Source organism: Pantherophis guttatus, chromosome 2, assembly GCF_059756535.1.
Source record: "Pantherophis guttatus breed Tessera chromosome 2, ASM5975653v1, whole genome shotgun sequence".
Taxonomy (NCBI): Eukaryota; Metazoa; Chordata; class Lepidosauria; order Squamata; family Colubridae; genus Pantherophis; species Pantherophis guttatus.
Genome location: NC_142064.1, coordinates 147,188,630 through 147,326,012, shown reverse-complemented (window position 1 = coordinate 147,326,012; position 137,383 = coordinate 147,188,630). Strand labels below are relative to the sequence as shown.

At 39.4% G+C, this 137,383-nt stretch overlaps 1 protein-coding gene, 1 long non-coding RNA gene and 2 other non-coding genes across 7 annotated transcripts; 1 reads left to right on the top strand and 3 right to left on the bottom strand.

Moving 5' to 3' along the window:
- Positions 1–19,888: 19,888 nt before the first annotated feature.
- TEX2 (testis expressed 2) lies at positions 19,889–127,520 on the top strand. Of its 4 annotated transcripts, none has more exons than XM_034412613.3 (12): positions 19,889–20,229; positions 76,520–78,129; positions 88,227–88,427; positions 89,359–89,698; positions 91,620–91,867; positions 97,725–97,871; positions 104,504–104,603; positions 109,567–109,699; positions 116,668–116,793; positions 121,144–121,353; positions 124,030–124,150; positions 125,737–127,520. In XM_034412613.3, exons 2-12 carry the CDS (start codon positions 76,546–76,548, stop codon positions 125,863–125,865), a joined length of 3,339 nt encoding a protein of 1,112 aa, XP_034268504.2. In that variant the 5' UTR covers positions 19,889–20,229; positions 76,520–76,545; the 3' UTR covers positions 125,866–127,520. The 4 variants fall into 4 exon arrangements, with proteins under 4 accessions (XP_034268504.2, XP_034268506.2, XP_034268502.2 ...); XM_034412615.3 differs by having other exon boundaries at positions 20,023–20,234; XM_034412611.3 differs by lacking the exon at positions 19,889–20,229 and adding an exon at positions 65,288–65,814 and having other exon boundaries at positions 116,674–116,793.
- Positions 127,521–129,553: 2,033 nt separating this feature from the next.
- LOC117663153 (small nucleolar RNA SNORA76) lies at positions 129,554–129,688 on the bottom strand. Its single transcript, XR_004590637.1, has one exon. It is a non-coding gene; the product is annotated as a small nucleolar RNA SNORA76 (small nucleolar RNA).
- A 37-nt stretch (positions 129,689–129,725) lies between these two features.
- On the bottom strand, positions 129,726–131,395 carry LOC117662900 (uncharacterized). The gene is made up of 2 exons (XR_004590546.3): positions 130,798–131,395; positions 129,726–129,861 (listed from the first exon to the last, which is right to left on the bottom strand). It is a non-coding gene; the product is annotated as an uncharacterized LOC117662900 (long non-coding RNA).
- LOC117663151 (small nucleolar RNA SNORD104) lies at positions 130,017–130,079 on the bottom strand. The gene has a single exon (XR_004590635.2). It is a non-coding gene; the product is annotated as a small nucleolar RNA SNORD104 (small nucleolar RNA).
- Positions 131,396–137,383: the final 5,988 nt, after the last annotated feature.

Here is a 137,383-nt window from a genome sequence, read left to right as displayed (position 1 = left end):
AGAGACTTAGCCGACTGAATTTCCACATGCAGGTTTTACAATTTTTCACACTTGTCATGAGCTTGGGAAATCTATTTCCTTCCCATAGTCAAACATATGTTTGTATTTGCTATATTTGCCTCATGATTTCTCTCTTATCCGTTTGCTAATTCACCAGCTTGATGATCTGGTATGGTGTTGCAAAATTTTCTGAATGCTATTTCATTTTCCCACCTGCCTTCTAAATTAACCACCATCAACAATAGAATCAGCAAAACTTGGTGGGAGTTTACAAGGATGTTTAGATTGCATTTCACTGTCATTAAGTTTGTTCATTTTCTAGGCAGCTTCTCCTGGAAATATAATCATTCAGAATTTCCTACATCTGCTTTCCAAACTAGGCAATTGGTTTTAATATTTGGTTAATAATTGGTTCGGTTTCCAAGTTCTGTTGTGACAATCTTCAAAAGGGAGAGATGCACTATAGATAGTTTTCAATTTATGACCACAACTGAGCCCAAAATTCTGTTGCTAAGTGAGAAATTTGTTAAGTGAGTTTTGCCCTGTTTTACAACTTTTCTTGCCACATTTGTTAAGGGAATCACTGCAGTTGTTAAATTAGTGACTCCATTGTTAAGTGAATCTAGCTTCCCCCTTGATTTTGCTTGTCAGAAGGTCGCAAAAGGGGATAATGTGACTCTCTAACACTGCAACCGTCATAAATATAAGTCAGTTGTCAAGTATCTAAATGTAAATCACATGACCATGGGGATGCTGCAATGGTCATAAGTGTGAAAAATGGTCATGTCACTATTTTCAGTGCCATTTTAACTTCAAACAGTCATTAAACGAATTGTTGTAAGTAGAGGACTACCTGTAATTGCCTGGGCGTTAAAGAATTAATTCCTTATCTGAATGTAAAATATTAATCAAGTCTAAGAGGGCCAGTATTGTTAATTCAGCTGGTGATTTAAAGAATTATATTCACAAATCTGAATGAAAATCTGTCCTCCTCTGTAAAATATTCAGTTCAGATATAATCCCAATTATCAAATTACTAAATGGAATTAATGAAGAAACTAAATATTTTGTTTGATTTTTAGAGAGTAATCTAGGATAGTCCAACCGTTCCTTTTGTGATGCTTTCCCCATCACAGGGTCTAATGGTTAAGGCAGTCAACAGTATGCCAAATCCTTCTTCTTCTAATTTCTGCAGTTATATGTTAAATGCTTTGTGAATTAATCTCTAAACAGCAAAGGAGTTTTTAAAATTGGCTTTGTATCTTTAAAGACTCAGAGAACAATTGCTACATTCAGAATGCCTTAACTGCCCCTTGTGTCAATGCAAAATAACACAGGTACATTTGTTAACCTAATCCATAATCTTTTGCACCCATATATTGGCCATCATGTGGTTTGTTTCATTCTGAATTTTAGGACTGCAAAATATGTTTAGTATTTGCCTAATTTGTTTTTACAGTTACTTCCCTCCCTCTCCTTTCTATAATTGCAAATTCAAATAATTGGCAAAAGTCTGTTGGCATCTAGCCCTATTGGTTCACAGCCTGAATATCTCTAAGTATCTCTAAATAGACAAGTGATTGACAACACAAAATGGCAATGTCCCTCCCCCCCCCCCCCCCCATTAATTCTTTCATTTTTCAACTGCAGAAAGCTAGCTGTCGTGGGCATGCTTGGAAACTGTTTGCCCTTTTTTGTTTTGCATCTTCCAGTCAATGTTCTCTGTATTTACAAATGGTGAGTTACTGTTTGCAACAGAGTGTTCTGGAAATGAGACCAAAGGTAGCATCTCTGCCCAGTATTCCAGCCAATCCCATATAGGAACAATCCCATGTAGGAACAATCTCTGCAACATTATAGATTCCAGGGTCTGTGGCAGGGGTGGGTTCTACTTTCCTTTACTACCGGTTTGCAACGGGACCATGCACGTGCTTGTTTTGCTCGTGTGCGTGCACGTGCGCGCTTCTGCATATGCGCATGCACAGAAGCTTCCTGATGACATCGCGGTCGGTGGGTGGAACCTCCTGCCAGGTTTACTACCGGTTCTATAGAACTGGTCTGAACCGGGGGCAAGCCATCACTGGTCTGTGGGAATGAAATTTGAAAAAGAAACCTTGCTACTGCTAGATAATTGTAATAAGAGAACACAGCATTTTATGCAACAGATAAGAGACCTGCAAATTTCGCAGGGCTCAACCAGTCAAGAAAAGCTGCCTCTTAATTTTTCGGATTGCTGGCAGCAATGCATGCCCCCTCTTTTATCAGATGAACTGGAGAGGTTTCTTTGCTGTTCAAAAGCAGTCCGTCTCTGCCAAGAAATTTCCACTTCAGCAACAGCACCTTTAAAACCAGCTGTTAAGAGCTAAAATACTGGTTCCCTCAGAGCTCTTTCCGTTCAGCAAAACTCCCTATTTTCTCTAAGCCAAGATTACTTTGCCCAGAACTTAAAAAAAATGCCTATAATTTGAGGGGTTACAGTATATAGTGGTACTTTGCTACCCAACTGCTTTGAAACTTATCCAATTTGGCACTCAGTGCATTTTGACATGAAAATTTTGTCCCAGTATTCATTGTTTGTTTGGTACTCAACACACAAGCTAGAACATGTCAGTGTTGGCTGCCTTGTGACTTACTACATTATTCCTTGTGGGAATAATTTGTTTGGTACTTACCGTTCCGGGTACTCATCATACCTCCCAGAATCAATTAACAATGAGTACTGAGATACCACTGGTAGGTTAGAAAGTGCATCCCACAGACATGATAAACAAAAACAAAAACGAGTGTGCTAGCTTAGGACTCTCTCACCCAGTCACTTTTAACAAAGAGCTAAAACCCACCAAAACATCTAGTGCATTTCACAGCCCCTGTGAGTTGCGACCATGAAAATATGAAACATTGACTCTTGTGCTTTCCCCAATCTCTGTAACTATGGTTGCATGTTACTTACAGCGGCTGAAGTGGGAGAGAAAGGGAGGTGTGTTTGAAATGAACACGATACTAAAACTCTGGGGAAGAGAAGGAGATGCGTTTTTCCGAGGATGACGTTTCTAACAATGGGGAAATTAAAACTGTCTACAAACACTGCAGAGCCGCAGCCTTGTGACTAAAATAGCAGCTTTTCAAATAAATTGCAGCAGAATCAGTGAAAAAATGGTGATCTTAATGCCATCTAAGTGAGGCTGAGTCCAGAATTGGTTTCAAACTAGCACAGAATCTTTATTTAGTTGTTTCCACCCAGGACTCTGTTAATTTATCTGTTTTAGTACTTGCAACATGAGAAGAAAAAAATGCCAATCCAATAGTTCCCTAGCTTATAACTCAATCAGTAACCTTTATTATAAAGTAAACATGTTTAAAACACATTTAACAATAAGGTGCCCTCGATGAAGTCGTTGTTAATTATATAGTAGAAACAGGTATTAGCAGATTGTCAATAGGAAGGCCATCCCTTTTAAGACAAAGAACTAAATACATTCACAACCAAAATGATAAACCTGCATTACTCAAATGCCATAAACTGAATTCCTCGCAGGCTGTTGTGTGGTTTTGTATTACAAAGCTTCAAAAATGCATTTATTATTGAAATGACCTTTATACAAATGCTGGGAAGTACAGTTTCTCTCTGCTGCATTCATCTGTAACCTTTACAGGAGCAGCTGGGTCCTACTGACAAAATTTACATTTCCTGACTGGGTCAAAAACATTGGCACTCCCAACATTAATCAAAAAACAACTGAGGTGTGTGTGTGTGTGCACAGGGGAACTAAAGAAGTCTTGGTCAACTTTCCTTGAAATAGCAACACAAAAGTTACTCAACTTTCATATCAACACAATCAGTGGTAATCTACTAACAAATATCTTGTATAAACTAATTTATACACATAAACGTTAGGAAACAATTACCATTATACGCCGTATTTTTCGGCGTATAAGACACACCTTTCCCCCCCAAAAAAGAAGGTGAAAATCTGGGTGTGTCTTATACTCCGAATGTAGCCCTGCCTAGCCTGGCAAACGGAGATTTCAGAGGCTGAAAGAAGCCCCTGAAAGAAGCTTCAGGAAAAAAAAAGCCTCAGAAAGGAAGCTTCAGAAAAAAAGCCTCTGAAAGGCTTTTATCTAAAATAATATGACAAACAACAAAAGAAGAATCAGTAAAGGTTCTAACCAAACTATGTTAACAAATCTGGAGAATGACACAATAACCAGCAGATCGGAAGAGGTTAATCTACATACCAATACTAAAGAAAGGAGATTGAACAGAGTACAGATAGTCCTTCAGAATAAAAGCCTCTGAAAGAAGCTTCAGAAAAAAAAGCCTTTTTTTCTGAAGCTCTGTTTCAGAGGCTTTCAGAGGCAGAAAAAAAAGTAAGGCACAGAGCTCACAACCAACAAACTGTTGCTAAACTTCACCTCTGGAAATAGCTGATTGGGGGTATTCCGGGAGGCCGATCCACCCACCAATCAGCTTTTTTCTTATTTTCCTCCGCAAAAACTAAGGTGCGTCTTATACTCCGAAAAATACGGTAGTCACCTGATTCATCTCTACCTGTCCACAGAGGTTCACTGGATGATAGCCATTGTTTCACTCTAATCTATCTATAACTGTAGAATTTAAATCCTACATTTATCTAGCCACCCTATGCGTCTGATGAAGACAGTTCCATCTCACAAAAGCTTATCTATTTGAATAAAATGTGTTACTTGGAAAAGGTGCAACAAGGTTCTTGATTTATTAACATTACAAAGTAACATGGCTGTCCTTCTACAAAGCTATGCATATGTTGCATTACTGAAGGAAACAGTGTAAACTTAATAAATAAAATGAGATATTAGCAATCCTTGGTTTTCTGGATAGATACGAAAAGGGCAGATAAACCAAAGCAGCTCTCTGCTTTATTCTCAAGAGACTCTGAACCATATTGTTTGCACAAAGTGGTAGGTCACAAATTCTGGCTTACTTAGCCTATAAGGTATACATTTAGTGCAGAAGGGAAATTTGCCCTGCAATTACCATTTATACCTCTTGGTTTAACCATTATACTAAGGCTAGACAAATGGTAAAAATTAGGGGGAGTAGCAAGTCAGATAATAAAAAAGAATGCCAACAAACCAAGGCTTATAATTCTACATAGGACCAGCCTGGAAGCTTGTGCAAGGCTCTGAAAACAATGAGGTAAGCTCCCATTAATTGCCCCACCTCCTGCCCACCTACCGTGTTTCCCCAAAAATAAGACCCTGTCTTATATTTTTTTGAACCCTGAAATAAGGGCTTGGCCTTATTATCGGGGATGTCTTATTATTATGGGGGTGCAGGAGACAGCGAGCGTGGCCACCTCATGACTTTTTTTTATGCCGCCCTTCTCCGGAGACTCAGGGCGGCTTACAATGCGTTAAGCAATAGCCTTCGTACTTTTGTATATTTATACAAAGTCAGCTTATTGCCCCCACAAACTGGGTCCTCAATTTACCTACCTTAGAAAGGATGGAAGGCTGAGTCAACCTTGAGTCTGGAGAGATACGAACTTACAGTAATTGCAGGCAGCTGGTCTTAATCACAATGCTATCAGTCTGCTGAGCCACCAGGTCCTTGACACACTTCTGCTGTGTTACGCTGGTGTGGCAGCGCAACACAGCCACTCATCAGCTGTTCGCTGGACACTTGCCTGCCTCCCATCCATCCATCCATCCATCCATCCAACCCCCTCGCCTGCAAACTCCTGCCCCGCTCCCACCTCTCTGCCGGGCAACCCCTGGCAGCCCCAGACACCCAAAGCCTGCGCCCTCGCCAGGGACTGGGGAGATGCGAGACGTGCATATTACCTGCCTTGCAGCTCTGTTGCGTGTCTCGCTGTTGTCTGCAGGCAAACATGTAGGGTAAAACCAAACTTCTCGCGAGTTTGAGAAGTTTGATTGAACTCTTGAGGGTTCTTTTACCCTACGTGTTTGCCTGCAGACAACGGTGAGACATGCGACGGAGCTGCAAGGCAGGTAAGACGGCTCCACGTACCCCAATGGTAACAGCAGCCTGGCTTCTGCTCTTTCCCGCCATCTCTTTGTCGAGGGGAATGGCAGGTAGGGCAGGGGAGAAGCGAGAGGCATGGAGCGAGACAGGGCTCGCTCTTCTTGCCATCTCTTCTCCCCCTCTTGCCAGGCTTGGCAGGGCTTCCTGTCTCTGCCCCAATTGGATGCAATTTGGGGATGGCCTCAGGCAACTCAGCTGGGATCGTCAGAGCCTTTTAAAAGCATTTTTTTTACAACCTCTTCAGCCAAACAGAAAAGTGTAGAAAAAACACCCACCCAGTCACATTACCCCCCCCCCCCACCAAGCCACTAGCAACAAATTTTACATTTCACCACTGCTTTGGCATATAGTCAAGCTGGCCACATGAACACGGAAGTGTCTTTGGACAATGCTGTCTCCCTCAGCTAGGAAATGGAGATGAGCATCACCCCTCTAGGTCAGACACAACTGGACAGGAGAAATCTTTACCTTTAACTTAGCGGAATGTTTTTGGATCCTAAATTAGGGCTTCCTATTGGAAGAGCAGAATGGTGTATCTCCCGTTGGAAAATTGGAACAGCCTGAAAGGAGCAGAGATCCCAGATTTGAACCTACTACTAAAAACAGGAAAATAGGGAATTCAAGAAGAAATCATATAATTAACCTTGTGTGCTGTTTGACCAGAGTTTACACTCCTGTGTGTTGGTCAAAGTGAGTTTTTCTTTTTTTAAAAAAAACTGGATGGCACAAGTAGTAGAAATGATAAAACCTATCAGAATGTGGTGGGTCTGAAAACTAAATCAAATTAACTTTGACAAATTAAGAGGCTTCTTTCCCAACTTGATAAATAAAGGTATCATAATATTGCAGATTTAAGTGCATATAACTCAAGGAATAGTGTCTTTTTTTAATATTTGTTCTTTTCTTTGTTCTTTTTTCTTTTAGCAAATACCAGTGATATTCCATGACATGTGATGACATTGTCAAAGGTTTCGGGCACAATAAGCTGTGGATGGAATTGAATTTATACCACAGTATTTGTCATGTTCTTCATAGCTACTGATGTTTCTCAAGGCTGTGCCAGAACGTCCTTCAAAAGCTGGGCTTTCAGGGCAAAATCACCCCATCAGCTCTTACTAAGAGAGGAAGGGCTGCTTTCTGTGTCATCTTCTCGTTCAGGATCAGTCATTCAAAGAGCCTTGAGGCTTTGCCAGGTGTTTTCATGATCTAAATCAGTGTTTCTTAACCTTGGCTGACTTGAGCCCAGGCTTAGATCAAGCTCTCAACAGCAAATCAATTATCTTGCAGGAAGCTGATCCTCTTCCCCTTATCAGATTTATCATCTCCTTAAAAGGAAGCATAAAGCTATATATTCTATAGCGAGCATACAAAACTGTAAACCACAAATGCTGCTGGCATCATTTAGACCGGTATTTCTCAAGCTTGCCAACTATTGGATGTTTTGCTTCGTGCTGTTTCTGTATGACACAAAATTTTTAGCCATTTTTGGTACAAAGTTGCTACTAAAACTGTAGTTATGTTTTTGTTTTATTTTATATGCTTAATTTTGGCTAAGTACCAGTATGTTGTGCAAGCCAGTCATTCATTCAATTATTTTTAAAAATTGATTATGTGGCCTCAAGTCCTTTTTAACTCCTAGGGACATCTTAGATACATTTTTTCCATGATGACTTATCCCTAAGCTAGTCTTTTTGTTCTCCCAACAGTGCATTCATCCTATCCACCTTCCTGAGTCATCTTCTTTTTCTTTTTCTTTCCACCTTCTTCAATGAACCATGGTTATGACTTAATGTACCTTAACATTGCTTCTCAATCTTGGCAACTCTAAGAGGTATGGACTTCAATTCCCAGAATTTCCCAGCCAGCCATAGTGGATGGGGAATTCTGGGAATTGAAGTCCACACCTCATAAAGTTGCTAAGATTGAGAAACACTGCAAACACTGCAATCCTTCATGGAGGATTCAGATTGAGAGCTGATACATTTTTACTGGTAGTACAGTTAGGATTTTTTTATTCAACAAAGTTCAGCTTTCAACTCACTGAACCACATAAGCAGCTCATTATTCATACTCAATTGGTCCAAAGCTTATTAAAAAAGAATGGGTGAAAAAAAAGGCTGAAAAATAGGTATAATTAAACTTGTTTGCCCCAAAATGGAGTCAGTAAACAGCATCAGCTAAAAATCTGCAAAGGTTAAATCTACGAAGGGCCTGGTGGCTCAGCAGACTGATAGCATTGTGATTAACACCAGCTGTCTGCAATTACTGTAAGTTCGTATCTCTCCAGACTCAAGGTTGACTCAGCCTTCCATCCTTTCTAAGGTAGGTACATTGAGGACCCAGTTTGTGGGGGCAATAAGCTGACTTTGTATAAATATACAAAAGTATGAAGGCTATTGCTTAACACATTGTAAGCCGCCCTGAGTCTCCGGAGAAGGGCGGCATATAAATCAAATTAAAAAAAAAAAAAAAACCTCCAAGGATTTATATTCTGTTATGAATCTGAAATTGAAGGTATTGCAATGGACTGCATGGCAGAAAAGGGAGAGCCAGGTGACTTAGCAGGCTCCACAGAAAGCAGAAATGACAGCAGCAGATGGCTTGATATGTACAAACAAAGGAAGAAAGCTTGATTTCGAAGCTAAAAGACAGCAAATGGCAGAACAATGGAGGAAAAGGAATTAGAGACGTGTTGCCTTCAATATATCTGCTTCACAAAAGAACATTCTTGGTATCTCGGCAGCTTACAAATGACAGGTAGGCTCATTCAAAGACTGAAAAGAGAAATTAATTCAGCAAACACCCACATGTTCTAGGCCACCAGCTGCTTGCTTCTGGGGAAATGCAGATGTTTTCCAGTATTGTGGGGGACAACCCACGTGGTCTGATTGATGTGGCCTCTTGAGTGACAGTTGCACCGAGAAAGACAAAGGGTCCAGCAGCAGCAGATAATAAAAGAAACATGCCTGTGGCAAAGAATACTCACATGAACACCTGGGTACACAACAAGAGAGAACAAAGGCGCTTTCAGGGAAAGCAAATGATATGAGTTTAAATCACCTCCTGGATTCAAAAATGGAGACAAGAAAAGAAAAAAAGAAAAAGCAACTTGAAATAATAACAATTTGTTCAAACAAATCATTCTAATTTTTCTTTTACAGTACAGCATCCTCCCAATTTTTTTTTCTTCCTAGCATTTTTCCCACAAGTGCAGGATCTGCTTTTTTCAGCTCAACAGAAGATCCATTGGTTGCAAAAGGAATTGACTAATCCAAGCCAGATGTTGTGTTCTGAGAGAGAATGATCAGCCCAAAGTCACCCAGCTAGTCACCCTGCCTAAGGCAGGACTAGAACTCACAGGCAACTGGTTTCTAGCCTGGAGCCTTAACCATTAGAGCAAACTGGCTCTCTTAGTATCCTTCCACAATGATTTATTTAAAATACTGTCTCTCATCCACCTCCCTCAGTAGCATTATATGTAGCAGTTGTATGGTATATAGCAGGGGTGTCAAACTCAATTTCACTGAGGGCCGCATCAGGGTTTTTTTTACCTTGGGGGGCTGGGGTAGATGTGGCCAGTGTGGGCATGGCCAACTTGACATCACTTGTGTCGGGGGCGCCTGTGGCCCGAGCGCTCTGTCAGCAAAAACAGGTTCCAGAGCTCCGTTTTCAGCTGAGATGGCCTCCTGCAACCCTCTGCCAGTGAAAATGGAGCTCGGGAGGGCCGCATGCAGCCCTCGTGAGCTCCATTTTTCCTGGCAGAGGCACTGCAGGCTGGTCCTTCACTGTTTCCAGGACTGTGCCATGGGCCAGATCTAAGCAGTCTCGGGCTTTGAGTTTGACACCCCTGGTATACAGTACTGAATTTGTCCCCTGGTGGAGCCTGGTGGTAAATTCTCCTAGCTGTGGATGGCCCAGCGTTATTATTTCAGTACTGAAATAATCCATTTTACATGCTGGATTAGACAATCTGATGCTTCCCAGGTGTTGGGCCAATTGGTTTTATTAGGTTTTATTTATCTCTGTACTTAATGAGGATTATTTCTAGTAGAGACACACATTGAATTGTGCTGTATATTATTGTAAATGTATGCAGACCATCTAGGAATCATTTTTGTATAGTTTTTTTATTGTAATGAAAATTAAAGGTTGCGCTCATGTAATCATTGGAGTCAAGTTTCACTTTAAAAGCCTTTACTTTTATACATATATTTTGTGTTATATATTTATGCCTTGCAATCCAATGTACATCCTAAATATGCCAGTCTGGAGAAGATCGTAAGTGAATGTTTAAAGGTAGTCATTATTTAGTGACCACAATTGGGACCAGCAATTCAGTTATTAAGCAAAATGGTCACTGAGTGAAACTGCGGCTGTGCTTCTGATCTTACTTCACTTTTCCTTTGCTTTGCAGACCTGCAAAGGATTAGTCGCAAAGTTACTTTTTCTTCACTATTGCAACTGAACAGTTGCTAAACAAGGCAGTGCTAAATGAGGATTATTTCTATAGGATTCCTTAATTACCCAGCTGATTTGTACAGGTCAGAAATAATATTGTATATAGCTGAAGAATTTCCATAATATTGGCAACAGAGAAATCACAGGGTGTGCATTAAAATAAAACAATGGACTTCAAACTGTAAAAAAAAGGATGTATAAAATCATGACGGGGATTATGGATTGGGTAATTCTTGAGCAATCTTTTGCACAATATACCAGATCTTATTTCTGCTTTACAAATGTTATCTTGAATTTGAACCAAAAGATGCCAAAACAGAAGCCTCCTCTGTTAAATATTTGTAATTGTTCCAGTAAATAACAACTGAACAGGAAACAACTTTGCATAAAATATTTTCTCAGCCCCTGATACTTTTCTTCTTCTTAGACTCTTGACAGAAACAAAATTTCTAATTGACAATGTTGTCCTTGGGTTTATGCAATGGTCATTGTTTCTTTCCAAATCACAACTGGCTGGGCCTGCACAACACAATATGTCATGAACCATGATTTACTACTGTAGGGCTACTATTTCTGAGCTGGACAGCCACTGGACCAATGCCTTGCAACCTTCTTGGCACCAGGGACTGGTTCCATGGAGAAAGGTTTTTCTGTGGACTGGAGGGGGGGGGGTGTTGCATGCTGCCTGCATCCCATGGATGGGCTTCACTTGTGTGAGCAGCCAGTTCCTGGCATACCACAGAACTGGGATTGGGGACCCCTCCACTAGACAACAGCAGACCTTCAGAAAATGTTTTAAATCTAGTGGCTATCTGGATTTAGATGGCTGTCAGATATGAGGCCTCACCTGTGTTTGTGCACATGTGGGCACACACACTAGTCATCAAACCATGCATACAGCAAAACGTTGAGCACACCCCAAATTTAAGTTTCTCCAAGTTATAATAATAAATTCAGGCACCAATTCATGACTTGTGGGGAGTATTGTGCAAGCCCACTGCCTCAATTTACCAATAGCAGTGAGGATTGCTTGCCACTGTCATGGCCCTACATGGCAGTGAGGATCTGGTTATTTGTAGGACCATTTCTCCTTAAGAATATCTGCTCGTCCTACTAGACTAGATAGAGTAGGAAAGCTCCACATCCCTTCCCACCAACTAGTGGGACCTCGGAAGTGCACCTTTTCTGTGGCTGCCCCTACCTTATGAAACACCCTCCTGCCAGTGATCTGGCAGCCCTCCCCGCTCCCTTTAGCCTTTCAGAAGGCCATCAGAACCTGGCCTTTTAGCAGAGCACTGGGAATGGAATGAATGGAATGGAATGGAATGGAATGGAATGGAATGGAATGGAATGGAATGGAATAGGATAGGATAGGATAGGATAGGATAGGATAGGATAGGATAGGATAGGATAGGATAGGATAGGATAGGATAGGATTTGAAATGGCAGCAACCTAAATGCTGGATTTTTTGTTTATTTGATCGTTTTATGGTTATACTTGTACAGTTATTGGGTTTTACTACTGTTGTGGGCCACCTAGAGTTGTGTTAGACATACAAAAATTTTAAGTAAGTAAATAAATGGACTGACCAGGAGCTTCTGGGGGAGGCAACTGTTGCTGGGACAGCAAGCAGGCAGTCTCCCAAACTGCTCTAGATCAGGACCAGAGATATGCTGGACGCAGTCCCAGAGCCTCTTGTGCGTAAAGGAGATGAACCCTCTCCTGCTTCCATTATCTGTGCTGCACAGGTCCATTGCTCTTTTCAAAGAGTGCCAAATCCATGTTTTGTAGGACCCCTTGTATGATTTAACCACCTAACAGAACATACTGGTGAGACACTAGTACATAGGGAAATACCTCTGCAAAACTACCAGAGGCCTAGAGCATCTGGTTCTTGGAGACCAGAAGAGATGGGGCTTCTCCATATCACCCTATACTTCCTAGTAGGAACTGAGTAGATCTCAATTCCTGATTACAACATCAGCTATCCCATTGATGAAGCATGCCAGATTTTATCCATGGCAAAAGTTGTGTGGTGAGGAGAGGGAAATGTTACTTTAAAACTGAAAGAGTTAAAGAGGACTAAAGCTGTTTTGGGTGTGAGCTGGTGATAAGACTAAGGCAGTATCATGATGATGTGGCATAAAGAAGTGGCTACCATGGAATGTGCATACAAAAGTTAGAGGGACATGAGGAAGAATCCTAAGAATAAAATATCTTTTCTAGTGTACAAATGTTGGAATCCAGTTGACATTCCTAGGGCTATTTTATCTGAACTGCAAAAATCTTCATGGTCACTAAAGGGCAGAAAAGTGTTAGCAGCTCCACTGTAAATGGTGATTGTTGGTAAACTCATGGCCCACGCCCCAGATGCGTCACGCACTGGCCATCCTCACCCCCCAGTTTAGCAAAGGGGGGGAAGTTGCAATATGTCACGTGACAACAATGTGACACCACAAGTTTGACACCCCTGCTATAAAGCAACAAGATCTCTTTCTCTGGATGAGATTCTCACACTCTGCTTTCCTAGTGTACCTCCACATTTTATGTATTTCCTTAAACTTTAATACGTCTGAAGGCCAGCAGAGAGCAATTCAATATTAAAACAAAGGGAAAATAGCACGAGGAGAAGCAAACATTCCTATCAACGTTGCCATCGTTGTCAAGTTACGGAGGATCCCGGATCTGCGCACCTTCCGCCACGCTGTGAAGACCTTTTTATTCCATCAGGCGGGCTTGGCCTAATCTCTTCCCTTTTTTAAATATGTAAATTTTAATCTGTTTTAAAATTATCGGGGTGTTTTAATCTGTCTGGGCCAAAATGATTTAATTTGATTTTATCTGGTTTTTAAATTTTTTGTATCTATGTATTTTATTGTTTGACTGTTCACCGCCCTGAGTCCTTCGGGAGTAGGGCGGTATACAAATCAAATAAACTAAACTAAACTAAACTAAGTTAGGATCACCATCTTTGATAGAAAAACCAAGATAACAGAAGAACTAAGACTATAAAGATTTATAATAGACAAACCAGATCTAAATGAAAATAACATAGGTACGGTATAAATAAATCTAAAATAACTTCACCTTGCCAAGCTAAAAAACTTTTCTGTCCCTTGAACAAGCCAATTATTATTATGTGAGATATGAGGCAGGTTTTAGGATGTACTATAGCAGGGCTGTCAAAGTCGCGTCCCATTGGCCAGATGTGTCACACACTGGCCACACCCACGCCTGGTTTAGTGGAGAAAAAAGTTGCGATACACCACAAGTTTGACAGCCCTGTACTATAGGGATTTGGTCTATCTGTAGTTTATGGGCTTTGTCTAGGTTGGCTTGGTAGTCCATAATGTTTAATAAGCAATATTGTTTGGTTATTATAACCCCTATCATGCCACTTGTTCAGCAATACCTAATGACCCTAGTTGGCTTTCAGGAGAGCTCATCCAAAAAGACATAATTTTCTGATGTAATCAAGGGGGCCAGGATCTCAAATAGAGACAATTTTCAGCCAACAGGTGAAAATTAACCACCAAATCCTGGTCTCTACTTTCATTCAACCTATTCAAGGTGCAAGGTTGCATTAGAAACAGAAGGTACCTGATACACCACCCTGAGGAATTTTAGCTGGGCGCATTTTGATTGAGCTCCATCCATAAGTTGGGCGAAAGATTTAGCTTGGGGTAATTTAAGAGCTGCTGGAAGATCATGTCCTTTTGTCCAGTAAAACCCAAAATGAGGTATCCTTGGTGCTCACTGAACTTAGTTATTTTCTTCCAGACATTTCATTACCCAAACTAGGTAACATCACCAGTGCTAGTCACTGATGTTACCTAGTTTGTGTAATGAAATGTCTGTAAGAAAACAATCAAGCTCAGAGAGCACCAAGGATGCCTCATTTCAACCCTGAGCTATGAATATTTTCCTTTACTGAAGCCCAAAATGACTGCTGGGGTTTTCTGTGCTGTAAATGCAGCATCGTTCTGTGTGCCCTTTGACTACCTGAGGCATGAAATACCAACCTCAGGGATTTAACCTATGCACCTTATTGATGTGTCAGGCTCTTTTGCAAAACACCCTAATTTTAGTTTCATCTCCAACTGATGGTCTTTACAGGTTCTCATGCTCTCCTAATATTAATGGGCCTCCACTTTTTGATCTATTTTTCCATCTCTGTTTCTGCTTCAATCTGCTTTCCTCCTTGCCCTCCCCGGAGATATAACCTGGAGGATCACAACTCCTCCATTCTTGCCGAGGACTTCACAAGATTTTAATTGTCGAACTAGAATGTCTAAGTGTATGTACAGTGAGATTTCCCTCCACCCTTCCTACAGAATTGTAATTGTAAGTTGAAGCATCACATGACCAGACCCGGTTCTTTGACATTTTTTATGTCGGTCATTAAAGTGAACACCATAGTCATTAGGCAAATCCATTTTCCCCAATGGGCATATTTTGTCAGACACTGAAAATAAACACCAGAACTGGCAAAAAACATTGCAAATGGCAGTCACGTGACCATGGGATGATGTCAACGGCCATAAAGGTGAGCTGGTTGCCAAGCACTCAAAATACGATCATGTGACTCCATAACTCCATAATCATGTGGCTATCATAACTTCTGGAATGGATCACAAGTAGATTTGAGGGGACCTGTTGTGACTTCAAAAGGTCTCTAAGCAACCAGTCATGAGTCGAGGATTATTATTTAAGAATAATATACCACGTTTCCCCAAAAATAAGACAGGGTCTTATATTTTTGGGGCCAAAAAAGTCAACAGGTCTTATTTTGGGGGAGGTCTTTTTTTCCCCGCCATGTACTGGGAGGTGGGGTGCGGGGAGGCAGGGGCAAACTGGTAACATCAGGCCAGGCAGTCAGCCGGCATGCATCAAAGAAGGTCCTATTAGGCACACTGATGCTCATTAGTGCATGTTATGTTGGGGAATAAGATACTGTGATGTTTTGGTTAAATGTTCTAAAAAGCTGAATGAAAGTTCAGCTTGATGTCTACGGAGATTCTCAGTCATCCAGGTCATGGTTGTCCCAAAGATGCTTGTTTTCAAGAGGCAACTGGACTTTCTGGTCTTTCTTTGAAGACGTTTCGCTTCTCATCCAAGAAGCTTCTTCAGCTCTGAATCATCATCATAGAAGTGTTACTTGGTGCATCAACTTCAAAGAAAGACCAGAAAGTCCACTTGCTTCTTGAAACAAGCACCTTTGGGAAAGTTTAGCTTCTTAGTAGCCACAGATTCCCCCTTTCCCCACAATTGTAGATGGAGTAGATGACCTCTAATACCATGACTGTCCCATGCAAACATTTAGTTACAAACATATGAGATACCTAAAATGCTAATGCAATTATGTATTTATAATAACTTTTTTACAGAAATATTCAATTCTTCCTTTACTTCATTGGAGAGGTGAGAGGCGGTGACTTCCCAATTATCACAAGATCAACTCAATCAGAATTTTGGATAGCTTTTAATTTTGTATTGGAAACAAGACACTTGCCCCTGTTTTCTCCTCCAAATGTGAAATATTTTTAAATCAGAGACAGGGAAGGAGCATTGTATAGAACCTATTTTCCATAGCAATTGATGGATTGGCATTCACACAGCTGCAGCATATGGAATAATGCAGTTTGCTTAATCCATGTGGGTAGAAATCTATTAGTCAGAGCAGCTACAATTGACTATATATATAAAATGATAAGCAGATATATGTGTGTGTGTGTGTGTGTGTGTGTGTGTGTGTGTGTGTGTGTGTATGTAATGGTTATATATACTGTAGCAGGGGTGAAATGCTCCCGGTTCGGACCGGCTCGGGCGAATAGGTAGCGATGGCAGTGGGCAGTTCGGAGAACCGGTAGCAAAAATCCCTGCCCCCGCCCGCCATGCCCAGCTGAGCCGCGCGATCATCAGAGCCTTTTTTTCTTTTAAATGGCTCTAACCAGCCAAGCTCTGACGATCCCAGCTGAGTTGCCTGCTAATCAGGCAACTCAGCTGGGATCGCCAGAGCCATGTAAAAGAAAAAAACTTTTTTTCTTTTAAATGACTTGTAGCAAAAATCCCTCCCGCTCTCCCCCTCAGCTTGCCTACCTTAGCTGCTGGTCGCAACGCCTTGCTGTAATCCCATTGCAAATCCATTGGATCAGCAAGCAATTGAATCTCCCTGCCTGCAATCAAGCAGGCAGGGAGTTGTGGACTTCAACTCCCAGAATTCCTCAGCCAGCAAAGCAAAGCTAGCTGAGGAATTCTGGGAGTTGAAGTCCACAAGTCTTAAAGTTGCCAAGGTTGGAGACCCCTGTTTTATTGGGTAAGTTTTTTTCCCCTTTGGGAGCTTTAAAAAGATAGTTAATTGGGGTTTTTTTTAGTTTTTCTTTTTTTAGACCTAGCCATTTAAAGTTTAGGAAGTTTTAAATTTAGCTGCTTTTATATAAAAATAAAAATAAATTAAAATAAAATAATATTTGTGCAGCTTTCTGAGATTTAGTGTGTTTCTGTAGTGTTTCACTCTAACTACACAAACACACAAAATCTCACAAAGCTGTATGTGGAATTTTGTGTGTGTAAAGTGTGAAAGTTGGTTTTTTGGGCTTTTTGTGGCTGTGTGAGGTTCCTGCTTGTTGCAGGGGCCATTTTGGGTCTAGCACAGCTGCTTTTATATTGTGGGTGAGCCAGCTGTGTTGTGTTGTGTTGTGTTGTGTTGTGTGTGTGTAAAGTGTGAAAGTTGGTTTTTTCGGCTTTTTGTGGCTGTGTGAGGTTCCTGCTTGTTGCAGGGGCCATTTTGGGTCTAGCACAGCTGCTTTTATATTGTGGGTGAGCCAGTTGTGTTGTGTTGTGCTTTGTAGGTTAAAAAAGGGCAAAGAAGTGACATTGACTTGGCCACACCCACCTGACCAACAAGCCACACCCTCCCAGTCCTTACCACCAAGCCCCGCCCACTAATTAAGCCACGCCCACAGAACCAGTAGCAAAACTTTTTAGATTTCACCCCTGTACTGTAGGTATTCTGTAACTGCTCTAACTAAATGATATGCAACTTCAGGAGCAATTTTACATCCAACAAATTTTTAAATCAGCCTGGATCCAAGGCTCAGACACTGATTTGCTACTAGCTACCGTGACTCAAGCTAGTAATTGTTTAGTGGCATCTGGCTGACTCTCTCTGGGCTTGGAAACTAAGCAGAACCATTAATATTTTTAAGTAAACGAAAAGAGAAAGAAATTAAACAGGGTGAGACCTAGTTAGTACTTGGATGGGAGATGATCTAGAAATCCCAAGATTGATTAGTTAAACTGGTAAGGAAAACTATAAGAAAGCAATAAGCTGTGTTACACAATACATTTAGTTTAACCATGATTTATTTAAAAATTACAGTTCAGCCAATGCAATACATTAAACACCAACAGCTGAATTCACAGAACACAAAAAGCCACAGAGAAACAGTATTATGGCTTAGCTTACACTATAAATGCAGACAATATTCCTATTTTGTTCATCATCAGTCCTCTCCTATCAACTGATGGTTGGTGAGGGAGAAAGTGTAAAGCGACAGGGTGCTTGTTTATAGGCAGCTGAAGGTTTCTAGTATCTTGATTGCATGTACCCAGAAGACCACTAGATGGCAGCAATAGCTGGAGGGAAAAAAAACCCTGCTTTTTGCTGCCATCTATTATCAGAGATCTCTCCAACTAAAGAGAAGGCAAGAATAGGATATATTTACAGTCTCATGGTAAACCTTACTCTTCTCTGCATTAGGAAGAGGCTATTTTTATTTTTAATTTTAAAGAGACTTAAAAAGTTGACGTCCTGAAAATTCATTTATGTAGTTATACCAAATAATTGTAATTTTACACACCCATTTACCTCATCTTTTCCACTTTTCTTCACTCTTTATATTTAGACTAGGGAACCTGCTGTTTTCCATATGTTGCTGAATACAACACCAAGCACTTATCATTTTATCATTGAGCATTTTGGCAGGGCTGCTGGGAGTTGTTTAGTATCAGAAGGTGAATGACATCCCTGGTATAGATTATAAATTGGTAGCTGGATCTACATTTGTCTATGTAGAGAAAGAGTAAAGCATTTAGATGATGTTAGTAACAACAATACAAATAATGTATCCTGCAATATTTAAATATTTGCTAAGTTTAGTCAAGTGCCCATCATATGATCAGTTAAAAAATTTATCCCACTTAATAAGGCAGCAGATATTTAAGAAGTCTCTGCAGTGATTATTTGTAATTAAAATTGATACTGTACTACTAAACACGACCTTAGTAGGGCAATTCACACACCACTTGTAGCCAGAATTCTTAATCAATTTCTTGAAGGCTCTTAATTCACATTTAATCCTGAGCCACAATGACAATGTTCACACAACACCAGGCTTTATAGAATGAGCCTTTATAGAATGAACCATAACTTATTGGAATCAGCGACATACTAGAATGGATAGGTTTGCATGAAACTGAACTGCAATTCAACCAATCACTTTTCAGCCTGTGGAGGAAAGTCAGTTGAAATAACACATCATGCTAAATTCCAAGTCCGCAATCTACATTAGGATTTAAGATGTGTGAATTTGAAAATTGTTAGGAAACTTGGTTGGGGCATCCACTCATGGCCTATTTCCCGGCTGAAGCATCAGAAAAAGTCTTGTGATACTATAAATCTTACTTCCTTACAGGTAGTCCTCGACTTATGACCACAATTGAGCCCAAAATTTCTGTTGTTAAGTGAGACATTTGTTAAGTGAGTTTTGCCCCATTTTACAACCTTTCTTGCAACAGTTGTTAAGTGAATCACTGCAGTTGATTAGCAACCCACTTGTTAGGTGAATCTGGCTTCCCCATTGACTTTGCTTGTCAGAAGGTCCACATAAGGTGATCACATGACCTTGGGACACAGCAACGGTCATAAGTATGAACCAGTTGCCAAATATCTGAATTTTGATCACATGATCATGGGAAAGCTGCAAAGGTGGTAACTGTGAAAAACGGTGATGAGCCACTTTTTTTTAGTGCCATTGTAACTTTGAATGGTCCCTAAATGAACTGTTGTAAATCGAGGGCCACCTGTAGTCTCTAACTGAGATTCCTTAGCATTATTGCCATACTCGGCACATGCCTACAAAAACCTTTTGCGTTTCTGTCCGTTTGCCCATCCTGCTAAGCAGGCTTGACTGCTACGGACAGCAGGCAGGCGTGTGGGTGTATACACATATACATAAATACACGCGAACATTAAACACACCCTAAAAAGTGAATCGCCCGCTAGGCCCGCGGTACGACCCACCCTGCCCTTCCAGTTTGCTGAAAGCTTTTAAGAGAGAATGCTCGAGCGGGATCCGCCTGAACTCCGTCCCCATTCCGGATCTTCCCTCCAGATTCCCGGACTAAGAGCCCCGTCCCTCCTCGCTGGAGCAAAGGGAACCAGGCAGTCCCTGCTCACATATATTCTCTCTCTCTCTCTCTCGTCTCAGCTCCCTTGCGCTTTTCACCGGGAGGGGGCGGCGTCTCCCTCAGACCCACCCACCGGCGGGCGGGGCCGCCTCGGAGCTTCTGCCGGGTCCCTGTCGCGCGTCTCCCTCGCGCTGCCGCCTGGCTCGCGCTGGCCGTGACGAGACAGGGCGAGCCTGGGGAACCGACCTGGGCTGAGAGGAAAGAAGCCACCGGCGCTCGCCACGCCGCCCGCCCGGAGCTGCCTTATGCCATGCCATGCCATGAGTTACCGCAGGTGAGGTAAGCCCGACGCTGCCCTCCCTGGCCGCCAGCCTTTTGACAGGCAACTGCAGCCGCCTGGTGCAGTAGCGGCAGCAAGGAGCCCGGGCTGAGAGGCTCCTCGAACCGCCCGCCCGCCTGCCTCTCTCTCTCCCTCCCTCCTTCCTTCCTTCCCTCTCTCTCTCTCTCTCTCTCTCTCTCTCTCTCTTTCGGGCTGCTGGGAGGAGGAGACCTTCGGCCTCGGAGGCAGCGGAGTCTGTCTGGGCCTAAGGCTGCCGGGGGAAGGGAGCCAGGCAGCCCGCCTGCCAGCCTCTCCGGGCAGTCCACATGGCAGGCGGCGAAGGCAGAGCCTAGATGAGCCCGAGCGGTTTGCCATCCGCGGACGGGTCGAGGGGGGCTCGGCCGGGGCCGCGATCGGCGGAATAGCCGGTGAGTTGCAGAATCGCGCTTGACAGCCGGGATCGGATTCCGTGGAGTAAAGCTCTTCCGCGCCCTCGGGACCTTTTGTCTGGGCGGCGGGGCCTCTGAGCATGAGAAGAGCGCCGGTCCCTGGCGGCTCGCGCCTGGGCTTGCGAGGAGGACGAGGAGGGCGCTGCACCCTCCTCGCCTCGGGACGGGGGGGGGGGGGGGGGATGGCGGCACTTGAAGCCGGTCTCAGCTTCCGCCTTAGGATGGTCCCTTCCAGGCGAGACTTTGAGCCGACTTTCGGCGAGTGCGGGAAGCCGTGCAGGCTGCTAGTTGTTTACATTGCTGAGAAACTTAACTCCCGGCATCTCTTTTAACCCTGGAACTTTTTTTCTCCCCTCTTTAGTTTTTGCAGTCTTAAGAAGGTGTCGTGCTATGTGCTTCTCCTCCTCCTCCTCCTCCCTCCTTTCTCTCTCCCTCTCCTTCCATTTCTCTCTTTCTCTCTCTTTCCCCCCTCCCTCCCTCCCTCTCCTTCTCCCTCTCCCCCCAGCTCCCCCACTCCCAATATGGAGTAACCTAGCTGCCACCATGCATCATATGTTAGGAAGTAGCCAAGGTAAGAAAGGTGGAGTTGTGACACCTTTCACAGAAGGAAATCAGTGATTTGGGTTTCAGCTGGGGGAAAGGTTGTTTGAGTAAAGAGATGCCTTTATAAATGGAGCTCTCTAAACAGAGCAGCAGAGGAGTCTTGGCTGAAGAGGTTGGAGCATGAGTTCCTCTAGGAAAGCTTTGTAAAAGAAGAGCCCTGTTAATTCTGCCCACAGTCAGGAGTTCAAACCTGACTGGCTCAAGTTTGACTCACTCTTCCATCCTTCTGAGGTCGGTAAAATGAGGACCCAGATTGTTGGGGGCCAAATGCTGACTCTGTAAACCGCTTAGAGAGGGCTGTAAAGCACTGTAAAGCAATATATAAGTGCTATTGCTATTGAAGTACTCTTACAGGAATCTGGTTATATCTTCTCTGACTAACAAATCTAGAAAAACAGTTTTCTTTATCTGGTGCTCCCTAGGATGTGTTCATCTGTTGCCACCACCACCCCAATCCCTAATAAGGGAATGTCCTCTTATCTATTAGAATACAATGGATAGCAGTAGTTTAAATTTTGGGTGACACTGATCTCTCAGTAGGAGGAATTAAGCTGTTGGTGGAGGAGAATGGCTTTTGTAAGACTTGGTACTGCACAGATTGGTACTGTACTTGACTCAATTGCCACATGTTTGTTTTTTCTAAGAAGGGGACTTGTCGACTGAGTCATTCTTTGGGGATAAGAAAAGTGGTTTTCATAGTGAGACTCTCAAGGGAGGAATTTATTTTTACATTGGACTCTGCTGTAGTTGAAATTTACAGGCAAATAGTCTGGGGACTTTCAGCTACAAGAAAAGAACAGTTTGTGCACTGTATTAAATTGGTCTGGGTTGCCATTGAGTGATAGTTCTGGGTTTTTTTAAAACCAAAGTGGTGTTCAGAAGGTGAACTCTACCACAGAAAGGGATTGTGAAGATCTTAAGGCAATTCTACAGTCTCACTGCTCTTGAAATTTGAGTCAGATCTCTTCAGGTTTTACAAGCATTAGAAAGTTTTCTGATCAGCTCTGGCTTAAATGTCATACAAGATACAGTATTTAGCTGACTTGGATTGATTTTGGAAAGGTTAAGACACTGGTGGATCTAGATTGGAGATCACTAGGAAATCCCAAAGCTGTTTAAAAAGGAAGAAGGCAATAGCAAATACCTTCCACAGTGTTGCCAAGAAAATTGTATAGGTATGTCTATGCAGACAGCTGAAGTTGAGTTAGACCTGAAGGATAGCATCACTTCTAAATGAGCTTAGGGTTTGATCTTCTGAAATCTTAAGGTGTCAGAAGAAGATGGTATGCTACCAAGTTTGAAGTGTTGTGGAGGAAGATAACTGATAAAGACAGCTAAAAGGCAAGATTTTTTTTCTTGGATGTTTGCTTAATTTTTTTTGTTTTCTGGAGCTAGGCCAGATGTTTAACATTCATGAGTGAAACCAGAAGATCAAATTTATTTCTCCAAATTATTCTTTGAATATACATTTCAGAATATGAAATGTATTTATCTGAATACTTTAGCATTTATTAAATGGTAAAGCATTTAGATGCTTTAGCATTTATCAGAATGCTTTTTACAGCAAATAGGCCGTTTGTAATGATTGATTTCTTACAGATATAAATTCTTTTACAAGAGAACAATAAACATGGAAACATTGTATCTTCAAAATTTGGTTAATAATAATAATAAACCAAAACTAACATTTCTACATCATCAGTAAGATAATATGCTCTTGAACAATTTCCCAAATTCCATTATTATGTCTGCCTTTCAGCTACTTTCTATTGTACAAGAAATGTTGTAGAAATCAGATTTAAACTTGCACAATTAACTGTAACCTTTGCTTGAATGTTAACTTTCATGGAGCCTTGTAACCTGAGTCTCCTGAAGCAATTATTTATTTTTGTATCTTAGGATCAGTGTTGACCCTGGCGACTGCCTGGACAAGCCCCTGCAGGCTTCTTGGCAAGGTTTTTCAGAAGTGATTTGCCCTTGTCTGATTTTTAGGGCTGAGAGAGAGTGACTGGCCCAAGGTCACCCAGTGGGCTTCATGTCTAAGGCAGGACGAGAATTCATAATCTCTTGGTTTCTAGCCTGGTGCCTTATCCAGTCCACCAACCTGGCTCTCTCGTGAAGCATTTAAGGAATGTTTAAAATAATTATTTCAGTGTATTTAAATATGCATTACTCTGCATAAGATTAGAGTTTTGCAATTATACATTGCTAAACCAACATGTGATATGGATTGTTTTTGTTGGAATATGAACTCCCTTTCATTGTGGCTGAAGTCTCTTTTGGGATAAGTTTAATACTAAGGATTTGTTCACATAATATGCTGGTTTGTTCAATTATGGATTATTAAATAAACCACAGCTTGCTGGGTTTATCCAACTATAAACTATAATCCATTTTTTGTAAACCAGTATCTGAATTTGCAAAAGAAACTGAATCTCAACTAAGCAAATTGCATTTAGTATAACAAGTGGCTAGATTTACAAAAACCAAAATGTTGAGTTCTCCTAATTCTTTACTGTACATTAACCCCAAATAAATCAAATTTTATTGTGGTTTAGAGCTATAGTATATGTTGGATTCAAAGTTGTTTACATTTACAGTAAGCCTATTGAAGTAACTGGAAATTAATTACAATTAATGCTCATTTATTTGAATTCTTCACCTCTGTTGTTGAATTCACTCATTAGTCTAAGGGCTCAGTTCCCAAACTCCACTGGGGTGCCCTGGAACAGCTCAGCAAACTCAAAAGGAGTGCTATGGGATGTTTTAGATTTTCAAGAAAAGCACAATGATTCCCAACATCTGTCAGACACTGTATAAACTACTAGTTCAAAGTAATTCACAATTTTGGCCTGGGCATTATGAATAGGGCACCATGAACTAAGAACATCTGTGAATTTCTATTCTAAAGCATGGTTCATTTGAATATGATATATTGAACAGACCAAGCAGACTGAGTTTGTGGTCCAAAAACTATTACTTATAAACTTTAATTTTGGTTATACAACAACTAAAACTAAACAGCTATTTTATGGCTTAGGATTTGTGAATTCTGACTAATTATGTTGAACCTGCTTTGGGTTCCAGGTATTATTCTTGTAATCTGTTACTGGAAGTTCTTTCCAAGAACTTTAAAGATAGCCAAATTGATTTATTTTGATGAGACAAAGCATGTACTATTGTGTTTTGTAAGAACTGGTTGTCTTTTGGTTAAATATATTGTCATAGTAAAGACTTTGGACTACAACTAGAAGAACGTAGATTGAAGTTCATTCTATGCCATGAAAACTCAGAGGGAGGTTTCTGTGGCTCAATTTATGGTATTTTGTAGAACTATTGCAGATAAATATTGGAAATAAAGTGAAGGAAAATGTCTTTGAAAGTTATCTTGAGGATTTGGAGAAAAGTAGGTATGTAAATCTAACACACAAATATAAATAATGGCATAGTTTTAGGTGTATATCTTAGCTTATTAAATTGAAATTTGTTGAAGAAAACATCCTCCCTTTTAGAGTTCTCAAAAAGATTCCACTATTATTTGATCTTTGCAACAATGCCCAATATACTGTATAAAAGTAAGTATAAAGCTCAGCATATCGACCCATATTGAGCTGAACCAAGCTAACCAATCAGGTTGGATTTACACAGCAGACTGAGCTGCAAACTAACCGATCACATTTCAGCTTTGCATTTTGTGTGAACCCAGCCTGGATCAAACCTGTAGTTATTATGGCTGGGGAAAAAATACTGTGGTGTTGTCAGGAGCGGAGACACTTACAGGAGAATACAAGGGCAGTGACATTTATGAGTGGGTTACTTTCCTATGAGAATAGAATTTTCTTGGTCAGACTGTATCCCAAGATGCATGATGGAGAAAAATAGATCAGACTTCTTTGTATCCCTTTGCATATTCCTTTTTCTACACAAACATCCATTCATCCATCCATCCAGAACACTCTCTGTAAAGCCATCTAAGCTGTCCCTGTTCAAATTTTCTCCTCAGCCCAGCCCTGTAGTAAGTTAAAGCCTTTCGACATAGCAAGAACAGCCAGCATTTCTGATTATGTCATGCTTCTTGGGCATCAGCTGCTTGTTTAGGAGCAAAAATACAAAGGAGTGATCTTTGTTCCAGATACCATTCAAGCCTACACATTTCTAGAAGGGCACCTTTCCATAATAATATAGTAAGATTAATTTCTTCGCAAATATCATAACCTGAGTAGAATAAAAAAGCAAAAGTAAAGCTGCAACAGGTGCATATTTGTGTAAAGCTGTGAGTGTAGTATGAATGAAAGCGACTTGCTTTCAGTTTGCAGGTGTTGTACATCCTGTGTTGTGGCTTTGTCCGAGCTAAACTATATGTTATGAAAATGTGATACGCATCAGTATCTTTGATCCCCGTAAGACCAGATAAGCATAGAGAACATAGATTTTTCTTTCCCTCAACTGAGTTTAGATGTATGACTGGAGTAATGGCTGAAAAAGAAGCATTGTGATTTCCATTAATTTTATTACAGGGTGCTGGTTAGCTTGCTTGCGTCACAAGTATTACTTGCTGTGCCTGAAAATATAAATGTATACTCCTGCTTCCTCCTAGATTAATTGATAACAAAATCCTCCCCTCCTTTTCAAGAGAAGAAAATGTAATGGATTTGTTTCCAGGTAAATTTGCATTGCTGAAATGAGCTCTTGGGGTTTTAATGATCATTTTGGAATGTAATAGGGAGAAGAGCCTTGCAAACCTCCACACAACAATTATCTTGCAAAAGGCTGAGTTTTCATTGTTGGGGAAAGATCTTCACATTAAATTTTGATTTTTGACTTGGCAGAACCAGAATATTAACTCTTATCCCCCATTCACTTCAATAATGACTTCATTAAATAACAACGAAAGGTGTACTAAATTTTGAAACAGCTATTTGACCTTACTAACAAAAGTTCTGACCTTGAAATGGGCCTGTTTTGCAGTTTTCAGTAAGGTTAGAATTGCCTTTTAAAAATTCAAAATTCAGATGCTTTGATCCAGTGGTGAAATCCAATTTTTTAAAAATACCGGTTCTGTGGGCGTGGCTTGGTGGGCGTAGCAGGGGAAGGATACTACATAATCCCCATTCCCTTGCCACTCCTGGGAGAAGGATATTGCAAATTCTCCATTCCCACCCCACTCGGACCAGCCAGAGGTGGTATTTGCCAGTTCTCTGAACTACTCAAAATTTCCGCTACCAGTTCTCCAGAACCTGCTGGACCCTTGCTTTGATCCTGTTCTAAAGACAAAATATATTACACATCTCCAAAACAATGATAACAGAAAATAGCTTCAACGGTGCTTCTTGCAATTTGGTGGCATTGATGCAATTCATTTTTGAATATTGCTTTTGTTTCTTACTATCTCCAGAATAGTTCTCTGTTAAGGATTTTGTAACCCTCATCTTCCTGTATGCCTTACAATCAATCAGCTTGTGCTTGAACTGTGGGAAGATATGTAAATTGTACCTAAATCTGTCGTTTACATAGTAATAATTAGTATAGATATGGCTTATGATTGAACAAGTGATAAATCCACAGCCTTGCTGAATGACTTTGCTGTGCGGTTGAAATGAACCATTGAATAGAACTTCCTACCTAGTTATGATGGCAAGATTTGTATGGATTGGAAGCAGTTGCTGCTTCAGTACTAATTTTGTGATTGTGTCACTTTCAAATACACTGATGTGCTTCTGAAAAGACCTTGAGGAACTAAACTATCTGCTGAACCGAGTGGCTCAAGTTGATTACTCTGTTATTGTTGATTGTGTTATTATTGTGTCTCCTGCCCTTTAACTTTATTGATAACATGCCGAGGATGAAACTTTCTGCAACTTCATGCAACTTTTCAACTTAGTTGCCACATGCAGATTGTGACATGTAAATGATCAGTTTCTTGTTTTGGGCAAGAAACATTTGAAATGGAATATATTCCTGTTTGTTACTCGATGTGCCCCTTCTCTTCAAGAGAACTTCAAAGATTTTAGACAGTGACTCTTCGAAACAGATAATAAAATGGTAATGTTTCTGTCCGATATGTAGCAGATATAACTGGTCTTGCCAGCTTCTTTCTCCACATGCCCAGTCATTAGTATAAAGTTTGAATACAAACAATTTCATTTGAGTCTTCACTCACAGAAAAAGCATATAAAAGAAAAAAATACAACGAAATGCTGCATAAATCTGGATTTATTTTTATAAACTGGACCAAACAATGTTGAGCTTTATAGCTTTTTTAGGTATACTTTCTTTTACGGTCACAATATAAGAACTCCATCTAAGAACTATAATTGGAAATGCAGTCTTATAACTGGAATACATATAGTCAGAAATTTCAGCTCTAAAAAGCAATGAAGAAAATTTCAGTTAAAAAAAAAAACACGAGAGCTGACTTTTCCCAACCATAGTGAGTAGTATAGAGCAGCGGCGCTCCACAACTTTTTGGGCACCAGGAACCGGTTCCACAGAGAAAGATTTTTCCACAGACCAGAAGGGACGTGTTTTTGCGTGCTACCTGCATCCCACGGATGAGGCTTGGCTTGTTTATGTGGCCCGGTTGCTGGCATGCCATGGTCTGGTGCCAGTCCATGGACTGCGGGTTGGGAACCCCTTGTGTAGAGAAAGGAGTAGTATTGTTTCTTACTCAGTTTGAGTGTTTTTTTCAATTTTCAATTTTTATTTAAATTGCTTTTTAAAAAAAAAAATCAAGAAAATATTAATTGCAGTGCAAATACATACAAATATATGCATAGAAATTGCTCTAGTGAAAAAGTACAACAGAAAAAAACAAAAAATAATACAGCAATTAACAATTACAATTCTATATACACTTACGTAATGTAAATATTAGTGTGTCCATGTGTGTATTTCTAATACAATTATATAACTCATTTTTTTTAACCTACTGTACAGGCAGTCCTTGATTTGTAGCCATTTGTTTAATGACATGTTAACAATACTGAAAGAACTGATGACCGATCCTCACACAGTCATCGTAACATCCACACGGTTACATATCAAAATTTGAGCGCTTGGCAGCCAGCATGTTACAAATAGTTACAACAATTGTAGCATCCCAGAATCATGAGATTACCATTTGTGATTTTCTCAGCCAGTTTCTCTAACAAGCAAAGTCAGTGGGGGAAGCCAGATTTGCTTAACAACCAAACCACTTGGTTCCCTTAACAACTGCACAGATTTGCTTAAAATCCATGACAAAAATATCATAAAATTGGGTACAACTGATTTAACAACCACATCGCTTAGCAACAGAAATTTTGGTCCCAATTGTGGTCATAAGTCGAGGGCTACATGTATTTTGTATAAAAGAATTCCATATTTCATTAAATTTGTCCACACTTCTACGTCAGATCTTCAATCCACTGAGTGAATTGTGCCATACTTTTATCTTCCTATTGTTACAATATCAGTCTTTTAGCCATAGTAAGCACATGGAAAATCCATTTATATTATCCAGTTGTATAGTTCAAGAGAATATTATCCTTTGAAAAAATTAGCTTTGTTGCACAATCATATTTATATATATTATACTCCATGACTTTCTGCCAAACATGTTAAGTATAGCATGGGCCTGTCAAACTGGCGGCCTGTGGGTCGGATGTGTCATGCACAGGCCACGCCCACCCGGCTCCACAAAGACAAAAAACATCATAAGTCATGTGATGTGATCAAGTTTGACACCTGTGGTATAGCACATACTAAAAACATGTGTTTTAAAGAAGTATCCTCATTACATTGCCAACAAAGTGCTTCTTAGACAATCATTTTTTGTACACAGATAATGGAATCCAATAAATTCTAAACAATTATTTAGAATTATCATTTTCCAGATATACAAACTGGAATTTCTCTTGATATATAAATTAATATAAATTATATATAAATTATATAAATTAATCTGGGAATAATATGTGAGAGCAGCATTCACCTTTTCCCAAGGTGTCAATAGCTGGGCCAATCAGGAGTGTTTCTTCCTTTGGATGAAACAAACATACACTTGTATGTACTGACTAAACCAAATGACTTATGGGAGATTATAGAGCTCATGGAAGTTTTAAGACAGCCTTAGTGAATACATGGATGATTGACACTGTACTAATCTTTGTACATCCGGAGGTCTTCCATTCTGGGGTCTGCATTCACTCCCTTCAGATGTATTGGGACTGCATGTTTTGTAGAACATACACCAAATGATCATAGTGAGAGAGGCAGTGTAATTAACCATACTTTCACATCTTTAATCATCATTTCAATGTTTAGTTCCTGAAATTTTCCATCTGTGAAATAATACTGCTCCGCAGCTGTGGTCTCAGCCTCACTTAATAAAATTTTATGGAACTCCATGAGATCATAGGGCTGGAAAGGACTTTAGAGATCTTCTAGTCCAACTCTTGCCCAAGGCAGGAGCCCTTATACCAATGATGGCAAAACTTTTCGGCACTGAGTGCCCAAAATGGAACGTGTATGCATGCGTGTGCGTGCACCAGAGCGCCAGAAATCCAAAGACCAGCTGGCCGGAGCGCATGTGCGCGCCAGCCAGCTGGTGTTTGGGTTTCTGCCACATGCATGTGCGCCGGCCAGCTAGTCTTTGCCAGTCTTTGCCGGAGCACCAGAAACCCGAAGACCAGCTGCCGGTGTTCGCATGCCTATTTTTGGGGTGTTTTTTGGGCCATTTTCAGGCCATTTTCCAGCACTCTGGAAACCAGAAGAACAGCTGGTGATGGTGCACGTGCCCACAGAGAGAGCTCTGTGTGCCACCTCTGGCACACGTGCCATAGGTTCGCCATCACGGCCTTATACCATCCCAGACAAGTGAATGTCCAATCTTTTCTTGAAAACCTTCAGCAATGGAGGACCCGGGAGGCTATGTAGAACTCCAGGAGGCAAGCTATTTCATTGATGAATCATTCCCACTGTCATAAATTCCTTCTTATTTCCAGGTTAGCTCTCCCTCTAATGAGCTTCTACCCATTGCTTCTTATCCTAGCATAGATGTTATGGAGAATAAATTGACCTGGGACAGACCTTCAAGTCCTTCATTTTTCCATGAAGCCTTCCTTTCATAGGCTAAGTATGGCTAGTTCCCTTATTTCTCACACGATTTAGCTTTCAGATCCTTTATCATCTTTGTTGTTCTTCTCTGCACTTTTTCTAGGGCCTCAGCATCTTTTCTGTATCGTGGCAGCCAGAACTGGATGCAGTTCTGTGTGGCCAAGTGTGGCCTCGCTAGTGCAGTATGGAGTGGATATTATCCCTTCCCGTGAACTTGATGCTACCGTTCTGTTGATGCAACCTAGGACTGAGTTGGCTTTCTTGGCAATTTAGTCCTGCATTTGGTTTCTCTGCGTAGAAGCGTATTACCCACTTTCCCTTTTGAGGATGAATCATCTTCCTTTCTTGTGAAATATTGTAGCTATAATCTTGAAACAGGGACTGAAGTGATCCAGCATAAAATATTGAACTGCAAAACGTGTCTTGCAGAAGAAGCTTTCAGAGAGAAAATGTCGATTTTGTATGCCATGTTCTAAATATTGACGTGGTCCTCTTATTGCTCCTTTAGGAGACAGACAGGCAAGTCCTTGTTTATTGCCTCAAATATAAAAATATAGAAGCCTTGTTTACAATCAAACAACAGCTTTCAGGTACGCTAAAGGACTTAGAAACTAACCATGTCATTTGTCACTGATTCTTCTGTTAAGTTGACCTCTGTGTGATACTCTAAGCTTTTATAAGCTCTTTTCAGGGTCAAAAGAAATAGAAGGGATTCAGCGGAAAAAAAATTCTTTTGAAAATAGCTTGAAACTCCCCATTCATGCCTGAAGGGTTTATATGACTGCTGATCAGGAAAAGGTAACTTGTCGCCTTCCATGTTTAGTGCTACATCTTCTATACATTTTTGACATTAGCCATGTTAGCCAGGGGTGGGTTCTAATTTTTTTTACTACCGGTTCTGTGGGTGTGGCTTATTTTGTGGGTGTGGCTTGGAGGTCATGTGACTAGGTGGGTGTGGCTAGCTGGTCAGAGTCATTTCTGGAAGGTCCTCACACTTACGACCAGTCCTCACACTTACGACCCGACTCATTTGTTTGCTTTTAACACTGATCAGCTGTAGGACGGCCCTTTGAAGCCCTGCGGCAAGAGTTTAAACAGTTTTTTTCCCTCTAGTCATCAGCTGGGACACAGGAGGCAGCAGTAGATTGGGGGTGGGACGGAATAAAAGGTAAGAATAACGTGGGGGGGCGGGGGGGAGAACCGGTTCGGTGATGTCATATCGTCACCGCTACCGGCTCGGCCGAACCGGACTGAACCGGGAGGAACCCACCACTGATGTTAGTTAATGCTAATGAAAGTTATACATTCAAAATGATTTGCTATAGATAATTGGTTGTGGGATCCTTGGTGCTCTCTGAACTTGGTTATTTGCTTGCAGGTGTTTCATTATCCAACTGGGTAACATCATTATACTATCACGGATTATGTCACCTAGTTTGGTAATGAAACATCTGCAAGAAAACAACCAAGCGCAGAGAACTCCAAGAACTGCACAATTGAACCCTAAGCTACAAATAGTCTCTTTTATTAATAATTGGTTACATAATGAAATGGTATCCAAGTTGAAAGAAAGCTGTAAAAATGATACCTTGTTTGTTGAAAATTCCAAGTGTAGAACAAACATCTGAGAAACATCTGTCAGAAAACGTATCTATGTTTTTAGTGTGGTTCTAATTTAAATAGACAATTCTGAGAATACAGCCATCTTGTGTGTAATGTCTATCTTGTACTTCATACAGTTGCCTTTCTTGAATAAGTGTAAGCAAAATACTATATGAAATAGAAACTCAAACATACAGGTCTCAGTCTTTTAACTGAACCTTTAAAAAAACAACAAGGACTTGGTCCACATGAGTCATTAAGGCTCTCCTGTTGAAGGCTCCTCCTTCAATTTTTTAAAAGTGTTATGCTTTGATCTTATTCAGGCTGGGTAGTTTCAGCAGAGTTGCTTAATTCTCTCCTTTCTTCCATGTTTTTTAAAAAACTCCTATAGTATTATTTACTTCTGTGGAAACCTGAAAGCATTACTCCACAGCAGGAAGTAAGTTCATTTTAATCATGAAGCAAGCAAGTTGCCTAGCGTTGCTAAGATTACTGAAGTTAGACCAAAGTACTAAAAACCTGAGTCATTCCTTAACCGTGCTACTTTAGATTGGAAGTAAGGGAAGCAGCCTTTTAAAACTTTCCTGATAAGTAAAACAAAATAATATTTTATTGTTGGCTTGGCCCCTCTTAATAATCTTTATTCTTTTTGCCTTGAACTATTTTTCATTAAAGGTGAGATTCCACTTTGTAATCTAAAGTGGTCCAGGCAGTTTGCTGCCTAGACAGAACAAACCTGATTAGATAATAAAATCTGCATCAAAGGTTTTAGAGCATTGTTCCTCAGCCACTTTTTAACCTGAGCCAATGCTGGCTAGGGAATTCTGGGAGTTGAAGTCCACGCATCTTAAAATGGCTAAGATGAGAAACGCTGTTTTAGAGATTTTAAGATTTCACATGGGTATCTTCTGAGATGTTGGGACTTTGCTGAAGGTTTGCACTCACAAGAAGAATAATCCCCACCCATCCTAATCTGCACAAAGTATATCTGCACAAAGTAGTCCTAAAAAATCATTTAACAATTAAGAATAAAACCTATTCATTATTTGTTTTTAATTCACTCTTTACAGGATATACAGTATGTCTAGGACAAACTGGATCAGAGAAACAATAAAGGCATCATTTGGGAACTAACTTTCTATAAAATAATAAAAACCTGAGAATGCAACCATGGTACACCTTATTTAGGTATTAAATTTAGATGTCGCCTTTCTCCCTGATAAGGTATCCCTTCTCTGCATAAAATAAGACAAGTATGCCATATCAATTTACTTGTCTTCTGTTCAGTTATAATTGTTAGTTTTGCATTTTGAAAGTTAGGTCCTCTCTTTTCCTATACTTTTATTGTTAGTCTTAAAGCAGTGGTATGGATTTGATCAGCAGATTAGAGAACAGTTTTGGATCTTTATTACTATAATCATATTTATTTTTTCAAAACTGTAAGTTTAGAACATGAAACATACCTCCTTAGAATCTACAGAGCATTTCCAAACTTTCCATATTCAGTTCATCTTGTTTTTGACTGTTTGTTAACTAGTAAAAAGTACTAGGCATGTGGTCTAAGGTGGAGAAATATACAGCTTACAGTTATTCATACAGTATTTATGATTACTTCATCTCACCATTTATGGTGATGCTTCATCTCAGGAGATAAGACATACCTCGGCAATATAGTTGAATTCAAAGCTTAGCAGGGTTGGGCCTGGTTAATATTTGAATGAGATATATCAGGAAATCACAGTGATGTAACTACACTGGCTAGTTGAAAAACATTCCACAACATGGAAACAATACAGAGAACTGCATGGACATGCCTACTAAATCTTCAGACTTGGTTGCTTCACAATGCTACTTTATATATTAAATCCTAATTAATTGGTTAAGAATGTATGGTTTATTTCTCATTTGAGGGAGGTGTCACTTGGTAAATCAGTATTATATATTTCTCTTTTACTGAAGTTTCATCTTCCTAAAAGTTTGAGAAAGGTTTTGTGAGGGCTCTCCCTTCCCTCTTTCCTGTTCTGTTTTCATGGCTTGAAAGTATTGAGAAGTGTTTGCATCTGAAGGCAGCGGCATTAATTCATGCTGTGACTCATATTGCCGGTTGAAAATGTGCTGTACTTTTTTACCTGAAAATAAATTTTGTAAATGATTTTGCCAAGGAAAATTGGCTTCTGAAATGTGTACATTGTATTATAAATTAAGGAGGTGGTGGACTTCTTTGTCTGCAAGTTACGCTTCTTGAAAGTTGATTAAAATGAAATTACCAGAAACAGAAATAACAAGGTTAAGGCGGGATTTCTCAAACTTTGTGTTGGGATCCTCCAGGGGCTCATAAGCAATTGATGTTCACAATATTTTACAAAACTTGATCAACCTTACATGGGAAGAGTGGAAAGTTGGTTAAATTTTCATTTCACGAGCTCCAGGGAACAGTTGGGATGCTGCAAATTGAGAACCCCTGTGCTATACAAATTAGTCTGGTTTATAAAATTTTAATTTTCTCTCTCAACCCTAACCCCAGTTTAGATTTGGAGACCATCTAACTCCAGAAGACTCTAGGGCAGGAGTCCCCAATCTCTGGTCCGTGGACCACAGCATGCTAGAAACCGGACCACACAAACAAGTGAAACTCCATCCCCGGGATGCAGGCAGCACATGAAATCACATCTTATCTTAAACCTTTCTCCATGGAACCAGTCCATGGTGCCCAAAAGGTTGGGGGCCAGTGCTACAGGGAATTTATAATTTTTAAAAATCCTGTGCATTTGGCCAAAATACACTCTCAGTAACATAAAATACAGCTGGTAGGGGCTCCCCAAGCACTTGCTCCAATATATCATCAGGATAGGAGCTAAACCCATCTCTTTGACTTTGACTTCCTTGTTGCACTCATGTGATTTTTGTGTCTGCAAAACCTTTTTTAGTTGATTACTATTACCCGATTTGAGGAAACGAAGGCTGCAGTTGCAGGTGTCACTATACTCTAGTGCTTTTTGTACTATTTTTTTCACTGATATTTTCTTATATTAACACTAATTGCTATTAAAAAAAGCATTCCTGTGGAGCATTGCCATCAAGAAGTAAAAAGCACTTTGAGGTCTTGTTCTTCTTGATACCTGATTTTTGTGTAAAATTCCCTTTGAAGAATGTTGGCATCATTATTTTTAGATCCATGCTCCAATGGAGGACTAAAAAGAACCAAGGATACCTTGGAAGGAATTACATAATCAAGGCATTAACTACTGACCTACCAACTCACGCCTTGTACCAAACTAAAATGGACTTTGTTTTATGGTTTCGGAAGAAGTACAAATGTAATCATTATGTCTTCTTCAACATGCTGTTTAAACATTCTTAGTAGTACATATAAAAGGCAACCTTATATGGGCCAATAAACCATGACTCACTCTCTCTCCCATAGATAAATTATGATGAAGCTGAAAGCTCCTGATTAGCCTGAAATTATTTTGAACTACTTCCTGATTTTTTATTAGGCTGTTGTTCTTAAGAAGGGAAGCAGCTCCTGTTGCTACAGAGCAATCTCAGTTAGATTTCTCTGGCCGTGCATGTGTGAATTTGCCCAGGAGATGAGGGTGTGTGGACTGCAAAATCTAATATAGTGGCATATGTTTCAAATTGCCTTGAAAATGGAGGTACTACATTGCAATTTGCCTTGTTTTTTTAACTCTCTTTAATGCAACTAACAATTTATTCATGGTGGAAACCTGTTGAGGTTTTCTGGGTTTTTTTTTTTTTTCCAAGGCAAAGTACTGTATACACATTTAAATAGGAATTATTTTGACATTAGTTTCTTTTTAATCAATATAGTAATTGCTAATGAATCTATGTTTCATTTATCTTAAGCATGCCCTGCTGCAAAATCCTGGTGCTGCCTTTTGTCTCTGCATTAGAGTTATTTAACCGTTGCTTTAGTTACAAAGCTCTGTAGAAAGAGTGCATCATGTGCTTAGTTTCTGGGTAATTCTGGCATTGAAAATATAAAGCAAGCTTCTCATTTAACTATGCCCTTTGTTGAGCTTTCTACCTTTTCATATCTTGCTAGCCAAAAAGGGGAAATCGTTCGTCATGTATTACATACAAAACCTGTCAGCATCTTAACTATTTGCACTAGCTTTTTAGGACTTCGTGCTACGCAGCTTAGGTTATACAATTTCTATGCTTTTCTAGTTTTTTTCTGCTTTTTATAAAAAACGCCACCTTACATACAGAAATGCACGGGGAAAGGCTTCCTTGTGCATCAAGGAAAAAAAACTCAAAGCTGTATCACAAAATCATTGGCCTGACATACTGTATATGACATATTAGATGCACAAATCATCATTGTCTTCCTAGCATTATTCCCACAGGTGCAGGGTCCACTTTTTGGATTGATGAATGCCATCTTGCACAATCAAATGCAGCATCTGGGTCCAACTGGGCAGATTTCATGTCTGCATTTATTGTGTCTTGCCATCTTTGCTTCAGCCTACCATGTGGGTGCTTGCCATCTATGTTAAAATGGGAAGAGAGACAGTCAACAGTGTGGGGTGTTTCTCGTACGACGTGGCCATACCGCTGTAGGAGTTTCTCTCACATTTTCTCAGGTAATGGCGCAATATCCATTTGCTGCCATACCGTGTCACAAATTGGATGCACAAATACAGAATATTAAATAGTTCAGAACACATATTTACTATAAAATGTACTGTATATTGTTCTCCAGAATGTATAGATTGCTGTATTATTGCTGTTGGATAGATTGATACGTATAGTGATGTTGCATTGGTATTTTAAGGGTATTTCTGCCAGCCTTCCCAGTTAAACCAGACAGGAAACAGGATGATGAATAGTCGATGAGCTAAGTCTACTACACTTTATTGTAAGGCCACGTTAACAGAATCTCATAAGTCTGAAAGTACAAACTTCCCACCACCATTTTTTTCCTGCTTGGTGCATTAGAGTGGGTCCTTCCTAAGTTTCTTCCTCTGACGATTAAGACACTGGAGGCTCCTGCCTCGCTTACCTGATCATTTCCTAGGTAGCATCCCTGCCCCTCAGGGGTGGGTTCTAAATTTTTTGACTACCGGTTCTGTGGGCGTGGCTTATTTTGTGGGCGTGGCTTGATGGTCATGTGACAATTCTTTAGGATTTAGCAGAGGTACTGGTCTACCAGGCTTTTAACTGCTTGCAGAGCTGTACCAGTCTACTCATTTGTTTTTGGAGGCACCAGTCTACACATTTGTTTTTGGAGGCCCCGGTCTACTCATTTGTTTTTGGAGGCCCCGGTCTACTCATTTGTTTTTGGAGGCCCCGGTCTACTCATTCGTTTTTGGAGGCCCCGGTCTACCACCACACTGCCTTTTAACACTGATCAGCTGTAGGGCAGCCCTTTGAAGCCCTGCAGCAAGAGTTTAAACAGTTTTTTTCCTTCTAGCCGATCAGCTGGGACTCGGGAGGCAGTAATAAATTGGGGGTGGGGCCAAATAAAAGGTAAGAATAATGCGGGGGACGGACGGGAGGGCCCAGCTCTCGAACAAAGAGAACTGGTTCGGTGACGTCATATTGTCACCGCTACCGGCTCGGCTGAACCAGGCCAAACTGGGAGGAACCCACCACTGCTTCCCCTTCTCCCTCAAGGTTATTCTATGCTGCAGTTTTCCCTGCAATGGAGATACAGTGCTAGCCATCCATCCTTGAGACAAAATCGTGGAGGCATAAAAATGTGATGCCCATATTGCCAATCCAGTCTTGCTTCTGTTGTATTTTGTGTGAACCACTGTTGAATGGTATTGACCATAGTACTGAATGTGTCAAAATGATTGTTTTTCTCCTCTTGTTTGCTACCATTTCTTTTCAGCATATTCCCAAGCACTGGACAAATCCTCTATCCATCAAGGTCCTGCAACAGGAATGGGAGGAGTCCGATTTCAGGATTTAGCCTGGAATTCTCAAGGCTGGGTATGCCTGCCTCTTCTCATTTCAGCACCTGCCTTACATTATATAAGCATTCTGGAATATCCAAGGAGGAGAAATAGACCTGGGGAAGAGGGAACCAGACCATATTATGATTGTTCCACTAGCTGGTTTCTGTGGAGCTGGAGAAGTCCAACTGGTTAGCTATTGGGTAGTGTTTTTTTTTTAATTTTGTGGATAAGAAATGGTAATTAAAATACCATGCCTCATTAATTTCTGAACACTGCAATTAAAAAAAACAGGACTGCTGCATCTACAGTGAAGATACATTTGACAATATTATTGAGATTGAACTGTGGAAAATACTCCTTCCCCAAACAGAACAGAGGAAATCTAATTGGCTATTACTGCCAGTGGAATAGTGGTGGGTTTCTATCGGTTCACCCCGGTTCGGGTGAATCGGTAGTGGCGGCGGCGGGAGGCTCCGCCCACCCACCTGGACCTCATCATGGATGCTCTGCGCATGTGCAGAAGGTTATGCACATTCGCAGAAGCACCATGAGTGAGTGAAGCACGCAAATGCGCGTGCTCACAGTTCTGAACCGGTAGCGAAGGTAAGTGGAACCCACTGCTGCAGTGGAATAGCACTAAAACAGCCTCTTTTCATCCCCAGTAGAATAGTGGAGAATAGTGGAGCTCTCCTCTGTCTTGTTGGAAATCTGGAGCAAAGATGTTGTCCAAAACAGTAAGGGAGGAAGTGACAGATATGGAAGACAAACAAGTCATGGTACAGACTTGTTGGAAGGCAAACCCAGGGAGAAACATGGCTGCCCTGGAAGCTGGCTAGTGAGTAGAAATGGAATCGTGTCTGCCCCTTCCAACACTGCCAAAACACATTTGTGATCTCATTTGCAGAAAGTCATGTGATTTGCCTCCAAGGTAATGGCAAGATGCCAGTTTGGGCTTTAAGGTTCCAGGATAGAAACCAGGAGACTGGGAATTCTAGTTCTGCCTTAACCATGAAAGCTGGCTGGGTGACCTTGGGCCAGTTACTCTCTCTCAGCCCAACCTACCTCACAGTGTGTTCTTGCGGGGAAATTAGGAAGAAGAAAGAGTATTAGATATGTTTGCTTCCTTGAGTTAGTCATAATAAAGGTGGGGTATATACAGGGGTGAAATGCTTCGGACGAACCAGTATTTGCGACAATCAGCTGTGCTGCACAATTTATATTCACTAGAAAGCAGGAAATCCTGCTTTCTAGCAAATCTAAATCGTGTGGCACAGCTGTTTCCCACCCCTCGCTGTCCTACTTACCTTCAAAACGCTCCTTTTTCCATGTGAAGCACGTATGTGGTGCACACTGCGCATGTGCGCGCACACAATGTGCATTTGGCGTACATAGCACATGCACATGCAGTGTGCATTTTGTGCACAGTGCACATGCATGTCTGCAGTGTGCATTTGGTATGTACTGGGTGTGTGCACAACAGCGTACATTTGGCGCACACTGCGCATGCAAGGGCAGCGAACCGGTGGTAACTCGCAGAGGATTTCACCACTGGGTATATATATAAAATTAAACAAATAATAGAATAAATGCAACCCAAAGCTCTGGTGGAATAATGTTGGTTGAAGGGGGAAAATAGACCTTGTACACCTAATGATGATTTTAGGCTGTTTCACTTATAAATTTGGACAAAATAAGAACAAATCATGGGCAAGAGAAAAATTGATGCTATCAAAACTTAATGATGCCATGGATAAAGTATGCGTGAAAACAAAGGTTTAGTGAGTTCAAACTGCTATTTCTTCTGGCCTGGTTTAATTTATTATTGTAGCATTGCCAGACACATTTTGATAAACAATTTGAGCTACTTTAACTCAGTCCAAATTATGTCTGTTGAGCCTCCGGTGATAGCAAAACATTAGAAAGTTAATTAACAGGGCATAAACTCAACCCCTTCATTTGTCTGACCTTCACGTGTGGCAATTGAAGATAGATTCTCAGCATAGATATTTTCGTTAATAGTTATTGTTTGGTCTTCCTTTCCTCTTCTTTTGAAAAACAATTTAAACTAACATCCATGTTTTGGAAATGTAGTTTACATTCCTGTATCTTTCCTCTGTTTATTTTGTTGCTTTTATCCACCTCCATATTTTCTTTCTTCTTTTTCCTTCAACTTTGAATTTCTCTCTCTGCTTTTCCAAATGTTCTCTATTTATTTCAATGCCCCCTCAGCATAACAGGATCTTTCCCCAATCACGAAAGAGATTAACTCTCTCAGATGGAGCTCAGCTAAAACTGACCTTTACCACAAGCGTATATGGTTTAAAAGTTTTCCTGTTCACATTCCTCAAGATTTTTATTAAATGCCTAGGTCTGGTTTCAAAAAGGACCATGAAACTTAATGCCTAGCACTTTTTACAGTAATCACCCTTAATAGCTCAACTTTTTGATCATTAAATCCTGGTAGGACATCCCCTCAAATCATTGTTTTGAAGAAATCTATTAAAACCTGTATTGGTATTCTGAAAGGGGTTGGTTAGCAATGTACACACAAAGATGCCAGTGCTGTGGTTCTCAAATAATCAGCAATCTATATAAATAAAAATGTAAATGTCCGTTTGTACATAACCGCACATCTCCGAAAGTTCTTCACCGATTGCTTTCAAATTTTGACACAATGTTGCATTCGACTACGGGCATGTTTTTATATACCTATATTATATACATGTCACACCTGTGACAGATAAAAACATGGAAAACATTGAAAGACATTGACAAACATTGAAAAACATTGAAAAACAGCGCCATCTGCTGGACGTAAAACCAACATGGCAGCCTCCCAGCGCTGATTATGCTCAACAGATTTCTGCTCCTTATATTTAGACACTCCATATTGTTTCCAAGAAACTGCGCATTTGGAAGGCAGAGACGCCCGAGGGCCATATCCTGCCACCAAGCTCGGCAGGTAGGCAGCTGGCTCCCCACCGGGAAGCCCTCGCAGCCGGCGCTTCTAGGGCTGGGCGGGGCCCGCCCGAGCCTAGCTCTGACCTCCCCCTCCCCCGGCCACCCCACAAACTAGCCTTGCCTGCCGCTGCTGCCCATCCCCCTCACCAGCCGCTCTCGGGGCTCCCTCCAAAGAATACCTGGTGACGTGGCTGCCTGGGTCCGCCAAGCAGGAACCCTCCGTCCCTCGCCTGGCCCAAGTTGTGCCTGGCCCAGTGCGAAAGACCAGCCGCTAACCGGCGCTCTGCGAATCCGGTCGGTGAGTGGGAGATGGAGGCAACTGGAGCCTCGGGGTCGCTTTTGACCAGCGCCGCCTTTAATTCCCAGGTGGGCGCTCTGGCAGTTCACGGAGCCTACATGAAAATTTTGGCCTCTAGCAGAAAAGGGGCTCTGGAGAGGTTTTGGGGGGCAGAAACAGGCAGGAGGGAGGATGGCCGGCCCTCCTTCGTTTCGCCTGGAAGAGCAGGGGATTTAATCATTCCCCTGCCCTTGGCAGGCAGGGGAGGAGAACTGCGCAGCAGGGGTCCAGTGGGGTGTGCGTGGCTCCTGGCTTTGCCGCTTTCTTCCTTTGGGCTGGAAGCCCCAAACCAGCCTCGAACCCCTGCTGCACCCCCTCCCTCCCTCCCTTCCCTTCCCTGCTATGCATCTCCCTGTCGAGCCCCCAGAGAACATCTGTGTAGGGAGGATGGAGGGGGCCCCCGAGTTTCTGCTGTGGTGCGGAGAGCTGCGAAGGCCTGGCCTGAAAAGGTAAGGGCAATGGCGGGGGATGCAGAAGAGGCCGGGCCAGAGACAAAGATAAACAGAGAGAGAGGGAGAGAGAGACATGGAGAAATACATAGAAACGGGAGGGGAGAGAGACACATACAGAGATACAGAGAGAGTGGGTGGGAGAGAGAGAGACAGAGAGATATACAGAGAGAGAGGGGAGAGAGAGAGATACAGGGGGGAGACAGAGACAGAGAGATACAGAGGGGGGAGAGAGAGAGAGAGACATAGATACAGAGGGGGAGAAAGAGACACAGAGGGGGGAGAGAGAAAGATACAGAGTGGGGGAGAGAGACACAGAGAGATAGAGAGGGGGAGAGAGACACAGATACAGAGTGGGGGAGAGAGAGACAGAGAGATAGAGAGGGGGAGAGAGACACAGAGAGATACAGGGGGGGAGAGAGATATAGAGAGATACAGACGATGGAGAGAGAGAGACATAGATACAAAGAGAGAGGGGGAGAATAAATTACTATTTATTCTCTACTTTTGCTATTGGTATATGTTTTGAAATAATTGTACTAAAGAAGAAAAACTACAGTGCAATGATAAAGAAGTGTACATGCTAGCACAAATTAGGTCCAACATTCAAAGTATTTATTCTATTTAAGTAATAATGACTTTGGCTTTTTTAAATGAACTATAATAAAATCTCTGCTTGATCCTGTATGAAAATTATCTCTTTATCAGCTTTTGAATACAGATTTGTTAGCCTTTTCATAATACATATGAACATGGGCATGGCTGCATTTTCACATCAGATGAATGAAAAAGGAGTGGGTGGATTTATATCAACCGATGAATAATTATCTCTATAAAGCACTTAGCAATAGCTCTGCTTTCCATGAGTGAGCCAAAAATAAAATAACCTGATTGCTGTGTCCCATATTTGATAGAATCACTCTAACAGAATATATGATAGCTTTTTTTGGAAGTGCTGTTGATTTAATAACAGTTTCTGAATATTATTATTGTGGTTGGTCACACAGCCAGCCAGATATTTAGATTTGACATTTTTATCCGCCTATCGAGTCCTTCCCAAGGGGAAGGTATAGTATAGGGAAATATTGTTGATAGTAAAGGTGGCAAATTTGTCCAATCCAAAATCCATTGCAATATCTTAGCTGTATCATAGTATCATAGGTCTGGGAGGGACTTTTGAGATCTTCTAGTCCAACCTCCCACCCAAGGCAGGAGACTCTATTGTATCTCAGAAAAATAGCTGTCCAAACTTTTCTTGAAGACTTCCTGTAATAGTGCACCACAACTCCAGCTGACAAACTGTTCCATTTATTGTTTTTACTGTCAGGAAATTTCTCTTTAGATCCAGATTGGATTTTTCTTTAATGAGCTTACTCCCTTTGCCAAATCCGTATGTGTTGACAACAATTCTGTTTCAGGTAGTGTTTTTCCATTTAGCTATAAAACATCCATGTAAAAGAGGTGGGATTGCCTGGCAGATGTTTTTGATGTTTGATAGCCATGGCCTGACTAGTTTAGTATTTTTGAATCAAAAAGCAAAGACAAACAGTAGCGGTTATAGTGTGACTCCTTGAAAGATTCCTCTCTTGATATTAACCTTTCCCAGTCTATCACTATAGACCAATAACTGTGTCTTCCCTTGTGCCAGTGATCTTTTCACAAAGCTTCTGACGTTTCTACTGACTCCTGTTATTTCTAGGCTCTTGAGTATCCAATCATGTGGAAGGGAGACAAATGTCTTCTTGTAATTAATCCAAACTCCTTTCAAGTTGGTCTTCCTTCTGTTGCAGTTTTCCAAAATTATTTTGTCAATTAGAGTTGATATTTTATTTTTTTGCTGTTTGGGTGGTTTCCTTTCTGCTCAGGTGGAAAAAGTTTGTGCAGTACTATATGTTGTTAAACTGTTCGGCAATGAGTGGGTGGAAACCAGCCAGATGTTTCAAACAAAAACCATGCAGCTCATCTTCACTTGGCGCTGACCAATTCTTGATTTTCCTTGTTCCTTTTCCCACCATTTCTGCACTATTACAAGTTCTTTCATTTCAGCTTCTTTTTTATTCTTATCCACCTCCTTTATTCGAGCAGCATTATTATTGTATTTCTTTGGGTTGTCCCATTGATGCATTCAGAACTACACTGTTTACCAAGTGTTCACTGGTTTATTGCAATCTTCCATTAATTGCTTGGTGGAAATATTCTGATTTTCAGTGTAATTGAATATTCTGCTTACTAGTGTGCAATTTGAGCATAGTATCTGCCAATCTTCTTGGCTATGGCTATTATTTCCTGCTTTATTATTTCCATTGCATCCTTGATCTTCCTTGTTTCTAGGTGATATTTCTTAATCAGGTGTTCCTTGATTTTCTTGTTCTTCAGCTTCATGTGTTCCAACTTCCTTGCACCTGATTTTAGCATGCTGCTCTTTTTTTCCAACCTGATCTTCCATTTGGGGGTGCACTGTTCAGCTTTTTTTTCTTCTTTGTTGATTTTTCATCCAGGTTTTTCAATTATATCTGCAGCCATGCTGTACTTTACCTGGCTTGTTTCTTGCAGTGAGCTGGTGCTTATATGTGATATTACAATATTGGGATTTTTTAATATTTGTCTTAGCTGTTCTTTTAGAACAAGCTTCAATGCAAGCAACCTATGGTAATTCTGTTGTTTTTGTGCTGTTCTGGATGCTTAGTTATGCTTCATTTCAATTCCTCTTGTTTTTTAGATAGAGGATTTTGTTCTTTCTGAAGAGAAGGCAGCGGAGAGGGGCCCTAGTTTGAGAATGAATACAGTTCAGTAGCATCTTATATTTTATTCCATATTGTAAATCAATGTTGATCTGCTAGTCTCTGTTCTGTTATTTCTGATCCTGGATCGGAATGGGACAACTTGCCACAACCAACTTGCTGCAGCCAGCTTGCTGTGGGAGAACTCGCCACAGGACAATTCGCCACTGGATAATTTAACAATTCAATTTAATTATTCAAAATAAACAAAGAAATGTTGTAATTTTTGTAATTCACATTCCATTCTGTCCCTTCTTTTGCATCCTTTCTTTAATGATTCTATGCCACCATTTCTTTGAGTTATAAGTGTAACTCTTGTCCCACAGCCAGTTGTCCCATGACGAATTGGCCATGGCCAGTTGTCCCATGGCAAGTTGTCCCATGGCCATGGCGAGTTGACTGTGGCAAGCTGACCATGGCGAGTTAGCCATGGAGAATTGTCATAGACCCATTCTGGATCCTGTTCTTTCCAGAACTGTTGCATTATTTCCAGATATTCTCTTCTCATTAGACTTGATCATTATGCCTTTGTTTTTGGTCTTCATATATTTGCAAAGAGTAAATAACTTTTCTTTCAGGATAGTAGTTGTACAGCTGCTGTTCCTGGTTGCTCAGCCAACAGTCCTGAAACCAGTTTGTCACCAGATGTGTCACCTAGCATGGTCCTTGTTGACCTTGATGATGACTGATCTGGTAAGAGTTTCTGTAAATTACATCTCACCATATTGTTTACGAGAGTGGCATTTTTCATCTGCTCCTTTGATGTGACCTATCCAATATGGTTGAATCTCTGGCAGAGCTCTCATCCTCCTTGGAGCATGCAAGCCCCACAACTACATCAAGGTAGTGCCTTACTGGGGGGGTTGTTATTATCATGACTTGTTGCATAGTTAGCCAGATGTTTAGTTTGGGTATGGCATTTTTACCCACTTATCCAGTCTTTCCCAAGGACCTGGGATAGGCAGATGTTGTCGTTTGATGCTGTTGAAGGTAGCATGTAAGCTGTTCGAAGTAAAACTGCTTTTTGAAATTGATGGTAATTTTGTCAATGCCAGTGATCTTTAAGTGGTGCTCCTATTATTTTGAGATTGCACCCAAGGTGCCTATTGGTACTGTCTTTGCTTTCTTTTGCACCAGACATTCTATTTCTATTTGCAGGTCTTTGTATTTTGTGATTTTTCTTCAGTTCTATTCTGTCTCTGATGCCTCATCCACTATCCACTTTTTTTGTCTTTCTTATTGACAATTGTTAAGTCTGCGGTATTATGTGGCAGGTGCTTGTCTTGTCTGAATTCCAAGAATTCAAAAGGGATTATGTAGCTGTCTGTTTTTCAATTCTCTAAAAATAATGCCCTTGCAGAAGGGATTTAGAATTTCTAACTGTAAAAGCATGTTTAGCCTATGAGTTTACCTTTTATTTCTCTAGCAACAAGTAGATTATTAAATGTACTTAGTTGAAATCATTTAAAACTATTGAAATTAGAAAACATAATTAAGTAAAGATTAGACAAATCTATTCTATGATGTTTTTAAAATATTTTGATGTGGAAAATCCTATCTAGTATTTTTGAATGAAGAAGCAGCAATATGCAAATAAAAATCCAAAATCCGTATAGCCGTTGGGGTTTGTATTTGTTTTTCTTGTGTTCCACACAGTGACAGTGTTCTTTAATTGTTTGATTCCCAAACATTTTTTTTTCCTGAGAAAAGCTCAGAATAGAGTATTTGCTTTGCCACTTAATTCATAAGTGCTTTATGGTTAAGGCTTTCAAACTTGTTCTGTAAAAGCCAGTGGAATGTTGAGTTGAGTAATCCTCTTATATAAATGTTATGAAAAGTCCTAAAGAGAACATAAAAACACAGAATTAAAAAAAACAAAACAAAGAAAAAGATTAAAAAGTGAAAGAAAGGATAAGAAATAGAAAGATCTTCCAATTTTCTTTGTAGCAAATATAATTACATATGATTACAAAGGTTGAGTAATTCTCCAGAGGGAAACACAGCTATCCTGTCACCTCAGCAGCCAGTGGTCTTTTGCTTGTCCATGTTTACATGAACATAGCCAATTGGAAGGCATCTCTTTTCCCAGAATTGCCAGTTGCTCAGTGAAAACTGAGATCTCCTGATTATGACATTCTAACACATTTCTCTGGGAATCTTGCCGTTAAGTTATATTTTATGAGCATCACATTGGTGAAGGACGTTTTCTAATCAGAAATGTGAAAGTAGAAATCATAGATGAATTCATGATGGTTATAGAAAATTTCCTTCCATATAAGAGGGTGGTTTTTTTTTTTTTTTTTTTGAAATAGGGCAATCTTTCTCATTGGCTTAATTTAGAAATAACATTGTTATCTTTCTTGGGATGTTTAGGTACCTCATATTAGGTTAAAATATTAAACTAGGATGAGAGAGATGTGAGTTCAAGTCTACAGCCATGGCAACTCGGGGAGTGGCTTGTGGCCTACCATTCTTTCTTAGGCCTGCCTACCTCATAGGGTAACTATTAAAGAGAAAATTGGTGGCGGATGGTGGTGTGTATTTTGCTCCATTGAGCTCATGAAAGAAATGTGAGATACAAACCTAACCAAAAAAGAAGCAAAAACTTAACAACGAGCATAAGCATAAGAGGAACAAATAAATGTTTTTTAATTACTTTTGACTGCTAGGATTGTAACACGGATATACTTAGAGCAGTCATTGTGTGCCTTTCAGTGTGCACATTCAGAGGAAGCATTCAAGCTGATAGCCCTATCTGACTGTGTCCTTAATAATTCATGTCCTAATTTGTGTGCTTTCAGATGTTCTTGTGTACTAAAGAGACTAATTGCCATTTCAGCCCTCCCTTGATTAATCCTAAATTTCCAGCTCCTTTACGAGGTTTTTTTCAGATGCACTTTAGACATTTTTCTTTTTTGAAAAACCAAAGGGGATAGAAAGAAAAGGCAAAGCCGAAACAAAGTTTTCACCTTGAGAAGGCAGAGACGGCAAGAAAGCATCTGTGAGATCCTTAATACTTAGCTCATTCAAAAGTAATGGCCTGAAAATTACAAAAGATGTTAATTACAGAATACGGTTTCATAAAGGTGAAGTCTAACATCTAAGCAGTTGATTAATTATGCAAAACAAGCTCTCCTAAAATTAAATGTTGCCTGTCTGGTAGAGATTAAGACAAGTTTGGCAACTAATTGAATGACTTTCTCAGTAGCTTATACGGCATTTATCAATAGGTAAGTTAGCTTTGGGATCTTTCTTTCTCCAAGGCAAAACAAAGTCTATAGCAGTGGTTCTCAACCTGTGGGTCGGGACCCCTTTGTGGGTCGAATGACCCTTTCACAGGGGTTGCCTAAGACCATCGGAAAACACATATTTTCAATAGCTTTAGGAATAATTTTATGGTTGGGGGTCACCACAACATGAGGAACTGTATTAAAGGGTCACGGCATTAGGAAGGTTGAGAACCACTGGTCTATAGAGATGTGGCCTATCATTGAGCCCTATATTTAAGTATTTAAGTCGAATCTTTTTTTGAGTGGTTCAGTGCTGAATAGTTTTGAGAGTGTGGATTCTCACATTGCGCTAAGCCATGGTTTGTTTAACCACTGTTTATTCAATAATCTGCAGTTGGACTTGCAGCATATAACAGGCTGTGCTAACTACAGCCATGTTGTATTAGTGCAACTTGGAATCCAGTTGGAACTTCACTGCTATGAAAAGTGTTGAGCTATTGGTACATGAGAAATTGGAAGCACTTTGCATTCTCGGTGACCTTTCCAGCACATCTTGTGATTTCCTTGTGAATTTGAAGAGGATAGATATATTTCTATGTCTCTCTGTTTTCCTCTTCTGGACTGAGATTTCTCAGATAGAAATCCCGACCTTTAAACCTATTGATATTTTCCATCTTGGTTTTGGTCAAGAAAACAAAAACAAAAAACGAAGTACTGAAAAAAACCAAGAACTATTTGCAGCGATCTATAGTAGTTGAAATGGAATTACTAGGGCTGGAAAATCCTGTGAGAACTGACCTTTATAGTAATTTAATCAGTGATGTTATCTGTAAGTTCAGGATCCTTGGAGACAAATAAATGAATTGCAGGTTAGTTGCTAACATTGTGTAGCCATTAGATATGCAATGTTCAAAATTTAGATTAGATTTGAGATGCAATGTTCAAAATTTAAGAAGCAGATGAATCACCAGTATTTATATCTTTTAAAGATAACAGTGTGATATCTGAACCTTTTAAAACTTTGTTGGTAATTGATGTTAACACTGCATCTGAAAATGTACAGGGTGCTTCAGAATGAAACTGAAGTCATTTTTGTGAATTTTAATATTGAAGATTCTAATAGATAAGTGTTCTTTAATTAGAAAATAAATGAATGGAAAAAAAACAAATGTTGTCATTCCAAAAGGTTTGGGCTGTCGATTCTTTTTCTCCATGATGATGAGGATGCACAGTTGATCATAAAGAAGTATCATATTAAACATTGATCAGTTTAATCAAACTATGTACAACTTTTTTAAAAGCTGAAGACTACTCTTTAAGGCTGGTTGGTGGGGCTAGAACAAAAACTAAATTGGAATTAATTCAAAGGGGATCTAAAAAGATTCAATCCGTACATTTTGGAGTGTATCTTCTGCTTGTAGATCTTTGCATACAGATAGTCCTCTATATATGATCACAACTGGGACCAGACTTTTTGTTGCTGGTTGTTAAGAGCCCCTCTCTGAGGGAGATAGGCAGTTTAGAAATAGGAAACATAATTTTTTTTAAAAAAAAGTGAATAGTGTCCAATTTTACATCCTTTTTGCCACAGTTAAGCAAATCAGTATAGTCAAGTGAATCATGTGGTTGTTAAGCGAATTCAGCTTCCCCCATTGCTTGTTGGAAGGCCACAAGTGTCAATCACATGACCTCCAGAATGCTGCAACCATTGTAAATACATGCCAGTTGCCAAGCGCCTGTGTTCTGATCATGCAACCCTGTGGATGCTGACATGATCATAAGTGCGAGGGCCAGTCGCAAGTAACCTTTTCAGTGCCATTGTAAGTTAGAAAAGTTGTTGAATGAGTGGTTGTAAGTTGAGGACTATCTCTGAAGAGCTGGTAGGAATAAGCTGGAAGAGAGGATTTTGCATATTCTGATTGGGTTTAAGTTTGAATTAAACCCAATTAAACATTAAACCACTAGTTTGACTAGATGAGGATGAAAAGAAAAACAAGTCTTTAATAATTCTACAAATGTATATGATTTCATTTAAGCCAGAACTTGAGAGTTTGGGTTCCCATATATATTGTACTGAATAGATTATTGTGGATCTTTGTGTTTTTAAATTCTGATTTGCTGAATTGATAAAAGGTTGTGCAGTAAATCAAAGGCGCCCAGCCATTACATTCTAATTTTCCAGACTGATGTTAATCAGAGAAATTCTGAATAAAGATTCAGCAACTAGAGTAGAAGCAGTTGTCAAAAGTAAGCGAAAATGGAGAGAAAGGAGCATGAAGCAATACTACGCTCAATTTAATTTGCTATGGACTCTTACTATGTAATACGTGTGGGAGGAAAATAATTTGTCCCTGAGGCCGAGTGGTTACTCTCAGGGTGGATATTGGTTTATTTTGGGGATTTCTTTGAAAAGCAGTAAGGTCAAAACATTACTATTTTATGTGTTACAGGCTCTTAAAAAAAATACATCATGATCCAGTGACAGGTTGGATCTGAAACAAACTGCCTTTCCTTATGTTTATAAGCAACTGTAGGAAAGTTTGTTTTCCTGTAATTCTAGAACAAAAATTGACAACATCCAAAATTATGTCAAACATAATGTATTTCCTCTAGAACAGGTCAAAGTATAATTGATTTAATATTGTGTGAGAGCTATTTCTGGAAAGATCAGGAAAAAAAAATACCCATCCAAACCAAGTTTAATACATTACCCTAAGAATGGATGTCTGTGGTAATTGTTTTTTCTGCTCACAAGCAGGAAGTCTTCAACCGGTTGCATAGATGGATGAAAAATACAGAAGAATTAAACTTTGTGTCCCTACAAATATGGCTTCCATTTCATATTGAGCAGTAGCTAGAATTCTTAACCACTTTCCTAGTTCTTGCTATGGACTTAGCTTCAAAGATTTGTGTCTTTGAATTACAGTATGCGAGGCTGCTGATTCCAATATCAGACAAATGAAATCTGATAGTGGAGAGATTACTATACAGTATATGATGATAAGCTTTTGGGCTTCTTTGAGGGGAGGTTAAGGAATAGGCAGCCTTGTTTTGAACAATTAGTTTGGGAGCCAATAAATTGTTGCTGCTGTTGTTATTTCAGTACTGTGATAATAAAATTTGTTAATTAGATATTTGCCATGTGGTTTCCCAGATAATTTTCCACTCTTCAAATGCAGCTCTGTAGACCTATTTGCATTGATCTCACATAATTGGTACAGTTCATGGAAGCCAACTTGCTAACTAGGAAAAAAAAGATAGCTACGTCAAACTATCAGTCATTGATTTTTCCTACTCATACTGTTGAGTTACTTTTGTGGAAAATTTCATCTCAGTTTCTATTCTGGATCTATAATAATTCAGAAATGTTTTTAGTGTTAAGTTGTCAAGAGACTTCATGCTTTATGACCCCATTAACTAGCTTTATTTCTGAAAATTTTACTTTCCATTTTTTTCTCTCAGATCAGATAGGCGTACTTTCTGTAAAATTTTTTTTTAACAAGAATGGCTCGTTCTTCTATGCATGATGTTATTTCAGATCAAATACCTATTTTGGAGCTATCTTCAGGCTTCAGAACATTGTCTGGTATTTCATAAATATTGAGCCCATATATGTAAGAGATTGCTAGAGATTTAGAGATGAATATATTTTCTTACCAGTTGCTTCTACCTCCTGTTGCTTCTGCTTCTCCCTGACATTTTTCCTGCTGCCTTTTCACCTGGCAAAGAGACTTACCTCTAATTGTTGTTCTCTTGATTTTTTAATAGATTCATTAATTTTGCTGCATCATCTAAACCCAGTATTAATAGAGCAAACCTTGTTAATTAACTTTTTTGAAGGAAATATTTTCTGAAAGACCAGTCTTCATTGAATCCCAGAATATCTACTTTTCCTTTTGAGAGTTTTGTTTGATTAAAAGCTCTGTATTTGTCAAAGATAGCTTATATGAGATTTTTCATGGACCAGATATGTTAAGAATGTGCCTTTTTGGATGAATTCAATCTTAGGTATTTGTTTTTTGTCCCTGTCCAAAATTATGTAGCCCAAAAGATTGGGCCAGGAGTCCAATTTCAGCTCTGCTGAAATTTGTATGGGGTATGGTAAAAGGTTGCAGCTCAGCAGAGGCTGAAGAAACTTACTATGTTCTTACTTTGTTGCATTCATTTATACTGCTTGTTCTAGGCTACTTAAGTAAGTTCATTAATTCAGTTCATTTGCATATTTTCCTTCATAAAAATGGAGGCCTTTTAAAACAATTAAAACAGCAAAACATACAACGCATAGCTTCTTTAACTATGGTTTGTGGTTCATACAATGTACATATCTACAGTCAGAAAAGTCAGATTACAGCCTAAGGTGAAATATGAACCCGATGTTGGGAGTGTATTGATTACCCTTTTGCAGTGAAATTTTAGCTAGATAGATGGGTACATGTGAAAGGGGAGATAGGCGCTAGCAGTATGGGGAGGTGAGGAGAAAATGCTGTTGCAGTTATAAAAAATATAACCAGTGAATGGGACAGTTGGAATAAATTTGCTCTGTATTTATATATTCTTGTTGGAGGCATCAGTCCAGTAGCTACTGACTTTATCAACCTAAAGATGAACAGATTGTTCTAGTCCAAACAAGGTAAACAACTAACCAGTGTTGACCAAGAGAACTCTGAATTACTGAGATCTATATAGTAGTCCTTGACTTACAACAATTCAATTAGTGACCATTTGAAGTGACTGAAAAAAGTGACATGATTATTTTTCACACTTAAAACTGTTGCAAGCATTGCCATGGTCATGGGATCAAAATTCAGACACTTGGCAACTGGCTCATATCTATGACAGTTGCAGTGTCCTGGGGTCATGTGATCCCCCTTTGCAACCTTCAGACAAGCAATGTCAATGGGGAAGCCAGATTCACTTAACAAACATTTTATTAACTTAGGAAGTACAGTGATTCTCTTTTAACAACTGTGGCACGAAAGCAGTGGTGGGTTCCTCCCGGTTCGGCCCGGTTTGGCTGAGCCGGTAGCAGTGATGATATGACATCACCGAACCGGTTCTGCCCTCCCCCCGCATTATTCTTACCTTTTATTTGGCCCCACCCCCAATCTGTTGCTGCCTCCTGAGTACCAACTGATGGCTAGAGGGGAAAAAATGTTTAAACTTTTGCCATGGGGCTTCAAAGGGCTGCCCTACAGCTGATCAGTGTTAAAAGAAAACAATGAGTAGACCGGTGCCTGCAAAAATAAATGGGTAGACCCAGTGGTGGGATTCTACTTCGGTAGAACCGGTTGTTAAAAGAAACCTTTTGTTTTTTTCCACTTTACAGGGTTAATCCTGTAAAGATTAATTACAATATTTGGTGTTGTTTTCTAGCCTAATCTTTATTACAGAAACTGCCTTTCCAGCAGTATGCCTAGACTTACTGTCACTTCTGGTTCCGGAGGCTATTTTTTTGCTTGACTTTCTTAAAGGGGAAGGGTTGTTTTAAGCTTTTTACACCACTGTTGGGAGGAAATACTCCCCTGTTGGAGTACTTCCAGCCAGGGTGCAATCATCAGCACTTTGAAGAAATAATTGAATCCTTTTGTGCATATGGACTACTCAGAGGGCTGAAAAAGTTATTTTTGACTGGTCCTCGTACTTTTGACCAGTCCTCAAACTTATGACTGTCCTCACATTTTACGTTTTTCGCCCTATCTTGTCACCATGGTGAAGAGAAGCAATTGTGAAATGAGTGAAATAGTTGTTAAGAATGCTGCACGGGCATAAATGTGAGGATGGTCATAAGTGTGAGGACCAGTCAAAAGTGTGAGGACAGGTCAGAAATGACTTTTTTCAGCCCTCTGAGTAGTCCCTATACACATAGCCATGGCCACCCGGTCACATGACCAGCTAGTCACAGCCCACCCAGTCACATGACCTCCAAGCCATGCCCACAAAATAAGCCACGCCCACAGAACCGGTAGTAAAAAATTTTAGAACCCACCCCTGCACGAAAGGTTATAAAATGGGGCAAAACTCACTTAACACCTGAGTTGCTTAGCAGTGGAAAATTTGGGCTCGAATATGGTCGTAAGTTGAAGTCTACCTGTAGATAGTTGCAATTTGTTAATGTGTCTCTTTCTCTCAAGATAAAAAAGACATCAGCAAAATATTAAGACAAATCCTTATCTACATGGGTTTCAAATGAAAGGTTGAATGCCAGGAATCTTTTTTTTTTCCAAGGCAGATATTCCAATGCCATCAAACCTGTATTTGTTTTAATATATTTTCTTTGCAGGACAAATGAAAATTGGTCATGTTTACGTTTTGTTTCAAAAAAAATGTGTTTGAGTATCATTTTTGTGAATTGTTCTGCAGTTTCTTCCTTTATATTCCAGGACAAAAGTGATGGGTTATAAAACTTTTTAATCCCTTGCTTCTCACTATTGCTTATTAAATCTTTGCTTGGCAGGGTGAACTCAGAGCATTTTCCAAATTGTGTAAGGCTTCTGATCAGCTCTATTTTTCAGAGCTTATATTATGTTTTCAGAACACAGCTGAAATATTTGATAGAGCTTTATGGATTTTTTTTACTGCATTCTTCTGCACAGTGGTGTTAATCGGTTAATATAGTGCACAGGGTAGAAGTTATTTTGCCAAAAAGGCAAAGATTAAGACAGAATCTTATTTCCTTTCTGGGTTCTTAACAGTGTTTTGCAGGTCTCTGTCATTTCTCTCTATTAAAAAGAAGTCTTGATCCTCCCGTGAAGACAAGTTGATTAAGTAAGTAGAGTGCTTTCTGTAGATTGAATCATTTGTTTACTCTGACACCCTTTTAAGGGGACAGTAATAGGAGAACTTTGTTCTCATGAAGAAACCGTTACCTACTTGTAGGTCTGCAGGATCTCTCTGTGTTGGTTGAATAGGTTATATGTGTACCTACCTCTTCATTGTGAAATTTACTCTTTGTAATGTTATGAAGAGTTGTATGTGCTGCCACCAGTTTTTACAGAGAGAGCCTGGCTGTGTTTTTTCCATTCTTTGGTAATCTACAGTGTAATTATTGTAGAGCTTTTGTAGTTAATATACACTTTGTAATCTGTCCAGAAACTTAAGTAATGTAAGAACACAGTTGCCAAGTTGAGGTAGTGATTTTTCAGTGGCTGGTGGCAAGGTCAGACATGTGTGCATGTATAGTACTGATGGAGAGCTGGTAAGGTGGATTTCTGGTCCCCTTTTTTCTGAGGGAATTGATTTTTGAAAAGTTTTCTAAGTATTTTTTCACTCTCCCAAGTGCAACACTCTTGTTTCTTGCCAAAAGTGGATGGGAAATTGTATTATATGTGCAGTGTTTACTATGACTACTGAATTTCTTGGGAGAGGGGCCTATGGGCAGTGGTGAAATCCAATTTTTTTTACTACCAGTTCTGTGGGCGTGGCTTGGTGGGCATGGCAGGGGAAGGATTCTGCAAAATCCCCATTCCCTCCCCACTCCTGGGGGAAGGATATTGCAAAATCTCCATTCCCACCCCACTCTGGGGCAGCCAGAGGTGGCATTTGCCGGTTCTCCGAACTACTCAAAATTTCCGCTACCGGTTCTCCAGAACATGTCAGAACCCTGCTGGATTTCACCCCTGCCTATGGGCCATATGTTCCCTAACCATGAGCAGCATGAAAGGTCACAATACATTGGACCAGTTTGTAAATAGTTTTATCTTGTGTACAAGTCAAAATATGACCCTTAAACAGTAGAGGTCTGAAATACGAAACTTGACATTCAAGTTCAACAGGCAAGAGGACTGTGCTGCCTATATATATAATATTATCCAAAATATTAATAGAATAGGAATTCTTCGTCTGGAAAACCCTGCCATTAGAGGTGAGTTAGATGTCGATCAGGAAATTCTTTTTTTTTTTTTTTTTTTTACAGTTCTGGCACTGAAAGAGTCTATTTTTTGTTTGTTTTGGGGGGGGCTTGCTGGAGGAGGCAGACAAATTTGTTCAGACTTTTGTTATTCCTAAATTTAATGATCGTGGATATCCCCCCTTCCTATCCTTTAAATGAAGAGTTACCATTGAGACACAATTCAAACTTCAGTGTAGACAGTACTATGTGAATTAGCCCAGGTGAATGGCATTCTCAATCTTTTTTCCACATGATGATGAAGAGGAAATCTGAAGATTTCAGTTCTGTTTTCTACTGCCTGCACTGAATTTAGGTCTGTTCTTTATTAAAAGTAACGATTCTCAATTTGGTCTTTTCCAACTGTGCTGGGTATAACTCCCAGCCAGTGTTGGAAAGCACTGTGGAGAAAAAAAGCCAGGATTGTGAACAAGAATGACATTGACTAAGTTATAGTTGTCCTGGTTAAGGTTTGGACATAATTGTCAATTCATACACTGTTAAAAAATTTCTGCTTTGACTTAGCATGATGTTTAGTTGCAAATGAGAGAGAGCTTATGATGACATTAGGAGGGAACGTGAAGCCCACTGGAGGGAAGAATTGCACATACAAAGATTAACCATAGTTTAACCACATTTTATTATTGGTTATTGTGCTTACTGATATTTTTATTCTTTAAAAGCTATTGAAATTAATAAAAGGCAAGTGCCACTCTTGTACTGTTTCTAGCTCACTCCCAGCACCAGGCATTCAGCAAATCCTATCTGCAGATGTTCATGCATTAGTAAAGTTTTTTTTCGGGGGTTGGAGGGGCCGCTAGTTGCTGTGTGAGCAGCTGCTCATATTTCCATTTCCACTTAATTTGTCAACTGATTGCACTAGTGTCATGATCCCTCGGAAGCTTATATATAAAATCTGAAATATCCATCAGAACCCAAAAGCTGCAATTTGTAGCTCTTCTAGTTGCTGGTTGAATGAATCCTTAATGCTTAAATTGGTAGGCAACTAATAATGTCTTTGCTAATTGCAGACTTTGGTTTTTAAAGGTAAGCTTTACATACACTCCTCATTCTGAGTCATCAACAAACTATAGGCAGGACCTGAAGAACAAGTCAAATTTTGAGAGCAGCTTTCGATGCAGGGGTTACGGTAAGGATAACGGCATGAAAACAAATTAAAAACACACAAATTATGGTTTAGAAGGGATGATATATGACACTTCAGCTTTAAACTTCAGTCTTCATTAATCTGGTAGCCTCCATGTTTGTTGGATTTCCATTCACAAATTAAAATCTCTGATATTTAATAGAGTTGTAAAATATTGACCTCCTTAAAATGAAAATGTTTTTTGTAGAGATAATTCATTAATTTTCTTTAGTCTGCCAGCACCTGCTCAGCAGTACACATTAATTTGTACATTAAAAGACCTTACTTTGATGATCTTACCTACTACGCCTAGCTTTCTCACTTGTTCATGCCAAGCTTCGCTTAGGATTCCTGTGAAAAACGTGTGGTTATTTTTCAGAAAATAATGAATTGAAAAGTCTTTATATAATTGTTATATGATATGAGGACTTGACTAGTTGCAGCTCCAACTTTCAGTATCCTGGAACTTAGTCTGAGAGGTTTGTAAAGGAGCACTTCAATGCTGCTTGAGAGGATGTGGCATAGGAAAGCTGAATGTAATCTGAAGAGTAATTTACTGCAAACTTCATGTAGAAGTAATTTCTAGTTTTGGATGGTTGCATAAGGGAAGTTCAAAATGGTTCTGATAAAAATATTTTTATTTATAAAAAATAAATAAACCAAGCAAAATTTTTCTCTGTGGAACATTTATATCTTTGAAGTGTATACTTTATACTGGATGATAAAGGAACAGAATAATCTGATATTTTTCGGAGAAACATTTAGGGCTTATTCACTTAGCTGTTTTAATGTGTTTTTCCTTCAGTCTGTGAGACAACACAAAACGTAATTTGTTCTGTGTGTTCTCCTTCAAGTCCAATTTTTAATTCCTGGTCACTCCCCGGATTAGTCCTTGCAGTTTTCTTGGCAATGTTTTTCAGAAGTGATTTGCCCTTGTCTGTTTTCTAGGGCTGAGAGAGAATAATTGGCCCAAGGTCACCCAGCTGGCTTTGTGTCTAAGGCAGGACATGAAGACTAGAAATAGTCTCATGGTTTCTGGCCCGATGCCTTAACCAAACTAGCTTTCTAAATTGTTCTGTACCGCAGGGGAAGAAAAACTCAACCATTAATGCATCACCACTATGGTGAAACAGGGAAAGGTCTGTGGTGCTGCAGTGGTCAGAATGCAGTATTGCAGGCTAACTCTGCTGACTGCCAGCAATTTGATCCTCACCGGCTCAAGGTTGACTCAGCCTTCCATTCTTCCGAGGTTGGTAAAATGAAGACCCAGGTTATTGGGGGGCAATATGCTGACTCTATTAAACCTCTCAAGACAGTGCTTCAAAGCACTATGAAGCGGTATATAAGTCTTAGCGCTATTGCTAAGTCTAAATGATATTACTATCACTGTGGCTGCCATTAAAGTGCCAGAAACACTGCACACAGAAGAGAAGATGGGGAACAATCAAAAGTACCCCTTTAGCATAGTAATATAAGCATGAATTTATAGGCTAGAATGAGACAAAGGCAGCACAGGTTTTGAGCCACAGTTAATGGGATCTGTGACTGAGAAAAATAGAAGTGCAAGAGTGACATAAAGCAAGTATCCCTAACAGGGTGCCCTTCAGATGTGTTGCAATCATAAAAATCAAGAATTTTCCAGTTAGGTTAGGAAAAAAGCTACGGTATCCTGAGGCAAAATGCAGTTCTGTTGGTAAATCAGGTGAATTCAGAATGGTTTCTTTTTCTGCACAATACACTGATTTTTGGTGCCCAGGCATTCTTCCAGGCACTTGTTGCAAGATTTTCATCCTCCCCCTCTTATTATACGAGAATGTATTTGTTTTCACATTCAAGTGGGTGTATTGATGATGATGACAGCAAAGTGCAGACATTCAGCTCGTTGTACTTTTCCTCACAGTGGGTGAAATACAGGCAAATCTTGTGTTTTCCTAAAACATTTCTATTAAAGCTGGCCAGTTCATGTGACTTGTGTAAGCTGTAGCTCCAGCTGCTGTTGGCTTCATAATCTAGTATGCTGTTCTTATGTTTGTTGTTAAGGGTTTAAAAGAAGTCAACATAAGGCCTTTCCCTATTTATACCTAACATGTACAGATATGTCCTGGCAACATTTCTCTATTGTGTCTCTATAAAACGTTGCTTTTATCTTGTCCACAGCCCTGACTGAGTTGGGTTTAAATTGTCCTTAGTTGTGTTGGTAATGAAGTGTTATCTTCCTCTCGTTCTAGCACCACCCACTCCCTTGGGTTGGCAGTGATTTAAAACAAAAGTAACAGAAGGCAGAAAGGGTGTTAGCAATAGGGACAAACATTTTCATTTCCCAAGATGGGCAGATGACATTTTGACTCAGCTGGAGAAAGCCCAATAGCTTTAAAACTTGCTTGAGTCAGAAACTGTCCCCCTTGATTATAACTCTTGCTACTCCCTCATAGGACTTAAGAGAAGGTTACTGGGGAACACAGAATTGAATAGAATAAAAGTAATTTGAAAAGGCCATCAACAGAAATTACTTGCAAAAAAACAAGGAGACATCTTAGTTTCTGAAGCTTGCAGTGCTAAATGCAGCTTGTACAAAAAAATAAAAATAAACCAAAGAAATAAGAGAAACCAGAACAATGAAAGACACATAGCCTTATCTTTGTTCCTACTACCAATCTGAAGGGTGATCTCCACCTAGAGTAACAGAACATTGTGATGCCTGCTGTGAGAAGATTTGGTGCTGAAGCATTGTTTTCTCCTCTTCGCTATAACTCATAATGGTAAGAAAGAGTTAAAAATGGTGCAACCATTTATTGTCTCCTCCAGAAGCAAATGAGTAAGGAAGGATAGTGATAGTTTATTTGCCTTAGCTTGAGGTGTTCCATGTTTTGCTAGAAACAGCTGAGGAAATTTCTACACTGTCTTATTCTATAATGATAAGTAAACAAGTGAGGCACCTTCATACTATACTACAGAAAGACACCTGGGCATTTTACAGGTAGTCCTTGACTTACAACCATAATTGAGCCCAAAATCTATGTTGCTAAGTGAGACATTTGTTTTGCCCCATTTTATAACTTTTCTTGCCACATTTGTTAAGTGAATCGTTGCAATTGTTAAGTTGGTAACATAGTTGTTAAGTGAATCTGGTTTCCTCATTGCTTTACTTGTCCGAAGGTCGCAAAATGTGATCACATGACTTCAGGACACTGCAACCATCATAAATGTGAGTCAATTACCAAGCATCTTAATTTTGATCATCTGACTGTGGCGATGCTGCAATGGTTGTAACTGTGAAAAATGGTCATAAGTTACTTTTTTCAGTGCCGTAGTAACTTTGAAGGATCACTAAATGAACTGTTGTAAATGTACTATCTGTATTTATAGATATGTATGTATATATGTATATTATACGTATATGTGACCCATCTTGCTTGGAAACAACTTTAGGTGGCTTAGCAATAATTAAACAATCAATAAAAAACATTAAAATAATGTCTGTCTAGTGGGGGATTTCAATGCTGTAACGGATAGAATGCAGGATTATGTCCCGGGAAACATACAAGGAAGGTTAAAGGATATTAAGAGAGCGCAGGAAGCTCAGATTTACCTGACATTGTATAAAGGGGAGAAAACCTTGACGAATGAAGGTTTCTTGGATGTTCAGGGTAATCCGAAGTCACGAGAATTATTAACTCTTCAAGGATATAAGATAGACTGGTGGTTTTATTCTCAAGTGCACTCCAGGTATAAAAAAGATTTACATAGTGAAGGAATCTACCGTAAAAGACAAGAATTGGATAAGATCTTATTAGAAGGAGGGAAAGGGATATTATCTAAATGTTATGCATATTTATTGTCTCTGCAGATAGGACAGGATGTAGTGAAGGATTGTATGATAGCATGGGGGCGAAATTTTGGATATCCCCTTGACTTCCAGCAATGGGAACAGATTTGGTTGAAAAATATGAAATTAACCATGGCCTCCTCATATAAAGAAAACATATGTAAAATGGTCTACCGGTGGAATTTCCCCCCGGCGAGATGTTAAAATGTTTCCCGGGACATCTGCCTGCTGTTGGAAGTGCGGTTACAGCAATGGAACCTATTTTCACCAATGGTGGACCTGCCCGCAGGCGGTTAAATATTGGAAAAAAATATGGCAATGGGTTTTGGAAATTACACAGATTAATTTGGAATTAAGACCTGAGATTTTCCTATTGGGCGCAAAACCTTTGAATGTTAAATCAGATATATGGTTCTTGTTGATTCACATTATCACTGCAGCAAGATTAGCGTATGCGCAGGAGTGGAAAAATCAATACTTACCGATAGATTTGAAAATAATATATAAAATTAATGAGTGTGCGAAATCAGATAGATTAATATGTATATGTATGTATAAAGGAATGATTTTATACTTATGGACAATGTAATCATATTATACCATGGTGGCAGGATTGTATATTTTATTTGTGTATTAGTGTATAGAATATATTAATAAAAATTATATATAAAAAAACATTAAAATAATAAATATCAACATTGATTTAGTTTAAAATAGACAAAGATGAGATGAAGGGAGCAAGATTAACAGTAAGTAAATAGAGGAAGTGGCAGAGAACAAAAAATGGGAACAGAACACAAATCCACTTGTGTTTCTTTGTCTGCAGAGTAGCTCGGGATTAGTGAAACAGACCATGATGAACATACGTTGTCAAGGATATGTACAATTATATATTTCTTTTCAGTCCATTAATTGTTGTTTAGGAATAGTAAATGATTAAACAAAGGAGGGAGAGCATATATTCCCATAATGGTGAACTTATGGCACGCGTGCCAGAGGTGGCATGCAGAGCCCTCTCTGTGGGCAGGCGCACCGTTGCCAGATGCTCTTCTGGTTTCTGGCATTCCAGTGCATGTGCGCGTTCCGGTTTGGGCACTCTGTGTCGAAAAGGTTTGCCATCACTGTTACATACCATTAGAATCTGAATGTTAATGAACGTTTAGGATAGATATAATCAGTGGTGTGATTCAGCCAGTTCGCATCCCTTCGGGAGAACTGGTTGTTAACTTTCTGAGCAGTTTGGTGAACTGGTTGTTGGAAGAAATCATTAGCGCAGAGAACCGGTTGTTAAATTATTTGAATCCCACCACTGCATATAATATAAAACTAGGCAATATTATTAGAGAAATAAAACATCTAAAGATGTTTTCAAGAACTGAATGAATATTTGTGTTATTTATGGACAAAAGGTAGATCCTGAGATATCAAATATCATGATTATTTAGTAGTATTAACAACAAATTGCTTGCCTTAGCTCCCAAATAAGTGGGAGTGGATAAATGGGCACCTTGATATTGAATTCAACAATATACAGGTAGTCTTCCGCGTATGACCAAAATTTCCATTGCTAGGCAAGAGAGTTGTTAGTTTTGACCCATTTTACGACTTTCCTTGCCACAGTTGTTAAGTGAATCGTTGCATTTGTTAAGTTAGTAACATGGTTGTTAAGTGAATCTGGCTTCCCCCATTGACTTTGCTTGTCAAAAGGTCACAAAAGGTGATCACATGACCCCAGGACACTGCAACTGTCATAAATACATGCCAGTTGCCAAGTGTCTGAATTTTGATCCTGTGACCACAGGGATGCTGTCTTAAGAGTGAAAAAGGTCATAAGTCATTTCAGGACTATTATAACTTTGAACAGTCACTAAACAAGTAGTTGTAAGTTGAGGACCACCTTTACATAACATTATTGTCCTGTGCTTTTGAAGGCTTCTCCCAATCTCTGTGTGTGTCTAAAATACGCAGGTGATACAATACTTGGATTCACAAAGATGTAATCCAAGAATTACTGATAGAAAACTTGAAAGACGTTATGACATCTATCTGCGTGATGCAGGGCTGCATTATGACATTTGTGGGCCGTAGGCACTTTTGCTCCCATAGGTCCCTCCCACCATAATTATACCAGTATTAAAATTATATGTTATATCATTTTCAATAATGTCTTTGTATTTTTACAGAGAAGGAATAATAAATTATGTATTTTTTTGTAATAATAGTTATTGCCTGATGTCTATAATGTACATTATCATCCAAATTACATTTTAATATTCATTCTCTTGCCTCTAAATTACTAATAAAACCACCAGTTTGATGTTCATGATATGTGCATTTATCTTTTTATGAAAAAGCATGAAAGTAAATTCTACTTTTTTATTATTTCTGATTTAAAAGCATTAAAAACATTGTTGTCCGTGTTTGTTATGCCTAGTGGATATGTTGGCCCTGATCTGATGCAATCAGTGATATGTGTGTATAACCTATATACACAAATCCATACAGTGAAAGGCTTTGCATGTATGTATGTGTATGTGAAGTAATATTCCAAATACTAGTATCAGTATTGTTTCGGAAACCTCCCAAATTAAATAGGAGTTTCTAATTGTCCATCCTTGGTGTGAAGAGTGAAAGAATGACAGTAACTCAGTTAATTAATACCAAGAAATGCAGTGTGGATACTAATAAAACCATGATGGGGAGTTAAGCTGGTTCATGTCTCTCATGTACAAGAACCACCAGCTTTTCTACTGTGCTTTGTGATCTGCTGAATTATTTTGTGATCAATAACTTGTGTCTACATTAGCTTAGACTCAGCTCTCTCACTTCCAATCCTCTTACCTTTACTTTTATGTCTTTAGATGGTAAGACTGAGGATAGAGGCTGACTTATTCATGCAGCTGCTTAAAGAATTGGTAAATATACCTTAAGTGAGTGAATAAATAAAGAACAGGCCAAAAGCTCATTAATTAGGCCATTGAAATATTAAACTGGTTTTTCAACAAGGACAGGAAATAGAAGATGATGATTAAGGTGGTTCTTGAATATTTGTTTCCTCCCCTTCTGAGAACATTTTTTTTTAAAATTACAAGAAAGCAGTCTTTAGTAACACGCAGCTCATGATAGTTTTTATTAAAGCTCTACTCTATTCTGATAGGACCACAGTCACATCCTATTTGGTAAACATGCATCGATCATAACAGATATTCTATCTTAAACTTATTTAAGTTACCTCTTGATAAGAAGTTTTTAATATTTCCTTATTTGCATCTAACGATGTTACAAATATGTCCTGACAACCTCTTTTTTTCCCTATCATGTCCCTTATAACTTTGCTTTTATCTTATGGATGAGGCAGCCTTAAATCGCCCTTAGCAGTATCAGCATTAAAATATGTTTTCCTCCATATTTCAGTTCACCCAAGAGCAGTCAGGAGAGATGTGAAATCTGTTCGGCTTTGTCACTCATTTGCTTGCAGGGGATTCTTGAGGAACAAGTGGCAACTCCTTCTTCCTTCAGAAGCTTAACCTAATAGGAGGACAGACCTCTGCTAAGTCTCGTCCCTTTCCCCAGAAGGAAAATAATAGAAATTCAAGTCTTCCTTATGTACATCTTAGATAAAGAATTAGAAGGAAGTTGAAAGACACAAAACAAGAAATGAGAATAAACAATTAGTGCTGAAGAAGTTGATGTCAGTTGGCTCACCTGCTCGGTCAAAATTCTACAAACTATCACCCACAACATAAAGTCCCCAACTCAGCTCACAGTCCATAGGAGGTGGCACGTGGAGCCATATCTGTGGGCACGTGAGCGTTGCCCTAACTTAGCTTTAGCGCGCATGCGTGCTGGCCAACTGATTTTTGGGCCTTCTAGGCCCACCAGAAGTCAAGAAATGGGCTGTTTCCGGCCTCCGGAGGGTCTCCGGGGTGGGGGGGAGGCCATTGTCACCCTCCCCAGGCTCCTAGAAAGCCTCTGGAGCCTGGGGAGGGTGAAAAATGGGTGTACTAGGCCCACTGTGCCATCACATGACAAAAGCATGGGGAGTGTTGGGGAGGGGTCGCGCACGCATGCGCGGGAGGGTGGGGAGCATTGAATTATGGGTGTGGGCGCACACGTGAGCCGTCTGTGCTCCCCCTGGCACGCGACAGCAAAAAGGTTAGCCACCACTGCCATAGGAGAACCCAAATTATATACCTCATCATACTCTCATTAGCTACCAGCTTGCCATATAATTCTTCAGTTGTCAAACCAAGTTTCTGGGTTGGAGCTTTGTTTCTTACCAGGTATCCAAACAGCCCAAGAGGAGCTCCACTGGAAAAGATAAAAGGAAAACAGAACTGATCCCATCTTCCTTTGAAGGCCTACTCGAGATAGAAAGCTTCCTACTTCTGATTGGTTTCTTAAAGTCCCATTTTTGTAGCCTTCAGATGTGTCTCTTCCCCATTTACCTGGATAGGCCAACCTGATTTTTTAAAAATAACTTTCACTGTATGAACATCTTGGAATGAGATTCCTCCAATTCACCACAAATATCCAACCATAGATCTGGTTCTCATGTCACACTCCGATTTGCTTAACAAAGGTGTATTGAACAGAGACATTAAATGGGTATGTGCTGCTTAATGTTGACCACTTTTATGAGTACTATATTATTTCATTTTGGATAAACTTCTTGTTTGTACTAGACATTTTAAAGATAAAATTTGAAATAGGTCCAATAATTTATTTCAAAAAATAAATTCTACTACGGAACCCAAAGCTAAAAAACCATTGGTTCATCCATTTGTAATAGCAACACTACCACCTCCAACAGCCCACTGATATCCCAAAAAGGATTAGATGAGGTTTCTGGCCATCAAAAATGGTTCACTTTTGATTCAGTGAACTATCATTTGATGGTTTATCTTTGCTCTCACCCAGCACAATGATGTTCCTTTAACAGGAAATAAGAATGTTGGTACTATAAAGTTCTTTAAAGGTTGAGTATGACTGTTTATTTTTTTCCATGATAGCTAGAAGAAAGAATTCAGGCTTTTCAGGAAAGAATGAAGAATCGGTCGATAAATAAGCATAGGTTTTATGTAGATTGTAAAAAAGTAGTTGAATAACTTCAGAGGATAGCTAGCAGAAAGATAAAGAAGATATCCAAATCCTAATAAAACCCCACATCTATAATTATTAAGAGTTATGAAGAAAAGGGTACAATTTTAAATGAGGAATGGAACTTGTGGCAGACATCATATAAACCATACGTAACGTACTTGAGATACTTTTTGGAAGCATGTGATGACAGGAATAACTAGAAAAGGTATGTTTAAATTAGTATGAAAAATGATTAGTATTTTACTCAGTGCAGCTTGATACCAGTTTCAGCACAAAAGTGTATGCATGGGGTGAGGCTCCTTCCCCTGATCTTGGAATTTGAATGTTATCATTGGGGAAGACACTGTATGGGAAGGAAGAAAGTTGGATGTAGTAAGTCATAATATGAATAAAAATCTAGCATCTTGCTATATGACATTAAGCCATATTTTAATCATGTTTTAATAAGTATTGACTGGATTCACATGGCACACAAAGTCATAAACCATAGATTACAGTTCCATAGTTGCTGGGGTCAGAAAACAGAAACTACATTGTGACTTATGATGTATGAATGTAACCATTATGAAACGTTGCTTTAGTAGAAGTAAGAATGGAGATATGTCACTTGGCATCTAGTGAGAAAGGAAACAAAATACTGTAAGATGTTTAGAGTACTTTTATTTATTTTAATAGTTTAGTAGTTTATTATGTATTTATAAAATTTATTGGCTGCCCATCTTACCACAGGGTAATTCTTGGTGGTTTACAATCACATACAAACACACACACACACACACACACACACAGATGATGAGGAATACACTTAAAATGAGATTTACACATTCTGCTAAACTTTAATTGTGTTTTAGGTCTTGTGTAATATCTGAGTCAAGGCGCTATGAATATATCATGGCTTAAGATAATAAATCATATTTTTAATCTAACGTATTGTTTCCTGCGCTTTTCTTCTTTCTCTAACTTTTCTTTGTATGTTTCCCTATTTCTGATATGCATCTGAAAATATTTAATTAAACGTTTTTTACATAGGTAAAAGAAACAGGGAAACATACAAAGAAAAGTTAGAGAAAGAAAAAAAAAGCACAGGAAACAATACAAGTATAAAAAGCAAAAGATATTTAAAGCCATTTTAAAACCAGGTGACTACAATGATTTAGGATCAAAAGTATGGGCATAATTGAGGTTGTAAATCAAGGATTACTTGTAGACATTGTTCCACAAGGGAGATAAAATCTAAAATCCATGCTATGAAGCGCTGCTCAGATCCCCCTCATCTCTTCTCCTTCCTTTTCTTTTGACTTCATTCCTTTTCCTTTCTAATAATAATAATAATAACTTTATTGTCATTGTACGTGTATACACAGTATACACATACAACGAAATTCACTTAACACCCAAAGACCAGGTCCAACATACATAACAATCCCCAAACACCCCCCCCCACTCCCCACAATTTCCCCACCCCTAAACCACCCAAACATCCACACAACAGACCAAGTAATGCTGTCCAACAGATCACTGATGGTGGCCCTTTAGTTCATTGTTGAGTGTAATTATAGCTCTGGGATAAAAACTATTCAGAAAACAGGCACTGCTTCAGGATTATGGACAAGGAAAGTGGGGAGACAAATTTGGTCAGGGATGATGGCCTGGGAGACTAGGACTGCTCAAGGGAAGGTAAAATAAGGAGGAGGATGCTGAGAAGAAAGGCAAAGTATTGCTGCCCCACTGTGAGGGTTTCTGATAGATAAGAAGTGACTATGAGCAAGACCTCTTTGCTGGGCCAAGGAATGGAGCATGATCTCTGCCAGGCATGGAGAGAGAAGATACAGAACAATTAAAACTCGGACCACATGTTCTAGGGCAGGGGTGTCAAACTCAATTTCATTGAGGGCCACATCAGAGTTGTGTTTGACCTCGGGGGGGGGGGGCTAGGGCAGGCATGGCCATGGTGGGTGTGAACAGCTTGACATCACTCTGTCAGAGGCGCCTGTGATGACCTGAGCACTCTACCAGCAAAAACAGGCTCCAGACCTCCGTTTTTGGCTGTGATGGCCTCCTGCAACCCTCTGCCAGCAAAAACAGAGCTCAGGAGGGCTGCATGCGGCCCTCGCGAGCTCTGTTTTCGCTGGCAGAGGCACCGCGGGCCGGTCCTTTGCTGTTTCCAGGGCAGCCCCATGAGCCAGATCTAAGCAGCCCGTGGGCCTTGAGTTTGACACCCCTGTTCTAGAGTGAAGACAACTGTGTGTCCATAGAGTGGCATCACTTGGTTGACCAAGCCCTATTCTTTTCAGGAAACCTGCTTGGATAGTTGTGAGGCTATCACCCTCAGGCCCTATCCCTTCCTGGAGCACTTCCTATGGCCTAGCTTTTGCTCAGCAACTTGCCTATGCAGGCCAGCATCTTCAATGCCTACAAAGCACTTTTATAAGCACAGAGGACCAATTGTAGTCTTATTACAGGCACTGCGGCATGGATATTGCTTATCCTTATTTAGTGGAAACTTGTGAAAGTTTTGCACAGTCAATGATAGTTCTAAATAAGAACTCCCAAACCAGCTTTCTTCAACTTAGTGCCCTCTGGATACATTGGAGCCTCCTCCCAGAATTCCTACCCTGCCTAACTATCACTGGCTGGGAATTCTGGGAGTTGTGATATGACATTTTTTGGTAGGGGAACCATGTAATAACCATGCACAGTGATATACTATACCCATTAATGAATGATCTGACTATTCCTAGAACGTACAATTGAGCAAATCTAGACATCCTGCAATAGTACTTGTTTTTCCTCAGTCAGAAAACAGTGTTGTAAACTTATTATTCATTTCTGTCCATTTCAAAGAATAACCAATGTAAAGGTCTCCCTGATTTGTTCTCTTTTTTTCTTTTGAATGAGAAGAAGCCGGTATTTAATTTTTATGTTTCGATCTTCAGTGGAGCTGCAGTTTGACACTGCCTGGCCCAAGTTGCCAAGGTGCAAAATGTACTATGAAGTTTTCTGCTTGGACTGCAAACTGCACATTGTGTGGCTATTGTGTTCCGCTTAACGTGGAAATCCTGCTTTGCCAGCAGCCTGTCTCCCTGCGCTGTTGTGACACTCTGTGTGTGCAAGAGTGTAAGCTGTTCTTAGCTACATCCATGGAAAAACGATTGGAGGTCATATTGAAGATATTTGTGTGCTAGGGCTGAGGGATGGAACCACAACATTTTTTTTCTCCAATAAGTGCTCCAGGGAAAAACATATAGGGTCTTCTGCTTGAGCAGGGGGTTAGACTAGAAAACCTCCAAGGTCCCTTCCAAGTCTGCTATTCTGTTATATAACTACACTTCCGCTTGTAGTTACATGTGCTTTTGAAATGATGTACAGCCGTGGTTCTCAACCTGTGGTCCATGGAGCCCATTGAGGGGGGGTGCACGATGTCATCACAGGGGGCCTGTGAAGGCTTGAAGAAATGCTATGGTTTAAATCTTGAGTCTTGGTGGTCCGTGGCCATGTCTGTGGCCACAAAAATGGTATTTAAGGGGAAGTGCTTGCTGAAGAAAAGGTTAAGAACCACAGATGCAGAGAAATTATTCATAAACATGATCAACTGCATTTTCAGTACACTCTGGTTGAAGCAGTGGAATTTTTTTTCCTGTTGCTTCTCAACTGGAACATAAATAAAAGAGCAAGGCTGCTGTTTGCTGATGGCTAAGCCAGAGGTGTATTGACATCTGTATGTGCAATCAAAAGCATCTGATCTGAATGAGATCTCATTTAAAATGAAATCAATATGTTTATATAAGTAGTTGAAACACTGTGTATGTTGGTAAAGTGCGGGTACAGCTAGTCCTTGTCTTACGACCACAGTTGAGCCCAAAAACTCTGTTGCTAAGTGAAACAGTTGCTGAATGAGTTTTTTTCCACTTTACAACCTTTCTTGCCAGAGTTGTTAAATGAATCATTGCAGTTGTTAAGTTAATAACATAATTATTAAGTGAACCTGTTTTCCTCATTGACTTTGTCAGAGGGTTGCAAAAGGTGATCACATGACCCCAGGACACTGCAACTGTCATAAATATGAACCAGTTGCCAAGTGTCAGAATTTTGATCACGTGACAATGGAGATGGTGCAACAGTCATAAGTGTAAAAAAAAAATGGTCATAAGTCACTTTTTTCAGTTCTGTTCTAACTTGGAACCATCACTAAACGAACTGGTTTAAGTCAAGGACTACCTGTAATAAAGCAGAGCATTCATAACATAAAGTTTTATTAGAGGAATCCATTTAACATCATCAGATAAATGATGCATATAATTCTTGACACAGGGATAAAAAATGAAGAAAGTCAACTGTTGCATTTGAGGGAGTAATTTTCAGCTGTTTGAGAGCACCAGATTTAGGAATGAAAAGAATCACAGAATTGTGTTTTTTTCCCTATGCATATTTATTAAGCCTCTTAGGCTTTATATTAATATATTTATTAAGCCTGTTAGATGCAATGAGGTGTAAACCCCCCCCCCCCATTTTGTATGGATTAATGAAATGTTTAAATATATTGTGTTGCTTTCCCAACAGTTATTGTCCACATTGCTTGATTGCTTGCTTATATCCTATCAAGTCAATATCAACTTTAATGATCGTACAGATAGACCTTCTCAAGGATGATATATTCCCAATTTACCCTTCATGGCTTCCAGTGATACACACATCACTACTGTGATCAAATCATCCTCTTTCCCTTCCTCTTCTTCTTTTCTATCAAGGGAGCTGGATCTTCACATAATTGGATTGACTATATTTCATCAAGTCAGTGTCAATTCTTAGAGACCATATAGTTAAATTTTCTCCATGGCATTCATTTCCCATTCCTTTTTTTCAGGTCTTCCAGTAGGTACCAGTCACCGCTGTACTGTAACTGAGTCAGGGGTGGGTTCTAAAATTTTTTACTACCAGTTCTGTGGGCGTGGCTTATTTTGTGGGCGTAGTTTGATGGTCATGTGACAATTCTTTAGGATTTAGCAGAGGTACTGGTCTACCAGGCTTTTAACTGCTTGCAGAGCTGTACCGGTCTACCCACATTTGTTCTTGGAGCGTTCTGGTCTACCCATTTGTTTTTGGAGGCACCGGTCTACCCAATTGTTTTTGGAGACACCGCTCTACCCTTTTGCTTTTGGAGGCACCGGTCTACCTATTTGTTTTTGGAGCGCACCGGTCTACCCATTTGTTTTTCGAGCACACTGGTCTACCACCACACTGCCTTTTAACACTGATCAGCTGCAGTGCGGCCCTTTGAAGCCTAGTGGCAAGAGTTTAAACAATTTTTTTCCTTCTAGCCAATCAGCTGGGACTCGGCTGATCTCTTTGCTATCTCAGTGAATAGATTGGGGGCAGGACCAAATAAAAGGTAAGAATAACGCGTGGGGGGGAAGCCCAGCTCCTGAACAAAGAGAACCGTTTCGGTGACGTCATATCGTCACCGTTAGCGGCTCGGCCGAACTGGGCCGAACCGGGAGGAACCCACCACTGAACTGAGTCCATCCATCTTGCTGCTGCTTGTCCTCTTCTCTTTCCTTCCACCTTTCCTAGCGTTAGAGTTTTCTGTAGATACTTGAGTCTTCACATAATGTTTAGGATAATTCGATCCTGGTCATTCATGTTTCTAATGAGAATTTCAGACTGAGTTGTTTTATGATATACTCCTTTGTTTCCTTGGCTATCTATGGTAATCTCAAGAGTCTTTTCCAACCAAAAGCATCAAAACTCTTTGTATCTTGCTTCTTCAGGCTCCAAATTTTATTTCCATTGAAGGTCATGATGAAAGTAATCGCCTGCGCAATTCTGATCTTTGTAACATAAACATCACACCTCTGAATATCTTTTCCAAGGTCTTCCTTACTACCCTACCAAGAGTTTGCTTTCAGTACATTTCTTGATTTGCTGATAATCCTAAAAGGAAGAAGCTATCTGACATTTCAGTGTCAATTCTAAAGCCAGTGACTGTATCTGTTACCATTATATTTAATCTTAATTCCATGTTTTCACTGTCTCCTTAATTACTAGAGCTTGCAGATTATTCACATTCTCAGCTATCAGTCTAGTGTCATCAGCATAGCACAATGACGTTTCTTCCTCTAATTTTAAAATCACTCTTACCTTCTTCCAATCTAGCCTCCTTGAAAATATATTCAGCATATAGTTTGAATAAATTAATAAAGAATACGTATTTGTGTCATTTCTTTGCTATCTTTTGAGCCAGTCGATTTCATTCTGAGTCATCTGGGCTATGGCTTCTTGTCCTGTTTGCATGAGATCCTGGCTTCTTTCACAAGTATCAAATATGCATGTCTACCTCAATAAGATGCTACCCAATCATGTTGGGCTTTTTAAAATTACTTTTTTGTAGCTCTTATTTCCCCATTTAGTTGCTCCTGATTTTGCAATTTGAAAACTCTACCAGGCCCCCTTTCTCCTTTAAAAACATTGCAGAAAATCTTTATTATCACTCTCTGGTACTATTGATCTTTCATATCATAGGACACTATGGATTAAGCCAAGAGTACAGCATTCTGATTTTAAGACTGCTAGCAGTGGAGAGAGTACTACTTGTGGTATTAATGTCCCACTAGTGGCACAGAAAAATCAATGGACTATGACCATCGCTAAATCTAATTAAATTAATTTCAAAGTAGAAATTCCTTCACAGAATCTTAATGGGCTGCAATACCCTATCTCAGAAGTAACTTACTACTAATCGCTTATTGTCATACTGCTTAACAAAACCTATAAAGGTATCTTCAAATGGAAAATTACAAAATTAAATCAGGAATGCAAACAAAAGTAGGCATGCTGTATTTTCTCAGGTGTATTAGATTAGGCATGGTTTAGAGCAGTGGTTCTCAACCTTCCTAATGCCGCGACCCATTAATACAGTTCCTCATGTTGTGGTGACCCCCAACCAGGGGTGGGTTCTAAAATTTTTTACTATCGGTTCTGTGGGCATGGCTTATTTTGTGGGCGTGGCTTGGAGGTCATGTGACTGGGTGGGCATGCCTAGCTGGTCATGTGACCGGGTGGCCATGGCTATGTGTATAGGGACTACTCAGAGGGCTGAAAAAAGTCATTTCTGACAGATCCTCGCACTTTTGACTGGTCCTCACACTTATGACCATCCTCACATTTATGCCCGTGCAGCATTCTTAACCATGTCAGTCATTTCACAATTGCTTCTCTTCACCATGGTGATAAGATAGGGCAAAAAACGTAAAATGTGAGGACAGTCGTAAATTCGAGGACTGGTCAAAAGTGCGAGGACCAGTCAAAAATAACTTTTTCAGCCCTCTGAGTAGTCCATGTGCACAAAAGCACTACCCAGAGGGCTGAAAAAAGTGATTTATGATAGGTCCTTGCACTTTTGACCGGTCTTCGCACTTATGACTGGTCATCATGCCCATTGTAGCATTCTTAACAACCGTGTCACTCATTTCAAAACTGCTTCTCTTCACCATGGTGACAAGATAGGGAAAAAACATAAAATGTGAGGACAGTCATAAGTTTGAGGACTGGTCAAAAGTGCGAGGACCAGTCAAAATTAACTTTTTCAGCCCTCTGAGTAGTCCATATGCATAAAAGGATACAGCAATAGAGAGGGATGAAGGAAGGGAAGGGAAATTAGAGTAGGAGTGAGGGTAAGAAAGGGAGGAAGAGAGGAGGAGAAGGAGAAAGGAAGAGGAAGTAGGAAGGAGAAGAAGGGGGGGGGAAGAGAAAGCAAGAAGGAAAGAAAAGAGAGAGGTGGTAGGTTTGAGGAGAAAGATTGCTGTACAATAAAAAAGATGAAAGGGAAGAAAGCCAACCCCAAACAAATATAAAGATATTAAGATAAAGAATGAATTGTTAAACTTTAAAGAATAAGAGAGAACAAATATGAATAAATAACAATAATTAGAAACACACATACAAACATACAATGTATTTTCTTTGAACAGAGTATTTGGCCGGTTCACAAATTTAACCAGTGTTTAGTCATTTCAATTAAATTTACAATTTCTATATTTCCTTTTTGCCATATTTATTCATCTATTTTTTTTAAAAAACCAATATTACCCTTCATCCTCATCTCTAATCTTAATCAAATTCAATTTTTCCCTTCTATTCTATATTATACCCCTTCCCATTGTCATCTATTTTTATATCCATCCTCACATTGGTTAATTATGTAATTATGTAATACAGTTGTTTAATACAAATTCAACATTTTAATATAAATCAATTAGTTATATAACTATCTTTTTTTGTATATCAATCAATATGAACATGAATATTCCAATTATTTCCATGCAATCCAATTTCTTACAAATCAATTAATTATATTTACCAATAATAATAAACCAAATAATTTCCCCCATATATTCCTCCAAACCACAACTTAACCATTTCTGCTTTCAACACAATATACAATTAATAGTATCTCAATTATTACAATTCCCTAGTTAAATAGAGCTTTTTTTCTTTTGTGTTTTAAAATCTTGAACCTCTTCTTTTGCCCTAAATTTCCCATTGTTTGCAGTTTTGCACCTACCTTTTTTGGTGAGGAAAAAGAAAAAGAAATATCTCTCTGCCTCATTTTGTCACTTGCAACAAAGACCCTGCTTTACTTTCAGTTTTGTTTTTTTAGCATAGCTAGGGGAAAAAAAATCTGCTCCTCTCTTTGCAGCTAACAGAGCCCTCCGCAAAACAGCTGAGAGCAAATCAGCTGAGAGTCCGGAGGCTGATCAAATCTACTTATGGTAATTAACCTATGCTGAAGCTGAAAGGGGCTGTTTTTTTCTATTTTTGCAGGCACTGGTCTTCTCATTTGTTTTCTTTTAACACTGATCAGATGTAGGGCGGTCCTTTGAAGCCCCGCGGCAAGAATTTAAACTGTTTGTTTCCCTCTAGCCATCAGCTGGGACTCAGGAGGCAGCAATAGATTGGGAGTGGGCGGGGTAAGCGAACGGGCGATCCAACAGAGGCAGAGGGTGAGTGAAGGTGTGGGGGGGGCGAGAGAGGGCTTTGGCGACCCCTGTGAAATGGCCGTTCGACCCCCAAAGGGGTCGCGACCCCTAGGTTGAGAACCGCTGGTTTAGAGAAAGGATAAGGGAGAGAATTCTGTCATGTATATAGTTGCACAAGGGAGAGCTTGGAATCGCCCATTGAAGTCTTATAGAAAATCAGGAAAAATAAAGATAAATTGTTCACGCGATGCATTGTTAATTTAAAATTAAGCATTTCTTACTATAAATAGTAATGACAGCCATGTTGAATATCTTTTTTAAAAAATTGGATAAAGTAATAAAGGCTATTAATCACTACAGTCATTTAGGGGTACATATTAGTTGCATTCTTGGAGATCATATGGTCTTGCTTACCAGTTGTATGGTGGTCCTGATTTTAGGTTGTGGTCCAGCAATCACATCCTCCTGGGAAGTTGATAATACAGTTCTTTTTGAGCTAAAAGATGTTTTAGAACTGTGCTTTTTCTCATGGTAGCTTGCTATTTTCAAACTTTTGATCTATTAAGGAACTCTTCTTACATGAAAATTGAATTTTTGGAAGAACAAATCTATTTGTTTGGCATACAGGCATTTTTGTATGGAAGAGATTTAGTTTTCAATGAGATTTTTGGTTCATTTTGCCAAAAGTATGAACATGGTTATATAATGCATAATCTTGGAATCCCGAATTCACATATGTTACTCAGTAATCTTACTACAACATGTGTATATATGCACAAATCTTTGTATATATCAGTGGTGGGTTTCACATTTTTTTACTACCGGTTCTGTGGGTGTGGCATGTTGGGCGTGGCATGGTGGGCGTGGCAGGGGAAGGATACTGTAAAATCTCCATTCCCACCCCATTCCAGGGGAAGGAAACTGTAAAATCTCCATTCCCTCCCCAATCCAGGGGAAGGTTACTGCAAAATCCCCATTTCCTCCCAATCAGCTGGGACTTGGGAGGCAGAGAATACATGGGGGTGGGCCAGTCAGAATTTTTACTACCGGTTCTCCGAACTACTCAAAATTTCCGCTACCAGTTCTCCAGAACTGGTCAGAACCTGTTGAAACCCACCTCTGGTATATATGTATACACATACAAACATTTCCCTAACGCATTGTTCTTTAAAAATTAATGTTCAGATAAAGAATAGAAAATATTTGATATTTGAACTCCTTGATTAATAAATTTAACTGCTTGACATTATAATCTCTGGAATGAATAGTACTATCACAGAACCGTAATTATCCTGATTGACAACTTGGAGAGGCAAATAATCAACTTATTACAACTCTCATTTTAATAATTTATTATCTACGCAAATATTTTTTACTGCCGAAATAATAATGCAGAACTGCTCAAGTATGTATATCGGGTGGGTTCTATTTACCTTTACTACCGTTTCGCAACGGGATTGCAGGATAGACTGCTGAATCTTGTCCTGATGGGTTTATTCTCCTATGTTGTGCCATACGTTTTTGAAGTGGTTGTTTTGTTTTTCCAATGTATTTCTTCTTGCTAGGTTTACACTTGTAGTTACACAGGTAGTCCTTGACTTATAACCAACTTAGCTTAGTGACTGATCACAGTTACAATGGCACTGAAAAAAGTGACTTATGACCATTTTCCTTACAACCCATTGCAGCATCCCCATGGTCATGTGATCAAAATCCAGATGTTTGGAACTGGCACGTATTTATGACGGTTACAATATTACGGGGTCGTATGATCTCATTTTGCAAATTTCTGATAAGCAAAGTCAATATGGAAGCCCGATTCATTTAACAACTGGGCTCAATTGTGGTTGTAAGTCAAAGGCTATCTGTACAAATATTATCTTGTGCAACATTAAAAAGTTTCAGTCTAATTTATGTTTGGCTTCCTTTTCATAGACCCTGGTGTATCTCTGGGACCTGCAATGACAAGTCTGAACATTAGCCATGCAGAGAAAACCAGTGAAATGTCTTCAAAGCAGCCAGCGCCAAAAGTGCAGGTTCAGCGATCCATTTCCCGAGAAACCATCACCATTCATTTCTCGGCATTTGGGAAGGAGGAGGAGGAGGAGGAGGAGGAAGAAAAGTGTACGGAGTCTCCCCCTGAGACACCCGATGACCAAAGCATTGTAACTGCACTTGAAGCTAAGGAAGACCTATGCTTTGATCATGGTGAGCAGAACTCTTTTGTTCCCACTACCTCGCTTTTTGTGGCTGCATCTCCCACAGTTCTGCCAACTGTGAAACCCTTGGAGTCCCAAGGGTTTAGTGTGGTGCCATTGGCTGCATCACCCTCCTCAGATTTGGGCCAAGCCCCTAGCCCACTTGGTGTGGCATTGCCTTCAGAACTGAGAACCAGCCTTTCATCTTCTCCTTTGTCCTCCCCTTCCAAGTCACATGTCTCGTCTAGCACGCCAACCACTGTGACTAGCTCAAAGCCTTTCATGAGCTTAGTCAAATCCCTTTCCATAGACATTGAACCAAAAGAGCCGTCTCTACCCACGAGACATAGACAGTTAATGAAAACTCTGGTGAAGTCTCTGTCCACAGACACTTCTAAGCAGGAGCCGGAAACAGTGTCGTTCAAACCACCTGACTCTAAATTGAACTTGCACCTCTTCAAACAGTTCACCCAGCCTCAAAGCACAGGTAGCGATTCCAAAACAGCCCCCTCGTCTCCCTTAACATCTCCAGACACTCGCTCCTTTTTTAAAGTACCTGAAATGGAAGCCAAAATTGAGAACACAAAGAGGCGATTTTCAGAAGTGATTTATGAGCCTTTTCAGCTCTTCAGCAAAATAATGAGTGATGAGAGTAGCAGCCACAGGCCCAAAGCTTTATCGTCAAGTGCTTCAGAACTGTCCAATCTCTCCAGCTTGAATGGCCATTTGGAAAGCAATAATAACTATAGTATAAAGGAAGAAGAATGTGATTCAGAAGGAGACTTCTATGGAAGTAATTCCAGTGTAAATAAGAGTACCAAAACCCAAGCCACTGAAGGACACGCAAAAGAAATTGAACCTAGAAGCTCCCCGTTTTTAAGCACAAAGGATTCTAGTTCTAAGACTTCTCTGGTACTTGAACGCTGTTGCCTGTCGGCCCTGGCAAGTAAGGAAGATGAAGAGTTCTGCGAGTTGTATTCTGAGGACTTCTCCTTAATAGAGGATGATAGAGAAGACCAACAAGTGGAGAATTTGGAGAAGATAGAGGTACAAGAAGAAATTTCTACACTAATTAGAAGTGAAGGTGGAATTGAACTACCAGCACCACAAGCTAGGCTTCCGATGAAGACGCTGTACTTTCTCACCATGTTGATCTATGTTTACCTTATACTTCCTCTCCCTAGTTACGTCAGTGGACTTTTTCTGGGAATTGCTATTGGATTTATTATTGCTACCTGCATAATTTGGCTTTTTACACCAAGTGCTACAAATAACAGGCGATATTCCGATTGGAACAGCCATCTTAATGCAGAAGTTCTGGATATTGAGGAGCCTGAGAGATATAAGGTGAGTCACAGCTTTGCCTTGAAACCTCTGTAGTTGCGTACATTGTTCAGACATGAATATATTAACAAACAGTATTGGAATTCATTTAACTCTGTGTTGAATTAAGACATAGAGGGGATGCCAATTTCTTGCTTGAGCTGGTAGTTTGTGATGAATTTAATTAATAGGGTTTTCCCTCAGAGTAATTTGTACATTTATCATGCTATGGTTTGTTAGCTGGAAGATTAATGAGGTCAAATGATAGCTTTATAGTGATGTATATTGTAAGACAGACTTCAATGTGTTAATCAAATCTCAACTTTTATTATTTATTTATTTGACTCAATTTGTACTCCATCCAACTCCCAACAACTCTGGGCAGCTCACAAGAAAATATGAAAACCATTTAACAATAATAACAAGGCCAAAATTAAAGAAGCAGCAAAAATGACAAAACGAGCAGCAACAAACACATCCATTCCACAAAAAGGGATTCCCTTTTTCTAGCCAAAAGCCTAGGTAAAGAGTCAGGTCTTCGAGGCCACCCAAAATGCCCATCTAGAAGTTGGGAGAACCTCATTCCAAAGGGCAGGCGCTATGAAAGTACAGGCATTCTTCCAGAGTCTTGATAGATAACATGGTTTAATTGAGGGAAATGAAGTTTGCCAATCCTGCCAGATCAAAGCACCTTGTAGATAGGGCAGGGATGTCAAACTGGCGGCCCGTGGGCCAGATGCATCACATGCAGGTCATATCCACCTCGGCTCTGCAAAGGCAAAAAAGTCACGTGACATGATCGAGTTTGACACCTGTGCTGTAGGGGACAAGCAGTGCCTCAGGTAATCAGGCTCTATGCCATGTAGGCTTTATACATAACAACCAGTACCTTGATTTGCACTGGAAAGCAAACAGGCAATTAGTGCAGCTTGTGGAACGGAAATGTTACATGGGCAAACTAGAGTACCTTGCAATAGTCAAGCAGTGAGGTGACCAGGGTGAGTAAGTGACTGAAGAGCCACCTGATCCAGAAAAGAGGGGCACCAGATAAATTCGAGCAAAGCCCTTCCTACCCGCAGTTGCTCTCTGCTCATGAAGCAGGAGCTGCGAGTCCAGGAAGACTCCCAGATTGTGTATCACTCTTGAATGTGGAACTGCTATCCCATGCAAGCTTAAAGATGGTACATTCTCACACCTTGGTGGTCCAAATACCCTCAAGCATAAGGTAGTCCTTGAGGTATGACCCTAATGGAGCCTGCCCATTAGGGTCGTAAGTCAAAACTGTTGTAAAATGAATAAGACTCATTGTTACAACCATGCTCATTAAGCAAATCAACCGTGCCATTAAGTGAGTGAAGATCAGGCTTGCTGATCGCTTCAGTTCGTTAAATGACCTCTGCGATCATTAAATGAACCAAGAGGTTTAGAGATTTTGCATGGCTCCTGGTGTGGAGTCTCCGGGGGAAACCACTTCTGCCTGCCCATCAGCTGTTCTGGCAAGGCAAGGCGGCCTACTGCTTCCAAACTGCAGTGTCTCCACATAGGTGCCTGGACTTAAATTGGGGTGGGGGTGAATTTGTAAGGGTCCCCAGTGTGGAGCCTCTGGACGGAACCACTGCCACCCAACCATCAGCTGTTCTATAAGCAATCTACAATAGTACATACTAATCCTCAAAGCTAACACAAACACAGTAAAGTAGAATGCAAAGAAAAATTCTGGTGAGTGAGAAGTTCCCTGAGGATGGTCTCCAGCACAAGCCTGGAAGCTCAAAAGACTAAACCTCTGATCTTGGTGACTGACATAGATTGGATCCTGCAAAGGAACTTTCTGCAAGCAGTCTCAAAGTACATGGAAACACAATGCACTAGAATGCAAAGGAACTTTACAGTTATTGAATCTGCTTTCTGTAGACACTGGCTAGTATTTTTGCAAGCAATTCCAAAGCAAACACCGACAAATATACTGTCATTAAAAATATTATTCAGCTTTGTAAAGTACTTACAAATAAGCACAGTAGTTTGTAAAGTACTTACAAACACACTCAGTGCTATAATGCAAGAGAAAATTTTAAAGCACTTACAAAGGCAATTACAGTACTCCAGTCCTCAAGGCAATAGCAACAAAAGAAGCAACAAGAACAGCCACAAGAGATTCACTCCTCTGGTCGTCCACAGGGCAGCAATGAGGAGAAAAATAAAAGCATGTTAGCTGCAAAGTCCCTGATGGAGGGAAAAAAAACCACACGACCACATGGACCTCGGAAATCGCCTGTCGTAACCACAGGTGACTTCTGGGTCCCAAAAGGAGCCACGGGTCTAAAAATGGCTGCTATTTCAGAAGTGACTGAATCCAAGCCACATGACTGCACAGGCTTCTTGTTGGTTGCAATTTTGAACCCCTGTTGTAAGTACATTTTTGGGGTGCATTGATAACTTCAAATAGTTGTAAAAGGGCTGTCGTACCTCGAGGACTACCTGTACTGATGAGACCGAATCCCAAAGCAGTAGATGACCTTACCCAGAAATTCCATATACTGTAAATATTGAAGAAGAAGGAAGAGTGAGTAGAATCCTCCAGCGCCCTAATACCTAATGGTCATTAGGAGAAAACAGCAACTTGATGGCACATAATGGCCCCCACAGAGGAAAGGCATGGAGAAAGATCTCTTCCCCTTCAAGCAACACTGGTTGAAATCAGCCCCAGAGAAAAGAAGCAAACCACTGTAAGATACTATTCCCCATCTCCAGTACCCAGAGGATACTGTAGTTGTGAAGTAGTGAAACCCAATGAAAGATCAAGGAGCACAAGGATGGGTGTACCACCTCCATCTGACATAGCTAGATGCCTAACTGATAACGGTACTTGGTGGATGGCTTCTGAGCAGTCTCTCCTTCATTGCTCATCCATGGAAATAGAGTAACAGAAGACATGCTTAGAGCAACAGTTGTGTAAAGAGGAATAATGAATTTAACTTAACTTGGATAAGAGGTCATTCTAGCATTTACTGTGGCAGTAAGACCAGTAAAACAAGCTTTCTTCTCCACTCTTACTGCATTTATGAATAACTGAACAGCGTTAAAGAGAGAGACCCTGTTAGGAAAACTGAGCCAGAAGATTGTTTACTGGTCCACTGAATGCTATCAAGACAGGGTGAATGAAAGTTGTTAAGACAGAACTCAAAGGATTTGGAAGTTAACTGGAGAGTGGCACTCCCCCAAACAGAGCTGACCCATAACCTGGGGGTCTGCTTTAATTTATGGCTTCTGCTTGAACAGCAGGCATAGGCCATGGCCATGGAGGCCTTTGTACGGTTATATTTTGTATGTCAATTGTGGTATTTCCTGAATCAAGAGGCTTTACTCTCTTATGCCCTTGTCACCTTATGGCTGTGATCTACATGGAACTCTCTTGAAGACTGTTCAGAAACTTCAGTTGGTGCAACTCAAAGTGGCCAAACCAATTATAGATGTGTTTATCATATAACATTGCTGCTATGGAAGCTGCAGTGAGCTTCTGAATGCAATTCAGTGGGCTGATTATAAGCTTTAAAGTCCTATATGGCTCAAGGCTTGGACAGACTACCTACTTTGAGTTGAATTTGCCAACCCAGTAAAAACTGGGAAAGACAGTTTGTTGAGAGCTCCATTATTGAGAGAATGTCATCTCCAGGGATTCTCAGCTTGAGCCTGCTTGATGATGTCCCTCCTGTTCTTACTATGTTGCTGGAGAGCCGTAAAAAACATGGATCTTCAAAAAGGCAGTTGGATACATAGTATTTACTATCATGCTATCTTCGCATGGTAATACATCTACTGATTGGTTATATTTGTATTGATTTTTGTTTCTCATCTTATTAAATATTAGTGTCTTATTAAAAGTTAGTGTAAATCACATGGATTCTCTTGAAATGGAATGGCTTATACACTGAAGTAATGGATGGATGGATGGATGGATGGATGGTATAGGTTTTTCCAACTTTTTTAAGTATGAAAATTCATAATCAGTCACTCTCCATGCATAACCTTTGCTTTCTAACAATGTTTTTAGTATTCATATACTTTTTCAGATAAAAATGAATGCTTATGAAGATGTATCTCTCTCTTTATTCAAAACATTTTTATATAAATCATTAAGCATAGATTTATCCCATCCTGTTTTGGGATTTCTCACTCACTATGTTTTTCTTCAATATCCCACAAAAAATAGTACGGCTTTTTGTTACCTTGTCCTTCTCCCTGTTCATTCTGAGACCTCAGATGAAATAGAATTACACATCAATACTTTTCCCATTTAAATTAGATTCTTTTGATTAAATATTTGGGTGTCCCAAATTGCAGCCAAGTGGAATATCAGCAGTTTTTAGAGATTATTTTGGGAACAATACTGCTTTTCACAGCATTTAAGCTTTATCCCTTTATTCATATTAGATTTTTTTTTTCAAAAAAAGATTTATATTCCTAACTTGTGACTGACTACATCGTGATAACATGGCAAAATATCTGTCGTAATTAGTTTAGGAACTTCTATGGGATGTTAAATTGAAGTGGACTAGGTGTAGAAGAGACAGTGACTATTGATTAAAAGGAAGGGATTTACAAATAATTCATGTAAAGAATGGGCAAATTATCGCCCTCCAGATGTTGTTGAACTCCAATTCCCAGCAGCTGCAGCCAACATGGCCAATAGTTAGAAGTTCTGGAAAATCTAATACAAGAAACATCTGGAAAGCCACACATTACTCACTCTTCATTTACTATAATTATAACTCACATAGTGTAGTATAATATTCGAAAAAATGTTTTAATAACTTTTTAATAATGTATGCTTCTTAAATGCTGAAGGCTTATGCAAGCATATGCATGAATTTAATTTGTGTACTGAAAGTTAATTCTAGTATTCCTTATAAAAAGGCTTAGAATCTTCACCCCCCCCCTCAAAAGACTGTTCCAGTGGTGCCCCATGATTTGATTTTTAAGAGGTTTATGCAATTTGTATAAATGCATTGTTCAGTTTTCCATGTTTCTCCGATAAACCTGGTGTGCAGATTTGCTGTGGCAGCAAAATAGAAAGTTCTGCCTACAAGAACTGCCTCCTTAAACAGTATCCCAGGATACTATTTTAGTGTCTAAAATGATAGTGTTTCTTTTTGATAGATGTGAATTTCTATTAAACTTTATAAAAGAAAATGTAAAATTATGTTTTGACTTCGTGTTTCTTTTCTCTTTATGTATCTTAAACACTTGTTATTCTACATGCTCTATCATTAACAACAAGGTATTCCTCTTAGGTTCTATATCTGCTATGTATCATATCCTGTTGCTCTCTCAACTTTGCTGTTGTCCTTTCTGGTTGGAGACTATTGTCCTTTCATCACCGTGGAAGTACTATGGAGCTATTAATCTGGTCAGCTTCTGTATATAGAAGTACTGCTGGTATACCTCCATCCCCATGTGATCTCACATACATGCAGCCAAGAGCTGATACATAGGAGCATTTATTTATTTAATTTGACAGGCATTGCCTTACTCCAGTCAACTCAGGTCATCTCATAGCATAAAAACAAAAAGAGCAACATGCAATTAAAACTAGAATACAACAGTAACAAGATGGCAAACAACACAAACATGTCCATCACCCACAAGGAGTTCCAACCACCAAATGTTTGGGAGAAGAGACACATCTTTAAAAGCCTTTCGGACATTATCAAGGATCTCAGGAGGTACCTCATTCTGGAAGACAGGCATCATACCTTAACTGAAGTGTTATGGGCGCACAGCTGATTAATGTACAATTGGTCTACTAGTTAGGGAATTGATATTTCTGGTTCTTTTTGTGGAATAATTCAAAATGAACTCAAGATTTACCATATTTTTTACTCCATAAGATGCACTTTCCCCCTCCCAAAAAAAGGTGGACAATGCTGGTCCTTTGGTGAATAGCAGCCGGGCCGCTGCGGCGGGGTCCTTTTACAATGCTGAACCCCGCCTCTTCTGTCTTTGTCATTGCCTACCTCTTCTGTCTCTTTTCCACATGCAGGAGTCAACAGGCAGAGCTGGAACATGAGAGGACACCTATCTGTGTCCTCTCATGTCCTGATATTTTTTTTCTTGTTTTCGTCCTCTAAACCTAGGTGCATCTTATGGAGCGAAAAATACGGTACTTTCCCATAGAAAATTAGTAGCTCTGAAAACACCCGACAAACATAGGAGAAGAATTAGATGAAAATTTGAAGTTCTATAAATTAATTTGATATACATAAGCAAAGAAATAGGATGAAGCCACAATAATTTACCCTCCAGTGCCCACTCTGAGGTTATTCTATGGATTCTAATTATTTTAGTAAGGACTGAAAGAAAAAAAAGTTTACCAAATAATAACATGAAGAATTCTAGGGAAATATTTTGGCTTCATAGCTGCACAGATGGTTGTTGTATGGTTACTGATGAAAAAAGAGAGAATAGGGGTGAAAACAGAGAAGGGAAAAATCATAAATAAAATAGTAAAATAATCTTTTCCTATGGATGGTATATTTACTTGGGTTGTGTGGCACTTTGCATACCTTGGCAAACAAAGGAGTTCAGAATTTGCAGGATATGAATGTGGTAACTCTCTGCAATTCTTTTAAGATGAATATATCTTTTACCTGGGATTATGTACCTTGAAGGAATGGCTGGCTTAGAAGTTCTCCAAGCTGAGACACTCTGCCTTACATACTTTGCACCACTTTTTGACCTTTGCATTCTGAGCATCGCCTAGTTTTCACATTACTGCTAGGCAGTACCCACTGCTCTGGGCTGGCAATTTTGGGAACTGTAGCCTAACATATAGGTAGTCCTTGACTTACAATAGTTCATTTAGTGACCGTTCGAAGTTACAATTTTTCACACTTAGACTGTTGAAGCATCCCTGTGGTCATGTGATCAAAATTCGGACACTTGGCAACTGACTCATACTTACGACTGTTGCAGTGTCCGGGGTCATGTGATCCTCTTCTGATAAGCAAAGTCAATGGGGAAGCCAGCTTCGCTTAACACCATGTTACTAATTTAACAATTGCAGTGATTCATTTAATAAATGTGGCAGGAAAAGTCATAAAATGGGGCAAATCTTAAATTTCTCACTTAGCAACATAACTTTTTGGCTCAATTGTGGTTGTAAGTCGAGGAGTACCTGTATATGGTAAACACCAGTTTAGAGGAATATAGTAAATTAATACACAACTTTAGATCTTGGCTCCCCTTGCCCTATTACTTATTTTCCCCTCCCTCCCTTTTAAACACATTCAAGTTACATTAAGATAAAAGTTGCCCAACTTCACTGATTATTTACTACTGTAGCTATTCCTTCATGTTTGATCCATTAGATTAACTGTGTCCAGTAGAACTATTCAAGCAAAGTAGCTCTTGATAATTGAAAAGAGCTGTATCAGCCCTGATCCATATGTGTGTAAATAAATTGTTTGGCATATTTCCATTGATAAAGAGCACCAACTACTTCTGAAATTCAAAGTAGTATTGATAAATGCAACTGTTTTAGGGGAAGTTTTCAGTTCAAACTCTAGGTGTGGCACTGGAAGAAAAAAAAACCAATTTCTTCTTCCTTGTAAGGATCTTTTAATGGTTTGTAAGCTTGAAAGAGACTTTATCCAGGAAGCTATGGAGCCTGGGTGTGAGCAGACCTGACTTCCATTGTTCAGTCTGTTATTGGTCAGTTGCCCAGGGGACCCAGTGACAGATCTGATAGGGCTAAGTGCTCTCAAATGCTCACCCTTGGTAACTTCTCAAGCACACCTGGAGGCAGGTGGGAAAATGCTACAGTTCAGCTTTAATTGTGCAGTATAGTCTTATCTGTGGAATATGAGGTCCTAAACATATAAAGGAAACAACCATTTTGAAGACTGTTAACAACAACAACAAAAAAGGATGACCCCCTACTGCACATTGGCACTTTCCTGATCATATAATTATAGGAATATGTTTCCAGGTGTAATTCACTGTTGTTATGAATGCCTTTAAGGCTCTAGCTTAACTTCATCTTGACTGAACCAGGGAAGAGAGATTCTTCTCTTGTGTTCCAACCATGGCTGAGTGATTTCTTTAAAACATTTTAGTAATATCCTCTTTAGTTATCCTTTAGTAACTCATCTTTCGGGAAAAGTCTGCAAAGAAATGAAGAAGTTAATATGTGCACTAAGGGGGGAAAGATGTAGAAAAAAAGAGGTACAAAAGTGTGAAAGTATAAAAGTTTGCTCCCAAATCTGTTAGCAGGATTGGTGTGTGTGTCTTCGCATAGCACCAGAAGCACAGGAAATAAGGCAGAGTTTACTTTATTGAGTCAGATTGATTTGTTTTTTGCTCTTCAAATTTTATTTATTTTGGAGGTTTGTAATATTATTCAATGTAACTATAGGAATTCCTCAGATTTACAGACTGTACAGCACCCTTTCCAAGGAGCAGTCATTAAATGACCGGTCATAAGTCAAGGACTACCTGTAAACAGTTATTTCTGAAAATACTTATTTTAGAATTAAATTTTAATCAATAACTATTTTAGAATCAGAATCGGAGGCCTATAAAAACTGGATAATATGCCATAGCAGCTCTTGGAGAATGGCCACCAAATTAGCATCAAATAAGCCATTGCCTCTGTGCTGCTGGCAAATGAGTTCTCTTAATATAACAGAATAATAAATCAGTAGTGCAGCATATGGTTTTTCTGTTATATAATTAAATGTAAGGACAGCAATATGGAAAACGGGCAATGAGAGAGGCATGTGGAAAAGGTGTGCTTTTATGTAGAAGACTGACTAGTCTTATATCCTGCAGTAAAATGATATATTGTACTTTTATGGACTTTTTCTTCTTGCTCTTAGAAAGTACATACTATACTATCAATCAATTACAATTGATTGATAATGAGTTATGTGACATAATACAGAGGCATAGAATTGCTTCATGCATGCTGGGACTATTTTACATACAGTAAGTATAGAAATGCACCAAGTTGTGTGTAGCAAAGAAAGAGCATGCTAATTTAATTACAATAGTTGTCAATTTCTTATCTATACAGTATTTTTGTTTTTAAACAGTCCTTTTATGTACACTGCAGTCTGACCAAGGAGCCCTATTGAGCTTAGGATCACACTATGTGACCTAAGGCAGAAGGGCCAGCCACAGTTCAACTCCCACCCTCATATTGCACTACCAAATTTCAGCAACAAACTGGACTAATTTCGACAATGCAGTTTTGGATCATTTTTAGGGTTTGGTGTGGTAAAGTAAGAGTAGTTTGCCTTTGTAAAAACCCTGCTCTTATTCCCATTCTTAACTAGTATATTCTAAACCAAAGAGTTCAGCTGCAGCTCTTTGAATAGTGTCATGGGATTAGTGGATGACCTCAAGTACAGCAGTTATTCAGAAGATTAGGAGGCTGAATTGTAGCATCTGGCGTCTGTAGCACTGTTTACCTCTAACATGAATGAAAATGGACATATTAGAAGTACACACCAGAGATGTTTGGGTAGCATCTTAAGGACAAGATATGAGGTATAAAGGGGAGGTGAAAACAATCTGTGTAAAAAACACCAGCTCTTGAGAATTTGGAGTGCCAGGTATCCTTTGTAATGAGGTATCTTCCTTCCCAGTACAACTATTGAGCTATACCCTGATTGATTCATGACTTGCTAGTTAGGAAGAAACAAGCAAGCATTCCAAGTAGACCACCTTATGCCCTCCTTACCTGTCTGTCCCATTCCAATTTTGATATTTAAAAATCTATCTCCAATAATTATAGAAGAAGTGAATTCAACCTGTTGTGAAATACAGGTACCAGCTACTCTTGTTCTGTCACACACCGTATATGTACAATGTATTTTTCCAAAGGTAAAATAAACTTTTTTTTTTTGTTGTTGGGAATTCAATTAGGTCAGCCTTCACTAATCAAATGTCCTCTAGATCTTTTGGAAGACTTTTACTATGTGGGAAATATGAACATTACAATCTTAACTCAAACTCAATTTATACACCCAACTGACTAAATTGATTCAAGATGTCAGCAATCAACACCTCTTACTAATTTTGTCTTAAAGTGAAAAATCTCTTCATTTCTTTAATTTCTGTAGGGCTGGATGAATGAGATCTATAATTATGATCCAGAAACCTATCATGCTACGTTGACTCACTCTATTTTTGTGAGACTCGAAGGAAGCATCCTGAGGCTTTCAAAACCTAACAAAAATATTTCCAGAAGAGCTTTTTACAATGAAAGCAAGCCAGATGTTACCTACATTAGCCAGAAAATTTATGATCTTACAGATAGTAAGGTGAGTTCAGAATTAATAATTTCTATCTGGCATTGTTTGGATTTCTGTTCTACATTGTTTTCATCTGAATTATTGCAGTTCGAGTGCAGCAGACAGCAGTATATCTGCGAACCTTGGAGAAATCATTTGTCTTATAGCTTTCAGGAATTCTCAGAATAATATCTTCTTGCTACTGGTATCCCTGCCTCTTCACACTAAAGGGGAGGGTAAAGGAGGAATGGTGGGTAGGAGGAAATCATCCTATTGAGTGAAACTCATTAGACAAAAATCCTTTTGTTTAATTCCCAGAGTTATAGGTACGTTTTTAATGCCAGCTCCATGTCTGTGATAATATTTAGGTTTGACAGGTTTTCATTTTACCATGCTTCTAATCCCATCAAAGAATGAGTGAAGTTTCTACAAACATCTGAAATCCTCTCTGGCCCTATCTGCCGTGATCTTTAAATTATTTGCATAACCAGAATAAAATGGTTTAACGTAAACATTGGATAGTTCAGTTGATTTGTAAGATTGCATGCTTCATGATTACAGGTAGCAATTATTTGGCACACATGCACACCCATTCCCATAAAACTTGCTACAGCTGCTCTTCAGACCACCATACTCCTTAGGCCTCGTTTCCCAGATTTTTGCAGGAAAGTAAGTCTAGTAGCAATAAATAAATACATAAATAAATGCTGGGCTGATAAGAGATTTGTCCCACACCAAGTCTTTCCAACCTGTCAAATAAAATACAAAAGAAGCCCAAATATAATTTGTTCCAGAATTACAGTTCCTAATCCATATTCGATCACTCCTGAATATTGGGCAGGCAGCTTGCCTAACGTTGTTTTGACTTGATTGTTTCTTTGATTATGGCAATGCATTAGTATTCTGTAGTCTCTTCTGTAATGAGATGAAATGTGAAACACTCTCACAACTTGGTTTGCAGGTTTATTTGGTTCCCAAAAGTTTGGCTCGAAAACGAGTCTGGAATAAAAAGTATCCAATCTGCATTGAGCTTGGGAGACAAGACGATTTCATGGCCAAAGCCCAGACTAATAAAGAAACCTCAGAAGAAAAAATCTCTGTAGACAAGGAAAACCTAAGCACTGAAGAAATCTGGAAACCCTCTCAGGATGGAGCAAAGTTTGGGACCCAGAAGAACCAAGTGCTTTATTTATTTGCAAGGACAGGTCGAGAGAAAGAAGAATGGTTTAGGAGATTCCTTGTCGCCCAAAAATTAAAATCTGAAGAAAAAAAGCCAATTGTCATTTGGGGAAACAAGTCAGGTAGGAATCTGTTTGCTTATTCTATTGAGACTTTGTGTAATAAGGTCAAAATACCAGTTTATTAAAGGTTAATTGGGATTAATCTGGAGCCCTGATGGTGCAGTGGTTAGAATGCAGGTTTGCTGGCTAACTCTGCCCACAGTCTGAAGTTCGATCCTGAAAGGGCTCAAAGTTGACTCATCCTTCTGAAGTCAGTAAAATGAGGGCCCATATTGTTGGGGCAATATTCTGACATTTGTAAATTACTCAGAGAGTGCTGTAAAGTGCTATAGGGTGGTATACAAGTCTTAAGTGCTATTGCTATTGCATGATTAAGAAAGAACTCTGCTATTCAGTGAGTTCATCAAGGAATGGTAAATGTCTTCTAAAGACATTAAATTTTAACAAAACTACATTCTAATGTCCTGCCTTATATAAGTGGTTGATTTGAGTAAACATGGAATTAATCTGTCTTTGGGTTTTTTTTCTTGCAAAACAATAATTTAAAATGTTATGAGACTCCAATATATTTCCAGAAATAATACACATACATTTTAGGCAAAAGTATTTTAAAGATTGCTTCTTGAAGGGACTTAATTTTATTTTATTAATACTAAATGTGTAGTTCAGTTATGATTCATAATGGTACGATTTTATGACATTTTAACATTATAGGAATATTAGACTTCCTGCCAAAGTTCTCAAATCTTTAAATCTGATATATATAATACATCAATTAATGGTTAATATAATTCTTCATCTTTTACTACACGTCCCCTATACGCTCTTTTATATAATACTTCTGGAACATTCTTTTTTAGAATTGTGGCTCACCTAAAAATTTAAAATTATCTCTTTAAAGTTAGTAGGGCCTGGAAATTTGGCCATAATTGAACCTTTGAGCATTTAATACAGTAATAATTACAGAAGATGTTTAGGAAAGTAATATCTCAGTTTTTATTCTTTTTAAAATAACTGAAATGTATTTAATTAAACACAGATTGCTCAAACACAATTTACAAAGTCTTTGCCTTTATTCCAAATAAAGCTTCAAGTTATCTGTGTGCAAAATATTTGCAATGTTTATATATAAATGTTTGGCCAAGCTTATGGCAAGCTTCTAAAAAGCTGAAGAGTAGTTCAGAAATGTTTCCTCTTAACCCAGTTTATGGAAAAACCCTTTCACAGAAGTGGGAATGATAATGGAAAGTGATTCCACTTACTCAGTCTTGTAAAATGTTTAAATTGAGGCTAGTGGGTGTGAGAATGCTTGTGTTTTTATTTGCTGACACTCATGATTCTTGGATTTTTAGCTTTGCTTACATTCAGGTTCTTTTCTAGTCTAGAGTTGTTCAGCATATCAGATTTGGTGCAGTTTTACATCCTCAGCTGTCTTCTTTCCTCTAAAATTTTCTCTGTTCTATTTACTATGATTTATTTTCAGACAGTTTCTTGTAAACATTGCCAAAACCTGTTTTAAATTAAGGATTGGTGTGTTTATATATGGTACTGAAAAAGATGCATGACCAGATAGTTTACTTACCATTTGCCATAGAATGGTAAAGGGCAGGGGAAGTATCTGTGGCTTTCCAGATGTTACTGAACTACAATACAATACCCAGCATATTGTCCATGTTAGCTGTGGCTCTGGGAATTCAACAACAACTGAAGGCTACAAACTGATATCTCTTGTGGTTTACGTTAAAGTCAAAACTATTATACAGTATAATCTTGAATAGATTGTGTGGAATAATAATGTTTGTACTTCCATAATGAATAGATTAAATCACAGTGTATGTTCTCCACCTTGTCATATTGACAACCTTGTAATTTGCTTGGCATCATCATCATCTTCTGTTTTTCAATCTGTTTCATTCTTATGTTCCATATTTGATTATGTATTGATGCTTTACCCATTGTTTTTCCTTCTTATTGTATTCAGGCTTCTTGCCAGCACATAGTCGATCCAATAGCCAGTCTGGGATTCTTACACACAGCCGCAGCAGCAGTAAAGGAAGTGTAGAAGAAATCGTTCCTCAGCCAAAGCTGAAAGACCTGGGTTCCAACATCAGGCAGAAAATACTTTTAGACTATAAGGTGTACATGGCAAGGTGCATTCCGCCAGAACTCCCAAGCCCTGCGGTTAGTCCCGATCACAGTGCTGACAGCAGCCCCACAGCCGTGAAAAAGGTGAAGTATATTCTTTAAATATTCTTGATTGAGGTGTTATGATTTACCTTGTAGCGGCTGCTAAATTCAAGTGGGCAGGGGCTGTTTTTTGTTCCCAAAGAAGTGTGGGGCTAATAACATTTCTATGGTATGCTCACTTTCTCAACATTCAACATTATTTTGATGCAGCTTAAAAGATCTCTGCAACAGTAGATATTTCATTTAGTTCTTACACTTCTAGGACTACCCATCAATAGAACTCCTCTGATGTTAGAGAGCAAAATTAAAAATATTGCAACAACTGTTCTTTTTAATAGAAACAGAATTATAACAATTGGGATTTAAACTATTGTAAAAAGATGTGTACTCAAGTATTTATACAAAGCACAAGTTATTTTAGGCTGATTCACAGAAATAAGTTCTAAATTCACAGGAAGAAATCATTTCAGGTTTTTTGGTCACGGTACTTAAGTATTGTGTCCAGTTTCTGGGCTCCACATTTTTAAAATGTTTAGAAAAACTGAAACAGATTCAGAGCCAAACAGTGAAAATCACAATTTAAATTATGAAATCTAGAAATTGCGAAGAAAAATTCTCAGATCTAGCCTTGAGAAAGCAGACAGTTTTGGAAAAGGGGAAATATGATTACAATTTTCGAATAGCTGAAAGATGTCGTTCAAAAGATAAAGAGCCAGTTTGTGTAACAGTTAAAAGGCTGGATTAGTATTTGGGAGTCTGGGAGTTCTAGCACACCCTTAGGCATGAAAGCCAGCTGGGTGACTTTTGGCCAGTCACACACACTCAGCATAACCCACCTCAGTAGGTAGTTGTTATGAGACTAATAGGAGGAAGCATTACATACACTATCTTAAATTGTAGAAAATAAAGGTCTGGTATAATCAGATCAGTAAATGATAATAAAGACCTGTTCTCTCTCATTCCAGAGTGTAGGAGGTAGAATAATGGATTTCAATTACAGGAAGGCAGCTATTATATTGGGAAGTCTTGTTCTGTCAATAAGAGCAGCTTGACAGTGGAACTAATTACCCAGAAAAACTGTAGTTCCCTTTTGCTGAATATATTCAAGCAGGGGTAGAATAATCTTTTGTGGAAATGTTTACTTTGAATTTGTGTACTGAGCAGGTATTAGATTTATCCCATCCAAATTAAATTCTATGAAGATCACCCTTTGCATACCCTATATACAGTTTCAATTTTTTTAACAACCGGTTCTGTGGGCGTGGCTTAGTTGGGGGGTGTGGCTTGGTGGTCATGTGACCAGGTGGGCGTGGCTAGCTGGTCATGTGACCAGGTGGGCGTGGCTATGTGCATAGGACTACTCAGAGGGCTGAAAAAAGTCATTTCTGACTGGTCCTCGCATTTATGACCATCCTCACATTTATGCCCGTTGCGGCATTCTTAACAATCGTGTCAGTCATTTCACCACTACTTCTCTTCACCACAGTGACAAGATAGGGCGCAAAACGTAAAATGTGAGGACAGTCGTAAGTTTGAGGACTGGTCAAAAGTGCGAGGACCAGCCAAAAATAACTTTTTCAGCCCTCTGAGTAGTCCATATGTACAAAAGGACTACCCAGAGGGCTGAAAAAAGTGATTTCTGACAGGTTTTCGCATTTTTGACCGGTCCTCACCCTTATGACTGGTCATCATTTATGCCCATTGTAGCATTCTTAACAACCGTGTCACTCATTTCATAACTGCTTCTCTTCACCATGGTGACAAGATAGGGCGCAAAACGTAAAATGTGAGGACAGTCGTAAGTTCGAGGACTGTTCAAAAGTGCGAGGACCAGTCAAAAATAACTTTTTCAGCCCTCTGAGTAATCCATATGCACAAAAGGATACAGCAATAGAGAAGGATGAAGGAAAGAGAAGAGAGATGGAAGAAAGAAGGAGAGAGAGGGAAGGAAGAGAAGGGAGGAAGGGAAATTAGAGTAGGAGTGAGAGGAAGAGAGGGAGGAAGAGAGGAGGAGAAGGAGAAAGGAAGAGGAAGTAGGGAGGAGAAGAAGCGGGGGGGAAGAAAGTAAGAAGGAAAGAAAAGAGAGAGGTGGTAGGTTTGAGGAGAAAGATTGCTGTACAGTAAAAAAGATGAAATGGAAGAAAGGCAACCCCAAACAAATATAAAGATATTAAGATAAAGAATGAATTGTTAAACTTTAAAGAATAAAAGAGAACAAATATGAATAAATAGCAATAATTAGAAATACACACACAAACATACAATTTATTTTCTTTGAACAGAGTATTTGGCCGGTTCTCAAATTTAAACAGTGTTTAGTCATTTCAATTAAATTTACAATTTCTATATTTCCTTTTTGCCATATTTATTCCTTATCTATTTTTTTAAAAAACCAATATTACCCTTCATCCTCATCTCTAATCTTAATCAAATTCAATTTTTCCCTTCTATTCTATATTATACCCCTTCCCATTGTCATCTATTTTTATATCCATCCTCACATTGGTTAATTATGTAATATTACAGTTGTTTAATATAAATTCAACATTTTAATATAAATCAATTAGTTATATAACTATCTTTTTTGTATATTAATCAATATGAACATAAATATTCCAATTATTTCCAAGCAATCCAATTTCTTACAAATCAATTAATTATATTTACCAATAATAATAAACCAAATAACTTTCCCCATATATTCCTCCAAACCACAACTTAACCATTTCTGCTTTCAACACAATATACAGTTAATAGTATCTCAATTATTACAATTCCCTAGTTAAATTAAGCTTTTTTTCTTTTGTATTTTAAAATCTTGAACTCTCCTCTTTTTCCCTAAATTTCCCATTGTTTGCACCTACCTTTTTTGGTGAGGAAAGGGAAAAGAAATCTGCCTGCCTAATTTTCCAACGTTGCAGCAAACAGCAAAGCCAACAGCCTGCTTTACTTTCAGTTTCGTTTTTCAACATAGCTAGGGGGAAAAAAATCTGCTCCAGCAGATTTTTGCAAGCAAGCAGCAGAGCCCTGAGCAAAACAGCTGAGAGCAAATCAGCTGAGAGTCGGGAGGCCGATCTAATCAACGGGCTAATTAGCCTATGCTGAAGCTCCGCAGGCCAATAAAATTACAAAAAAACATCGAACCGTTTGTTAAATTGCTGGCTCGCCCGCCCCTTGCCCACCACTATTTATTGGCAATAAATAGTGGTATGGAGGGGCGGGGTAAGGGGCAGGGCGAGCCAGCAATTTAACAAACGGTTCGGCCGAACCACCTAGAACCGGCAGAATCCCACCACTGCCTATATACAGTCTCTTCTGTTTTACTTGGGACTGTCTTGAATACTGTTTATGAAATGTGACTTATTTACAATCCTTTTCTCTCTTTGTTTGCGTGTAATGTCCACTATTGATGCTTGTATATTTCCCATAGTGAGTGAAGTAAGCTCTTGAGCAGTGAGGTAGAGGGTAACACTAGCTCAATCTCAGTCCTATCTCACTTCCCCAGCACAATGGAAATGCAGACCAGGATACCTAAGCAGATGAATGACTTTTTTAGAGATTAAAAACATCCTTTTCCCCTACCTGGAAGCTCCAGTTGAGACACACACTTAAAACCAAGGTGTGCATTTGTAAAAGACTCATACAAGTCCCTTCTATCAACCAGTTAAATAAGCAAAGTTGATATACCGTATTTCTTGGAAGATATTGTGGATGCAAACACTTTTCTGTTAACTAATCTGGTATTTATTAACAGCATGTTAGCCATATTATCAAGGTTGGCAGAGAGACTGGTGTTAAGGCACCACATAGATACTATCTTGCCTCCCTGCTAACATTCAACTACCCTTTCCTTTATTGTTATAGCAGTTCCTACCTGCAGTCATTCTTAGGGTTGTTTTGCCTCCATCCTGAATTAATAGTCACCTTTTCTAGGTGTGAAACACAAGCTGATTTGTTCCGGTTGCTGTGCACAATCCAGCTCTGATTCTGAGAATATAATTCTTGGGTGGGGTGGGGTGGGGCGGTGTTCAGTAATAGAATCATACAATCAGCAAGAATTACACCTGCTTTTGATTCATAGTTGCACTTAAATTTGAATTAACATCCAGAGACCCACATATTTAATCTCTCACAAACAAGGCTCTGACTTGAGCAACTTCCCCAAATAATAACCATAACAGGCCCTGTTTGTTATCTAGAGGCAACATTGAGAGGTCTATTCTTTATATAATTCAATCTGCATAAATAATCTTATATGTCTATGCATAAATTTGTATTAGTTCAATAACTTGTATAAGCTGGATCTCTGATTTTTTTCTATCCCCTCTTTTTGTTGGATACAGGTCAGTCACAATTGATTTAACTGTTGAAGCTTTTTTCTGTTCATTTCAAGTCAACCCCTTCAGGCATACCTCCTTCCTAAGTGATGGATGGCTTTGATTTACAATTATATACCTTTACAATGGCAACTTCCTCAAAGATTTAGATAGGGAATGCCTTTATGCTCCCCCTGAGATGCAATGAGGGTCATCTGGTTAAAATAACAACAAAAAAAGGCAATTATTATGGCATTTGTGTTATTGTTAAGATAAGTGGCATAGCAATACAAAATGCTCTTGTTATCAGATAGGAGGACAGCCAATATGCCTTGGGCAACCCCATCCAATTTCTTTGTAAATTATTTACAATTTACAGTTGTAAAGAATTCTTATGAGGAGATTGAACTGTGTTTATGCCCTTTCCATTCTTTGCAAACCTGAAGATCTTCTCTGATCAGCATCAGTGCTAGCTTCAGCTAGTTGGGAGCCCAATGATTGCTGCAATTTTGCTATTTTAATAAGATACCTATTTTGGACTTCTTCAGTCATTTTGACTTATGTTTTAAGGTGAATGTTTGCCACCACCAGTGTGGCCCTTTGATAGTAACCATAGCCCAATACTATGTTCCAAACATAGTAGTCCCATTGGTAAGACTCAAGGGTACCCGAGCATCTTGAGTTGTATTTTTGTTGATAAGGTGTAGTTGGAAACTGGCCTTCACTTTATCAGCAATTGGGGAGTTAGAGTTAATGGGGAATGCATAGGTCTTCCCCCTAACTTTCAGATGGCCTGGCCATGGTCTTCTGCCATTTGTTAACTACAGACATTTTGCAAAAATGTCCTCTCAACCCCACATATGGCATATTGCTATTACCCAAAAGTCTTAGGAAATCTGTTAAAAGCTTCACCTCAATATTAATAGAAGCAGAGTGGAATCACTGAGAAAAGACTCAGTCCCAGTCTGAGCCAAGATTAAGAAGGCACAGGGTTCTTACTAAAAGCTATTGTGATCATTGGGCAAAGCAGAAACCAATGTCAGATTCTGTCAAAGGAATGTCCTGGGGAAGAAGCTTTGAAACCGGACATGAAAGTGCATAAGATCAAAACATTTTTCCAACTTCTGATTGCTGTTGCATATAGAAATGTTCATAATGGGAAAGAATGCCAGCTTTGAATGAAATACAGCTGATGCTACTCATCTCTGACTGCCAAAGGCAGCAGCTCTCTCCTGAAGAGACTGGATGATTGATTTTAGATTGGTGTCAGAGTCTTCATAGGGCTGAATTGAGGCAAGGCTCTGCTTGATTTCTTTTTCTGGGACCCCAGTTCTTCAACCTGTTTAGCTTCCAGTCTTATTCCTTCTACACTAGTGATTTACATACTGAAGCATCAGCTGATTACCTTGGACAATATATTAGACTCATTCATGTGAAATATTTTTAACTTGCTGTTAAGTACAAAAAAAAAACAATTATTTCAATAAACATGTTAAAATTAACTGTTCACTTTATATATTCAGTAGTAGCATTGTGAAACTTATTAAAAGTGAGTTTTTTTAAAAAAAAAAATCTCTTGCCAGTTGCTAACCACCTCCCATAGTGAAGATGAAGAACAGGAAGCCTGGATCAATGCTCTGCTGGGAAGAATCTTTTGGGATTTCTTGGGAGAGAAATATTGGTCTACTTTGGTGTCAAAGAAAATACAGATGAAGCTCAGCAAAATAAAGGTAGGAATATTTTCCTATGTTTCTACCATCTGTTTGGGTAGCCCATTCTTGAAGGGAACTGTTATAGAGTTTCAGTCTGCTGGCAGTGCAGGATGCTATCAAGCAACCTGTCAGGGACTACACCAGTCTGTTTTTTTCTTGAACCATAAAGTTGCTTGGCATGTTTATCATAACTGTTAGTCAGACTCTTGGTGGTTTCTGGACACTTTTAGAAAATTAAATAATTCTAGAGGTTTTCTACTTTTGTCCTTCTAATTCCTGAGGGAACACCATTTTATTTTTATTTGAACCGTTTTTAATTCCACCTGTTAGCTGAAGTAAACTCCTAGAACAGGTTGCAAAAAATAGTAATAGTAGTCCTTGCCCTAGACAGGCATACTAAAAGATATGTCATAAAAGGATTGGGAGGGAAAAGAAAATGGAATGTCAAGAACGGAAACATTTTGAGAAAAAAATGGTAACCTTTGCCGTTCTAATGCAATAGGCCTACTCCCTTTTCTGCCTTGACTCAAAAGTACTAAATGAACCTTCATGGAGATGATCCCCCAGGAGATCTGATACTTTCCCCCCTTTAAAAGTAAAGGTAAAGGTTCCCCTGCATATGCATGCTAGTCGTTTCCAGCTCTAGGGGACAGTGCTCATCTCCGTTTCTAAGCCAAAGAGTCAGCGCTGTCCGAAGACGCCTCTGTGGTTATGTGGCCGGCATGACCCAACACCGGAGGCGCATGAAACACTGTTGCCTTCCCACCAAAGCGGTCCCTATTTTTCTATTTGCATTTTTTACATGCTTTCGAACTGCTAAGTTGGCAGAAGTTGGGACAAGTAACTGTTCTGCCCCAGCTACGGACCCCAAAAAACACAGCACACACAAAGTCCGTACAAACCTTAGTTTACTCATTTAAATCAGTCTTTTCTGAACAAAGGCTGTTAATTTAACTTCATTAACAGCCAACAAGAATCCAAAGAATAATAAATAAATTCTGAGGCACAATATTTCAGATAACTGTAATCTTACTGTGGTTGGCAGAATGCCCAGAAGCAATTTGCAGGAAAACTGATAAGAGAGAAACAAGAGCCGAATCAAGACAAGAAGGAATGTGAACGAAGTTGTTTCCTACAAATTGCATCAGTCGTCATCCTTCCTTAAATAGGCTAGGGGAGCAGCCAATTAACCCCAAGCCTTACTCTCGAGGAGACCTCCTCCTGAGGAGCCACTCCTGCCTTTTGGCAGCTCTGCGCGCTTGTGCTTCGAGAAGAGGCTCCTCTTCCTCTTCACTTATGGGAGTTTCTGGAAGTTCTGAAGGCCCTGGCTGAATTCCCGCCTCTGGCACCATATCTTCTCCAGCCTCCTCATTGTCTGACTCGAGTGCCAACTGCACAGGCTGCTGGCGCAGTACCACACCAGCCTCCTCGCTGTCGGAATCAGCTACTAACCGCTGACGGGCCACAACAGTAACGGGAGCTCACCCCATTACGCAGTGCTAGGGATTCGAACCGCTGAACTTCTCATCGACAAGCTCAGCATCTTAGTCGCTGAGCCATCACATCCCTTTTCCCCTTTTAAGAACCCCCAAAATAAGTTTTATTTAATAATATAAACATAGTTTTGTCCTCCTTTTTAGATTATTAACAAGAATTCTTCCAGCAACCATTTACCTGTTGTGCACAACTCAATGCTTGTGCATTGGCTTCAGTCAGGTCCATCAGTCTGCAACAGTCTGCCTGTTATTTCAAGAGCTGGTTGTTCATTCAGGATTTTCATATGAGTGAAATATTTATCCACACCAAGCATTAATCTTCAGGACTATCAGAGTTATCAGAGAGCCAAAGGCAGAGATTCTGATAGGTGCTGTTTGTGCCCCCAGTCTGCAGACTTTTGAATAATAAATGATCCAAGCACTGTTTCTATTTCTCTGTTCCCCTAAATGAGTTTTAAATGAAAATGTATGACCCAAGGTGGTGCTGCGATTCAGCTGTGTCCCATCCAGTTAATTTCTCTACGTGTCTTGATTGCACAAATGAAACAAGCAGACTAACTTCCAAATTAGCTGGCAGCATAAATGATCAGTTTTCCTAATGCTGTTCTGCAGGAATGATTGTATATTAGCATGAAAACAATTTTCCCATTTGAATATTTTAGTAGAGATAGCCATTTGGCGTCTTTTAAAAAAGCAACTGCAGCCAATGTGGGTACTGGTTGATGCATCTGTGAATTAAAGCCTACAATTTTGGAAACAAAAGCTTGCCTTCCAAGCTCAGCCAAAGCTTTTATTGTTCTTTCTACTAAAGACTAGGAACATTTTGTTCAAATGTTCATGAAATAATAGTGTTCTGATATTGAAAATCTACGCGGAGTTCACTAGGTCGGTTGAATTAATTATTGACACACACTCTCTCTTATTCATGTCATCTTGGTAATGATTTTGTTGCTATATTCAGTGTTGCTACACTAGTGATCCATTAGGAGCTAGGAAGATGGAGTACCTATTTAAAGCTTAAGCACCAGAAGAGCTAGGAAAGTGGTGCCAGAATAGTGAGGAGAAAAACAATACTGACAAGAAGTAGAATTCCCCCAGCTAAATCAGGAGAGACATCCCTACATTTCTTAAGAACAACCTTCCACAGGTCTGATACCGTCCAAATGCACTGAGACAACATCAGGGTGAGGAAGATTTTTAAGATGAACATTTTGTCAACTAGCTTATAATTACAAAGTCATACATTAATCCAGTAAAATGTACTCTCCCTCCCCCCCCCTTCCACAAGACCTTATGACAGATCTTTAATTTTTTTCTTATTGCAGGGACAGGCAATTCATTTTGGGTTTATTGGCACATTTGGGATTATGAGACGCTGTTTGTCAGGCACAAGCAACCCGAGCCACTCGTGAATAGGATCAACTAGATATTTTATTGTTAATTATCTATATTACAAGAATTTTCTAGACTGTCTGTCTCCTTGGGAAATAGCAGATATAGACCTAAAGGTTTTACCTCAGACTATTCTCTCCTGAACAAACTCTAAACTGGAATGTCTCTTTACTCTCTCTAGAGAGGCACCTTCTCCTCCAGCTGGTAATTCCACCACATTGTTGAAGATTTTTAAATGGATGCCAAGGCACTGTCATTCACAAGTTTGATGTAACCCTTTGTGTGTTGCCCCACTTCCCTTTTTGTTTGTTTTTAATAGAAATAAGTATCTTCTAGATGGTTTTTGATGAAACAGAAAACAGGTGGGCTTTAGTCCATGTCTTGTGCCCTTCATGTATTCATCACAGATTCTACTATTGATTTATGTGCCATTCCTTTAGGAGAGTGAGAAAGTTTTCTCTAATTTCTTTGCAGAGCCAGTTCTGGGTTTCTTATCTGACTTTGAGCTGCTGCTCACCACAGTGTTAGTGTGCATATCTCCAGTGTTTGAAACAGCAGCATAGTATTCTGTTAGTAACAGAACTTGCAAGTCCTAACCTAGTGGCTTCACTGCAGGTAGTCCTTGACTTACATCCATTCATTTAGCCACCATTCGAAATTACAATGGCACTGAAAAATATTTCTGGTCCTCACATTTATTGCAGAATCCCAAAAGTCACATGATCAAAATTTTGGTGCTTGCCAACCAGCATGTATTTACAATAGTTTTAGCATCCCGGGGTCATGTGATTGCCATTTGCAAGGTTCCCAATCAGCCTCCATCCAGCAAAATCAATGGGGAAAGCCAAATTTGCTTAACAACTGATGTGATCCCCTTTTTTAAAAAAGGGCATAAAATTGGGTATGACTTACTTAACAGGAGCTGTGGTGGCGCAGTGGTTAGAATGTAGTGTTGCAGGCTGACCCTGCTCATTGCCAGGACTTCGATCCTGACTGGCTGAAGGATGACTCAGCCTTCCATCCTTCTGAGGCTCCATGCTCCACACTGGTAATCTGCCACTCAGGATGTTTCTGAACACAGCACTGAGGTCAGTAAAATGAGGACCCACATTGTTGGGGGCAATATGCTGACTCTGTAAACCACCCAGAGAATGCTGTAAAGCAAGTGCTATTGGTATTACTATGCACCTTGCTTAGCAATGGAAATTCTGGTCCCAGTTGGAGTTGTAACTTGAGGACTACTTGTACAGGACAATTGAAGGAAAGCAATTGGTGATTCTCCTCAGTTTGCTCCCCCTCCCCTTCTGCCATCACTAGCTGGCAGGACTGATTGCTTTCCTTAAAATGGAGTCGTAACGGGCTTTGGTATCTGAGTGAGTGCTTGATGCAGATGATTTAGCTGCTTTTCAGGTTTCCCTGGTGACTTGTCATTGGCACGGGGATGCTCCACGTTGGTAATCTGTCACTCAGGATGTTTCTGAACACAGCGCTACTGATGATTTAGAAAACTGGTACATTTATGCTGAGAAATAGACCAACTGACAGATTGATGGAGTGGAGAAGATATGCAGGGTGAAGCAGGAAGGAGCTTTCATGTCACATTGGGACAGTCCTGTCACCTATTGATCTGTCAGCCAGGCTATTTTTGGAAACAGATTTATGGTCTTTCTGTCACTTGAGTTAGAAAGGGAAGCTCTTATTAATTTCACTCCAGCTTTGATATGTCCAGATTCATATGTGCTGCAAGGGAATACTAATGTTGGCAGTAAGTGGCGGCAGCTGGCAGAACCCAAAGGTATTCTGTGGAACATGTAGAACGATATTGGAGTAGGCAAAATAACACACCTCTCAAGAAATTAAAAATAGTAGAAAGCACCGAAAACCATGTGTTGATAGAAGGAACAGAAAACCTGCAATGCTCTCATTTGGGACAAAAGAGCCAGTTTGGTGTAGTGGTTAAGGCATCAGGCTAGAAACCAGGAGACCATGAGCTCTAGTCCGGCCTTATGCAAGAAAGCCAACTGGGTGACCTGGAGCTAATCACTCTCTCTCTCAGCCCTAGGAAGAAAGCAGTGGCAAACCACTTCCAAAAATGTTGCCCAGAAAACTGCAAGATTTGTCCAAGCAGTCATAAGAGCATGTGTGCACGTCAGTGGTGAAATGTAAAATTTGTTACTACTGGTTCTGGGGGCGTGGCTTGGTAGGGAGGGGGTTAATGTGACTGAGTGGGCATGGCCAACTTTTTTTTTTTTTTTTTTACATTTTTAAAGCATTTTTTTTATAACCTATTCAGGCAAATAGGTTGCAAAAAAATGCTTTTAAAAGATTAAAAAAAAAGGCTCTGACGATCATAGCTGTGGCGCGCGATCAGCAGAGCCTTTTTTTTACCTTTTAAAAGCATTTTTCGTCCGAATAGGTTGTAGCTTTTAAAAGTTAAAAAAAAGGCTATGAAAATCACAGCTGTGGTGCATGATCGTCAGAACCTTTTTTTTACCTTTTAAAAGTGGGAAGTAACGACATGCGGGTGGGTGGGGCCTCACGCCGCCATTGCTACCAGTTCTCTGAACCAATTGTTACCAGATCACCCGATACGGTCCGAACCGGGAGCATTTCACCCCGGTGCATGTGCGCACTCTCTCCCCCCCCCCCTCTCTCTCTCTCTCACACACACACACACACACACACACACACACACACACACACACCATCTTTATTTGGGAGAATAAATAATGCATGCCCTTCTAGTTTAAAGCAAGCAGGAACCTTTTTTTCTTATTTTGGTCAGACAGATCTATCAATCTTTTGAAAGACCAATGAACATTGTCTAGAAAAAGTTCTACCAACCTTTCAGAAGACTGTGCTTAAGGGCCCTCATATTGTCTGACTGGCATTTTACAAAATGCTAGTTCACCATGGGCAAGTGTCTCCAGGCCTCTGGTCTTTTTGGAGCCCAAGCTAAAAAGGTTGTGGGGGCACTGTGGAGGGAATGGAGGAATCCGTGTGTCCTTGGTCACAATGCAGGTAGTCCACAGCTTACAACCAGTCACTTAATGATTGTTCAATGTTACGATGAACTTTTTAAAAAAAGTTATTTATTTCAAAATTAGGACTGCCATACTACCCCTATGCGTCACTTAGTCACATTTCAGGCCCTTGGCAACCAGTTCACATTTACAACCAGTTGTAGCATCCCACTGTCATATGATCACATTTTGCAATGATTTTTGCAGTTTTCTGGCAAAAAAAAACTTACTCTACTAGGTAAGCTGGATTCAGACTTATGACTTGATTTGCTTAACAACCATGATGACTCACTTAACAAGCACAGTAAAAATACTTGTAAAATCAAGTTCGGTCACATGGTGACTCAACTGCTACAATTTACAACCAAAATTCCAGAGTCAGTTGTGATCATAAGTTGAGGACTACACTCCTATGGCCTACAAAACTTTGCAGGGTGAAAGGGGTCCATGAAAATGTTTTGAGTTTCAAAAAGTAGAATAATAAGAATAAAACGTTCATACATCAAAATTAAATACATTTACGGCATTGTTACCATTTTATTATGCATATACTTGCTGTGATTTATTGATAAGTAAAGGTGCAGGTAATACTTTAATAAACCAGATTATTGTTTTCAGGGGCCTCCCGGGATCTTAACGTGGCCCTGGGCCATCCCAGGTAGTGTCAATCATTCAAACACCATGAATGTTGGGAAAAGAGAAAAAGCACTGTTTTATTCTACTGTTTTTCTTCTTCTAGTTGCCATACTTCATGAATGAATTAACACTAACGGAATTGGACATGGGAATTGCACTGCCGAAAATCCTTCAAGCCTATAAACCTACCATTGATTATAAAGGTATTGTGTTGAATTTTAATGTTGTAGGATGCATTAATAATAGAAAACTATCATGCTGTTACCTAATCATAATGTGCACTCAATGAATGTTCTCTAATCCTAACAATGTCTCTCTTATTCTGCTCTAACATTGTTTTTTTCTGCATCGGACTGCTTCTGGATGCAACATCCAAGCTGCAGCTGCACAGCAGGGAGGATATGATACAGCATAGAGGAACATCTGGTTAAATGTGCTGCACTGGTTAGCAATAGGCTTCCGAGCCCAGTTCAGAGTGCTCAGGTTATATCTTTAGGTCTACACAGTGGGGTATTGTGTTATCTCAGGCTCAAATAGCTTTGCTCAAATAGCATGAATAAGGCTTTTTGGGTAACAGCCCCCACTTTATAGAATCCCCTCCCCCTTAGACATAGCCCTAACCCTCCTTGCATTTTGAAAGAAAGGGGGGGAAATCCTACTGCACGGTGTCATTCTTACAACCTATGGCTGAGTAGCTTTTATTTTAACATTGTTGCAGCTTTGTTTTCAATGTTTGCCTTTCCTTTTGGGATTGGGTTGGGCTAGAAATCTCTTTAGTAAATAAATAAATGAGGGAGGAGTGGTATATATAAATGCTACTTGAATTGATTGCTTCATTGCGTAGAGCACGGGTATCAAACTCGTGCCGTCACATCTGCAAACAAACCACTAAGCTCAGAGAGCACCAAGGAAATGGGGACATCTTTCCTAACTATCTGTGGTTTAATAATTTAATTTATTACAACTGCCTATTTTAGAAGACTCTGGGTGACTTACAAAATTTTTAAAAAGCCCAAACAACAAAAAACAACCCAGAAAAAAAAAGGCACACTATTTTTTTTTATTTAGTAACACGATATAAAACATTCAACTAAAGTACAACTGCTTCTTATTGCCTGATATTGGAAAATTTGGATTTGTCATGAATGAAAATTTTATGTCATCCGTGATCTCCTTGAATTATTATTTTTGTTTAATTTCATTACTAAATGAATTTATTAAAAAAGAATTGGTATTTGGAGCTTGCTGACTCACTGATTGCATAAATGAAAGCAACTGAATTTCAGCAACTGAAATCACAGGAAAAATGTATTTGTTGGTTCTTGATCAGTGAGTTTATTTTGGAGGAGATTAATCAAATAGGCTCTATTCATGTCTGTTGCTTTATATAAATGCAATATCAAATTGTCAAAACAGCATCTGAGTACAAATTAATGAACTCCGAAGAAGAGAATTGTAATTTGAATGACTCTTTTTTGTTTTCATCCTATCATAGAAATAGAATTCAGTCTGCTCTTATTGCAAGATAGTAAGTTTTTTAAAAAAAGCAACACCATTTTTTCATCGTGAAACAATAGTGTGATATATTTGTAGAATTGGTTCATTCAATTTACTGCAATAGGAATGTTCCAGCCCTTGTAGAACAATTGGTGGCTATTCTTTGACTACATTGTTACCGAGACACGGCATTGTAAAATAAGGCATGAAAGCAAATTCCAGATCTTTGGTGCTGAAAGATAAATGTACTGGTTAGGATTTCTGAATGGGTATTATTATTTTCTGCCTCATTCAGTTTCACCCTTTAAAGATTTGGTACTTTTCCTGTGAGTGAAAAATTCATCTATTTCTCAGGAATTACTCCTCCAAAGAAACTGAAGCTTTGACAAAGATTTCAGAGGCAACCAATATAATATCACATTATAATATCATTAAATAGCTTATTGTCTCCATTAGAGGTGCATTTGAATGAATTAAAGAGGCCACTTACTACTTAGCTCTTTAGAGTTGAAAAGCAATCCTAATTGTGAAATTGCAGCATGTTCAATTTAGGAATACTTTCGTGGGTATATTATAAGCAGCTAAGTGTAAGAGAAAAAATGTGGACTTAGAAAAAGGAAAAAAAGGCGCTGCACTATATTTCATACTAACATACTTTACTGTGATGTTGAGGTAAATGTTTGAGGTATTTGGGGGCAAACACATCTGAGTTTAAGTATACCTGCCCCAGTTTATTATATTCCATGGTTTTTGTGGGACCTTACTTGAGGATTTCTCTTCATTTTACCTCTCAATAATCACCCTAGAAAATAGGCTTGGTGGAGAAAGTGTGTGAATTGACCAATTAAGTAGAGCCGAGAGCAGTGGTGGGATTCAAATTTTTTTACTACTGGTTCTGTGGGCATGGCTTGGTGGGCGTGGGCAAGGGGTGTGACAGGCAGCACTCGGCTTCCTGCACCCCCAGGAAGCAAAAACGGGCTGCGAAGGGGATGCGCTATCCCCCCGTGCCCTGTTTTGGGCCTAGTAGGCCTCCCTGCAGCCTCCTGGGAGCGAAAACGGGCCACCGGGGGGGCTTGCTGCCCCCCCATGCCCCGTTTTGGGCCTAGGAGGCCTCCCTGCTCTTACCTGGGAGCCAAAATGTGTGTGGATACTCCTGGAAGGGGCAGGGTGGGAAGGGGCGGGGCCAGCCAGCAATTTAACTACCGGTATCCCCAAACCGGCTGAAGACTGTAAGGTACATTTGAACCTAGGCAGACACCTTAAGCATTATGCCAATGGCTTCCCTCTGAACCTATTTATGCATCCATATTCGTTATTCTGTAAAACAAGAATATTAGAAATGTTCCCCATGATAAGGTTTTTTGATAGCCAAAATTGCGACATGAGAATTAAGAGGTAAGTTTTGCACATCCTTACTAAATACGTTTTACTGCGGATATCACATTCCAAAGTGGTCCCTTCCTCAGGGGTTTGGCGTGTTTGGTTTGCTCTAATGGGACAAGCTTCCTCACAACTGATTGTAAATAATACAGTGCAACTGCTCTGAGATGCTGATCCTTTTCATTTCCTGTCTTCTTTAGCGAAATAGGAACAATGTTTTGAGTCTGTGATGTGGCTGTTTTATCTCTCTGCCTCACAGATGCTCTCTAAAGCTTTCCCCTTTATAATTGCAGGATATTACATACAGATCAGAACAGTACAATTACAAACAGTTGCACTCAGGTTATTGCTAGTCTGCCTCAGATAGATGGATGCCGCCCTATGGAATTCAGGGCAGATGACAGGATCCAAATTGCAAGGCTGAAACATTTTCATAGGCGGTGTAGGCAGCTTTCATGTTTTTTCTTACAGGCTTTTAAATTGCCCCTTAAGACCGGTTCATAAGGATATTTATTTGGGTCATTTTTATAGAAAACTGGAAGGCAATATTTGGATGCTTTTAGAACCGTTGAATACAATATTAAAGAGCAAGGATGGGCATTTATAACAAGAGCATTTATTTGATTTGCAGCTTTCAAAGATCATGCTACTTAAATCTGGTGGCCAAATAGTAATTCTTAGCAGTTTTTATTTTTAAACTCTTGTTACAATTTTTGAAAATTTAACTGCCAACAAAGTAAATTTAAACAATCCAAAAATTGTAGCCCTATTGACTCTGATGAAATCATCATATCTCCAATCATAAAGGTAGTCCTCAATTTACGACCATTTGTTCAGTGACCATTCAAAATTACAACGGTGCTGAAAAGATGGATGTATGACCTATGTTTGAAGTTACAGTTATTGCAGCACCTCTACAGTCACATAATAAAAATTTGGGCCCTCTGCCCCTCCTTATGACTAACTGCAGGGGCATTGCAACTCTCCACACCTGTCTATCTCTCTACCCAGCCCACCAGCACATGCAAAGCTGCTATGTCATGCAAGCCTTTGGCCTCTCCCACATCCTGCTAGGCCGCAGCAGCCATGTGCAGAATGGTGTGAGGCAGCCTCTGTTGGAAGGCTGCATCTCGCATCAGCTGAGTGTACCTGTCAGCATCTGCAGAAAAACCCAAAGATAAGGAGAGCAATTTATTTCCTGAGTGTAATGAGGTGGGGGAGATGACTGAAAGCTTTTCAGGCCTGGAGGGGCAGAGAGAGGACCCAAGGCCTCCTGGCCTACAACAGCTTTGTCCACACTACTGTATCTTGTATCTGGCCCAGGCCTTGCAGAACCTCCCCCTCAGGCACCCTATTCTCTGCTTAATGATCCACAGAATCGCTTAACAGCTACAACTGGAGGCACCAGGATTGCAATCATTGAGTGAAGTATTTGTGTGGGTGCCTTGCTTAATGACCACAATGACTTAGGATCAAAATTTCAGGCTCAATTGTGGTTGTAAGTTGAGGGTTATCTGTATTCCTTTGTAGCACAAAGAGGAAAATTTGATCAGAAGGGGGGGAAAAACATTAGACAGCCTATTTTTTATGCAAAGATCCTACATATAATATAAATAGTGCTATTCCAGTGTGCAGTGTAGAAATTATTCCACTTCCATTTTTCTGAATAGATTTGCCTCTCATCCACACTGAAATGCAGACATCCAACAGCATGAATGAATGTATGTTTGTGCATGTATGTGTTAACTGAGCTCACATTCTATTTGTCTGAATGCTACAAAACATCCTTTCCCCTGTGTTACTTTGGAGGCTCCACTGTCACAAGCTAGCAATCTATGAATTTTATAGTGTATTGTAGGATAAAAATTGGTCATCAGGTTTTCCTAAAATGAAAAAAAAGGAAAAGTGAGTATTCCGTAGCAAGTCTCTTTTTGAGAAAAAAATCACCCTCTTATTTTCTAGAAACTCTTTGGATTTTGGAACAATCTAATTGCAAGATCAATACAGCAGACTAGAAACACTATTACCAATTAGAATGCTAACATTTTCTAAATCTGCTGACTTATCTAATGAAGTCTTTACATCATGCTTGCATTTACCGAACAAATTGCTGTTTACATTTATAATAATAGCCTTAACTTCTAAAAAAAAAAGGTGGAAATAATCTGAAGGCACCTGTGTAATTTGCAGCCTGTGCCAAATTTTTCTCTGGAAAAACCTTACTTGTTACTTGTTGAAAAATACTTCTTGTTGTTTATATGTAACATAATGTTGTCCCAACAATTCTAGGACTTTGGATTAACCTGGAAATATTGTACAATGGATCTTTTCTGATGACCCTCGAGACAAAGATGAATTTGACCAAACTTGGGAAAGAACCTCTGGGTGAAGCATTAAGATCCGCAGAATTTGGTAAAGAAGGGTAAGGAATATTGTTATCAGTTAAATTTTTATAGAGAAAAAAATTTGTAGGTGCAACATTCTGCATTTATCCATGAAAGAACCCAATGACCTCTTTATAGTAAATAATGTAGGACAGGTAGTCCTCAACTTACAACAGTTCATTTAGTGACCGTTTGAAGTTACAACGGCACTGAAAAAAGTGATTTATGACCATTTTTCACATTTATGACCGTTGCAGGAACCCCATGGTCACGTGATTTACATTTGGATGCTTGACAACTGGCACTGCCTCGTATTTATGACAGTTGCAGTATCCTGGGGTCACGTGATCAGTTTTTGTGATCTTCTGACAAGCAAAGTCAATGGGAAAGCCAGATTCACCTAACAACCATGTTTGTCATTTAACAACTGCAGTGATTCACTTAGCAAATGTGGCAAGAAAAGTAGAAAAATGGACAAAACTCACTTAACACATTTCTCATTTAGCAACATAAATACTGGGCTCTATTGTCATCGTAAGTCAAGGACTACGTATAATTGTTTATGTGAAAGCTATCGTACACAGTCTAACTCTGTTGCCCCCAAGCTCAAAATGCATTGATGAGCCTTTTGTATATTGTTACTATTTTATGCTCACAATATGTATTGAGTTATACATTAAAAAGTGGGATTAAAAATATAACTATGGCGGCAGCAGGGAGCAGGTGTCTGCAGAGCTGGTCCAGCAGGATTTGGGCTCCAGCAGTACCTGTCATTGTTGAGCCATTGTGGGCTGTAGCAAAGAGTTCAGTGGCCTATAGCAGGGGTCTCCAACCTTGGCAACTTTAAGACTTGTGGACTTCAATTCCCAGAATTACTCAGCCAGCTTCACTGGCTGAGGAGCTCTGGGAGTTGAAGTCCACAAGTCTTAAAGTTGCCAAGGTTGGAGACCCCTGGCCTATAGTACATGTTTAAGACCTCTGCCTTAGCCATCCCAGCAAACGGACTCTGAAAGATAAATATTTGTGCATATTGGGCAATGTATATACAGACCAATTGAAATTTCAACTAGCCACAAAACACAATTTTTCTTCTCCCTTCCTTCCATTTCCTCATCATCTCATGCTCAAGTCCAGCCTGTGCTTAACTTTGGGTGAGATTTTAAATTCTCAGATGTGTTTAGTTCTCCTGTCAGGCTGTTTGCTGTTTTCCTGCTGAAGGATCCATTTATCAGCCTTGCAGGAAGATGGGCAAACTCCAGTAAAGCTGACATACATACAGCCTGCACTAAATGGAAGAAAAGATAATTTTGCTGTTGGCATAACTCCCAAGCTCTTAGGAGAGAAGTATTGCTACAAAATATGACTGAGACTCAAGGCACAATCAATGAATGTGTTTACATTCTGTTTTAATAAAAGCTGAAATAAACAGGTTGTATTTATGGATGAATTGTGACTCATTTTTAAATTATTTTTTCTATTGGATCCTTCTCCGTTGATTTCATATTTTCATTGGCTATCTTACCCTGTTTATGTTGACACTAGATGTAGCCTATTATACCTTTCACATAACTCTGCAATAGTATATATTTTTGCCTCCTTCTTCTCCCAAAATGCTTGACTTCTATGTACATTTTAAAAAATTAAAACTTGTCAGCTATATATTTTAATTTATGTTTTCATAAGCAGTGTACTGTATGTGATACTTTAATAATAGTCTAGATTACACTATATGTCTTAGCAAAATGCACTTTTAAAAAATGTCAGCTAATTCTGCTTATTTCATGCTGGCCAAATAAAGTGTCTTAATAGAAAATTAGCCAGAGATTATTCTATACTGTCACTTCTCTAACTTAACGCTTGTTCTTATTTCCCTTTCATTTTCTTTTCTTTTTAATAATATTTGGATTCATCAATCTGGGATTTTTTTCTGGTGAGTGGTATGTGTCATATCATCCCATTCTGTGTACTGTTGATTCTGTTAGTGCTGAAACGTTCAGAAGTGTTGAAAATACTGTACAGTGCTTTTGCTACACAACCTGGGTATGGAGAGGTTAATTCTCTTGATAATTAGCTTTAATGCACATACAATTGCCTTCTCAAATGCTTGATCAAATCTGTATGACTTCCATACTTCATAGCTGAATGTCCTGGATACTAGTTCTAGCTAGAATCACTGCAACAGCTCCTGAAGTAATAGAGGAAGGGGAGTCTTAAAGGGATACTGTTTCCACAGTTCTTGAAATGTCTGAAGTATGTCTGCCTGTGGGGGTATTGAGGGATGGAGAAATGTGCTCTCTAGATTTGGAAGCAAACATCACTTATTCAGGAGTGAAATGCTCCTGGTTCGCCCGATCCGGTAGCGATGGAGGCAGGTGGTTCGGAGAACCGGTAGTAAAAATCCCTGCCCCCCATGCACAGCTGAGCCGCAGAATCATCAGAGGCTTTTTTTTACTTTTAAAAGCATTTTTTCTACAACCACTTCAGCCGAAAAAATACTTTCAAAAATTTTTTAAAAAAAGTCTCTGATGATTGAGCGGCTCAGCTGGGATCATCAAAGGCTTTTAAAAGAAAAAAAACCTTTTTTTCTTTTAAATGCCTCTGGCGATCCAAGCTGAGTTCCCTGATCGTCAGAGGCATTTAGAAGAAAAAAAGTCTCTGCAGATCAGGCAACTCAGCTGGGATCGTCAGAGCCTTTTGAAAGTATTTTTTTACAACCTCTTTGCTGAAGAGGTTGTAGAAAAAATGGTTTTAAAAGTTTTTTTAAAAAGTTGGCCACGCCCACCCAGTCACATTACCCCACCACCACCACCAAGAACCGGTAGTAACAAATTTTAGATTTCACCCCTGCACTTATTACAAGTAGTACTTCTCTAATATTACTGATACTGCTTGAAGACAGTGCAGTTCCAACACTCTAGTTTGTCTAAATATCTACCTTATTCACACCTGCAATGTAAAGCAGTAAGTCTGGAAAGATTGAGCCATGGGTAGAATGATAAGTATGAATGCTTCTAAATTTTGAATTGTTTTTTTAAAAAAAGACTTTTCAGAGCTAGCCTTCTGAATTTTATCTGTAAATAAAATTGTGTGCTAAATAATGAAGGTGCCCGAAGTGCAAATAATAATGCAGTTTCATTGCTATTCTGGTCTAATATTAGAAAATCCTATGAATAGCTCTTTTCTTCATGGTTGGGTGCTTATGGCCAGAGATAGTTAAGTATTTTATCACAGGACACTGCTTTTCCTTCTTTATGGTTTTAAAGAGAAATTTGAACATTTATCAGAAGGCTTGTAGCATTCTGAAGTATTTTTTTTTCTTGCTATTGTAATTCATTATAATGAATTAAAAGGAATTAAAAGGTAACAAGGATATTTATTTATATTATGACATTTATTTCCTGCCTTTTACTTGGAAGCTCAACATAAAGTATAAAGGGCCTTCTCTGCTGTTGCTCCTGCCCTCTGGAACATCTTGCCCGCCGATGTGAAGTTGGCCCCAACCGTCCTATCTTTTTGTAAGGGCCTAAAGACATGGCTTTGCCAGTTGGCTTGTGGCCCCAGTGGGGGAAAGGCACAATGGAGGTGGTTGATTGAATAATAGCAGATCCTACCCTCCCCATGTGTCTTTGGTTTTAAGGTTTGATTTTAACATTTTATCTTTTAACTAAGATGTAAATGTAAGTCACCCAGAGTTATCATATGGTAAAATGGGCAGCCAATAAATTTTATACATACATACATACATACATACATACATACATACATACATACAGTGCAACAATAACCGTATTGTTAGATTGGGTTGAAAGAGAGAGACCTCTATGGCTGAAGGTGTATTTGAACTTAGCTGTTTGAAGCACAAAATTGAAAGCCAAGGCATTCATTTTATCCTTGGCTTAAAACACAAGATGATAATACAGATTGCCAACGGTCATTACAGAAGTAAAATAATTGGATTGGATTGGTGGTGGACTTCCTACTGTTCTGTAGCAAAAGTGATGACAATGTCATCATTTTAGAAAAAACCACAGAAGCAGTTCCTGAAACTCCAGACTACAGTTACTATTTGCCATGGCTATGACTTCCTATTAAGTCTAATCTAGTGAACAGAAGCCTGTGGAATTCTTTAAAAATGATCAAGAGCTTTGTTCTGGGTGGATTAGAAGATGGCGAGAATGTTGCTCCCCTAATTGAAAGTTGCTGGAGTCTATCATATCAATCTTTCTGGAGAAATTCTGAAGAGTAGGAAAGAAGTATTCATAACAATCTATAAAAGTTGGCAGGATGATCTAGATTATTTGTTTTCCCAGGTAGTTAAAGGAACATTTGTCAAATTGTGCAAGATACAGAAATTTGAGTTTATTTCTAAGACAAGGGAAGCTAATGATGACATGTCTAACCTTATCATTATCCTCATGCTGTGACAAATCAGACATTGGGATGCAAATACAGTGGTACTTCGGTACTCATAGTTAAATTATTCCAGGAGGTGTGATGAGTACCAAAATCAATGAGTACCAAACAAATTTTTCCCATAATATAGGGATAATATAGTGAGTCACAAGGCAGCCAACACCGACAAGTTCTAGCTTGTGCATTGAGTACCAAACAAACAATGAGTACAGGGACAAAACACAAAAGTTTCATGTCAAAATGTGTCGAGGACCAAATTCGATGAGTTTCAAAGCAGTTGAGTACCAAGGTACCATTGTACTTAATGGCACCATTTGTGTCTATCATTTCATGTTAGCATGGTTTGCTGTGGGGTGATTGAGTTTTTGATCATATAATTTTTGTGTGAAACACTTGCTGATCAGATTGGTATAGAACTTTTGGAGAAATGGTGCAATACAGAAAATAGTTGGTCTTATGCTTCTCTTCTCTAGGACTTCCAGAGAGTTAGGGTTAGGATTATTGTCATCTTATTACAATGACGATTTTAATTTTTCCTTTGATGAGCATTTGTAGGCGTCTGACCTCCCCAAATATTATCAAAGTCATCTTTCCATTTACTGTTCCAGAATCACACTCCAATCTTTGGGCTCTTAGGAATCAGTTCCCTCTTGTGACAGTTTGACTACTTTTAAGGGGGGGAATTAAAGACCTTTGTATTTTATGTGGTTGTTGCATTTGTTTTAATTCTAAAAAATTGGCTTGTTAAACTGTGAACTAATTTTACTGGATAGAATTTTCTGACCTGTTTTTCTTTTGGTCTGGGATGCACCTTGATAAAGGATTGTAAATTGTTATTGGGGTGTGGTGTGAGGGAAGAAAAAGAAAAGGAGATTCTCTGTTCATAACACTGAAACATAAAGCAAACAAAAAGTGACTGTTTATTCCTGGGGACTGGTACAAGAGGCTACATACATGTTATGTACAATACATAACAACAAAACGTTAATTAAAACAGTAAATTTATTTTAGGAGAGATCCGTGGGTGGGTGGAGAGCCTCTTAAATTACTTCTTTAATGTTATCTACTTCAAACTGTTCCTCTTTCCACTTTTATCCAGAAAGGCTCCCAATCAACCCAAAGGGAAACTATCTTGGGGAATTATGGGTGACAAAAGAGATTATTGGCAAGAAAAAGTTTAACGATCTCTTGAACAATCTTTATCTTTACTCTGTAGCAGGGGTGAAATCCAGCAGGTTCTGACAGGTCTGGAGAACCGGTAGCGAAAATTTTGAGTAGTTCAGAGATCCGGCAAATACCATCTCTGGCTGGCCCCAGAGTGGGGTGGGAATGGAGATTCTGCAGTATCCTTCTCCTGGAGTGGGGTGGGAATGGAGATTTTGCAGTATCCTTCTCCTGTCACACCCACCAAGCCACACCACATCCACCAAGCCACGACCACAGAACCGGTAGTAAAAAAATTTGGATTTCACCACTGCTCTGTAGTGATTGAATTTTTAAAGAGCTGTTCCTATTTTTCTTAAAAAAAAGTCAGATAATTATGTGGTGCATTTTGCAGTCAGCTAATAGGCAGTTGCACAGATTTTGCAAAAGTACTGTCTCTATTACGCAGAAGGGAAATAAGTCCTTTCTCAGCTGGGAAGAAGCTTGAGGTTGTTGCCAAATCAAATTTGGCTAAAGGCATTGGTCTTCTTTCTAACTTTGCCACCTACTTAACCTAGGTTTAAAGAACAATCTCTCGAGAACTGATTGTGAATAGATTTCAATCCCAGGAAAAGCTGTGGATGAAATGTAGAGGTGCTGAGCATTTCTCTCCTTAAATCACAATTCACAATTAAGACACAATCAACTGGACATTTCTTTTTAAAGACAGCTTGAAATGCAAGAGGTCCTGCAAAGATGCTCCAAGCTTTATGGAAACTCTTTCTTAGCATGCCAGGCACACTTTGCATCTGAGGCTGTAACTTGTCTTTTGCATTTATTTGCCAAATGTCTTGTTTAAAATATTTCTGATTCCATTACTGCTAGCAGCCTAGAGGGGGGTGCGGCTAGGACTCAGCTGTGGTGTTGGGATAATGGGCTAGGCAAGTATGTGTGGAAGAGACAGTGGAAGGAATACATATTCTTCTGGAAGCATGCAGCACTTACAAAATCAATTCTGACTTTTCATACAGCAATTCATTTGGACGATAGAAGCATATCCCATTACGTTTAAAAAATGAAAGTACATGCCAAGTTTCTCATCATCATCTTAATGTTATAATTGCTGGCATTGTATTCCATTATATTGGGAAGTTAGATATGAAAGAGACACATCCTTATATGTCTTTAATTTATTTGACATTTCATTCTACCGCATGTAGGATATTCAAATCCGTTTCCTTTTATTTTAAGCAAAGTCTGGCACAGTTGTGTTCAGGGAAAGCAGATTGATGTACAACATTTCTAACCTTTGTCTGAACTCCAGTGCACTTAAAAACAAACTGGGGAGACAGAAGTGAATAGTAGAAAGTCTCTAATTGCCATCAAAACATTGTCCTGACCAACATTAATGAAGTGTTGCTTCTGTCTTGACCTGTGTCCCTTCTTTCAGTTTCAGGCCAAGGTCATATTGCCTAGCAGACAGTGATGAAGAATCTTCTAGTGCAGGATCCTCAGAGGAAGATGATGTTCCAGAAGCATCAGGAAGTGAAAAGACTTTAGTGGCAGGAGCAGAAGGGTGAGTCTTTTTGCCTTTAGGCAGCCGTTGATTTAGTTTATCTCTGCCTGTTGTGTGGTGCATCTTTCTTCCATGCTTAGTCATTCCATCAAAGGTATCTTCTCTGTCTGTCTTTAACATTAAAAAAAATCTAGTTTTCTCTCTCTCTCTCTCTCTCTCTCTCTCCCTCCCTCCCTCCCTCCCTCCCTCCCTCCCTCTCTCTCTCTCCCTCCCTCCCTCCCCCCCCCTCTATGTATATACAAACAGGCACACACATATACCAAATGGTTATATTATTTCACAGTAAGTTTTTGTAATACTGTGTTTCCCTGAAACTAAGACCTCTCCAGATAATAATCCCAATCGGGCTTTTCAGCGCATGCGATAAAATAAGCCCCCCACCAAAATAAGCCCCCCACCAACTATTACACGCATGTACAGCCAGTCTCGCCATTTCCTCTGGTTGCTTGCCACACAAACAACATGATGTGAGGAGATGAGGCCGGAGGGAAGGGAAGGGGGGGACACGCCCTCCCTTACTTGTTCTTTGCGCCAGCTGAGTGGCCCAACATGTCCCACCCCAATGGCAATCTGGCAAGAAGTTTTCTTTTATAGTGTGTTTCCCTGGAGACAACGGTGAGGAACGCGAAGGAGCTTGAAAGGTAAGACCTGCGTCCCGCTTTTCGCCTGTCCCACCTGCCACCCCCAAATTGCATCCCTAAAGGGGGCAGGTGGCTAAGCGAGAGGCAGGAGTCCTGCCCTGCCTGGCGAGGGGTGGGGGAGAAGAGACGGCAAGGGAAGTCACGCCTTGCTCCACACGTCTTGCTTCTCCCCTGCCCCACCTGCCACCCCTCTCGATAAAGAGACAGCGGGAAAGGGAAGCAGCCAGGCTGCTGTTGCCATTGGGGTGGGGTGGGACGTGTTGGGCTGCGAGACATGCGTCTTACCTTTCCAGCTCCGTCGCTTTCCTCGCCATTGTGTCCAGGGAAACACGCTGTAAAAGAAAACTTCTCATGAGTTCAAGAAGTTTAATTGAACTCACGAGAAGGTTTTTTTTTTACAATGTGTTTCCTGGACACAATGGTGAGGAATGTGACGGAGCTGGAAAGATAAAACACATGTCCCACTTCTCACACACACCCTACCTGCCACCCCCAAATTGCATCCCTAAAAGGGGCGGGTGGCTAAACAAGGGGCAGGAGCCCTGCCATGCCTAGCGAGGGGTGGGGGAGAAGAGATGGCAAGGGGAGACCTGTCTCGCTCCACGTGTCTCGCTTCTCCCCGCACCACCTGCCACCCCTCTCGATAAAGAGATGGCGGGGAAGGGAAGCAGCTGTTGCCATTGGGGTGGGGTGGGACATGTTGGGCTGCTTGGCTGGAGGGAAGAACAGGGAGGGGAGGCGACGGCAGCAATGAGACATCCAGTCCCATACTCACTGCCTCCTGCACCCCCAAAATAATAAGACACCCCCCCCCGATAATAAGGCCAAGCCCTTACTTGGGGGGGTGTCAAAAGAAAATAAGACCCTGTCTTATTTTCGGGGAAACATGGTACTTGGAATCAAACGCAAAAAGTATTTTGGAATATATAGAAATGATAATATATTTCCTATCTGCAATTCCTTAAACACTTACATTTTTTTCCTTGGGTTGCACAATTCTACCCCGTAGCTGCAATGCAACTCTAGGAAAAGACATTAGGAATTGCCTTGCGAGGGTTGAACCTGCATATACAATAAAAATGTCACAAGAAGGCCCATATACAGTTCTTACTCTATTTGAAGCGAGGAGAACATGGGCCAGACAGCAGGGCTCTCTCGGTTGTGGCCTCTGCACTTTGGAATTCCCTGCCTTTGAAGATTTGAGTAGCCCCGCATCCTGACACTTTGTGAAGCCGTTAAAACAATGTCCCTTTGCTTTGTACCAGGATGGAATGTTTCTGTGGGCCATGGGCAGGATTCCTATTGATTGCAATACTTTTTCTTTTCATTTTGTATTTTAAATTTTGTACAGATAATCCAGACTCACCACATTAGGGCATTTTACAAAAACTGAGAAGTCAGTCAATAATAGCAACACAATTGGTTTAAGGAGTTGCAGGGATGTGTTATGTGCTTGCCTCAAATGCTCTGAAGATATTATACAATGTCTCAAATTAAATTTGATCTATATAGGACCGTGATGGCGAACCTATGGCATGCGTGCCGGAAGTGGCGTGCAGAGCCATCTCTCTGGCATGCCAGCTGTTGCCCATTTGCTCTTCCAGGTTCCGGCATGCACGTGTGCTGGCCAGCTGGACTTTGCGCGTTAATGCATGCCAGAAACCGGAAGACCAGGTGACCAGTACGCATGCACACGCCAGAAACCAGAAGCTCAGCTTTCCGACACATGCATGCGTGCCAGGAAACTGCTCTTCCAGTTTCCAGCGCTTCTGCGTGTGCACACTGGGGAGCTGCTCTTCCGGTTTCCGGTGCTCCCACGCTCACACGCACACACTCCCATTTCAGCACTTGGTGCCGAAAAGGTTCACCAACAGTGATATAGGATATTTAAGCTAAGAGTTAACTCTATAAATGTTTCAATGCTTCCAGTCTGTATATATCATTTTAATGCTTTTGGTAATTCAGTTTTCAGAGTGCCAATTTTACTGGCCATATCATCTGGAAATAATTAGATACTTCTTATTACAGTAATCCAAATGGCCTTATCTCATTGGGTAATTCTTAATTATATTTGCTAGTTAGTAGAAAAAAATTATAAGGGATATGAGGCAGCCCTGTTTTTTCCATGTGTGGTATTTATAAACGTACAAGTCATGATGTAAATTATCTGGTTTTGCAGATGGCTGTTTACTGCAGTTATTGGATAAAAGATTTAGGATGAATTAGGTCTAAGAAAGAATTATCTTCATGCTAGCATTTTCATGTATATAGCTGCTTATTTTACAGTAAACAAATTCAGTATGTAAGAACATCCAGCTTGTATATTTCAAGTGCTACCAAGAAAGGAGAATAGTATGAGCTGAATGAAATATAGTTCTTTAATCAAAAATAAATGTTTCATGGATTTTTCTGAATTGCTGGTTAGCTAGCTGATGTCCGAAAATATCTGTATGTTAGTGCAAACAAACATTTATATAACAGACATTGAAATGTTTCTTTGGACTAGCATATAGATCAATGAAGCTTCTTAGCAAGACTGTAAATAATTTAGCAACTGTAACAGATGATCGAACTTGCAGAAATAATTATTTTCCTGTAGCTATTTTTAAAAGTCTTTACTTGAGAGAAAGATCATTCTGCTTTATCTGTTGCAGAAAAAAAGATCCTTTCCCCCCCTCCCCATTTCAGCAGAGAGGATTTGCTGCTGCTGCTATTTAATAATAGGGTAGTAATAATAATAGTTGATTATTGCCAGTCAACTGCAGATCATCCAAAGATTAATCAATAGACCTTTGGTTGCATAGATTATGCTTAGGAGCATTGTCAAATTTCTAGCAGGTATAGCTTATTTATAATCTTTCTTTTTATTTTTGTATATTTAATATTTATATTCCCCAGCTCCTGCCAACATAGCAGTTTGAAAGCATACAAATGCGAGTAGATAAATAGGTACCACTTTGGTGGGAAGGTAACAGGGCTCCGTGACAGCATTCTGGCCACATGACCACAGTAATGTCTTCAGACAGCGTTGGCTCAATGGTCTTGAAACGGACATGATCACTGACCCCTATAGTCGGAGACAACTATTTGAGTAAAGTCCCCAGGGGCTCCTTTTTTTAACATTTATATTCTGCATTTCTAATCTACTGGAATACATGCCAAGTAATAATCAAACGTAAACGTGCAGCAAAACCGTAACCGTAACATAAGTGGAGAACAATAATGCTATAAGGAAAAATCCAGAATCCATTAATTTGTACATTCTCTTGCTAAATCCTTGAATTTGCAGTTTGGGGTTGAAAGGTCCATTGCAGCCAGGTAAACCACCTGTTTGGCCAAAGCTCTCAAACATTTAGGAGTATCTCCAGTAGAATGTAGGGCTATCCAAGAGTAATAGTGAACATTGGGCCAACAACGCTTCACCAGAATCTTTACTGTGTGAGTAGATAACATCTGATTTTAAATTAGTTCTGCTTCTGAGTTGTCACAGCCAGGTATCTGGATCTTTCCATTTTTATTCACGAAAATTATAAGTCTGGGCTGTCTGTATACTTACACAACACTTCACAATCTGTAGTAGCAGATTGGCATCCTGTGCCTTTAACATGTTGTATTTTCAGCTGCAGAATACCACAAAGCATTAGCCTTTGCTTTTTAAAGGGTAGCTGAAACTCACTTAAATGACTTCCTCTTCTTTCCTCCCTTAAAGGTATGGATCAGGGCACCGAGCAAGTAAAATAATGAGATTTGTGGATAAAATTACCAAGTCAAAATATTTCCAGAAAGCGACCGAGACAGAATTTATTAAGAAAAAGATTGAGGAAGTCTCCAATACACCGCTTCTGCTCACCGTTGAGGTTCAAGAGTGTAAAGGGATGTTAGTAATTAACATTCCGCCCCCACCTACTGATCGTATATGGTAAGTGTAGTTAATAAGACTATGATTTTGGAATCTGTCATGTATAATGTGGCACTCAAACTAATCAAAGAACCAAAATAGATTTCTTGTTTTTATGAGTGGCTGTGAAAGAAGTCCCTAAAATATATTTTATTTTCCAGTCCCCTAATTTCCCACTTTTTCTCAAACACATCCAAGATAAAAAAGCTGGATCATTTGACTAATGAACTATAAAGAATAATGCAGCAGAAATGTAGTTTGAGTTCCTATAGAACCAAAGTTGGTCTGCAGCGTGTGATCATTCTTACAGAATTCAACAAGTATTCACATGATTCTTAGTAAGGTTCCTTTTTAGAAAATTGCAGTACCAATCTGTGAGTCATAAGCTGCAGTCTGACATGTACCATTTTATTCAGGGTTAAATAAGTTAATTCTGAGACAAAGTGTGTGGGATTTTTCCATTAATTCCTATGAACAGTTACTAACAAAGATAATGGAACTGGGTGTTATTTTAAATTGCTCATGTGATTGAATTACTCTTCTATCCAAAAAGAGATCTTTTGTAAAAATGTATAATTCCATTTCTTATTATGCATTTTGTAAACTTCCAGAAACTGAAAAGCTAACAAAGCTTAGAAATTTTATCATCCATGAATAAAAACTAAAGCAACCAGAAATCAGGTCAAAAGAAAGATTACTACTTGTTCTTTCTTTTCTCCTACCTTTCTCTTCCTTTAATATAGAATAATACAGAAGCATGCTGGGTAAAACAGCATATTGAACTACTTGAGGATCAACAGAGGTATTAATTAAGAGGTCAATGCCAAAGCTTTTTCCAGTGGTTTCTTATAACTGAAAATACTACCAAAGGAGAAAAACTATTTCAGTGCTTCTTTTTATCTGAAAGAAATATGGAATGAAATTGTGAATGAAATTTTGTTTTTATTTATCTGGGAATGTTTCACTGAACATTTTTATCTTGCCTTTTTATCTGGGAGGTTCAAAAGCAGTTTATATTGGGGTTCCCATAATTTTATTCTCACTACCCCTCAGTGAGATCCATATTCAGTGAGGAATTGAAGTTGTGCCTTCTCAGTCCAATATCTTCACCATTGGCTACCTTAATCGAGATGGGATTCCATTTGAGGAAATTAACCTATGGGAGGTGCACAGTGTAATTCAGAAAACTCCAATACATAATTACTTTAAACTGTATTGGGAAAAGGATTAATGATAAGTGACAGGCAAATCTGGCCCTAGGTTCTGCCTCGGTTTACCTTCCCAATAAGCAACTGAATTGGAAGATCATTTAAAAGTAATTTATTAGGATACCCTGATAAAGTGAGATCTCACTATGAAAAGGGAGAACCCCGAGACCCATCTTACATTCCCTTTTATAGTTAACATAAGAAAGAAATGCAAGAGGAAAGTTGATTGGACAGGATAAAAGTAACCTCTCCTTTGCACAGTAAATCAACTACAAAACTCACTAGTTTGAAACTCACAAAGAGACATACCAGACACCAGTTTTGCACTAACAAACTTTTTCTTATCAGGAAATAGTATCATTCATTCTTCTTTAGTTTTCTTTTCATTTTAGGAATGTTAGAAGCTATCAATCAATCTATACAGCGATAGGATAAAAAGTGGTTTGATAAATCCTCATAAAAGACAGAAATAAGTTAAAATACAAAGTAACTATGTTAGTGAACAAGTTACAAAATCCATATCATGTGCCCCTCAAAAGTAAGAATGTAAGAAGTTGCTGATTTGATTTCTTACTGTGGTCATTCTTGAGAGAATCATAGTACCTATTGCTAGATCATTAGGACTTAATTTCAGTTATAAGTCAGGTGAATAAAATTTTTCAGACATAAAGTCCTTCACCAATTAGTATTAACTGGGTACTAGACTTCAGCAGTAACATTGATTGTTAATATATATCAATTTCAAAATGACATATTGTAAATTGGACACATCTGTTTACAGAGTACATAGAAGAAACAAAACTACACCCCTGAACTGGAGGGGGAAATGAGACTATTTTTAATGTTGAGATATGTACTCATTTGAAATAAATATTTTGTTGGACACAATAGTTTACTCCTGCACAGCATACGACCTGCAGGCTGCATGCAGTCTACCAAGCAACCTTGCGTGCTGAAGTTTTTTAAAACAGTAATAAATTCACGATTGTCCCAAAAGTTGCATTGCTAAGCATCTCCAAGACTCACCATTGCTGCCAGCTTCAGTCCCACTGGCACTCTACTTGCTGCCAAATAGCTGATTGGTATACCAGACATTCCTTTGCAGCCCACAGTTATTTTTAATTTATCAGTGACCTTTTCCCCTCTGTGCCTTGTGCAGGCCTGGTTTACAGCATGCAGTCCTCCTCCAAGCACAAAATCCTTGAACATAAACCGCAAATGCACAAGATTAGGTTATATGAGGTAGTATAGCCTTCCCTGATTTAGAGTGCTTCAGATGTTTGGGAACACAAGTCCCAGAATCCACAGCCAGCAAGATTAGGGTTGGGTTAAAATTTCTGTTTGTCCAGAATATCCCAGGACGGCTTTGGTTAAGCATGTCTCATTTTAGCTGAGCATGGGTTATATTCTCCTGGAGGCCTTTGAGAAAATATGGGATACAAATCTGAGATAGAAACATCTTAACTTGGATCATTTTTTTAATCTTCAGGTACGGTTTCCGAAGACCCCCTTATCTGGAGCTAAAAGCTCGGCCAAAGCTTGGTGAAAGAGAAGTTACTTTGGTTCATGTAACTGAGTGGATAGAGAAGAAACTAGAACAAGAATTTCAGGTACTTCAAATATCATTAGCATTAAAAGAATAAGTAAGACATTAGCTAAGACTCTGTAAGCTTAAAGATGGTAGCATGTATCTCAGATGAAAAAGCACACATTCACACTGAATGGCTACATATTGGCTACAAATCATTGCTTCTGAGAATTTCAGATTCTTAGTTTGATAACACATATAGGAACATACTGCAGTAGCCATAAAATTACTTAAGAATAGGCTTTGGGACACACTGTACTCCTTCTGGGCTCAACAGACACTGCATGATCCCAGCAAAAGATGTACAGATAATCCTTGATTTACAATCACAATCAAACCCCAAATTTTTGTTGCTAGGCAAGACAATTAAGTGAGTTTTGCTCCATTTTACAACCTTTCGTGCCACTGTGGTTAAGTGAATCATTGCAATTGTTAAGTTAGTAACAAGGTTTTTAAGAGCCTTGGTAGTACAGTGGTCTAAAGCACCCTGTTATTAAGACCAGCTGCCTGCAATTACTGCAGGTTCGAATCTCTCCAAGGCTCAAGGTTGACTCAGCCTTCCATCCTTTCTAAGGTAGGTGAAATGAGGACCCAGTTTGTGGGGGCAATAAGCTGACTTTGTATAAATATACAAAAGGATGAAGGCTATTGCTTAGCGCATTGTAAGCCGCCCTGAGTCTCCAGAGAAGGGCGGCATATAAATCAAATTAAAAAAAAAAGTGAATTTGGCTTCCCCATTGACTTTGCTTGTCAGAAGATCACAAAAGATGACCACATGACCACTGGACACCATAACCATCATAAATATATACCAGTTGTCAAGCCTCCAAATTTTGATCACGTGACCATGGGGATGCTGCAAGGGTTGTGTGAAAAATGGTCATAAGTCACTTTTTTCAGTTCCATAACTTTAAACAGTCACTAAACAAACAGTTCCTGGTGGAGGACTATCTGAAATGAGGCACCAAGTGAGATCACTGTTATCCTGGAAATACTGTCTTTGGACCTGAAGTGTGCCATATCCACACTAAAATACCTTCTGTGCCCATATTTTTAAAAGTAGGAGCATAGTGCCTGATTTTAATTTCCTTTAAGAGATACCAAATAATTAGAAGGAATATTATTATGGATAATCTCATGAAGAAAGACTGATTTTAGCATGGGACAAATAGTTTGAATAAATTGTTGCTCATACTTTTCTATTGTTTATATTTCTAGAATTTTGTTCATCATGAATTTATTGAACTGTTAAATATATCTATTCAAATTTCTAGCTATTTCTTTTAAAAAAATTGGAATGATGGGGGCAAGGAGCAATAGCTGATAGGAGTCAAGTATTTAAAAAAAATGTTTGCTGAAATGTAATGGAATTAAGATTTTGTAAGCTGTAAAAAGCAATGTTGCTTTAATTTCCATGATGACTCTGTTCCAAATCTAATCTTAAGGTAGATAGATGTTTACTAGTGATCCACGATGTTACTCGATTCAAATAAGCCTGTTTAGAATTCTACTTGTCTGATGGGAGAGTCCAATATAACAGTTTGATATATTTAATTTTTCGACTTTGAATTTTGAATTGCATTCTAACTCAATTATTATACCTTGCAGAAAATTTTTGTCATGCCAAACATGGACGATCTTTATATTCCTCTAATGCACTCAATCATGGACCCCCGCTCATCTATGTGCACTTCGAAAGTTTCTGATAATACCGAATTGGAACAGCATGAAACGTAAAGACTGCAGTTTACAGTATTAACAGATGTCATTTTCATGTTCTCTTTCAAATGAAACAGTCTAGCTGATTTTTGTCCTTGTGCCATGTTTTATTTTTTAAAAGATAAGATCGCTTCTGCCAATAATTGCTCCACTTATGGCTCTCTATTGACTTTAGAGCATTAGTTCCATTTCTGCTAGGCTTTAAAACCTAGTTGTTAATATGCACTCTTCTGCAGTAAACTAGGGGGAAAAATCAAACTAGCAGCAATTGATCCAACAGATTTGATCCACATGGGAGTACTTTATGGATGTGCAGTAATTCAGGATACACACTGAACACGGACAGTTTATCTCATCCAGTCATATGGAACTTGTTTTCAGTAAGGCACAAACATGTCTAACTGGAAGACTTTCTCCTCTCAAGCAGTTGGAGATACAAATGGAAGTGGCATGTTCTTCACTCCTGCAGTCCCAATAGCTTGTGTCAAGCAAATTTGAAGTGGTTTCTGGAGCTAAGAATGTACATTGGATGTATAGGTGATATTGTCAATCCATGTAGATTATGCATAGTAACTTATTTTTTTCATATGAAATTGAGTTTCTTGGAAACAAGTAGCCATATAAAACATGCAAACATACAGAATTGGTTTTAAGGGATCTTGTGATTCTTTAGAAAAAAAAATTAAGACAAAGCCATGAGACCAAACTACAGTAAGCCTTCTAGTTAGTGCGTTACAATTGCAGAACTTGTGGTTGATGGCTCTCGGAGTTGACTATACATGGAAATGTCCAAGGCCATGCACGTACTCATCAGAAATGATTGCATGGAAGGAGCCATTCACTTTCATCAACCAGAATGTTCACAGCTGTTTTTGTTCCCAACTATGTAGTGGATCTTCTTTTATCCATCTAAGGAGGTGCAAATCCTGATTAGCTTTTTTTTTTTTTTGGTCAATGTAGCTAAAGCACCTTGTAGGCTGGCTTGGTATTCCTGTATGAAAGTAACAACTCCAAAGAACTACAAGTGAGAATGGCCAAGAGAACACTGCCTTGCTGTTCCTTTTCTGTATGGACTAAACACAGAATACTGAATCTAACTCTTTTGAACACTACATAAGCAATGAGTGTTTCTTGATACTCAGTATTGCCAACTACTTATGTTGAAAGAATGTTAATTTAGTTTACAAAGGAAGCAAGTGAGCTATGGAGTTCACTCTTTGATAGTGTACTAGGCTTTACATATTTCTAAGATCTTTTTTGTATGTTGTGTTAGGTTCCTGCGTCCAAATTTCTCATGAGTTGCAATCTCCAAATGAAGCTAATTTGTTTTTTAAAAGCACCTTGCCTGAAACATATTTAAAATTTAGCTTTTAATATATTGACATAATCATATTATTTGGACAACTATTTTGTTACCTCAACTCTGGGACCATTCCATTTTATGTACTATTCTTCTCATCTCTTAATGAAAGCATTTGCCTTCTTAAATCTGCATGTCTTATTCACAGCTCTTTTCCCCACTCTGTGCAATAAGTCAAAATACTAGATGCACAAATATGTAATCAAGTTTAACCAGGTTTGGCACAAGTAAATTCACTGCACTTCGTAATCAGACTGTATGGGTTACTAGTGGGCTTGCTTTTTTTTCAAATAAACTTATCCCATGTCAAAAATCTGTTTTGATGCTTGGTGGGGTAGAAGTGTGAGTGCATATCCAGGAATATAGCGCTCATAGTTCAATGAGACTGAAATACTGAAAAATTTACCAAATCGTATTCTACATTTCTTCTGAATGTTTCAGCTCTTATATCCAGTACTCATGAAAGATTTATTTTCTGTGGGAGCAGTCAGGCAAAATAGATCATGCCTCATGGCACCTGGAGCCTGCCAGTCCTCTAAGCCAAGAGTACCCAAGATTCTTTGGGGATTGAACCAGAGCATAAAAAGCTCTAGAATTTAAATAGTATACAATTCTTCAGGATTTAATTTACATTCCTACAGGATGCCTCCTGAATCTTGCTCCAAATAGAAGGCCTGGGGAGATTTTGGTTTTTTTGGTACAGTACTGTAAATTTTCCTCTTCCATTTGTAAAGCAAGGTTTAGGGGATGCAGTCCATTTTCACTCACAAGTCTTATTTACTAAGTAACAGAATTAGCTTCCCAGATAGGAAGACTTGTAATCTATCCAACAGCCCTTAAGAAGTTTTTTCTTTCTCTCTGTATTAATGCATCACTCTGACCTAAAATATAGTTCGGTATTACAGCTGTGCAAACTATTGATCAAATGTTTCAGGAAATTTCTGCAAAATTGCTGCTCAATAAATGGAACTTATTTTTATCTCTTGGTCAGCTGCCTCAAGAGATGCACCCATTTCTATGTTCCTTTACAGTCAACATCTCAACAGGATGTAAAATAAGGCTGTGTCAGAGACCAGACACACAACAAAGGGTTCAGGCCTTTTCCCTAAATAACCAGATACTAGGAACTACATGGGAGAGACTATCTGCTTATCACATTAAACCAGAGGCCATGGTTTAACACCACAAACCTAAGTCAAATCCAGTTTCCAGTCACAAGAACCTAGGCTGGGTTGCATTATAATCACATCATACTAATTTAACCAGCACCTATTTGATAGCATTATTAAAGTTGCCCAGATCTTGCAAGAGATCTAGATACAATTATATTTGTGTAAGGGGTTCCCAGAGATGTAAAAATTTTGAGGGTTCCTCCAGGTTAAAAAAAAAAGGTTGAGAGGCTGCTCTGTAGAACTTTTAACTCTTCTCCAAAAGAAAATTTTATCCAGGAATAGATCAATTCACCATCCTTGAAATATTGGCAAAACCTAATTTCAAGTTACACATTCAACACGTTGCACTTTTAATAAGCTTGAGTTGCTTATCTCATTACTATCCTCAGCATTAAAGATGTGATTGGTTAACAAGTTGTATGTTACTCTTGAATGGTTCTTTGCAAAGAACTCTTTGGTTGTGGTTAAGATTTATCCATACCATAAAGTTGTGGCTAAATCAGAGGGTTGTATTTTTGTTTATTCTAACACTTGTTTCCATTGAAGTTGTGTCCTAAGGAGCATGGAAGGAAATTAGCAGCGGAGCACCCCACCTTGACTGCTGGCTTTTCTTGGATGTTCCACTAGCATGCCAAAGGTATGTCCCATATAGGAGTGTCCACCCTCCATGTATGATCTTTAGTCCAGTTTTCTATTTAGGCTTGTATAGCATGAATAATGTGCACTTTGTTAGTGTGCTACAATTCTACCAAATGTCCAGAGTAGACTTTTAAAACCTGAAACATCTTTGAGGCAAAGGACAATTATCCTTCCAATAGCAGGTAATGTTTAATAGGAAGCAATCAGTTGGGTGGGCATGTGCTTTTTGATGAAATATGACCCCAATGAGATTGCACTGAGCTGCAGTACATTATAGCTTGTACGAGTGGGGTTTTGCACACTACTTTTGCCTGATGCTAGGTTTATTATAATCTTTGAAAATGGGACTATGCAAAGACTGTCAGGTAATAAGAGCCAATCTTTCCCCATTTAATTCATGTTATCTTCAGATATTGTAGCGAACAAGATAAAATTGAAGCACTCCTACATAATACTCTTCCCAGATGATCAAGCCTCTGAACCGTCACTGTAGTTATTTGAGGAACTTACATATTTTAACATTAAGCATGAGATGGATTGTAACTTGTCTTTAAAAGAATCACTCAGGTTTAAGCTGAGCAACACCAGTTATAAGCAAGCTTTTTATTTTTGCACTGCAGCGTAACCAATGAGACCATGAATGGGCCATGCACCAGTTCAAAGGCAGTGCTTCAAACCTATCTGAAAAAAATACCCCAAATAAACAGTTTTTAAATTTTTAAATTTATTTATTTACAACATTCAAGACATCCCCACATTACAGCCCTCTTTGTGTTGCTTGGTTCAACAAGTGACAGTTGGTTCCAGAGGTTTTCATTCAGCATCAAGACAATCTTGGCACACCTATAGTAAAAAAAAAAGCAGGTTTCAGGATAGTGATTTAAGAATACCGAGATACCTTTGCTCAGATCTAGAGATTAGTTTTATGCCTTTTTAAAACGAGAACATACCACTGAACATTAAGAGCTAGGGTGCCACCTGGGCAACTGATGCTGGTGGCTCAGATACAGTCTCTCTTCATCTGCATCAGCAGTCTAACACGCCAAAAATATCATCACAGCAACCAGCATAGGGTTCCCAATTTAGATCACTCAAAAGCAGGATTACAAAGATTTATTTTGATGTGCTCACAAGATGTCGTCGATATATCCCTCTCCTACTGCAGTTCTTTGGAGATGCTAACAATGTAGAAGAAACCTTTGGAGTCTTCAAGACTAATCAAGTCCATATCAGACATGTCACCCATGAATTTCTTCACTCCTTTTAACAACATTCATAGTAGCCATCACTCTTGTGCTCATAAATTTCAGGTTTTTTTTTGTTGTCGTTGTTCTAAAGCGCCTTCTCTGCAGGACCACTGGCACTTTTCACGTTTGACGGAGGAAGAAGTCCCCCCCCCTTTCCAACTCAGCACACACTGTTATCATAAACTAGAATTAAGTTCTAACCTTTTTTTTTATGGCAAGTGAGCCATTCCCTATTCACCAATTCCAACTTCTTTTTCAAACATGTGCACTAGAAAGCATTAAGTAAGTCAGGGGTGCAACACATCTGAAAGCACAAAGGGGAGGGAGGTCCTTTGGCATCATATTCCAAAGCTCACAAATCTACCTCTGGAATCAAGCAATATACTGGATCTCCCTCGAGTCCTTGCAAAAGCAAACTATAATCTATTGCCCAATTATTACCCCAGCAAAGGCTCAACCATAGAGGGGAAATGCCACCTCCACACTATACCTTAAGCCCCAAAGTCTCCCTTTTTCACCGACTGAGACGTACCAAGGACAAGGCATTCAAGGGCACTTAAGCACATCCAACTCTCAATCACGATTCTCCATTGGTTGGGCTCAATTCTCATCACGCAATGCATTCTCCACTTATCTTCTCGGTTTATTAGTTCCACGTGACGTTTCGTAAAACGGCTCTAAATGCCAGTAATTGCCGTCGTGAGTTACCCAGCCCTTAAGCTAAGTCTACCAGTGCAAGTTAGTTAAGGCAAAAATCCCCAAAATCGAAGAGCAGCGAGGCACGACACGATCAAATACACGACAAACGCGTCTGCTCAAATCCCAGGCGTTTTTATTCTGAAATAAGCTCTGGGTCAAGAACATTTGCCAGGCTTCATTCGCAATCAGGACTACTGCCCATCCGTTAGGCTGCAAAAATCCCAACGACCGCTAGATGGCAACAAAGAAACATTCCGTAAAAAAAAAAAAAAAAAGCTGCAAACGTTTTGCCACTTCACGATCGTTCGGATTACTGCGGCGCAGCATAGATACAGCAGAGGCCATCGTTTCTTTCCTAGCGACTACACCTCCCAAAAGCAAAGGTCGCAAGCACACACCTCCGACGCCTTCCATCCCACGACGAAAAGGCCGAATACGAGGCCTGTGTCTCTATTTATAGGCGCCTAGGGACACGCCCCTTTCTTTAGAAACCAATCGCGATAGTATGGCTCCGTCACGTGACCGGCGCCGACTCGAGGTGAGTGTACCGGTAACGTGCAATGCAGATATTTTCCCGCCGTATTTTTCATGTTTGGTTTTTTTTTTTGGGGGGGGGGAGGGAGAGGGGGCGCTTAAATTCTTACGTTCCACTCAAGAATTTTAGCCCGAGAAAAGAAACCAGGGCCTATTTACCATCTCTTGAGTCCTATGTTTGCCTATCGGCCGGTTTTAATGAGACTTTCTCCCAACTCGCTTGGTATAGATTTGCAGTATTATGCCTATTCCTTCATATGTCTGTTTGATAGGCTTCACTTCTAAGTACATGTGTTAAGTCAGGTTGCACAAAATATACAATGAGTAAATGACAGGCGAGCAGCTTTTGAGTTACCATTAAACCTGCAGAGTTTAATGATTGCCTTTTTAAAAAAAAAAATCTCGTCCTCATCAATTATTAGTTGATTCTTGTTAGTATTTTGAACTTAATGGATTTATTCTATCCTCTGCTTAATATATTTTGTACTTTTGTACACGAGTAGGTCAGAATGCATTTACTAGATTCCGGGCAGATCTAGATAATGCTGGCCAGATAATTTGAGAAATGTCGCCTTGACTTCAACTCTTTCTAAGCCTTCAATGGGTGTGAAGTGTTTCTATCCACTGGAGGGCACTCATTGCTCGTTTGGAAAATGGATAAGTGCATTGGGATGGATAGGCATAGGAAAGGGGAGGAATACAAAATAAGAGGAATACAGGTGGTCCTTGACTTACAACAGTTCATTGACCGTTCAAAGTTACAATGACACTGAAAAAAAGCGACTTATGACCGTTTTTCACATTGCAGCATCACCCTGGTCAGACGTTTGGCAACTGACTCGTATTTATGATGGTGGCAGTGTCCCGGGGTCACGTGATCACCTTTTCCATCTTTCTTACCTTACCTTACCTTATGATTCTTGACAAATGTATCTTCTCTTTTATGTACACTGAGAGCATATGCACCAAGACAAATTCCTTGTGTGTCCAATCACACTTGGCCAATAAAGAATTTTATTATAAGCAAAGTCAATGGGGAAATTGGATTCATTTATCAACTGTGTTATTAACAACTGCAGTGATTCACTTAACAACGATGGCAAGAAAAGTTGTAAAATGGGGCAAATTCACTTAAATGTTTCATTTAGCCACATAATTTGTTGGGCTCAATTATGGTCGTAAGTCGAGGACTACCTGTACTGGACTTTGCTTTTACACTACTGGGACAGAAGGAGAAATTATAAAATACCTGACTGGAGAGTAATTGTATTTGCTTTATCAAATTGTAACGTTGCACTTTTGCCCTAGTCCCACCCACTACTTTTGGCAATCGGTCTTTCCAGTACACATTTAGAAGGCTAATTCTCTGGAAAGATGCACACCTTGTTAGTTCCTTTTGCCAAAGGGCTGAAAGAGAATATATAGAAAAGTGGACTCTCCTTGGGGACTTAAACTACGACTTGGCTGCCCCGGTTAGTCAAAAGCAGCCTAGAAACTTTCTCAAGCAGTGATAAGTGCAGTGTGGTGGTGTTGCAGAAGTGATCTAGGCAAAACATATTACCTCTCTCCAAATGAGAAAGGGAGTCACGATGGGGAGGAGAGCAGAGCTGGACTCCCTGAGGCAAAGTTATTGCATATCTTTGCAAAGCACATCCTGGTCTGGAAGAGCCTCGAGCCGGGGTGCTATTCAGCAGGTTCTGACAGGTTCTGGAGAACCGGTAGTGGAAATTTTGAGTAGTTCAGAGAACCGGCAAATACCACCTCTGGCTGGCCCCAGAGTGGGGTGGGAATGGAGATTTTGCAGAATCCTTTCCCTGGAGTGGGGTGGGAATGGAATATCCTTCTTCCCCTGCCACGCCCACCAAGCCACACTCACAGAACTGGTAGTAAAAAAATTTGTATTCCACCACTGCTCAAGAGGCTTGGTGTTAGGAGCTGTTGTGGAATTTAGTTCTTGAGAAAGGAAGGGAAAGGGAAAGGAGAAGGGAAATGTTTGCTCAGCGCTGAGAAAGGGTGAGAAAAGGACTCCAAACATTCTTGCCTTCATTGGCCTTGAGGAGTGTCAACAAGCTTTTGAGATTCTATAAATATACCCTACAGCAATAAAATAGCATGCCTGGAAACCCGTTTATTATCTATTTATCATACTTAGAAACTGCCCATCTCCCCCGCTTCCCTGGTCTATTCCAAAGGGCTAACTGGAGCCAAAGGAATCCCTTTAAATTTAGTTATGTCCTTATTGGAAAACGTTGCCTTTTTGTTTTTCCTTTGTTAGGACCCAGATTTTTTTGGTAGGATTTAAGGTGTGAAAGTTGAGACTCACTATTCTCACCCATATGTCCAATTTATATTCATACATACAAACACTGTTGGAGATTAAATTTTGGGTATTGCCAAAGTAGGTTTGACATACATACTGAGGGTGTGAGTAGGTAATTCTGTCAAAAAAAGCTGACGCATCATGTTCCAGAGCTTTCAAAATCCTTGAATTTTTCCTGCTATGCACTGCCAATGCTGGTTTGAGACAGCTGAAAGGTTGTCCACCCTGATTCAGATAAATTGCTGAGAAGGGCAATGAGATTGACACTTTTTTCCCCATTTTTTTTGCCTCTTGTGAATGAAGGGAAGAGCTTGGCTAGAAAGTCAATACCTTATAATTCTGATATTAAAAAATAAGTGTCATATGGTTGTTCTTTGTATTCTCTAGCTGTATTTTGTTCAATGTCTTTCCTTTGGTTTACCAATATTTATTTCTTTACAAATAAAATACAATAATATTATTAAAAATATAAATTTAAATACAGGTAGTCCTTGACATACGACCACAATTGAGTCCAAAACTTCCATTGCTAAGTGAAACAGTTTTTAAGTGAGTGTTGCCCCATTTTATGACCTTTCCTACCACAGTTGTTAAGTGAATCGCTTCAGTTGTCAAGTCAGTAACACGGTTATTAAGTGAATTTGGCTCCCCGTTGACTTTGCTTGTCAGAAGATCACAAAAGGGGATCACATGACGCCTGGGATACTGCAACTATCATAAAATAATGCCAGCTGTCAAGCATTTGAATTTTGATCATATGACCCTGGAGATGCTGCAACGGTCATAAATGTGAAAAACGCTCATAAGTCATTTTTTTCCAGAACCATTGTAAGTCACTAAACAAATGGCTGTATGTCAAGCACTACGTATAACTATGAAATCTCAGTTTGAGTTCCTGATTACGGCATACTTGTTTTTTTAGATACCTGCTGTCCTTAATTTCTTGCATACGACCTTGAAATGAGCTGAAGAATCTTTAGCCTTCATACATATCTAGCTTTATCAGTCAAAAGGTATGATGAGTTATTATAATTATTTATGTTAAAAATGATATTTTTCTGGAGAGATAGAAGAAGTAGAGAAGTAGAGAGAAATACAAAGTGGGTTACACACATGGAAGATGGATCTGTCTGTAATCCCTGCAAAACTTCAAGAATGAGGTGCGTGGTTGCACCTTGGGAATCCTATCGCACCATTTGTTTGCATTGATTCATTCATTTATTTAGAAGGTCCCTTCCAAATCACTGGATTCCAGCAACACCCTGCTCCCCATTGTCCTGTTAATCAATAGAGGGAGATTCCAGTTCTTCCTTCCTTTCCTTTCCTTTCCTCCACTTCCTCCATCCCAGCCAGTATGTCAAGCTATCCCGGAAAAGTTTGTCATTAACTGGTACTTTGATACAACTGGACAGCTAATCATTGAACATTGGATTTTTTTATATCGTTGCTTGGCATCTTTTGATTATCTACTGTAGCCAACCATTATTTTCAGTGGAAACTGCTCAGTGCACTAGAACATTTTGCAGAGCAGTTATTTATGATAAAATCCAGGGAACCTGCTTTCAATCTCCTCAGCTAACCTTATGGAAAAGTCCATTGGCCTCATCTTGCTCCTGGCAGTAGCAACTCCGCCATCTCTTCCAGGGATCCCATCACTGGTTATTTGTTCAACAGCAGTACTTTTAAAAACCGTTATTTAATTAACTTTTTGCTTTTTGTTTTTCACTCAAATGCAAATGCTAATGAAAATATTCAAACATTTGCAAGCATGCTTCAAGTGATTCCTTGGAATTTGTTAGATATTGCCAAGGGGATGGATATTTTGGGGTGGAAATGGCTATATAGTTCTAATTACAGTGTGGGCAGCCACAGTGATAAATCTATTTCACAGTGCTAATGGGCCGTTCAATCTCCCCTTCGGTTAGGTTTAGTAAAATCCCAGAATAATAATATCCATTACCAATAAGTTTGATGATCATACAAATGGTTAGACTTACATGCATTTAACAATAGCACTTAGACTTAGACTTACCATATTTTTCAGAGTATAAGACACACTTTTTCCCCCCTAAAAGAGGGTGAAAATTTGGGTGCATCTTATACATCGAACGTAGCCCACCCGCTGGCCCCCACTCTTTAGCCTATGTCTCCCAGCAATTTACCTCCTTGCAGCAAACAGCCCATTTCAGTTTCAGCACAGCCTGATTAGCACAAGCAGTTGATTGTCGGTTGGATCGGCCTCCTAACCCTCAGCTGTTTCAGGCTGCAGGGATTGCCATTGCCTATTGCTGCGTGGGCCTCCGCTGTTTGCTGCAAGGAGGCAAATTGCTGGGAGGCAGATTTTTTTTTCTTGTGCTAATCAGGCTGTGATGAAAATGAAAATGAAACTAAAGCAGGGCTGTTTGCTGCAAGGAGGCAAATTGCTGGGAGACAGAGGCAGAGGCAATTTTTTTTTCTTGTTTTCCTCCCCAAAAAAAGGTAGGTGCGTCTTATAGTCCGGAGCGTCTTATACTCCGAAAAATACAGTATATACCACTTCACAATGCTTTACAGCCCTCTCTAGGCTGTTTACAGAATCAGTATATTGCCCCCAACAATCTGAGTCTTCATTTTATCAACCTCAGAAGGATGGAAGGCTGAGTCAACTTTGAGCAGGTCAGGATCAGACCCCTGGCAATCAGCAGAATTAGCCTGCAATGTCACATTCTAACCACTGCCACCATACATCCCTATATTTTCAATAGAATTTTAGTAATTTCTGTAGGATTCTCAGCCTTCAACACAATGGAGCATATTTCCGAGTCATGAAATTCAATAAGTTTGACAAGTGGGCATTGAAGAGTCAGGTCATATCCTTCTAACTCCAAAAATCCAACCCTACCTCAAACCAACCATCAAACAGCAAAATACAATTCCAAATGAGGTAACCCAATACCCCCCTTTTCCTTGCATGTCGTAACAACTTATAATTAATACATGCTTTTCCCTCTGCCATACAAACTTAGATATAGCCTTCTATCACTGTTTAAATGGTGCATCAGTTGTCAAAACAGATATTGTCTATTACAAAAAACATCATTCTAGGCAAGAAATTTATTTTTATCATTGAAATCCTTACCAGCAATAATGTAATATTTTGAAATTAATTCCATGTCTTAACATAGTTGTTTTGAAATAACATACAGTTCATATTTGTCATAGTGGCAGACAGATATTTTACCTTCTCAATCTTAAAATCCGTTTTACTCATCAATTGTTTGATGTTCGTGTTTTCACATCTTTGTTAACATCTTCATGTTTTGTTTATTAATCTTTTAACCTAATTACCCCAAATTATTTGAATTTGCCCATTAATATTGCAATTACCTTTAAAAGATTTTTCAGAACCAATACGACGTCATCTGCAAAAGCATTTAATTTATGTTTCTTTTTTAATCTTTACTCCCACAATCCTCTTATCTTGCCTTATATCTTTGGTCAGTATTTCAACAATCCAAATAAAGGAGAGAGAAGACAGTGGGCATCCCTGTCTTGTTTCTTTTTGTATCTCACAAGATTTTATTAG

Bases quoted from the DNA above. Each gene is read 5' to 3' on its own strand.
- TEX2 (XM_034412610.3), top strand. From the start codon at position 65,793: ATGACAGGAATAACTAGAAAAG. The intron at 89,699-91,619 runs GTAGGAATCTGT...TATTGTATTCAG, and splicing joins CATTTGGGGAAACAAGTCAG to GCTTCTTGCCAGCACATAGT. The intron at 97,872-104,503 runs GTAGGAATATTT...TTCTTCTTCTAG, and splicing joins TGAAGCTCAGCAAAATAAAG to TTGCCATACTTCATGAATGA.